We start from the raw sequence: 123976 nt of genomic DNA on the forward strand, positions 1-123976 counted from the left end.
GAGCTCGGATCCGGCGCGGCACCGGGGGTGGAGAGGGCGGTAAGTCCGAAGGACAGATGGCGCAGATCATCGCCTCTTAATGGTATTTACGGTTGGGGCATCTCTGCCGGGCCGGAGGAGCGGGTTGAGGCGAGGCCGGCGGCGGGGCCGGGGTGCAGGGGCGGGCAGGGCGCCCTCCCGCCGAGCCCGCAGCGGCTGGCGCAGGGCGGGGGGGCGGCGGGCGGCAGCCACTGTCCATGGTGCGGCCCCACCGCCTCCGCCGCAGCGGGGGGCAGGAGGAGCCCGCCCGCCTCCGCTTCCCCGTCCCTCTGACACCCCCGTCCCCTCGCGGGGTCCCCGGGCGAATGAGTCCCTGCCGCAGTTTTTGAGGCTGTTTCGGGGGCTGATGACTTGCACCAGTCGAGGTACGGGGATTTTCCTTTGAGTCTTAGGAGGACGCAAGGCAGGCTTGGCTGGCGTGACACGGGAGTATCCGGCTGGGCATGAGCGGCTGCATGGGAGAGCAGCCTCCCTGTTCAGAAACTTGTGATGTGCCACTTACCGGCTGTTGTTGTGTTGTGTTTTTTTTCTGAAGTCCTTATATGCTGTTTACTGTATGTGCTTTCAGTTGTTTAGTCTTCCTATCTCAATAAATCTTTAAAGCACAAAATCTGCAGTAAGCTTTTATTCCGTTGTGGTTTTTTTTTTTTCTTCTACCCAAGGCAGGTTTGAAATTGAAGCACAAGCTATGAATTAAGGACAGGAGCTAACCGCGTTGCTTTTATGTATCACTCAGTGTCACTGGCACGTTACGGTTGGGGAATCCAATTTCCCCCTTGTTTGGGTATCCATTAAATCAGGTTAGGGTTGATTTTTAATAGTGTGTAACAAAATTGGAACTTAGGTATGAAATCAGATTTATAGACCTGTGTCTGTACAACACTTTCATTTTAAAAGCTCTTTTTCCCTCTCCCCTTCTTCCTTCATGTTTACTGGGAAGAATCTTCGCAAGCTGGGTGCAGTGCTAACTTTTATTCCCCTGTCATCGCACCTACTACTTTTGGTTTGTAGGAGGTTATCTGTGTCAGGTTCTTGTGAAATGCTGAACCTTTCCACTTAGTTTTTCTTCTTTGCAACACAACTGCTGTCTGCCTTTATTTTCCACAGTTAATAATCAGTTTGTTATTTGTTAGTGGTGTAGATAAGCTGACATTATGGTATTACTTGAAAGAATGTAACTGGAAGCAGATTTTAAGGCAGATCTGTGGATGGTTTTTATGTACAGAAGCGAGGCTCTAGAGTTTTGGCAATATGTAACCTGCTCAAGACAGAAGAGAATGAAAACTGCCCTTTATTTTGTTGGTTAGCAGATCAGTATGAGTCTGGGAGTATTATGTGTAAAAAATCTTGACAGAAAAGAGGATAAAAGGAGCGAGTTTTGTTTTTCTGGCTAAAACAACAGTTCCAGTCCAACAGGATTTAAGAAGGAATGGGAAAGCTAGCATGAGTTTACAGGAATGAAAGTATTGTTAGAAATAAACTGGAAAGGGGAGTAGAAATTCTGCTCAAAAAGGGAATAATTTTTTTAACATAAAAGGTGATTGAAGCACTCTGGATGTTGTCCATTTTTAAATCAAAAGCAAGTAAACAAAGAAGCAGTTTTGGAGCCTTTGGAGCTTACGTGACTGGTTTGAATTCGAATTATGATGACAGAGGATGTAAGTTATTACCCTCTGCAGCCAATTTTGGTCTCATTCCAGGTCTTAGCGAATGTATCCAGGTGATAAAGCTACTACCCTAAATGACACTCCTGTTAAGCTACCTCAGCTGAGAATTCGGCAGTGGCATTTCTTGCCGCCTCTACCCCTCTAGTAGAGAATTGGGATGAGGAATATTAATGTGGTTTTATGCAGAAGTGGCAGCGAGATCTCCTGTTGTGGGTACATATTCTCTCATATAACTATATCTTAGATTTTTTTTTATCAGTCTATTTTAAGTAATATATGTTTGTATAAGCATGAGTTTTAAGATGTCTCTGATTTTCAACCCCATTAACAGACTCCATCATCATTAACTCCTTACTGAAATGAATTGAATGCGTTTTATAACGCACCTCATAAACCTCAGACCAGGATAGCTATGTGAGTACCTCAGCCTTTTTGGAAGTAGATCTTACTGTTCTAGTTTTTCTTTGTCTTCAGAGAATCTTTTGGAAAAGTTAAATGTGGCAGGCTGTTGGAGCAGAGAGTTCTCTAATCCTTATCTGTCTGGTCTAGGTGATAGTGATGCCACTGAAAGAACCTCAAAACTCAGATAATTGAACTGAAGGAAAAAAAAAAGTATCTCTTTGGATATTAAAATGAATGTATTATTTAAATATATATTTTGTTAAAATAATTTTTAAAAACTACTTTTTACATCTATTATAGGACAGATAAGGTTGCATAATTCAGCAGCAAGGCTTTGGAATTTAAATAATTGGTTGACAAAACAGGAGATAATTTTGTGTATTAAATGAGTTCTGATTGTCTGGCGAGATATTGTAGCAAGCTGAGGAATACATATACTGCTTACATAACCAAAGGTGTATGTTCTCTTGTGTTGTCAATTTTTGTATTTTTAATAATTATGTATTTTCTAGAGAGCCTTGTAGTGCTCTCTCTCCTCATGGGTAGTACTGCTACCTAGGCATGCAGTTCAGTGTGCTAGAAAGATGAACGTATAGTTTTGATACCAGTTTTTAAAATACTCTCTCAAGTTACCATAATTTTGAACTACATCTAGTCAAGAATGTGTAATTCAGAAACTTCCTATCTATTGTTTTCCTTTCTGCTTCCAGAAGTTGGAGGACCTCCCAGAAATGTCACTGGAAGAACCCTGTCATGTTCTATCTTACTTGGTTTCATTGATGCTTTTATCTCAATAATTTAATTTATTAGTTTTTTAAATAGCTGAACAGTAACACATGAGACAATTTAGTTGTGACAGAATTGCGTGTGTATATTTAAAAATAGCTTGAGGAAGCTGTGAGTAAAGTTATTTTTACTCAGTACAGACAGTATTGTGTAAGGGACTTTTTGTCATGTGGTAAGGAGCAGGAATTTTTGAATGGCCTTTCCTGCCTGAGTAAGAGAATAATTTGCCAGTTAAACTCTCATTCTGTTTCTCATTTGTTTTGTAAATCCTTTTGCAGGTTAATAAAAAAGTTGACAAAACTTGGCAATAGTTTCAGTAGTTCACCACCACTCCCATTAGGATGAGAATTTATTTCAGACAATATATACATACAAAACATAAGTCCATTCCCCAAAGGCTGTGCAACCTCTGATGTTCCATGGCATTTTCATTTTAAATTTTTGTTACAAAGCGTGGGAGGAACCCTTAGTGGCCTTACCGAATACCTGTGTATTTCCACTAACCCGGTGGCACTAGTTGAGCATAAGGTGCAGTGAGACATGTTGGGGTGGAGAGTAATAAAAGCAGAAGGAATACTTGATGTTCTTTTACAGTAGCAATGCTAAAATACTTCTCACCTGCCACTGAACTGGGATATGCTCGTTAGCCAAGTTAATACTGGTATACAAAGATGTGAGTCTTGAGAGGAAAGAAATGTATTGTATGTTATTGCAGGATAAATTCAGTGAAGATTTGTATTTTGCTAACGTGTTTGTTGTTTGTGAGTTGAGCTGAGAGGGACCTTTTTCACCTGGCTGCCAGACCATGTTACTGTTCACCTTGAGAGGTGTATAACCAAGTCTGCATGATTCATCATTTGATTTGATCTTGCAGTTCTTATTGAAAGATCATGGGAGCTCTGTCTGAATAAAGAAGGGAAATTAGGCTTTCTATTTTTAAATGGTTTATGAAAACAGATACAGGATCAGCAGCTTCCAAGATGGAAGGTATATCACTGCCAAATCTTTTCAGTGTTTCAGTTAAACTATTTGGTTTTAGTCAGTATTCGTGTATTTAATTAAATATCTTGTTTCCAAAAGGCGCATTTATCCTCTCCTCTAGGCACTCCTTGACATATTTAAAAAATATATTTCTACCAACAGACTCCTCTAGGGACTCTTCCATTCCTTATAATTAGCATATAATTATCACCCAGCAGCTGAAGACGTAGTTAAAATTTTGTGATCCCCCCAAAGAGGCCTTGCAAAACCTCCCCAAAGGTCAGGAAAAAGCAGCATCCTCCTGTACACGTTAGCAGCAGTTTTCATGGGCTGAGATGTTCAGTGTGAGCAATACAGGGGCTATTATCAAATCAGAGAGAGGTCATTTCCTCTTGTAGAGAAATTAGAATGTATGGTCCAATTGAGGCTCATTTATTTGGTTGGGGTTCTTTCCTTATTATAAAAAAAATGTAACTTAGACTTACAGGAATTCTACTTGGTTTTGTTACTGCAGTTGAAATTTTAAGATACCCTACTCTGAACTGTGACTTACTTGAAGAACCATGTGTTATGGAAGATGCAGTACTCCCGTGTTCTCCTAGTTGAGGGAGGGGAAAAGTCCCAATTGGGTGATGGCTTTGAACTATGTGGAATATACTCAATAAGTGTCTACTTGTTTAGTAGAGCAAATGAACATTGTTTCTCAGTTGGAGTTAACAGAATAGGCTATGAACGTGGTTTGTAAAGCTGGCAGATGAACAGGTTGAGAGCAGCCTTGCTGAGAAGGACTTGGGAATGCTGGTGGATGAGAGGCTGGACATGACCCAACAATGTGTGTTTGCAGCCCAGAAAACCAACAATATCCTGGGCTACATCAAAAGCAGTGTGAGCAGCAGGTTGAGGGAGGTGATTCTGCCCCTCTCCTCTGCTGTGGTGAGACCCCACCTGGAGTGCTGCCTCCTGCTCTGGGGCCCCAGCAAAGGAAGGACATTGACCTGTTGGAGCAAGTCCAGAGGAGGGTCATGAAAATGAGTAGAGGGATGGAGCACCTCTCCTATGAGTAAAGGGTAAGAGAATTGTAATTGTTCAGACTGGAAAAGATAAGGCTTCAGGGTGACCTAATGCAACCTTCCAGTATCTCAAGAGAGCCTACAAGAAAGGTGGAGGGAGACTTTGTACAGGGGTATGTAGTGACAGGACAAGGGGAAATGGCTACAAACTGAAAGAAGGTAGGTTTAGATTAGATACTAGGAAGAAATTCTTTACTGTGAAGGTGGTAAGGCACTGGAACAGGTTGCCCAGAGAAGTTGAGGATGCCCCACACCTGGAAGTCTTCAAGGCCAAGCTCGGTGGGGCTTTGAGCAACCTAGTCTCATGGAAGGTGTCCCTGCCTATGGCAGAGGGGTTGAAACTGGATGATCTTAAGGTCACTTAGAACCCAAGGCATTCTATGATTCCATGCACTGTTGGTGGTGTAAAAAAATTTTATTTTAAAACAGAGATGTTGCAGATTTTGTCACTTGAGGAAGGTGCTTGAGAGCTGTAAGTGTTGGTTTAATTTCTTATCTAAAATCTTGTGATTCATGAAACAGAGCATTAACTAGAAGTGAAGATGACCTTAGGAAAGCCCTTTCTGGTGTAACTGAATGACCTCTGGGAGGATGTAGCCTGGCACCCACTTTGGAAGCTTTTGGCTTCCCGAACACTTTGAATGAAAGGCACATTTCTTTTTCTTCAGTTGCACTCTAGTTGAAAACAAATTGTACTTGACTACATTTGCTGAAGTACTGAGTACTGTGGGTGTATAAACTGTTGCAGCTTTTCTTTGCAGCAAGTTGGAGATTTAAGAGAGTTGCTTAACAGTTTGAATTTTAGCATCTAAAGCTTTTCAGAGATGTTCTATCGTCCTGCAGAATATCTTTCGTATGCCTTATGTCAGTAAGTAGAAACTTGTTATAAAATCACACCAACCTTTTACAGCATATCCCACTGTGTCAGATAATGTCTGTACACAAAACTAAAAATGGAAAGAACAATCCCTAGAGTTGCAGCCTAAGTTTTGCAAGTGAGTATTGGGTACCATCCTGCCTTTTAAATTAATGAAGAAATACCCAGTCTTTAAACACAGTCACAAATGTTTCTGTGATCTGTACTTAAGTTGAATATTATTGTCATAACTGCAAATTAATGTTGGTTGTTAAGGAGGAAGAGCTCAAATACCCTATTCTTGCTTAGTCATACATATAATTATGTCAGACATTGTTTTGAACTTCATACAATAATGTCCTGGTGAATTGGCTGGACTTGGCAACTAGTAGCTGCATTGTGTTCAATTATACTCTAGGATGAAATTTTCTCTGATACTTACCCCTGTGTTTCTCATTTTACTGCCTAGGCTTATTTTCCTATAGGAGTAAGTTACACTGATTATAAAGGAAAGCAGTCTTTCAAAAACAACTTGCCTTGCATTGTGGTACAATTGCTATTAAGAAATCTTACATTGTAGTACATGCAGAAGAAGAGACTTCAAAGATCAGAGTATTTGATATTTCAGATTAACATACTGCTACTGAACTCCAGTGGTGTATGGCACATGCAGAAGAAGTGGTGAGCTTACATTTTGAAATAGATGGTTTTTTAAATGGATGCTTCCCGATGTTTGGAATTGCGTTTTGAATGTGTCTACTTTTTAGAAACTCTGGAAATTGGAAACAGTTATTAGTCCAGAACTGTCAAGACTAGTGAAGAAATCCTGCCTGGCTTTATGTTTGTTTCAGTTCACAAACTTTTTACAACTGTGAGGTCTGTATTGTTGGAAAACTACTGGTGATGTTTAGAAAAAGATGTAAATGGGAATCGTTTGGAATTTATAAGTTGAGATTGTCAACAGGCTGTTGTGGTGTTTCTGTAATTTTTTTTTTTTTTTAATTGAGCTGTAATGCAACCTAAGACTTAAACCATGGATTTCTAGATATGAAACTAAAGTAGCTGAGGAGTAGGGTATCAAAACTGCAAGCTTAACTGTCTAAGTATATCAAAAAGGTGAATTTTTTTAATTGAATAACAATTTTGGCAGAGGACTTCTAATTTACATCATGATGCTTCATAATTGCAGTTTGTGTGTTGCATTTAATCTGAGATCCTACAGTACTGAGTTTATATGCATGATCCGACACCATGTTTGACTAGGTGTTAGCTCTCTAGCATCTGGAGATAGTAATGCTTATTACTCATTTTGCAGTTAAAAATGACTAAATAAGTCATAAAGGATGAGGAAAGCAGCATAGTTTTTCAGTAGTAACTCTGTTTTGCTCTAGCAAAGCCTGTCAGCACTTGAGAGGAGAATTTTTCAAGTGCTGAACTTTTTTAAAGCTTCGTAACTGCATTGAGTAGGTTTTGTGTGGGTACAAGCTAGAGAAACTGCTTTCCATCTTAAAAGACAGAGTTTTTTTTGAGTAGAGTCCTTCTGTAGATGAATGTACAAGTAATATTATCTTATGTTTGAAACAGTCTTGGGAATTGTGCTAATCACACAAAACCCTGTAAATTACTATAATGTAATTTGTAATCATAATCTTCATTAGCTTTCACCTTTTGCCCCAGATAAGGGGATAAAAATATTTCAGCATCCTCCTTTGCTTAAAATGGTTTAAATCTTGCAGTACTCTTAGGCTGAACTTGATACGACCCGATGTGTCTGAAGCTGCAACTTCAACTTAATTCAGAACGCTTAACATAGGGTGATTAAGAATTGCTGAAAATTTGAATTCTTCTTTCCCTTGTGTTTTTATTCTGAAACAATCTTTACAAAGGGCTGTTTTTGGAGAGCAGAGTACAGTCTTTTGTTTCCGGATAAAATTGATGGCTGCAAATGAAAGAATAAAGAAGGCTCTCTATTCATGTCCCCCAGCCTTTGTTTCAGTGGGCATTGTTTCAGTTTATAAGAGCTGTTTAGTACATATAGATTACTGGAAAGGCTGAAAGATTCCCAGGCGCATGAGTGCAGACTTGTTAAAAATCCTGCTATCTCCTCAGCTGCCCACCGAGCCACCCAGTACCTCTTTGTTATCAAGGATACCATGAAAGTCTATTTTTTTTTTCTTTTCCACCACATTTACTTTGAGGTCACCTTTTGTATGATAGTTTAAATGAGAATTTCACTATTTCAAATTATGGGAACCTTATCAAATCTGTGATTTGAGTTCTAAAGCTGAGAAAAATGGTTTATTTCTGGTTTACCATCTTTTTATCTTAAAAACTTAGTGTGTAAATAGAGTGCTTGGGCTTAGCTACAGATCCAAGTTCCAGTTTTGCAGGTAACATAGTCCCATGGTAATTTAAACGGTTGCTTTATGTTTGCTTTCTCTTTAGGGTCCTCATATAAACATTTTCAAGTGCGTTAGGAATTGTTCACAGGTGAGGATACCTATGTAGAGCTTAAGTCACAAGTAAATCCACACCACAGTTTCCATTAACCTGAAACTTGATAATTACAAGTTGTCTCACTCAGCACTTATCTAGATAGTGAATTAACTTGATGGTTATGTAGTAAATTTTTAAATTTTGGGGATTTTGCTAGCGTGAGTGTTGAGTTGCACAGTTAGGAACGTGTTGGTGTTAATGTAGAGCAATGTGTTACAAATGCCTCCTTGTATTAGTGATAGAATGATTCTAATAGGCCTCGGCAGGCTGAGGTTGACCATGTGTACCAGTGGAGAGATTATGCTTCTGTCCAGTCCCTTTTCCCTGAGGGAAACCCTTGTGGTTTGAGGTGCTCCTGTCCCACCTCTGCTTTAATACTGTCTTTCCCTGAGGTTACTATGGTGAATGGGTGAATAACACCATCACATCCTCTTTCTCTGTCCTTTTTTTTTTCCTTTTTGCTGTAGGACTTTCTTTGCCAAGTGTTTGCAGACATGCTTACATGGCCTTGAACAGGTCTGCTCCGTGGAAGACCATCTGGGAAAGTAGAAAGGAAAATCAAATTTAAGTCTTGATCAGATTTAAGTATGATATAACGGCACAGTTGTTTGTGCTTTCAAAGACCATACACTACATGTGGGCATGCGTGCGGATAGGCCTTTATTTGGCATGTAGGCATGTTTGAGATTGTGCGAGGGCTCTCATAATTTCTTGGTCGTATCTCAACCCAGGCTGGCATGGGAGCTGGTCTCTCTGCCATGTCCAGTATGAAAGGGATTTTGCCGTTTATGCTCACATACTCACATGTAAGATGGGCTGTTGTCTTATGCAGCACTAAAATAACCCACTGAAAAGAGATCTTAGTCCTTTGCCTCAGAACTATCCTGTAAAATAGCTTAACTATCAGAAGTATATTCTGAATGTGGAAGACTACAGAACAAACAAGTTTCCAAATGCTGTATTATATTTTTTTAATAAAAAGATATCTATGAAACTCTGAAGGCTGTGATTTGAGGGTAAACTGTCTTAACAAGTGAGAGAAAAAACAGTTTCAGTGGCTCAGCTCTTCCCTTGTGCAGATTTAATAATGAGCTGCTCTGCCTTTAACTTAATGTCCCTTTGAAATGGAAGGAGATTGCATTGAAAACATTTGGCTTTATATGGTATCTTTTTGAATGCTAACACAAGTGTAAGTTCTGTTAACTTCGTGCAAATGTAACCTTTTATCTTGGTTTACTTGCTCTGATACAGCCTCACACAGAAATACTCTAAATAAAGCATTTTAAATCAGTGGTTGAAGTCATTCCTCTCAAGTTATCTGGCTGTGAAAAAGTTGCCAAAGGGTTTTGTGCAACATTTATTTCCAGAGGAAGGAATGTTTTTGTTCCCCTTATGATTCCCCTTCACTCTTGATGGCTGGTTTAGTGGAAATGCTCGGTTGTCAGAAGAATCAAGATTGTGTATTATTTAGATCTTACCAGACAAGTGGGATTTGTTCCTTCCATTCCAGTTATCAGAAAGATTAACCCTTTGCCCTCGCGGTCCTAATTGCAGGCATTCAGAAACAAAGATTCTGCTTGTACAAGACAGCAGCAAAATGGAGTATATGCCAACCCTAATGTTTCTCTGGTGAATGAGGGTTTCAAGTATTACATAAATTTTGTCTTGTGTTTCAGGCACCGATAAAAGCAACCTGTGAAGAAGATATGTCATGCAAGACTGGGTTTCCTGAAGATGTTCACAGTGCGGTGGTGTCAAGGAGTGTACATGGAGGACAGCCTCTTCTCAATGGTATGGTTAGAAAGCATATTTTGATTCTTTTTTTCTTTTTGTTTCCTTTAGTTGTAACCATAAATCACTCTGAAGCATTTTCATCCTTAAATAGGGCAGAAACTCTTGCAGGAAAGCACATCAGCTGCTCTGTGATTATTTTTTGATTACTGTCATAGGACTTGGAAAATCTGTTGTCATTAGTGGCAGCACGTGCACCTGTGACTGTACTTTGAAAACTCTGAGTGCTGCGGAACTTCCTGTTGTTGTCCCCTAATTCTCGTTCTCAGCACAGCATTCGCTCTGATGATTCAGTCTATACCTAGAGCCCAAGTGTGCATGATGAAGAGGCAATGAAAATTTCCTTTGTGCTTTATATCTTCCATAGAAATACTGCACTTACACCCAATCCTGGCACTCATATTAATGCAGAGGCAGTTCCCTTACTGCTTTTTTAGTGGCATTCTGAGAAGAGACACCTATGGAGAGCACGAACCAGGACAGGCAGCAACACAAGAGAGTGATTGTGTGTGAGCCCTCGGTCGGTGACCACAGCTCTGCAGGCTCTGTAAGGACCAGTGCCAGGGCTGTCTCATGGACAGTGTGCTGCTCTCTCACCCTGGCACCTACCTGCATCTGAATGGCACAGTGCCCAGGCTCAGGATGCTGGTACTCACATTGTGCTTGGTGAGTGCAAGCCCCTGCCTCCGCCGGGGATGCCCTGCGGTCAGTACATCTGCCCGCGGGTCATCCAGGTTGGGAATACAGTTCGTTGTTCTTGTTGTATCTCTATTTTTCAGGGATAGAGTAGGGCACAGAGGCACATGCTCTGAATCTTCCCTAGATTTCCCAGCCAGTTAAGTTTCAGTATACAAGTTTGCAGAAGTACAACATTTTTAAAAATGTGCATTAATTTGTCTGCTTTCTGAACTGCTAACATATTTTTTTTTTATCTAATTTAGGAATTGTAGAACTAAGAACATCAGTTTTAGATGGTTTCAAATTCAGCATAAATAAGGACTAATTTAATTTAATTTGTTGTTTCTTTCACATATAAATTTGGCTACACAGTTCAAGATATTTAAATGAAAAAAATTCTAATGAGTCTGCAAAACAAATGAAATAAAAGCTGTAGTCTTGATTTTACAGGCTGTATGTAGTAGTCTCTCCTTAATTATATTTTACAGACCTGTTTTGTGCTTTCTTAGAAGTATAATGGAAACTTGAGTGCAGGATGAATTGATTAGCTTTAGTGTATTTAAACTTGAGTAGTTCAAGTTTCTTTCTACTCAGTTTCAAGGAAATATATTCCACCACCACCGACTTTTCTTTTATTTAAGGATAGCTTAGAAATTTATGTATTAAAGTAAATGTTCTGCCAATTGAGAAAATAATAGAGAATGTTCCTTACTTTTCCACCAAATGGGAGGTAATAGATGGCTCTACTACAGATTTTTGCAATAGCCATCAGCACCGAGAACTCCTTGGTGGGTGATGAACAAACATGGATGGGGGTCGAAACAGGGACACACAGCACAGCAAAGTGCTTTCCAAAAGTACCACCTTGAAATCACTATATGTTTTTTACTGGTTAATTGTCATGCTATCAGTTTGTCTTAAAATGGAGATCACACTAGTTGTGTGATCTGCTCTGTCTTGTGGAGTTTCTCTTCACTCTATGAAATCAGGACCCCTTCTGCAACTTCTCCCCTTTCTTTTCCCACCAGGAACCACAGTGGACTGGACACTAATTGTCTGTTGTCATTGCTCATGCAAACCTGATGATAATGACTGACCAGCATTAACTGAATCTCAGCTAGTAATGTAGGATGACAGACTGACTTCCTTTTTCATTACTCGTCCCATTCCAACAGTCCCCTCCCTTGCTTCTCAGAAGTGAGTGAAGCATGACTGTTGTTTTGTCCTTGAATGGTATTAAAATGCATAGCGTTTTAGGGAAGTAGGAATTGGAAACACTGTATGAGGCAAACAGTATGTATCACACCATATCAGCTGGTTGAAAAATGACCTGGGGGAGTCTTTTTCCTACCACCATTTCCTCAACTGAATTACTGCAGTGGTTAATTCTTTTGAAAATTCTGACATGCTTAAAAGCATATAATTTGCTGGTTACACATAAACATGCAGTCCATCATTGCATAGCTTTGACTTAAATTTAATTACACTGTCATTTTGAAATACTATTGTTGTCAAAAGCCTATTTTCTGGTTATTAAACTAGATTCAGATGATGCTGCAAGTTAACTATAGTTGCATGACATTTGCTTCTTGGGAATAATCATGTGCCTGATTCTGATCTCAGTTGCCTTTCCAACTTAGGTTGGAAAAGACCTCTAAAATCACCAAGTTCAACCATTAACACAGCACTGCCAAGTCTATTATTACACCGTGTCCCTAACCACCTTATCTTCAAATCCTTTAAATACCTCCAGATTTGTGACTCCACCACTTCCCTGGGCAGCCTCATCCCACGTTTGACAGCCATTTAGCTGAAAAAAATTTTCCTAATATCTAGTCTACACCTCCCTTGCTGGAAGGTTATGCCTATTGCTTGTTTTTGCAAGAAGAAACCAACTACCACCTCAATACAACCTCCTTTCAGGTAGCTGTAGAGAGCAAGAAGGTCATATGGGTTGGCCTTGGCCTATTGATCCTCAGTGGAACCTTCCTACCCTCCAGCAGATCAACGCTCTCAGCCAGCTTGGTGTCATCTGCCAACTGACTGAGGGTGCACTTGATTCTCTCCTCCAGATCATTAGTAAAGATATTGAACAGGACTGACTCCAACACTGAGCCCTGGGGAACACCACTAGTGACCGGCCGCCAGCTGGATGTAACTCTGTTTGCCACCACTCTGTGGGCTCAGTCATCCAGCTAGTTTTTATTAAATGGCAAATAGTGCACCTATCCAAACCATGAGCAACCAGTTTCTCCAGGAGAATACTGTGGAAAACGACATCAAAGGCTTTAGTAAAGTTGGGGTAGACACCATCCTCATCCACTAAGTGGGTCATGGAAGGAGATGAGATTAGTCAAGTAGTATGTGCCTTTCATGAACCCATGCTGGTTGGGCCTGATCCCCTGGTTGTCTTCTGTGTGTCACACGATAACACTCAAGGTGATCTGCTTCATGACCTTCCCCTGCACCAAGTCTGACAGGCCTGTAGTTTCCTGATCCTCCTTCTAGTACTTCTGTAGATGGCCATCATACTGCTCACCCTCAGTCCACTGGGACCTTCCTGGTTATCCAGGACTTCTGTAAATGATGGAAAGTTGCTAGCTCCCTCAGTTCCCTTGGATGGAACCCATCAAACCCCATAGATTTGTGTATGTCTAAGTGGTGTACCAGGTCCCTGACCATTTCCTCTTGGATTATGGGCTTCCTTCTGCTCCCCCTCTCTATCTGCCAGCTCAGGAGGCTGCATACCTGGAGAGCAACTGATCTTACTATTAGACTAAGGCAAAGGAGGCACTAAGTACCTTAGCTTTTTCCTCATCCTTTGTCACTATGTTCCCTCTCCATTCCATAAAGGATGGAGGTTTTCCTTAGCCCTCTTTAGCTGCTGATGGATTTATAGAAACATTTTTTAATTATCTTTTAGGATGTAGCCAGATTATGTTCCACTCCTGGCAGTGTTTCTTGTGGGCAGGCCAGTCCTCCTGCTGGCATTGCAACCCGCAGTACTGCGTGACCTGGCAGCACCCACAGATTCTGAACTCGTGTAACTGTTTTTCAGTCATTGTGCTTGGGGAGTTGTGACATTCATAATATGTGCAGGAGTTCTTTTCCTCCTCCAGGACATCCCTGTTAGCATTGTAATATCTTGTTACACTGAGGACAAGAAACTACTCTTCTAGAGAGTCTGTAGGAAACTGTTGGATTGCCAGCCAGTGCAGACTTTGTTCCCTTCGTTTGCTAGAGTTTTCTTCAGCTTTGTGCTTCCACCCCCAAGGGTCAAGGTGCAGATTGTCCAGGCAGTTGTCCGCTGTCACTGAGTTCAGATGTACCACCTGAAATCTGGGAGCAGTCCCTCCCCGGTGTCGCTCCAGCAGCAGCTCATGCAGGAGGTGGCCCGATTCCCTCCCATGGTTATTGTCAAATGCATAAACAAGTATTTTAGAACCATTTCCATCAGCATCTACCTCTACTTTGGCCATTCTAATTTTCTCCCTGTATAACCTTGTTACATCCTTGTCTAGATACCAGTTTCTGGATGATTTTGAGATGAAAGCCTTAATTTTCTTTGGTTTTGTGCATTGATACCAGAAGCACAGAGACTTTGTGGAATTCTCAGCTGAAGAGTAATTTGAGCCTAACTTGATGCTTTCTTGACAAGTTGCTTCTTAAAATACTGACCAAGAAAATGATGATATATTTATTACCTGTCTTGTTCATTTGCTTTTGTCTGGTACAGTGGGGGACAGGCTTAAGTTTGGTTTCCATCTCACCAAAATTTAAATAAAATTAGTGTTGTCATATGGCTTGTTGGTCTTTGCATTCCCGCATTTACAGTAGGGTAGGATATCTGGCTTTTAAAGTATTATTGTAAGAAATCTTTATTTTGAAAGTATCATCAGGGTTCCACCATGTAGTAATACATGATCCTGTATGTTTTCTGAAGAGATCTCTCTTTATTCTTGTATTCAGGTGGTGCTTGTTTTTGTGGGAGGGTTGGACTTGTTACCATTGCATTTAAAAAAATGTCTATTTGATAATAGCTTTGTTCATTCATATGATTAAGACATTCATATGGCATCTGCTAATTTGTCCTTTTGTGCATGAGGGCAAATACACCTTCAGTTGTTTATCCAGATGTTCAGTTGTCCCACTATGTGAAAAATTAGTGGAGCAATATATTCAGAGTAACATAAATTGGTGAAGGGAAAAGAAACCCTACATTTTTTTAACGGAGGGGGAAGGGGGAGGAGAGAGGAAGATAGGCGTCCTTGCTGCCCTTGGTTTTGGGATGAGGAAATAAGGAAAAGATACATCTAGTTGAGGAGTCACAGCAAAAGAAGCTGGAAACCATTCCTTTAGTAGGTTGTGACTGAGCTGTGTAGGAGGTAACCTGCACTATATGGACTGTGTTCTGTTGTCTCTTTCTGGCGTAGTATCACCAATGCGCCGTGCTCCGTGGAAGATGCTTCACTGGCCATAGTCTTGGAGACTCTTCAAAGCTGATGTCTTACAATTTGCCTTGCACGATGTCTGCCACTTCTGACTTCAAGATACAACATGCTTAGGTCACTATACAGATTTAAGCTAAGTCTTAGAGGCCTGGTTTTGAATTTGTTTGTTGTGTTTTACATGTTGTTCCACTTGGTTCCAGCCACTTCAATGAAATTACGATGAATTTTACCAAAGAACTAGGTGAGCTCAGAATTACTACCTTAATTTCTGTAAAGGGAGAAAAAATGAAGTAATAATTTTGGAAACAGAATTAAAAAAAAGGCCTCATGCACCACTAAAAACTGACTTAGTAATAAAACAGTGGAGTTTTTAAAATTTAATATACTTTGAATTATTTTAGGACTTAAATGTTCCAACATTTAAAAAAAGAAAATGAATAATAGGAAAAAAGCTCTCCAGCCGTCACCTAGCAGAACTAGATATCTAACCCAAATTTTTAGGCACCGTACTTATGACTTTTTTTTGTAAATAAAATGTAACTGCTGTTTGGAGGACCATATATAAGATGTGATATTCCAGAGAAGGAGAGGTTAAGTTAAGAAGGAGTTCCATTTAATATATTAAATGCCCTTGCTTGTGCTGGTTTTATCGCATTTTTGTAGTTCATCCAGGAAAAAGTACTTGTGGCAGTTCGATATGTCCAGCCTGTTTATCTAATCTTTGTTCTATATAGTGCAAATTTGAAGGTACAAATAATGTGTTTCAGCTAAAATCATTCACCTAGGAAGGTTACTTGAATGGTTATTTGCTGAATCATTTCTTAGAGATTCTTACTCTGATAACTTCTAGTAGTGGTTTCTTATCTTTCAAAGACATTATTTTAACATTGTCTGTCCTGTTAGTAAGTGCATGATTTTAGTTTTCTGCTAAGCAAATTCATGCCTAAATGTGTCCTTGGAGCTCTGTGTAACTGTAAAATATTTCTAAGTTCTTTGAGTTGCACAGTGGTAAAGAAAAAAATATGTTTTGGTGTTAATCACAGAGATAAGCAGTGAATATGGGTGAGTAACACCACAGTTCCGTGAGCCATTGGAGCCAGAATAAGCATCAGTGTCAGCTTTACCAGAAGAGGCATGCTTGCACCTTCCTTCCTCTTTGAGCCTGGTACCAAGTGCTCATTAAATGAACGGGGTTAGCCAATTTATTTGGGCTAAACTTACACTCCTACTCCTTTAGATTTTTTTTTTTTACTCAAAGATCTTGTATGTTTAAACAGAGCTATGGTGTCCCTGCTGCCTTTTCTCTTCTGGCTGTGAAATGCTTAGAAAATAATATTTGTTTTGATGCTTTCAAACAGAGTGACAAAACTTGATTCTGGCATTCCCACAGACTTATTTTGCTGTTTACTGTTGAAAATACCAGTTGGTCTGAAACAACCCAGAAATGCATTGCTGGGAGTGCCGCACTCGGGCATTGCCTGGCATTTAAGAGTAACTAATATTTCTTCTTGTTATAGTAGTGGAGGTTTGTTTGCATGGGTGCTGTCTGTCCCAGGTAAAGTCACTTGGCTTTCTTTTGTTGCTAGGGGTGTTTTATTATTCTACATATACAAATGTCTATCATTAGCTAAGAATAAAATTAATTCTAAGAAACTCATAATGCTTCAAACTGAAGACAGCAGTACATCTTTTAAGACTTATGTGTTGTTCTTTTCTGTGAACAGCTCTTATACAGTTGTATTCTTACTATGGCAGCATACACTGGGGGCTTTGATACCCCAGTGCATATTAACTGTAGAGCCAGGGGAAGTGTTTTTAGCAGAATCATATTTTCCAAGAGGGAAACTAGTCTTTCCCTGGAAAAAAAAAAAAAAAAAAAAAAAAAAAAGGGGGGGGGGGAAAAGAGAGAGAGAGAGAGAAAAAAAAAGAAGAATCACACAACTCACCATTCTTCTAGTTATTCTTTTGAGCCATAGTGGGAGTGAGAATTCTTACTTCCGAGAAGCTTGTGATGGGAATATATGGTTTGGGTTTTTTTCCCATCAGTTCTCTTAATATTTAGTAGATTTAGTTTTGTCCTCTTCCTTTTGAAGGAGAGTAAATTTAAATGCTCTTACTTGGTGATACTATGCCTTGTTGTTTTACTGTACGTTACAGTTGCATTGCAGTTCTTGGTTTCTTGCCTTTTTATTCCTTTTCCTCTTCTTTTCTCAGTTTTCCCGTTTTTACTCTTTCCATGCCCCACAGCATCCTAAATTGTGCAGTGTCAGTTTTGAGCTTACTATCCTGGATTGAAAGAGCTGCTTCTGTTTACTTTAACTATACTAGCAGGGTACCTGTTTTATGATGCCTCTTGTCTGTTCATATACCAAGCTATTAATGTGTTCTTAGGTAATTGTCCCCTGAAAATCAGAGCTTTCTTCTGCTGAAGCAAGAGACTGCTTTTCTTCAAATATGGTTTCCTCACTCCCTTTTGCCCATTCCTTAGGCATAGAATATATCCTGGAGTACACACAGCTAATGTTCACCTTGATGAACAGTCTGACTTGTATGTGATACCTGATTTTACTCTTGAGTATTAAACTACTGAGTGATGTTGGTATCTTCTCATTGCAAGCTTTTATGTTGAATATTACACATATATAAACATAGAATAAGCATAAATAATGGAATGTGGTGATGTTTTGAATGTGAACAAAGGACAGCCATTTCAGAAACATACCTCACATTATCCCTCGGTGGACCGTAAAACTATTATGGAATTGTAGTATGTGAATCAATTTGTATGTTCAGTATCAAAGAATTAACTACTTGAGTTCTAGATGAGAAGAAATTCTAAAAGAAACCTATAAACACATACTAAAGAAAATATTTTCTTTTTATAGAATATTTGGATTAGAGGTGGAAATATATTTTGTAGTTAAATCCTGACTGAACTATTCTGTCTACTTTTTCCAACAAAGAAACATGATTTGCACATATTCCATGCGTCTGTTTCTGGTGTAGGCTTTTATACCTACATCTTGATAAAGAGAAAAATACAGAGACATTAGAGAAATCTGGAATGGCTGCAGAGTTATAGGATCTGTAAATTACTCTCTTAGTGAATTAGTCCAGCTCAGATAGTAATTTCCATTTATGGTGCATTTACTTGGAATGCACTGAGTTACGTAGTACTTATTCCCTTTTCCTATATTCAGCTGGTTACTTGTGAGTGTCTCAAAAGTAGTGTCATTTTTGTATGTAGAAATATGAATTATGAGAACTGAGTTGTCAGCTGCCCCAGTAAGCTCTGGGCATGGCTCGGTGGAGGATGGCAAAGAAGATGTTTGTTTCTGCCCTCTTGAGCTGGGTCTAGCATTATACCATTTCTAACACCATTTAGTGTAGCCTCAGTTTTAAACAGTTCAGTTTTAAACTATGCCATCTGGCTTTGATTCCCAAGGGGCCATTATTTCTCCTGGAATCGCTATAGTTAGAGCCTTCTTCAAAGCTGACCAGTGCTCTAGGGAACGCTTGGAGGAATGGTGGTTGCAAAGCTGTGGCAGAAATCCTCCTCAGCAGGCAAAGGTGCCTTTAGGTATGGGTGATTTATTTAGAGATAGAAGAAAATTTGCTGTTGCATGCAAGAGCTGCAAGAAAAAAAAATGTATCTTTGGTATATAACTGTATGGAATACATGGAGCAAAAGGTGAGGCCATCTGTGCTAGCATAACGTGAGACACATGGTATGTATAATTATGCATTCAAATTCTCATTTAAGACTACAATACATCTTTTGTTGACTTGTCATTTTTCTAACAATCTGGAAGACAAATTGACTGGAGCATCCTACTGGACTGATATTGTAGGAAAACGTCCTTTATTGTAAAACATATTACTGTACTAAATAGAGATAAATTCCTGTAGTATTTAAACACTTAAAGACTATATCAAATCAAATACTGTTATGTTGAAGACTTGGATGTAAGTCAACAAATCCAAACACGGTTTGAGCTGCTCTAAATTGGATTGAATGCAGTGAGGCAGATTCATTGCTTTTGCTTGAACTTGGGACACTCAATGTGGGGGCATTTTTTTAGTCTGGAAATGATCATTTTTGGAAGAGTTCACTTCTAAGCTTTCACAACATGTCCAAGGCATCATAGTCAGCCCTGCTGAACTGAGGAAAAAGGAGGAAGAAAAGGAAGGTGCAAAGGAACAGGGTCGGAGTTTTGGGATAAAATTTACTAGAGTTGTTTTTATCTTCTAATTAGGCTGTAGAAGGAGCAACTGGCCTTTGGTACCCTTTAAATCTTTCCAATTTAATGCAGCACAGATGGTTTTCAACTCCTCTCCATATGCCCTGGCTGGTTGGTGTGTCCTCCATAGGGCAAGGAAAATAACGCAGGGGGATAGATGGAGTGAGACTCTGGAGTGGAAAATGGAGCTGAGTCTAGGGAGAAGATACGGCAGAAGATCCAGGTTATGAAGGATGGCGGAATGCTTGGAGGAATGAACCCTGGTGTCATTCAAGGGGGAAAGGAAAGCACAGGTCCTCCACAACCCTAGCACAGAAGAGTTTGGCATTAGTTGGAAGAAGAGGGCAGAAGCAACCTAAGGTAGAAAGTATCATGCAGTACTTTCAGATTTCTTCATGACATCCAGTTTAACTTAGCCATGGCCATCTGATACCCATCCTGAAGACCCAGTGGAGCTTGTCAATATGAATTAGGTGAGCAGCTAGTGCTGAGAAGCTTTTCTAGGAGAAACAACTGGGCCTTTTTGACACCAAAATGACAACATGGTGTCCGTATCTTTCCCTTTTTTTTGCAATTTATACTAATGCTAAGAAAATTAATTGTTTGAGTATTCAACCAAGATCAGAACATGCACAGGGAAGAGCGTTTTTAAAATAAACTGATCCTATAGCCAAGACATCAGGTTGGCTAAAGAAGTACCTACAGCTGCACATCATAACTTGCCCACTGTTCTGGGGACATCATTGGGTTTGAGCACTGTGAGTCCATAAGTGTCTATTGAGTGATCTTGAAATATGTGATTTGGTACCAGTAATGTTTTTTTCCTTGTTTCTCACTTTGTGTATAGATGTGCAGTTTTAAGTGCTTATGAAAACATAAGTTTTAAGTGAATGTGGGAGAGGATAAACCAAGAGTGTAACTCTCTTTCCCATAGGGATAAATACATGACACTGATGAAGCTGCAGAACGAGTGAGTTAGATCAGCAAGATATTCTCTCACATAATCATTCCTACTTTTTCTGGTGGGTTTTAGGTCAGCTTGTGTTGCTAATTTACTGGATCCTGTTGCAGTAAAGGAGATAAGTTAATGAGAAATGTGGTCTCTTAGTGATGATGAGAGAAAAGGAGGTCATAACGGAATGAAACTGCACTGTGTTGGATTCTCTGTTAGTTTTTTTTGTTTTGTTTTGGTTGGGTTTTTGCCTTTCCTCTTTTCTTCCTGTAGTGCAACTGGGAGCTTTCTTCCTGTTTTAATTTATTGCAGGATTGGGCAACTGAGGATCAGTTCCCTCCCATCCCTTGTTGCCTGCTGCATCCCAGCCCTACCCAGGCATAGTAGTGAATCGTGCTAGTGGTTCTTAGCCAGCAATCCCATTAACCTGCCAGCCTGGCTGCAGATAATCCTGGAGAACCAGGGCACCCACAACCGCCCACTGCTGCCATCTCTCACCCACTGGCTGCAGCCCCTGCCTGCCTGTTGGCACTGATGCTCCAGGCAGAGGAGCAGCACAGCATGGCTCGGGTGCATCCCCTCCTTCTCTGAGCTGCCTGCAGAGCTTTGCAAACTGGCCCATTTTGATTTTTTTTCTCTTTTTACTGTCTGATGCAGTTTGGCAGACCTGTGAGCAGGGACAGATAATTATGGTCTTGTCTGGTTGCCTGCAGGAGCAAGCTCGCTCTTGTGCATTGTGCTGCCTTTTAAGAAGTAGATTTTGTTTGGTTTTGAAAGTTAATGGCATATGATTCTCAGGTTATAGAGAGGAGGAATTATTTAGGGCCCTCTGTGAGTTCCAGTTTAACATTCTCTTAAATAGGAAAGTCAGGAATCCCTAAAAGCACAATTTGTAACATAAAAGCTATCAAAGTAGCACTGCAATCTGTTAAAGTGTTTAAAAATTTGATTCGCTGCAGTTTAAAATGTGAAATAAATGTACACTAATTGTTTTGAATGGAGATGAAGATGTTGTTTGAAGCCAGTCTTAGAAGGAATTAGTGAGATAGCACTGCAGTTAATGGTGGAGCACTATTTTTCTGTAATGGGCTCAGCAATGTTCTCTAATTAGCTTGCAAATTGATATTCAAATACAAGTAAACTGGCAATCAAATACAAGCAAAACATCTATGTAAGTAGACTTTGGTGTCTGCATTTAGCATACCTGTATTGAAATTATGTGTGGGTAAAGGGTGAGCTCTTAGTTGTTTTCAGGATAGAGCTTTATTAATGGTGGCTCATTGGTTACAATAGGTCAGTATTTTGGCTTTAGCACATGAAAAGAGGAAAAAGAAATTCCTTTTTTCCACAAGTGAGTGGCTTTTAAACATGAGTAACATAATGCTAAGTGTGTATGAGTTTTTTCCCCTGTCTTCATTTCTTTCAGGTTTTGTCAACTTGTGCACAGATTTAAAACATAGCTGAGTCAGTGGAAGTTGTGTTGGATTTGGATCATATTTATGTTCATTATTAAAATTGTTGCCATATGGTGTACCCATATAATTTCAAGCCTTATGCCAGAAACTGGATACATAAAATACCATTGGTGTTTATGTTGTAAGGTTTTCTATGGCATAGGGTACAGGTTCTTGAACTTGAATTTAATGCCTGGCTCAAATAGTTTTTACAAAAAAGAATCATAGAGTCATAGAATGATTTGGGTTGGAAGGAACTTAAAGATCACCTAGTTTCAAGTCCCCTGCCATGGGCAGCGACACCTTCCACTAGACCAGGTTGCTCAAAGCCCCTTCCAGCCTGACCTTGAACACTGCCGGGGTTGGGTCATCCTCAGCTTCTCTAGGCAACCTGTTCCAGTGTCTCAACACCCACACAGTAAAGAATTTCTTTCTCACAGTACAAGAAAGCTGGTGCATGAGAACTGTTGTTGGGAAAGCTAATTAAAAATCACTCATTTAAAATTTATTTTTCAGGTTCTTTTAATGTCTTTAATCTGTAAAACATGTCTCAATCATTCACACACTGATAACTTGCCAACTACCCTCTGTAAGCGTATTGTTTATTGACCAGTGGAAATGTGACTGTATCCATGGGTCTGTAAAACCACTGTATGTGGTTTTATCAACTCCTCACACTCCTTCCATCAGCTGTTCATTGTGTTGGTTCAACATCATCTTTATGATAGAAGTTCTTTGGAATGAACTTCTCTAAATCAAATTCTTACCACTATGCATTCATTAAATTCAATTAATGTTTGCATAGGTTTAGCTTTCAGCGCTGATTATCATCTAAATTCTTCAAGGGGAAAAAAGAACCAAATAAAGCCAAAACAAAAAAACCCAGTGTTGTTTTCTGTAAAGCAAGTAGTATGCATTTTACACCATAGAAATAATGCATCAGTGGAAGTCTTTCGCTTTCCAGTTCCATATATGCTCTTCTGTTCAAATACCCACAGATTTCCTTTTAAAGTGCTTCAGTGCATGTTTGTGCTTTTATAAAAAAAATTGATTATTTGGTTCTCAGGGGATGGGTAATGGGGCGCTGTACATCCCTTGGAGGTCACAGGTTCAGATCAGACTGTCATCTGCATCCAGTAGCCACTATCTTATAGCTGCTTGGAGGTTATGCACAAAGAGCTTTGGTTGATTTGGTTTTTTGTGAAGGAGTCTCTGTTGAAAGGGTACTTATTACATAAGAGCAGAAATACTGCTGAGATTAGTTGAAACTGGGACAGCACACATGGGCAGGGAGTGCTCATGTGCGCGAAGGTAGACGGAGAAGGTCAATATCACAGTGCTTTCCCAACTGTCTGGAAGAGAAAAGCAATGAAACACAGTAGAATTTTAACCTCTCGGAGCATATTTATGCAGAGCTGAGATATGTTAGGGCAGGAGTTTAACAGCTTGGAGCAGAAAGCGCATCTAGCAGTTGAGGTATCCGAGGTGGTTTTGCCTGTGTGTAATTGATTCAGTGTGTTTCCCCGAACTGGAATGAAGTCTCTATTGCATTGAAACTTAAAATACAAATTAACAGCAAAAGAAATCCCTTTCATTCTTACCCTGCATGTCACTATCTGCCCTTCTGACTGTGTCAGGTCTCATTTAATTAAAGTCTTGTCTTATGCCTGTGTGCAAATTAAATATTTAAGAATTACACATGCCATTATTTATAAAAATGGAACATTTTTTTCCTCAGAGAAGCTGTTTTTGTCAGTTTTTACAGCTGCAAATGATCTGCAAGTTATTTCCTCCTTTAGATTTTTGCAACAAACGCTCTGTAATTTACAGGTGCACCCCAAAAAGCCATAGTCACTAAAATGGAAAATTTTTGTTAGCCTTCAGTGGGTTTGCTGTTTAAAGGAAGCAAAGCTTAGAAAAAGCACAGGTGCACCTGGGTTTAGGACCCACTTTTCCAAGAGAGATCCTGGCAGAACATGGCTGCTCCAGTCTTCTGGGCAGGTCATAGTGCAGTAATGAAGCCTGGCTTAAGGTGGCCACCTTCTTACAGTCTGTGGTTTTTATATTTCATGTGATTTAAAGTGAAAAGTTATGGTAGTCCTAATAGTATTGAGTTGTGTGTTTTTCACACCAAAAAAAAAGTATACAGAGATTCTTAATTTTTAAGCCCCATCTATCATGCAGGACATGGATAAGAGACTGAAGAAGTAAGCTCTGAACATTTATTCCTGTAAGTGACTATCAGCTTTCAAGTGGTACCTAAACTTTTTGTAGGGTAACCAAATAAAGTCTCTGAGAAAATTGGTTTTGAAGATTGCCTGCTGTCTGCTCAGAGACGGTTGTGTGACTTTTGTTGCATACTGTGAAAGAACGCTGTGCCTGGGTCCACTTGGGGAGGAAGATGTGTTGCGTTGCTTGTCTTTTTGGAGTGATCCACAGCTGTGTGTCATGCATGGCCTTGCAAGCAGCATGGACCTTTGCAGGAGCCGATCAATGGATGAGGGCCCCTTTGTTTGGGAGATCAATACATTGTAATGAGCTCAGTGCTCCAGTTCACTGGTAAGGATCACTGCGGGGGGGGATATGAAGGTTCCTGGTTTTTTGCAATGAATCAAAACAAAATTTACATTTGAAGATTTTTTTTTCTCTCATATAGGGTTTGAATATTTTCTAAGTTACCTCTACAAAGTCTGAACATCCTGTAATATGAACTCTGAGGTTATCTGTAACCTGGATGCTGAATGTTTTTCACTATGACTTCTTTTTGAAAATACCATCAAATAAATCAATAATGGCTTTAGTTAGAAAGAATGCCAGAAGAGTTTTGGAATACTTGTTCACTGATTTGTTTCCTGACTGTTACTGGAGGTGGTCTCTGTTTATTCCTCTGAGTCAGAGTTGATGTTTTTAATTTGCAAACAATTAAAATATTGTGAATGTGAGCCTAGCAGAGGAGCAGAGTCTGGTAAGGTTTTTATGTAGTTCCTTATACATGATTTTGAATTGCAATAACTTGTAAAACATTTCCGCCTTTGTAGAATGTGAAGAGATAGTTTGGTAAACTGTTACACCAATTTTTTTTAATAACATCTGTCAAACATCTATATTTATGATGCAGAGAATTTTTTGGACTATATGTAGTGTCAGAATGTCATTGAAGGTCAAAACAGAGTTTCTTTGCTTATGGGTCTTTGTTTTTATTTGGTGCTAGAGTTATAAAGTCTCTGTATTACTGTTTTAGTAAGAATCTTGCTGTCTTACATTTTAAAATTTTTACTAGCCACGCACAGATCTGCAGTAGGATAAATGGAATCCTGAGTGTACTGTGCCATGAACTAAGAGAGAAGAAGGTCACCTTTGTGCCATAAATGCAAACTGTGTTGATAATATTGCTCACTTTATATCACATACTTTATGTTAACTTTGCTAATTTTGCCAGCAGCAAAAGAGAAGATGTTTTATTAAGGAAATTATAATATTAGACAAGTCTTTAGAAAGAGCTGGAAATGCCAGAAGGACAGTGAGATCTTTAATACTTGGTGAGGGACAGGCAGGTGGGTTTAGGTTGTTACAGGATGTTCTGAATTAGTTCTGATAAAGTCATTGGGGAATTATTATTCATTTAAACACATTCTCTTTGCTGCCTTTGTGAACACAAAAATGTGCATATGGATGAATATGACATTTCTCAACTTTTGAACTGATGCTACTTCCAAACATTCAAACTACGTTCTCCTCACTATAGCAAATTCAGTTTAGCTCGTAAAAAGCTTTTGCTACAGGCTGCAGAATTTTTAGCGGTTCCCTGAGCTGAATCATCAGGTGTCCAGAGCGCTTCAGGATGGATGTTTTAGGTTCCAGGCACTATCTGTGGCTTTAAAAAAGAAGTTAACTTGTCTCTGATTAGAAGACATTATTGGCAATGGCTGGGAACGTTAGGAGGTCAGTTAAGAAGACCAGTTGCCCCATGTTCCCTCACTGTAAGTGTACAGTACCCCTAATTTAGAGCAGTACTGATACACAGTGTAAGAATTGTACAGCAGGATCAGCAGCTCCCAAGCAGAGAAGTGTATCTTGCTAGTGAGAAAAAAACATAAAACAGATGGCAGTAAAGTATCATTTGCTGATAATAGTCCTACTTGTGCCTCACTCTCCCAGACCCAAATGCATTGGGAAACTTGACTTGGTGTGGAGGCACTTTCATTGCTCTGGGTCAGGTGGCTGAATGAAAGCTTGGTTGATCTGTTTTTGGTATGATAAAAAGTAGTAGGACCAAAGGGTGATGGACTGAGGGGTGGGGGGGAAAGATATTTCAATGAGGAACTTAATGGTACAGCTCTTCTGATGTGAATCACACTGCAGAGAAGACAACCCAGTGTCTATCTTCACTGGTGATATAGGAGCTCAGGCGGGTTTTACTTCTCAAGTCTAAGGCCTAAGTCCTGTATTAGAACAAAGTGATCCAAGGGTAAAGTGCCATGGGAGAGGGCAAACCCACATATCTTCCTAGCCCTTCCCAGAGGTCCAGCTGCATCTTTTGTGCTAGACATGGTGGTTGTGCAACCTCAGTATGACTCAATGCATTGGGCTGATCAAACGGCAGGCTTACTCTGGAGTGAAAGAGAAATGATATTCCCATGGATCAGCTAGATGAATCAACTTGTCCCATGGCTTCACCACAGTGGCTTCTGGGAGAAGAGGGAGATGGCATGGTGGGCTGTAAGACCACTTCTTTTAGCAGCATCTTGTGCCTAAACCATTTTAATCATCTACCAGAAATGCATCCTAGCTGTGTCTAAATATTGCTCATCCTCTACTGAGGTCTTCGTCCTTTGTCTCTCACTGGCCAACTGTACTGCTTTGCTGTCATTTTAGATCTGCAAAACCAGGGCAATTGATTTGAGCATCTAGTATGCAAATGAGATGACCTTTTCAGTGTGATTACATTTTTTTATTAATGTATAAATCATGGATATTTCACCATTAACTCAAGCCCTTCTGTGAAATATGAGAATGCTGTGCAGCATTTTAATCTTTTCTCCAGTCTGTCCATTCTCTCTCCCTTCACAGTGACAATACAGCAGTAAACCCCTAAACAAGTGGCAGTCTCTTCAGACAAGAAGAGTCGTAGGGCTTACTGCAAAGGCAAAATGCAAAAAGCAAAGCTGACTACCATAGATGTAAGCCATTTTTGCACGCACTGCCTCTTGAACTCTTTCTTTAATAACTTGACAGTCTACCTGAGGTGCTCCAGGGGCTTCAGCACCATGCTGTCCTCAAACTCTTCCATGTAAAGAGCTTTGAGGGACAGCTCTGCTGGAACCTCCTGCTGTAACAGGATGCTGCTGCATCCTGTAAGGACTTAAAAGAGCACAATGAACTGTCTCAAAATGCTGTCAAGTAAGAGAAGCCACCACAACAGATAAACACAGATGACAAACAGGAAGGCGTTAATTCCAAGGCCTAAATGGAGGTGAAGGTTTGGAATGAGCACGCTGGACAGAACTGTACTGTGCAGACTTACAACAATAGGAAGCTAGGCCTGATAAGGCGTATCTAGGTAACGTATCTGGACAAAAAATCCCACCTGCAGACTGTAAGCACACCAGACAAAACTCCAGCTTTGGCTATCTGTGGAAAAAGGAACCAAGTCCTTATACACGTACCAGTCCAGGTTGTGGGAACGACATCTACCCCCATGAATATCTGGCGCTTGGACTGTATAAATGTGGTACCCCAGAAGCAAGACTTTGGGACCTCCACCACTGAGCAAACCAGGGTAACTGAAGGAGGACTGGTGGGATGCAGAAGGGATCCACATGATAGTGATATATTTACACAATCTATGTCTGTCTCTTGCTCTCCTTCTCCCCTCCCACTTCCTCTCTCTCTCTTTCTTTACCTCATATTTACTGTTAAATAAAATCTGTACTGTTGACTTTGGGGCATGGTCTCGTTTGCACCTTAAATGCGGTCAGGGGCATCTTTTAATAATCAGATCCTAACACCTCCATGTACCCATGCTGTCTCTCTGCTGGAGGCTGCCATCCTGCAGCAAGGCTGGTGACGCAGGCTGCCTGTCTGGGCTTTGCCTCTGAGGGTCGAAGCCTCCTGTGAATTATCAATAAAGATGTGCTGACGCCAAGGCAGCAGCAAAAGAACTGGAGCAGCAAGACAGGGATCCATGTGCCTTGCTGTCAGGTTTCGCTTGGCACTGTCCTCAGCAAAGAGTCAGGATAGATGTCTGGGGAGGGGAGTATTTTGTGGTGGGAAGGCAAAAGAGCCTCGAGCCTCCCTATTTGGTTACAGGGACCTTTGAAGTGGTCTTCAGAAAGTGGTCTGCCGTGCTTTCTGCAGTAATTTCCTGCAGCAACTGGGCTTCCTGCTCTTCAGCTAAGGCTGAAGTCTAGTTCCAGGTGCTTCTGCTGTAGCAACTGGGGTTAAAAAGAAACATTCTCTGTGATTTACAATAATCAGCTTGATTAAGTTTGGGTTGAAAACAACAGGAAAGTTCCCATTTAAGCTGAAGATGATGATTTGTTTTGGAAAACATTTTTAAAGCTTCCTGTTAAGGGAGGGGGGGAAAAAAAGCAGTCTTGCAAACTATCCACTACAAAGTTCTTTAAATAGCACAGTCTCTCTCTCCTCTTAAATTAGTGGTCAGCTTAAAAGTAATTCATCAAAACCAGTGGATTTACATAAGTATGTAGTATAAGAAAGAGGAAAACTAGGTCCAGAGTTTCTGAGAATACTTGAAGTTCAAGGCAAATCTGGATAGTCTAAAATAAACCACAAACTTAGTAAGTTTCTAGTATTTAGGGGTTTGGGGTTTTGTTTGGTTTTTATTTTGGAATATCTCAACTGGAAAAGAGATTCTGTAGAATCTGCAGTGGATATTACATTCTAGAAAAGATTTACAAGTTATTTTTATGAATGTTATGGGAATGTTACTGGGACTGGCAGAAATGCTGATTTCCTGCTTAGGGATGAATAGGAATAAAGATGTCTCTAGAGAGTAATAATTAGTGTGCTTTTGAGTATGATGAAGAAGAAAATGTATCTAATGGCATAGGTGTGATTCTTCAGATAAAGATTTTTTTTATACCTGAGTTTATTTTAATCTGACCCAGTGGTCAGGACTTCCGTTAATTTTTCTTATGACTTACATGTTTTCCTAGTAGAAGTTTTCCATTGAAGCTGAATGTTTGGTAGTACCTTTTCTTTTTAATTAGAATACTGATATGCAATTGCATAACTAAACATCCAAAGTTACATTAGTGTTTCCTACTGGTTTACATGGATTATTTTTTTATTTGCCCTTGACTTGTAATGAGCCTATGAGCTAGCTACAAGCTATCTTTGTGCCCATGGGCAGATCCTGATGCTAAGAGTAAAAGCTGACAGCTGTGGCCAGAGGGGGCTTTTCAATGCAATACCGTACGGCTTTGCCAATAATTTTAATTTTCTAAGCAGACTTTAGGGGAGGAGGGGGGAGCTTTCATTATTGTGTCAAAAATTTATTGAAGGCATTTCTTTTTTATTCTTTTTCCTTTACATTTGAAATATTTTGTGCATTTGTGGGAACATTGTGAAAATAAATCTGCGGTATTTAGACAGATGTAGTACAGAATGATTGCCTCATCTGAATTCAGTGACTGCCTGCCTTGCATGGGTGGCAGTTGTCATAGTGCAAAACTCCAAAAGTAAACTGTAATACTAAAAAAAAAAACCAAAGCAATTTCAAGGAGTACTAGGTATTTGATAATACTCATCTTTTCTGGAATGCTATATAAGGTACTGAATATGAATACTATATTTTAAAAGAAGCAGTTTTAATACACTTGCAACAGTGTGCATATTAAGCAGAGCTCAGGTAATACTTCACGATAGTTAACGAGCAGCTCAGTCTTACTACAAGTACTCTAGGTGAGAAAGGAGTAAAACACAAGAAAAAAATTACTTGAGGGATGATTCACCATGGATTTTTCTTTTATTCCAAATCACAAGCTGGGAAATCCATGAGGAGATTAGAATATGGAAATCAGTAGTTTCCTGTACAGTTACTGTTAAGACTAGTCATTAGACATTAGTTCTTTAACTTTTTCTCAGTTCTGTCAAACTGCAATAGATGTGAAAGCAAGGGACATCTGTTTTTCTCAGATGATAGATGCAGTACCTTAATGATAATTAAGTTTTGTAGGCTCGGTCTCAGTAGATAGATTGTTCTGTTTTTTTCTTATTTACGTTCTTGTAGCAGCGGAGTTAGCACAGAGGCTATGCTCTTAAAGTCTAGAAATTCATGGTTAATACTAAAAATGAATAGTGCCATACAGTGCTGAAAAATAGAACATCTTGTCAGCTGATACAGGAACTACAAGGAACATCACTCTTCTTTTTGGGAATCCTTTTACTTTCTAGTCTTTGATGCTGTAGGGAGCAAGAGCCCACATCCTGTTGTCTGTCATTAGAAATGCCAAAGAGTTGAAGGTGACTTGGAGGTGGAGTACTTGCTGTGCTTGCTGTAGGACAGTTCAGCTGGGAGACTGCACTGACCAAAAAGGTCTCTTCCTTTGTTCAGGCACCCTGCTCCCTTGAAGTGTTTCTTGACTGCTTTCTCCATCTCTCTGTCTTTATACTTAAATTTCTCACTACCTAAATTTCAAAAGCTGTGATGTTTGGTATTTGGGAACAATTTTTAATTGGTAGGACTTTGACTTATACAGTAACCTTGGAGAACTTGGAGGAACAGGATTTTTAGAGCAGGATGCTAAGGGTGACTTAAAAAAATGCAAAGCAGTGTTCATAGTTCAGAGCAATTGTGCCTGAGAATTTCCAGTAAAAACGTTGAGATGAGATTGGGCTTTTTCAATAATGCAAGAATTCTGCTATGTACTAAAGGTTTTGATTTTTCAGAAAACACAGGAAAATCAAGAAAACCTTGGTTTTATGTAATCTGTTGTGCAGCCTTTGTCTTCTGTTCGATGCTGTTGAACAACTCAGTATACTGAGATATACCAGAAATACTGGTTTTTGACACCTACTCCAGTTTGTCATCTCCCATGGTGCAGCCTTTGCTCTTACCATCATGCATACAGGAGAATAGCATGTGGATTAAAATTATCTTGCTAAAGCAAGTGTAAGGGAAGTCATTGGGTTGCCTTTACTGAAACATTGCCTCCTTAAGTGTTGTAATTCATCACAGTTTGTCATACTGCTTGGCTTTGTATAATTGGTCAAGATGGCTTGTGTCCTGTGAATCTGAAGGGCTGATCTAAAAAACCTGTGTGATGTGCATCAGGGAAGGAAAGCTGTGGGATCAGATAGCTGTGAGCAGAGCCACATGTACTTGGCTGCTGCCCACCCGTGGGTGGGATGATAGAGGCAGAGGCATGGGCAGCCCCCAGGCACGGTAGCATCTGTGTGCCATGGGAGGGAAGGCAGTGGGTTTATGAGGCACAGTGTGCTACCAGTTCTATCAAGCAAGACTAATCTGTATCTAAGGAGATTAGACCCGTGCTCCACCCTTGCACTGGGAATGAAGGCTAAGTAGCAATCTTCAAAGTCTTGAGTGGCTAGAGATGTATTTCTTAAAAGTGCATTTTAAAAAAGAATAAAAAGCAAGTGTCAAAGCTGATCTCTATATTTAAGAAGGATCTAGCTATAGGATAAACTTCCAGAGACTATCTCAAGTAGAATAGCCTTTAGAGAAGAAAAATAAGTCTTTTCAAAGAATAACTGTCTGTTTCACCCGTAAGGGACAATGTAAAAAACCCTCATGTGAAGTCTTTTTATATATTTGGCTGAAATAGTCCATTGTGAAGATAAAGAAGTAAGAAAAATGGGGAAGTCCTCCTCACCTCAGCAGAGGCTTGAACTTGAAATACTCACAGAAGACAAATTTTGGTAACTGCTAACCTTTTGCTGTCAGTATTTTCATCATGGAGAAAGTTGAGGATGGTTTTTTTAACCTTTTATTTTCTTTTTCCTTGTCTTTTCTGCCCCGATCTTTTTTTAGTCTCTATTAATCTAGTGTTAAGCTTTGGAGAAGGAAGATTTTCATTGCTACTAGGTACTGTCTGTTCTTTGATAACAGCTCTTACTTTTCTGTCTTTATTTTCTGTGACTTAAAAAAATAATCCGGTGAGTGAATTCAGAGAGAGACCATAATGTGCGCATGCATCAGACTTCTCTTTGCATGCTACAGATACTGAGGCTATATAAAGCAAATAACTTAAAAAGTGTGGCAGTGAGCTGATGGCCCTTATCTCTAGGCCTCACCTCAGTGTCAGATCTGATGGGACTTGGGTGTGTAGAATGTGTTCCATATGCCCAGCCACCGTCCTGCCGCAGCTACGCTGAGGTCACATGCTGAAGGCACCTCTGGTCATCTCCTGGCAGCTCCCAGGATGGTAACAGCAGGATGTGTGTCTGTGGTTTATTTTGGTCCGGTGTCTTTGTATCTGGCCACAGAGCAGAGATAGGAACTTAAAAGGACCGCATGCCTCCAAGAGTCTGTAGTGGGTGTGATTTAAGAAGTTATCTGCAGGTGACAAGGTTTTCCATAAACTTCAACGTATGGATTTTGGCTGTACTTTCTGCTACATCCATTATTAGTTTGTAGCTGTTATTGTTTCATGCATTAAGTAAAGTTAAAATGTGAAAGTGAAATTTTCAGTCGAAAATGAAGCAAAAATTAAGACATCAAGGGAAACAAACAGTGCAGATTTAAGTGCTGAATACTTTTAAAAGTAGTGAGTAGCTGAGCATGTTTCTCTGGACATCCTTTACAGCTAAAAGAGGAAGAATTAGGGTCAAATCCTGCCATGTTGGATGAAGTCCTCTTTTGTTTCTCCACTGGTACAGTCTATAAGATATGGCAATCAAACATGCAAAGGTGACACAAAAATACTGTTAAAAGAAATAACCTTAAGGTGGAAAAAAAATCATAACAATGTGAGCAAAAGTCTCATGCTTCACATTTGTTTGCCTTCTATTAAAATAATGTAGATCTAGTAATTTAAAGTTACTTGACAGTAATAAAAAGAATGTTTGGTCTTAGGTGGTTAGACCCAATATGCAGTCATCTGTATCCTTTGACTACTAAATTAACCCAGCTATTAAAATGCATAAAGAAAATACTTAAGGGGAGAGTACACCGAGGGTACAGCACCCTGGAATTTGATACTTTTTATGTACTAATACCAGGAATTGTGACGGTTCTGGTAGTGGGATTGAACTTTTTTAGCATTTGGAGACAACTGATGTTTTTGCATATGTTGGGTTTTTTGGTTTTACAAATCCGGGTTACTGCTGAAAGCCAAGGGAGTTGGATGGGCCTTATCGGCTGAACTGATTTTGCAGAACCTGCCTTTATGTTCCATGCCGTAAAAAAAGGCTCCACTCTGTATTTCTCAGTGCTAGACCTGTGAACCATTGGCAATTGTGCTACAGAGGTTTGATATAGAATTAATACATGAGACAGTTGATGTGCTATTGCATTCAATCCAACTTCATCTTCCTTCATCTTTTGCACTCCCTGAGAGCAAAGAGACTGAAGTTGGCCCACTTAACTTGCCAGCTGAAGTCTAAAGAGGGATGTGGTCAAGAAAGAAAGTTGAGAGGAGGATGTCAGGGTTTAAAGCTCTTTCATATTTTTCCAGACAAAATTTTGTTAGGAAGGACCTTTGTGGTGATGCTTTTTTTGTTTGCAAAACTCTTGGACAATGACAAACCTTGGGTAGTGCAGGCTATCATTATCACCATCTGTGGTCTAACCATTGCGCAGTATGCATATTTTGTGTTTTTGTCTATAATCTTCTGACAGGATAGGGCTGTTGAAATGCCATGTAAAGTTCATTCCATCATTTTTACTACTTAGCTGAATTTTCTTCAAAAAGCAGGTTTTGCTTTGTGGCAAACCTTGGAAGATATTCTCTAGAGTTTTCTGTGCGTAAGAACTAATGACAGTGTTACAAAAACAGCCCCAAACTGCTTTGATTGAGTCATCTTGCTCCACTCCTCATTTGTTTTCATAGTAGTTGCACGTAGGCTGAATTGACCTTTCTGACTTATTTTTGCGCCATGCAACAAGAGGCTCTGGAGTTACTTTAAGGGCTCTCAAATCTTTCTTCCCTATGCTCCCATTGTATTTCTACCCTGCTGAAAACAGGACCCAGCCCTGCCTCTCTGCACGTTTTCATCCTGCGTTCCTAAATGCAGACCCCAGCGTTGCTTTTGCCACAGTTCCTGCTGCTTTCCTCCTTTTCTGTATCCCTAACCTGCCAAACCAGAAAGGCTTCATCTTCTCAAGTGCATACCTCAGTACCCAAATACACGTTTGCCTTCAGCATTGCTGGAACAGTACTCTCCTGCGGGAACAGGTTACTGTTGTCACTTAGCAGCTTAGAACCTCCTTGTTCATATATGCTTAAGTGGTAGCACATCCAGGAGGTGGAAAACTGAACGCTACCGTCCATTGCTAGTGTATGCCAAAAACATTTGTAGGTGTAAGGTACATATTTCTAGTGCTGTTTGTTTGAATTAGATCACACAAACAGATCTACCTTTCCATTCTTGTACAGCCTTCCTATCTCTTGTAGATGGCCCTGTCATATGTGTGATGCTGGGATTTGGGCATCAGGCCCATGGGGGGTTTGTGTCCTGTGAACTGATCATCTCTTAAGACTCACAGTGGAGCCAGGGATTGGTTTTAGTTCTCTCTCAAAAGTTGTATTTAAATGATATGTTGAATAGTGGAATTATTCTTAATAAGACATGATGTGCATTCTTGAATGTGTAATGAAAGACCAGAAGTGCAGGGACTATACAGCAAAGAGGCATAAATGGTTCTGTGGGGATAATGAAAAGTTATGCTAAAGTTTCTCGTACTCTCTTGGGATGCAGTGCAAGACCACAGTTAACTTATTTTCTCATAAACTCTGTAATCTAGCAAGTTACTTAAATGTTTGTGGTTTTGCTTTGTAGGATGCCATTCCGCAGGATGGCAGTACTGAAAGGGCTGTGCTCATTCTTTAAGTGAGATTACAGGGTGGGGAGAAGTGCTGTCAGTTTAAAAACAGGGAAATTCACTCTCCACTTTCAATTTTGTGACAATGATAAGGCTAACTGGACTTTGAAGTCAGACTACGTTTTAAGTTGGTGATTTGCTGAGGAAGGAAACTGACTGGTTGATTATACTACAAAGATATCCGACATGACCAAGATACTACAAGTTTTCAAAAGTTTTTAGATAAACGCTGTACCTTTTTACAGTACAAATGAGGCGCAGAAGTCCAACCACCCTCCTTCTCAGTACAAACCTGATGTTTTAATAAATCTGGGTTTGGGTTTGCTGTTGAAGTCTCCTCTAATGGTCTAGAAGGAGTTGGGCAGCATCTGTGGGATGAAGGCCTGAGCAACAGCTCATGGGGATGCACTGGCAGAGTCCCAGGAACAAGCAGTTGCATTTCGGCTGCTTGCTGTCACAGCAGCTGGACCCATTTAGTTGGGTACTCTCTCTGTGTCTTTCTGGAAAAAAAAAAAAAATCCACTCAGATTGCAAGTAGAAAAAAAATTAATGAGCTCATATGTTAGGAATGAGTAAATGTCCAGAAGAAGTTTATACTTACAGATGTTTTTAGCGTCAGTAGCTTGCAGGGCTACTTGCCAGGAAGGGACCTCTTGGTCAAATGCCAAGACTCAAGTGTTAGAAAATGAGTTGGTTTATCTCTTCACCATTTGTCATGCTCATTGAACGTGTAGGTTTATTTTCTTTTTCATTAACTGCCTTGCAAGACCCCTGTCCTCCCCTGTTTTTCCATTCTCAACCCTCCTGGCCCCTTCCCACCAGTTGTGGGTTTTTCTTTTAATTGTGGACCAAAAGGGTGCTAGAGGATTTTCAAATAGCTAAAATCTGGATAATTGCATTTAATTAATGGAAGAATAATACATGTACTCTAAACAAGGAGTCCTTTCAAGATAAATCTTGTCAGTAGCTACAAAAATGATACTGAAGGAAATTCGCTCTTTTAAGGCCCAGTGTGGGAGGTTTATCTTTTGGTAGAACGTAGAAGGTGAGTTACAGAATATATTAACAGTTTGTCTTCATGTTCTTTCTGGTTTGCAAGCTGGCTAACCAAAATGTACAGAGAAAGTTTTTGCCAAACCCATTCAACAAAGTATTACCTCAGAATGAGGCATTTGTAAACGCTAATTTTTTCCTTTGTGCAGGTGGGCTAAAGAAGGAAGGTGTGTTAGGTTGTATGCACTTCTAGGAACATCTGTTGATCAATGTACATACATAATTGTCTCTGGCATGTTTTTATTGCATAACAACTAGAAATTTACAAACAAACATGATTTCCTTTTGAATAAAATATAGTTTTCCTAAAACTAATTCCTAATTAGTAATGAAAAATAAAGATTCTTGTTGAGTTTCTTTTGTTATTTGTCACAACTATATTAACTTGAGAAATTATAGAAGGTGTAATTTCTTTAATGGCTTGTATTTACAAAACTGTTCAAGAGGTGGGGTTTTTTTGTTTGTTTGTTTGTTTGTTTGTTTTTTTGTTTTTGTTTTTTTGTTTCTTTAATTGAAGCTTATTTGGATTCTGTGATGGTCATTTTGACACCAAACTATGCTTTCCACATTTATGTCAGCTGTTAGGACTTAAGAAGCTGCTAAGGCTTCTTACCTTCCATGAAATTTTGAGCCTTTGATTGTTTTAAGGCAGTGGCTTAGTATCCAAAAAGGAGGTGGCCAAAATGTTGTGCTATGTAATATTGAAATAATTGTTTTTTAAATTTCTTTTTCTGAGAACAAACTTGAAATACATAATGTTAGCTCAGGAGAACAAGAATCTATTTGACTGAAGACCCTCCCTCCATGCTTTCTTCTCCTTTCCGTTGCAAATCAGATAATCTTATTTCTGATGCTGCTCAGACTTCCATAACATAAATCTTAGTAGACTAAATGTTCAGCTGCATCTAATGACTTCTGTGTACTTTTGAACTGACTGCATAAATTATATAGTAGAAGATTCATGCACAAAATATACAAATACTGAGTAGCAGTAAATGGGGTTTGTGGATTGAATTCACTCCATGCAGATGGCCCATTTAAGATGCTTCTACTTGACAGCCTCTGCCAGAGGTATGTTTGTGGGAGGAGGGAAGGTAGTAAAAGGATGAAATGTAATCCTGGCGATGTCTAAAAGGACAGGCTTGTAAGTAAGCATCTCACTTGACAGCCTGTCCAGGACTTGTCGATCAAATAACTTGGATGTATATCTTTCTTATAGGTTTTGCATTTGTTTTGGAGGTTGCAAATAAACATTATTTGATAGAACTAAAAGTAAAATGATGTTTTTCTTAAGAACTTGGTTGTTAAAAGCAGGCAGCAGTCAAATTAAGAATTGATCTCATGGTAGTCTGCGTGCCATCCCTCAAAACAGGGTGAAATCTAATTGCTATCTGGTGTGTGGAGCCAAGGGACACTGTATTGAATAAAGATTTAAAATTAGACTCCAGGAAAGGAAATGTAAATTTTGTGTACAGTGCCTATATTACGGGGAAAAGTCAGAGGGGATGGTCTGGGCAGGCTGATGGCAGGGCTGTTGTGGAGCTCTTTGGGATGGCACCCTATCATAAAAGTGGCAGGCAAAAATGATTACATCACCTTGTTTAAATAGAATTGACCTTAGAAATATTTTTTTTCCTTAGGAAAAAGCATCATATAAGTCTGAAATTATTTCGGACCCTTATTTATATTTACCCCTGTTAAGAGATAACCATCACATTTAGAGGAAAGTAATGATACTTTTCTCTTTCTAAACATAATTACTGCAAGCAGCAGATATGGAAGGTCAGGGTTACCAGAGCATTCTGTAGGATCTTCAAACAAGCTATTACCAGTTAGGAGGCTACATACAATACCTAAGGGGTGGCTTTTTTAAATAGGACCCCTTAGGGTGGAGGGATAGCTTTCAAAAGGTATTGTAATGGCCTTTTATCTAAAATTGGAGGTTTTCTCAAGCATAGAATGGGACTCATTCTAGATGTTTAATTGAAAGCCATGCTTTGTGCAAGACTGAGACAGAGAATTAACAAAAAGCCAACAGAGGATGTTGTGTTCTGGTCTCACCCTAAAGTCAGTGTCTGTGTGTGTATTCTGGACCTGTCTGTAAAAATGGCATTGTACTTCCCAGTGTAGTGTTCAGCAGTGAGATCCACATCAAATATGCTTACCCTGCAAGTTTAATTATGTTCCCTCTAATTGCTAGTCTTGCATTTTCAGTCTGGAACCTAAGTTTAAAATGCATTTTCCTTTATCATTTTCAATATTAAAACTTGTGTGGATTCAGCTAAGTTTGTTTTTTTTTTGCAGCTGTAGTCCTTCAAAGTTTGCCCAATGGTGCTGGTGTGGCTGTATTGTAAGAAATACACTGTATACTTAAAAAATAAAAGAAACTATTTTTTCCTGGTGCTTACGCAAACCTCCCCAACATCCTCCAAAAATAATTTTACTTAACACTCACATAGGTGTATTGGCTTTTTTCATTTGGCTCACAGTTTATAATTAATACATAGTTTCTTCAGGAAAGCATCTTTGTAGATAGGATGCTGTAATGCCAGTCTTTGCCTTTCCTTTTGCGTACATATAAGTGTCTCCTTCATCCTTATGGAGCGTGTATCCAGTGATGCCTTTGTTTGTTTAGTTGTTTGAGGTTGTTTTATTGGTTTCTTTTTTCCTGGACAATTAAGTAACTTTTCTTATTGATAGTTATTTTTGATTTATTTTTGTATCTCCCTCTCTAATAAATCTGAGAACCACAGACCCCTTCAAAGACTAGATACAAATTTGCTCTCCTGGAGCATCGATGTTGCTAATCTTGAACCATAGCAGAAACTAATCCTTGATCTTGTAGATCAAGGCTTTTCTGAGTGAAACATAGCCAAAACCCCAGTCTCCTTCTTTTCCCGTGATAGCTTTTTGAAACCAATGGTAGTTAGAAAACCAATGTGAAGAAATTCCTACATAGAATTACATGAACTTCTGGGACTTAAGTCTTTCTGTCATGTGCCCTATCTTACACTTGTTTGGCACATGCATGAATATGCAGGTTCAGCAACCTTGCTGTTTTGCATCATTCCTGTTCAGTGCTGTCTCTGGAAAACAGTTCATAAAACAGTTTTATGAATACTTTTCAGATATTGATGTAATTCTTACTCAACACCTTGAAAAAGGAAAAAAAGGATGATGTTCATTTCTGTCACCTCTTTGTGGTAAGCTGTTCATCCCTGGAGCATATCAGAGTCTTACCTTAAGATCCTTCTGGGGAAGGAGGTGGGGTGCTTTTTGTTTTATGGCTTGGGTGTGGTTTTTTACTCAGAAGTTTGGGGGGGGGGTTTCATGTTTGAGAAGGATTCTCTAAGGGCTTTCTTATTTTGCTATTCCTGTTCGTGGTTTTTATTTTAAAAAAATAATCTCTTATTCATGTGGCCAGTGCTTTCTAAATCCATGTTTTATAATTCCCACTGCACCAGCAAAACCCATACGGAAAACCACCAGAACTGCCGAGAAGAAAACAAATCTGCAGGTGAACAACTCACATAAGTTGCAAAGATCTGTTCCCACTTGAAAGACCGTTTTTCTCCAGAGGTAGTACAAGGTTTTGGAAGTTAAGAGAGTCAGGGGAAGGGCTACTTCTTTAAACATAACTGCGTGGTATGTGATTCTTATTAAGGACTCTTACTCTGCTTCCATTGTTCTTATCTAGACAGGCTGATGGTAGCCTCATGGGTCACACAACCTTACAGAATTCCTCCTCCTCCTCCCTAATCTGTGTCCTTCAAATACTTTTCAGATAATATCATGCCTTCCTCAGTTGTTGCTTAGCCAAGATACAGACTATATTCAGCTCTTTAATCATCCAGTATTAATTGCTCTTGCCAGGCTGCTTCTTGGGTTTGTTGCTTAACTTCTTTGGTTTGTCTTTATTCTTCTCTTTCTTAGGCTTGGAAAAACAAAGGGTTTGGAGTGCTAGTTAGGGAAGATAATAGTATATATTAAGCCTTTATCACTAATTATCCTACCTTAAGTCTTTCTTCATGATGTAGCTATGTGTTCTTTTTTTTCTACTTTAAGTCTTTAGAAGAGAAAAATCGTCTGTAGTATTGCTGGATTGACTTAAAAGGGAGCATCAGCATCCTGTAGATGCAGTGAATGTAAGATGGGTTTTTTTTTGGTGATGGGGAAATCAGTTTAAAGAAGCATAGCAGCTTAGCCATACTCTGGTATCAGAGAGGACATAGGTTTGTAGTCCTTTTGTAGCTGTATTTTCTTGACCTGGTAACCCTGAGTCACTTTGCGTTTTTGAATAGTGTTTTTAAAACAAAGATCAAGGAGCAGTTGACAGAAAGAAAGAAAGAAAGAAAGGAGTTGTTACAAATATGCAAATGATGACAACTTTTACTGTAGTGATAACTAGTAGCATTTTTACAGCAGGTTACAGAAGAAATATCTATGACTTACTGCCAGACATTTTATGTCTGACAATTAAAATTATTTAGCAAAACTGGGTATCTGAAACAGAATCGGAAAGCAGATCAGTCTGGGGAATTGTCCCATCTGGCAGCTATCTACAAGAAATTATTGCGACCAAGAATGATTTTTTTTTCTTTCCTCCAAATTATATATGCTTTTCCAAATTTAACAGCATCCCTTTAAGAAATATGTGGTTTGAGTTTCATTGCCCCCACTGGGTGCAAGTAAGCACCATTGAGGAAAGACATATCTCCAGACTGAAGCAAATAAAGGATTATTGCTCTCCAGAATTTTTACCTGATAGGTAAAACCTCCCAGTCTCAGATTTTTTTCCGGTACAGTGGATTTTTTTAGAAAAACTACTAAAGGCAGAATAAAACAACAAATATAACAGGATTTGAAATGCATTGACTGACCATGACTTCCTTGTCTCTACAGCCAGCTGCCTTGTATCAGTTCTATATCTCACTTGTAATGAAGATAGCTATTTAATTACTATGTTTCCTGTTTCTTGTTTGTATATTTTGAAAGGTCTTCTGAAGGTGTATTAAGAAGATACATTATCAAGACATTTAAATTTGTTAGATGGAGAGTTACATGTCCTGATTAGAATATTTTAGGTCTGCACAAAAAGGAAAAAAAAATCCAACAGCTGTTTGCTTTCATCTGTTCCTAGCTCTTTTTGGATGTCCTGATGAAAGAGAGGATGACTGCGCATTTTTCCCCCCCTCTGGAAACTAGCTTTTGCATTGGACAGTGGGGGGAAGAGAAAGTTGTCCTTCTGGATATTTTTTATAATATTTAACTTCTATCCTGAAATTAATACCCCTCTCCAAATTCTGTGTTTCCTTTCTTGTGACTTGTAATTGATACATGAGAATGTACAGTCATTAACAGGTAGCTTTCCCTCTGACAAACTTCCATGGGTGGTGTAGTACTTTACAATGCTGTTGATAGTACAGTTTTAAATGTTGTGTTCATCATTAAAGAATTATTGTTTTGGGGTTTTTTAATGTAAATCAGCAGAGAGCACAATTTATTGGAAATATTTTTCCCTGTGCCTAGAACAAACTTGCTTGGATGTTAGATGCTAGATACTTATTTAATAATAAAATACAAAGAATATTCATGATAGCAAAGGTTTATTTGCAAACACACCCAGTTTTTTTACATGAGAAATATTTTTAATAAGCAATTCATTTGCCGTGTTTTGGCTTTCTCGAGCATGATTATTTCCTTTTGTAAATCATTAACATTGTATTGTATCTGCTACCATATGTAGAGTAGAACAGTCCCTTATAATAAGATGATGAGTGATTGTATTTAAATTTATTTTATCCATAAACATTGGCTTCTGTATAACTGTATATGTTCATACCTGAGAGAATCAATATTTAAGGAAATAATTTATATTATTGGAGGTAAGAAGACCCCTGTTAAGTGTGAACCCCACGAATCAGTATAGTTTCCCTGGAAGTTTGTATTTTAAGTTCAATATTTTCAAAATGAGAGTTTTTCTTTACTCTTTTTATAAAAATCACTTCAGCTCTATGCTAACAGCACAGAAGTTGTGTCATGCACAGGGAACTGAGTAACCACAAAGACAAAAACCTTCAACAGAAGTTTAGACTAAGCTTCTGTATTACAAAGACTAAATTCTAGCCTACCTAACTGGTCTAGCTAACAGCATGACAACCTCATGAAATAAAGACTCTAGTATGCTTTAAGAAACCTCAAGGAAATAGTACTTTAGCTAGAGAAGAACCTTCCTATAATCCTAATTCTTTTCCTATAAAATAGCAGTGCAATTTTAGAAGTAGTGTATTGCGTTTTGTTCTTGTTCTCATCCTGGTGGAAGTCATGCTTAATTTTGACCAAAATGAAAATACTTCCTTTTTTTTTTTTTTGTATACATGCTTTTAATTCTGCAATGAGCACTGGAGAGGACCATGTGTCATGCAGTATATGTCTTGGCGTCAGTCAAACATGTTTCTGCCCTAGCTGTCCCTTCAGCACGTACCAACTGTACTGTGCCTGGTCACATGAGGAATTTTAACTGTTGTGTTGGAGCTGTGGGACACTTTATTGTGACCTGAGATTTATACTCTTCTCTGCAGCAGTGTGAAAACATTATTCAGTGGAGTCCTGTACTCATCGAGAAACATGTACTGCAGTGTGAATTCTGCTCAGAAGGCAACAATACATTGCCTTTCTGAAAAGAGGTTTTGCATGTTTCTGGTAGTATAATTATTCAGAAATGAAAAAAAAAAAGGAACAAAAAGGCATGTTTGATTCACCATGTCCCAAGGTTTTGAAATAATGTATTTTTAAATGTCTTTAATGTTACATTTTAGACTTTTTTAGTTTTAAGTTGGAGTCACTTTCAGAGCAGAGAAGTTTGCATGGTTCAGTGGTCATCGTTATGTCCTTAATAAAAGCTTGAGATGAGCACCTTTAAAGCAATATTTGGGGTTGATCAGTCCATCTTTATTTAACTTTGCCTTTAATGTAACTGTGGTGGTAAACTCCTTGGCACAATATTTATTACTATTTAACTATCATTGATATGAGAGGTAATGTTTTAAAAATGGATCTAGTATCCAACTCTTGGATCTTGGCTCTATAACTTTGTAAACACCTGCAAGACATCTTGCGTAGGAAAAGTGCATATTTGCTTGTTCCCAGAATTGGAAAAATGCAATGGCCACAGTTTTGCTCTTCAGGGCATTTGCACATTTTCTGCTGAAACCTTAATATGCAAAGATAAACTAATACCACAAAAAATAACAAACAGCAAAACACCCCCACTGGTAGCCTTTGTCAAACACTAATTTAATCTACTTGAAATTAATTATGTTTCCTAAAGAGAAGCCTTATAAAGCAAAGACTTAAGGGGATGGGAAACAACACTGATGTTTCATTAAAAATTCTCATCTCCTGTAGTGTTGTCATACTAGTGATGCACGTTTTGCACTGCTGTAAAATGTTGCATCCCTTAATTTCTGCCAGTTTGGCATTGGTGCAGCTGCATTGGAGCACAAGTGTAGAAGAAAAGAATCTGACCAAGCAATTAAAAAGACCCTTTGTAGACATGAGGCCTAAAACTGGTTCTCTTCAGCCTGAATTGTTGTTATTCCTGTTGGTTGTTTGCTAAGTCTAGGAACAAAAAGGCTTTTATAGGTTAAGAATAGGTACTAATGAGATGGAACCTGTAACTGAGAATTAAGAACCTGGTATTTGGAAGAGCCAGAAGAGTTGGCTTCCCATTTGAAGACATCTATTATCAAACCAAACCAAAACACAGCACACAAGTTTATGAGCAGTGTTCCATCCATCTTTATCCCTGTTGCAAATCTGAGGGAAATTTCATTTTGAAAGTTTTTCTTTGGTAGACTGCTGAATAGATGACTGCATTGCTACATAAATAAAGAGATTTGAGACTTAAGTTGTGGAAATGAATCCTATCTGGCATCTTTGTCTAGCATTAAAATTTCATTGACCATGGCTCCTAAATTTTAGGAGTAGATTCTTATTATACGCAATTAAACTTTTAGTAACATGAGGAAGCAGGCTTTCATATTTAGTTTTCATAGTGCAGGAGAAAGTAAAATGCTCTCAGGACTAGTACAACATGTGTTGAAGCAATCGGAGTTTATCACAACGATGTCATCCATTGATACATTGTCAGTCAGCCAGAGTTTTCTTCATAATTCAGTTTACTTGCATAAGTAATGTTTAAAAAATGTTAAAATGATAGAGTAGAAAATAATATGGATAAAATGAATGTTAAGGAAACCAAATTTGGTATTGTCAAAGTCCTTGGCAAATACTGAAGTAGAAAATTATGTGTAGCTTTGTTGGTCAAGGTTTTTATTTCTTTTTTCAGGAGTAGAGTCATGTAATCTATGGTGCACCTTACATACTTTGTGGGTAGAAATACTGTGTATACTGTTTCAATAACATTTCTTCCAGGGAACTGTGCACTTGGAGTTTCTGAGAAAGCATGGTACACTTTAGCCTGAGCCTTATACTCTTAGGAAGCAGAGTGGTCTCAGCAGCAAATTGCCATTTCTGTGCTGTAGTGGTGCGGTTATATTGGGGGAGAGCAATTCTGGAGACAGTTTTTCTTGTTTGGTGTATGTTTTTATTAGCAGTTTCCCTCCCCCTTGTCTTTTTATCTGCCCTGTGTGCTTCTCCAGTAAAAATGCATTTTACATGCAAATGATGATAATCAACCTTTGCAAATCCATTTGACTCAGTTTTAAAGGAGCAAAACTGGAATGATTGAGGAAAGAGGAACAGAATTCTTGACAAACTCATGTTAAGCGGTTCTTGATGTGTTGTCTTTTTTCCATATTTACATGTAAAGGAAAATAATGTAGGGGGGTATAGAAAACTACATATCTTTTTCCAGTAATACATCTCCAGTAATTTTACGAAGATATCCATGTTTGACTAATCAGTTCTTTGATTGAGAACTTATATTGCCTCTGAAAGCAATTCCATTTGCTAACTTAACTCATTACCGGTATTTTTTTCAAAAGAGGATTAGTTTTAATATACTGTGATACACTTAAATTGTTTTCTTTATACGGTAAATTTCTTTGAAAAGTGCATTTAATAAGCCATTAACATGGAAGACTAAAATAGTACATTAACAAAATGAATGTTTGACAAGCATGATTCTTTAAACGTACATTGTTTTTTCTTTTCATATGATTGTAAAATTGAAAGTGCTCTTAGTTTAATTCAATTTCAACAAATGGTGCTTTTAACCAGTTGAAAAATAATCACTTTTTCTTTCTACTAAGCAAATGAAATATTTTTACCAAGCAACTAGATTATTAGCTTAATGTGCATCAGTCATTTTGACCGACAGTAGAGGGAAAAAAGACGTGTGTGTTTTAATTAATATATTCAATCTGCTGTAACCAAAAACCCTGTAAAAGTTTATGCAGTAAATCACACTGCATAAATTTTGTAATATAAAAGCTGTGATTTTTGTCTTAGTAGCGTAAGTTTGTGTAAAAAAGAATGGTGTAGAGAGTGTGGGAAGGTAGGTTGGAACAGCTGAAAATTAAGCACCATGAGTGTTTAAGCTGTTCTTCGTGACATTTTTGGAGAGACTGAGTTCAAAGTTAGAGGCAACAATATGTGTGGAAGTGCAGGTTGCTGCAGGTAAGGGGACCATAGTGACACCGAGTCTAATCTGTGAACGTTTCCATCCAAACTGGATTTCAAGATTAGTAACTTAGTCTAAGATTTTATTTTGTTATCATTACTTTGCACTTACGGTGAACTACAGATAAAAATGTAGATGTGTAACTGTTTATGTGTCACTTGACATCAGGCATAATAGTTAAACACTAAAGAAAATACACTTCCTAGAGTTAGTTTGGAAAAAAGAGTTTTTAAATCTAATGTTACAGCAAACACGTAGAATTACTTTAATGATTAAAAAGATAATTTCCCACCTTTATTGCATTTAGTAGCCCACAGAAGAGTTTTTCATTTTCTACAAAACAAGCAGGGAGGCCCAAGACTGTGAAGTACCATAGAAACCTCTTCTTTCTTGCATCCATTTGTAGTGAGTGGACGTGTGGGGAGGCATCCATGCTGTGCAGGTGGAAGGGCCCATTTGACCTTGCTTCCAGAGTTCTGGTACCTTATGTGGACAGGGAAGAACAAAGTTGTGCAAGACTGTGGTTTGGTGATCTACCTGGTCCTGCTTAGGCTGTTTTTATATCTTCCTACTTATAGTAACATATTAGTATTTACATAATACATGCATTGCCATCGTTGTCTATATAGTTTTTAAAGCACAATGATGAAAATATGATAGAAAAACTTGCCTTGTCTCTTGAGATGATAGGCCACTATCTTTATAAGTTTTGTTTATTTGTTTTGTGTTACTGTGGTTCAGTTAATTGGTTCAGCAGCAGTTGCTGCTTGCATGGAGTGAGAGGCTCAGTTTCTCTCTTGCCATGTTTTTGTGCATGCTTTTGTTCCTGCTTTAGTTGGTTTCTTTGATACCCTTGGTTTACCTCATGATGTCTTGGTGGTTCATCTTGGATTAGCAGCAGAACTGCTTTATCATGCTTTTCTTCGGGCAGATGCACAGCCCTTTGTGTGCCTGCCTTCCAACTTTCATCCCGCCTTTTGTCTCTTTGGTGTGGAAATTGATCCCTCCTAAAGGGCACTGTCAAATTCAGCTAGGGATAAAAGGATACCCTCCCAAAGCTGGAGGAGAAAATCAACGGGTCCCTAAGGATGAGCCTGTTTTAGCATGGCTGCATAGCTAAAATATTAAAGCCGATGGCTCTGTGTGTGCCATCTTAAGAATTTGTCAGTGTGAATAACCCCCGACCCTCCGACTGTATGCAAAGCAAGGCCTGAATAACAGCTTTGTGCTGAAGGAACTTAACACATGGAGCAGGACTAAAAGCCGGGTTTCATTGGTTATTTTGGACATTTAGCATTCAAGTCTCGTAAAAGAAAAGCTCGTTATGACTCAGTTCCGTTAATTAGACGTAAATTACTGTCTTTAGTGCCTTAACACAAAGGAAGGTAAGGGGAGTTCTGCTGGACCAGAGGATACAGAAATTGTAATGAGATGAGGGCATAGGCTGGGAAAGGGTGGCTGAACACAAGCCCCCATTGAGCTCAGGGGGCTCACGCTGAATTTTGCGTGTGCAAGGACTGAAGTCAGAATAATCACTTTTTAACCTCCACACTGATTTGCTGTGTTTCATTCCAAGATGACCAGTGTGGCTGACTCTGAATGATGTGTTGAACAGATGTAGTTCATCTAGTAAAGATTTTATCTACTGCGGAAAGCTTTAAGCAATCTCCGCTTTAAAAAGGCGATTAGCCTTTAATTCTTAAAAGTTCAAAGGGACATCTGAAGTATTCCCTGACTTCTTTTGGTCCTGGGATAGCCCTGGGCTTCTCATAGTTTTTATCATCTCTTTATCATGTACAGGCTAAAAATATTATGCCTATACTATGCCTAGTATACACTGTCATGAAAATTCTGGTTTAGAAGCAGAATTGTAAAAGCATTACAGAAATAAATGTGTATCTCTGTTCACAAAGAGGTAATAATTTGAGTTGAAACTAACAATCCTTACATTGAAAGGATGCTTTAATCCACTAAAAAATATTTCTAAAAAGCATTTTGCAGTTTTGCTTGTTGGTTGCTTCAAATTCAGAGCTGATAGGATTGTAGTCCACCTGGGAATGTTTATTGTCCACCCTGGTAATAAAGAGCAATAGCCATACTCTTTCCTCTTCGCTAGGATTTTGTCCAGGGGTAGCACTAAACAAGCCTCTGACTTAACAATCGTTTTAGTTTTTCTCCTCTCTAGGGTTGAATTCAGAGGTAATATAGTAGCATAACATCCTGATAATCAGAGGCAAGTCAATGGAGTAGTCAGTTTTGAGAGACTGAAAGAAATGGGAGTCCTTAAAGCAGCATTTAATTATTTTTTTTTTGAATGTTAATATCTAGTGAGGAAAACGTAGTTATAGGGAATTAATTATGAGACAGGCTCATCACCAGAAGATAAACATGTTGAATATTTTTTATGTTACTGCATTGTTATCTGTTCATCTGCTCAATGCATAATTTTTAGAACCAAACAGTAAATCTTTCTGCAATTTCTATGCTGTTTCTCTAAGAATAGTTTTCTGTTCTTCTGGTAATAATGTTGGTAAGCAACTACGCTTGTTATATGTGGTGAAACTGGGATTTTTGGTCTTGCCTCCTGATGTTTAGACTCTTGTGTTCAGCAAAAAAGCCATTGAAGTATTAATAAAGGCACAAAACAACAGGTTGCTTAGCACCATTCAGAGGCCAACACAGCAAGGGGTGATCTTTGGGGGGAGGTAAGGGGAGGACACAGATGGACTTGTAAGTAAATATCAGTGAAGTGTAATATCACGTTATTTTTTTAAAGAAAATGGAATAGAGTTTAAAACCTGTAATAAAATGGTCAGTTTGGGCAACTGACACCTAATGTATTACAGAGTATATAAAAAGGGTTTGCCAGTTGGAATGTCACGTTTGAAATGCAGGAAATGCGAATGTTACAATTCTTTGAAGGCTATTAGAGCAAAAGTATGATCTGCTCCACTCCCAATAATTCCTTTTGGGTTTATTTTTAATTGATACTCATTTTCTAACCCTTGAACTACCTTTGAAGTAATAACCTAAAAAGGACAGAAACAGTTTCACAAACTTTAATACTGCAGAGGCAAATCAGACCCTCAGGCCCATACTTATCTGCAGGCATATTTGCTCTGTAAGTGCTAAGGGTGACTCTGATAGCAGCTGTCTTGCAGCTATGCTGTTACAGAATTATAAAACCTAAACTTGTTCTGAGGTGTCCTAGAAAAGCAAAGCCATTTTTTTGAACTAAGTGAATTCTTTTGTTCTTATCTCAAACTGTTTGGCTTGTAAATCCCATTTTAGCCTCCTCAGTTACTTCACCAAGTGGATAGGGAAACATTGCGTTCTTCACTGTGCAATCTTATTCGTTAAGTGTGGTCACTGTAAATCATCATCAGAGTGACAATCTGTTAGTGACAGGATAGAAGTTACCATGTTTGCCCATGCAGTTGGAAGGGTGTAACCATTACCACTAAAGGTCATCTCTGAATGAAGAAGTAATAGTGGATATTTAATGTAGTAGCAGTTTTTGCATGACCAGTGTTAAATGTTTCATTATCCAGATTGTGAGAATGTTTTCTACAGATGAAAGGCATTTTTTTTCTCATTGCAATACTGCTAGCTAAGAATAGTCTTACAGATGTTCTTGATGTGGTTCTTGTTTGTTGCAAGACAGAATTCTACACTGATTCTTTCTGCTCAACCAGTTTATCATATACGCCATTTAGTAAAATGCTTATTAAATAAGAATTCCTATGAACTACATAAATAATTTGAGAATCAAATCCTGGAGCAGGCCTAGGAGCCTTGCTGGAACAACCTATGTCCTTCATGTCCCACCTTTGGCATCATCTGATTCTGATCTAACACACTGGAGCACATAAAGCATAAACCTCGGTAAGTCTGTAGTTATCAGGTTTCTGTCCGTGGAAGGGCCAGCCTGGTACTTACTCCTGTGTCCTGGGACATGTTTTTCTCCTTCCTGTTACTAAGTGGAAGACTGACTTTTGAAGAGGTTGAATCAAAGTAATTAGGAGTATGAATAGAATAAATGAGGAAGTATTTAAACATACCAGATTTCTTCCTTAGTCTTGAAGCACAAATAGCAGGGACACCTCTCTCATACATAATTAGGATGGACCTCCTTCCAAGCAATGAATCTTCTGCTGTTAGATAGTCTTTAAGAGTATGTGATCTCTTCTGCCATCTTGTCTGAAGAGCTCAGCTTCTGGCTGCTAATTTTGTTCTCTTGTGTCCGTGTGCATACCTTACTTTAAATCTCAGATATTTTCAAAGATAATAAATCCTCCTTCTCTAAAAAAATAAATGTCTTCCTTTAAGACTGGCTTTTATAAGTCTAGGAGTGCCAGACTGTTAGCCAGAGTTCAGCAGCTGGTACTTTTTGGCCTCAAGTTGTGCCAGGGGAGGTTTGATTGGACATTAGGAAAAAATTCTTCACTGAAAGTGTTCTCAAGCATTTGCACAGGCTGCCCAGGGCAGTGGATGAGTCACCATCCCTGGAGGTGTTTAAAAGACGTGTAGATGTTGCACTTAGAGACATGGTTTAGAGATAGACTCAGCAGTGTTGCATTAATGCTTGGGACTCAATAATCTTAAAGGTCTTTTCTAACCTTAACAGTTCTGTCCTTTTAAACCTGGATGGGTCCTAATTGGGAAGTGCCTTGTTATAGTTGCCTAAATTCATGTTTTATTTGGCTGCTTGGACATTTTGAGAGAATTGGTGTCTTTTCAGTAGCTTTGGTGTTCATGTAAGGTCTTAGGAACACAGAGGGAAGAAATACATCCAAAGATTCAGAAAATTAGAGAAAGCTTAAAGACATCTTTTACCCATCATACTTGATTTCCCTTGTAATCGCAAGTCCCCTTTTTTTCCATAAATATATGAATTTGAAACTATACACCATCTTCTAACAAATCTTTCCTTCCTGCCCTTTAATAGCTTCCCTGCCATCATAACACTGTGAGGTTGTACCAAGAGAGAAGCAGAGCCTCTATGAGGGGTAGTCAGTCCTCTTGGGGGAATTGTTGCTCGCGTGCAGTGCTTAGCAGCACAACGTCCAGGTCTTAAACTTCAGACTTACATTTGAGAGAAATCTTACAGGTTGTGGAAAGCAGAGAAGAAGGTAAAGTTATCATCAGTCTGTTTCTATTTGAGCGTCTCTGCAAGTTTGAGTGTGGATTCGTGGGGCACTTAACTGGGAGGGGAGCAGGAGCTGGTGGCACAGTGTGCTGCTGAGTGCTGAGAGCCAGTCAGGAAGCACAGTCAAATGGCAAGGAAGCAACCCTAGCCACGCAGTGAAACTAAACGCATCACAGGTTAAAGACAACAGGAACCTGTTATTTTTATCTGATTCATTGTTCTAAGAGTTGCATTGTAATCTCTCCTTTTTAGTGTTAGCTCTGCTCTGCTTCCAACTGGCACATCTTTTCATATTAGGCCTTTCGCCCTTGTTTTGCAGTCTTCCACTGTTATTTCTATTGATGTTTCATACTTAGCTCATCACAGTTTTCTTCAATGGCCTATTAAAGCTTCCCTCTGGATTCTTCCTGGTTGGTTGGACACTGCTCAACAGTTTATGGGAAGCTTTTTGTTTGTGCCCACCAACTGCAACGCAGACTAGAGAAGACGTTACTCCTTGTCAAGTGGCAGCGCTAATTGCAACCCACACTGGGGGTAGGTCAAGGCTATTTTGGATCCAGCGATAGGAGCCTTTGCTAGGCCAGCTGGTATCCATTCAAGGTCAGGTCTCGTGTATGAGTCCCCGAGGGGCAAGTATATATATACAGATATCTAGCTAGAGCTCAGTGGAAGGATTATATCAGATCAGAGACTTTTGAGAGACCTGTCACCCTCAGACACTAATTCTCATCTAGACTATTTACCTGTAGGCAGTCTCAACCTAAGAACTGTAAACAAATATTTCAGTCATTTTTCCCTCTGGACATCTGTATATATAAACCACTTCTGATCTGTACTGACTCATTCTCTCCTTTTCAGAAACACTGCCTGAAAACAGGCTCTTGTTTCAGTCCGGTTAATCTTATTAAGGACAAATCTGCTTTACTGTAAGGTTATAATTTTTTATGAAGAAAAGTCCCACCAAGCAACCACAAATGCCACAAAAAAAATCTTTGTTCCACCATATAGATGTCTGTTCTTTGACTTTGTGGACATACTTGCATAGGTGGATTAAACATTTTTTAAAAAATAGACAATATGGGTGGAATGTGGATTTTGTTACTAAAACTGGTGTCATTTATTATCAGCAGCTGATGTATTTGTTGGGTAGATGACACCAAAGTACCTTTATCATTTGAATATGCCCTGCAAAAATTCACTTAAGGCATTTTCACAAGTATCTCTTTGTTCAGTGCAAATTCTCCAGAAATATCAGAGATAGATGAAAAAGGAGTCGTGTGTGTGTTTGCATCCCCTGCGCACTCCCCCTCCCCAAATCTACATCTAGAACCACTTGATCTTTGATCTTAGTTTGCTGATGGTTTGCACAGTAGCCCAGGGCAGTCTTTTGACTTTGTATGCGAGCCTTTCTTGAACTCCAAACTAAGAATACTTGCCCAGCTGAGAATAACACTGGAAAGATTTTTAAAATAAAAAAGGCTTTGTGTGCCCCAAATCTTGTGTCATTTTATAAAAGTATGCGAGTTGGCCTAATGAAAGATACTTCTTCATCTAAAACTTATCATTCATTGTTAAGCCTCTAGTGTATGTTGTCTGGGCTTCTGGCCTCTCCATCGGAGAGGGAGTTATTTTTAGATGGCAGGTTGCCCAGTCTGTCTTAACCCTTTAGCAAAGCAATTTGTCTTTCAGTTGAGTAAAGAAAGTGTCCGGGTGATGAGATGTTTGAACTTGCTGTAGTTGGTTGCAGTGAAACCCACCATGTTCAGGTAGTTTTTCTTGTCTTTAAAATGTGTATATTATTTGGTAAATTGGGTAGAAAACGGGGTAAAAGATATGCCAGATAATTTCCAGAAGTCTGCTTCTTTTGAGGATCCCCTGAAGACACAAACCATTACATAAATACTACATTAACAAGCATCCCCGTATCAAGGACTTAAATACACAGTTCACTTAGGGCACTTGATGTCCTAAGGCACTGATATGCATCCATATGTATTTATTAGTATGTGTGCATAGGGCATCTATGTATATATAAACAACGCAAGTGTCCTAAGATGAGGAAAACCTGTTGTTTTATATTCTGAGTACATTCTGCATTTTTCTGTATCCCCCAACAATGTCAGTCTTGTTAAGGGTAAGCTGAAATTCTGAAAATATGCTAGTTGATGGTCCTTTGGAATATATGTGAGGTTTTCTTATGTGTCTAGTACTTCTCTTCGGATAAAGGCCAAAGAAAACATTTGTAATGGAAATAAGTTAATACAAAATGTTTGAATTCATTGTCTTTGTTTTATTCTTTTGTTCTATTCTCAAAATGGAAATTGAACTTTTAATATCAATTACAGATATAATCTTTGAAAAATTAAAGTTTTTCACCAGTGTTATTATCAAGTTTTTACTTTTTACCAGTGTATTTCTAATGCAAGAATGTGTCCACTTTGGAATAAGTGTAGCAATAACCTGTATATTTTGAACTTGTAAGTGTTGAAATTATTTTGAAATAAAATTCCCGGTCATCAGAAACTTGAATAAGAAACTCTTAGGAGAACTGAAGTGGTTCTGAGTTTTTTTAACAACTCACAGGCAACTAGATCTCTTCTGTGAAGTGTATTTAGTTGCGATTTCAGCTGAAAAGAAACTTGTCAGACTTGGTGTTATGAATATTGTATTAGATGGGGGAAAAAAACATTTAATTGTTAATGTATAGTTTATTTGACATTACTGACTTTAAGCAGTGATTTACCCCCAACTCCATGAGTTATATACACCCATAATTTGGAAGCAAATTGGAAGTCTGTTGATTATAAAACTAGATTCCTGTTGCTTCTGCTTAGCAAGCTGTTATGCACACAGTCAGTGTCTGTAATATTTATTATATGCCAGGATTCCCATTTTGTTTTCCTCCCCTCCCATACATATTTTCTGTATGCTAGAGCTTTGCACTTCTATTTCTCTGGTACCGTAAGACTCTGTGAGCGTCAGTGGGAGTAGGGCAGAACTGACAGTATATAATTCTAGTGAACTTACTTCTCCCTGCTTTGGTGATACAATCCCACAGCAGGAATACAGGCTTGTTTTGCATTTCTTTTTGCATCTGCACAATAGAAAAGGGATTTAGCTTGAGAAAATATGGAAGGGCTATAATACACAGATTTAAAAAAACGGGGAAAATGAGCTAGAGGAAGGAATGTTCAAATATAGTATTAAGAGCCTACTCTGATGGGTTTGAAGTGATTTTGCTATTTTGGAAGCAGATAACTAAACAAAACAATCAGTCATAGATACCTTCTTAGTACTATCTCCTACCAAATTTTTTATCCTGCCAGTTTCCACCATAGGAACAGCAGGGATGTAAATACCATCTAGAGCTAAAAAAGTGCTGTTAGCAGCAGGAGTGTAAAACGCCAGTTTTTCAGCTATTGTGTGAATACTGAGATGTGTTACCAGTCTAGGACTGCATCTCCACAATGATTTATACATATGTCCAGTTCAAAGCATATGAGTAGTCCAAGAATATTTGTTTTGGTACAGAAATTATTTTAGCGGTTCAGGCTTTGTTTTCCAGTCAATTAGGTAAATCCTACAAATGACCTCATGGTGATCTGTATTAGCTCAGGCTGCAAAATGCACCTTTTGATTGTGCAGTATAATATTCTGTGTGTTTACCTTACAGATGTCTTTCTTCCATGATCATGCTTTGTTCCAGTAATTCAAACTTATATCTGTTACAATGAAGGTTTGGCTTTGGAAAATTGGAAACAGACTTTTGGTTATAATTGTATCCATAAACCATGCAGCCTTTCGTTCTCAAGTCTAAATAAAGAACAGAATTCCCATAAAACAGAGTAATGGAAGCAAGTGGCTTCTGCTGCGAAAAATGAGAAAACCTGTTCTACTTAGTAATAAAAGTTTCAATATGTTAGTTTGCAAATATTTATTTTGGGCCTTGATCTTGTGATAACTTAGTCTATTGGCTGATTAGTGCAAATACAGAAAATATTGTCCAAATGTTAATAGGTTCACAGAGTTTCATTCCCTTCTATGATGAAAAGAAGGAAGAAAATATTCCAGGTTCTGTTTTTTAATGGCTGTGTCCCTTCTTGTTGCTTTTCGGGGTTTTTTTTTTTTTGTACCAGGAGGTGGTAGATAGGTCAGTGGTAACTTTGGAATTTGGCAGTCTGTGTACATAACCTACATGAACCACGGGCCCTTAAAGAAGCTCTGGTAAACTGAACTGCAGTGATTTTGAGCTGAGGCAGAGTGGAATGCACGCTAAGGAACAAACCTCTAATTTGCTATTTCCCAGTTTTCTTATGGTGAAATAATTTTAATAGACATCTGATATGCCAAGGCCACAATGGTACAATCCAGCTGTCAGTAAAAGCATATTATCTTTTCAACTGCACCTGCCTATAAATAAATGTGGTAGAAGATCTTAATTAAAGTTTGCCTGAAAAGTAGGATTGGAACTTTTATTTGTTTATATATTTTGTCTGGGAGTCAAGATGAGACTTTTGTTGGTTTTGATGTTTTTGAATTGGATCTAGGGGAAGATTAAAGGGCTAGCTAAAAATTCCCTTAACTATGGACATACATTATGGTCATTGTGTAATTGTTTTACTGAATGTCTGTGGGTTCAGTGTATAAAAACACCTTGTGCCCTAATTCTGTGCAGCATTTGAGAGCCTCCTCTAACAGAATGAGGTAGGCTGCAGATAGGAATCAAACCTGAGAAGTGATTTTGATGCAAAAGCATATGCAAGTGCCTACTTTGTTTATCCTCTGGTTGTTCTGCCTGCCTGTTAAGATGTGTCGCTAGTGCAGTGTCACAAAATGGATACTGTTGTTTATGAATCTCATGCAATATTTTAGTTGTTTTAAAAACTGAAGTCAGTGGAGAAGGAATGTTGTATATTGTGTTCTGCCTCATTCATCATAAGCAAAACATAGTTGTGTATTTCTAAGTCTAGTCTTTACTGTTGGGATTGATGTCCAAAATGGTGATAGCATAGTTTGGCTAATTAGTTCCCATAAACTTCACAGCAGGAATCTTGATGCCATGAGTGCAAGATTAACCTGTATGCATATTGGAGGATCTCTCTGTTGTAGGCAGGATCTTGCACTTATACCTGTTGGATAGTTGGGTTTTTAATTTTACTAACTCAGGGAATAGATTTTTTTTTTTTTCCTCATAAATCATGCTACTGCCACAGATGCTTAAGGTACATGAATTAGCTACACCAAGGAATAGGTCATCTGTACGTGGAATGTATGGATTTACTCATTATTAAAGAAATTCTAAATGATGCGTCAAAGAGACTTCTCAGCTACTTTGACCCAGTCTGGGAAACTAACACAGTTTTCAGATTTGTACTTGCATTACTGATTTTTTTTTTTTTAAGGTAGTGGTGGCAGATTTGCATTATACAGATGACTGATGAGTCAAAGACTCGTGCTTCAGAAAAAATGACCAAGCACTGGTCACTGGTCATGATGGTGGTGCAGCATCCTAAGAAGTTCCTTGGATTTTTGACTTATACCCAAGAAAACACTGCGATGCGGGGTAGATCTTCTTTGTTTCAAGTACAGACCCATGACAGTATAGACATAGAAGAAGGGGACATGGTAAGCTTTGTGCTGTGAGTGTTAAGAGGTATAGCTGTGGCAGTATGTCCTACTCATGGCATGCCTCTCCAAGAAGGTATTGCTGCCTTAGCAGAAAAGCAAGCATCACAGGCTAAGCCCTGGAAGTTTACCAGTTAACCAGTGTGCAGTGTAGTATCTGAGGACTAGATTTCTGGATTTTTTTTTTTTTTTTGACCTTGCTGAAATCATAGCCTCTCCAACTGAGAGTTATTCTGTCTTGATTGTGTTTGGCCTGGTCTAGATATGCCTTATACCTAACCCATGTGATGCCTGGAATGAGATTCCAAAATCCGTATCATGGTATTTATAAATAGTTCAATTTTTAGTGGTCCCAAAAAACCACAGCTGCTTTCAGCAGTTCAGTTAATTCAGTATACTGTTTTGCATTTAATGGCAAGACAAATTGTCCAGAATTAACAGAAATGGGTTGTTTTAACACTACTTCGTGATGTAGGCAGCCCTGATATGGAAATAGGTGGCGTAGCAGTTGATCCCATCAGGTTGAGTGCCTTCTGCGTCATTTGACCCAGGTTTTCTGCCATTTTCAGTCATATTTATGAGAGGGTGGCAGTTGTCTACTATAGATACACAGTTTTATGTAAAGATATCTTTAAAAAGATAAAGAATAAAGTTAAAGAGGTCTTCTGTGATAGGGTTGGTGCTGATTATTTCAATATCCTTTTGTCAGACACCTATTATCTGTTTTATAACCCTTCAGAAGAGACTGGGAAGGCAAGGAGTGAACACCTGTCTGTGTAGCCTCATTGCTTCCCTCTTCTTCAATCCACTGTACGGACAAGAGAGAGGAGCAGCATGAAAGAGGAGGAGGGTATGATGTGAAAAATTATCAGATCTAATTTTTCCCTGTTTGTCTCATCTTCACCCATCCTACTGTCAGTCAGAACTAAGTGTTGATATATCATGTCCAATTTTCGGTGTACTCACAAAATTTGAAAGTGGGCATATAAAAGTCAGCAGCCTGTGAAATCAGGAAATTTATATACTTTCATGCAAGCAGGCGACTTGTGGCAGGGTGAGACCTTCCATCTCTTTTTGTGAGAAATATTTGCATCCCCTGCACTCTTATCATGCAAGCTCAGTGTCATGCTTGTCCTGCAGGAGGTTTAGATGTAGAGATAGGGAGAACCCTTGCAGAACCCTTGCAGCAAACGTTGCATTATAAACTAGATAGTCACTCTATCCAGCTAGACCTTGATGTTGGTGCTTAATTCAGGAACTGATAGGTTAATGTGACAGTGTGTATCTAAAACCAGTAGTTACTACTATTGTCCTGGCATCCTCTGATATAGGTCTGAATTACATTATCATTGAAAAGTACTGCAGATTGAAAAGATCCTTGTACATGATGCACGTGTTACAGTCCAGTATGGAAGAGGTTCCAGCCTGAGTGTTGCTTCATGGTAATAGCCTTCATCTCCAAGCAGGTTAAAGGGGACAAAAACTGCATGCTTGTATTATCTCCTCACAAAGCTACAACCTGACAGAGTATGGTAGGGAAGTTACACATTTCAGAGTTACAAGACTTACTCAGTAACTGGAATAGGAAGCATTCATTATTCATGGCTTCTTTAAAAAAATAGACTTCCATCAAAATTCTTTTCCACATTTACTTCAGTTACGCTGAGATAAAACTTCATAGTTAAAGCCATTTCTCTGCTAGTTACCTCATGGTACATTGCTGGATTTCTGCTTCAAGTTTGGAAGGAATCTAACAGAAGAACACTCAAATAAATGGAGAGAGCCCTCAGAGCAGCTCCAGGGCCCTTGCACAAACCAGAAGACACTGCTTGCTTTATTTCTCATGAAGACCCTTAGGTGGTGGAAGGGTTTAATGCTTGTTCAGAGCTAAACTTTCAAAGTGAGCAAATGTGAGTCTCATTTGCTGGAGCTGCCGTGTTGCAGGCTCCTGCTCCCAGGGATAAAGGGTACTCTGGGGCTGCATGAAACTTCCTAAGCAAGTGCAGATTTCTACCTCAATGAGCTGGTCCTGCTGCCAGCATTCTCTGCATACCCATCCCAGGGAGGCCCTCCTCCGTAAACTCCACATGAAAGAGAGCAGACTAAAAGCCTTAGAAAGTGCATCCAGCTTTTTGTTTCCTTTGTCATCAATACAGTGTGTTCTGGTGTCTCCAAGACAACCATGTCTAAAAGGCTGACTGCATCTTTTACTGCAGCTCTATAGCGAGTTTGCTGAGATGGGCTGTGAGGGCCAACCTCTAGCCATTTTTTTTATCCGTGTTCCTGAGTAGTACCTAAGTACTTTATGTACTTCGTTTGGTTTCGGTTTTATTTCTAGAATTGAGCTTTGGTTTATCAGATATTTGTTTTAAAGATACTGTTTTAGGGTTGTCCCAGCTCCTCCTTCCTTGAATAGTTGTAACGAGCAGTTATGATGTTCCCAGTAACAGTCTGCAACAATGCTGGCTTTCTTTGCATTTCGGGCCCATTCTGCATCTGATAATAGATGCCTTCCTGCCACTGAAGAGAGATGTACTGAATTTTGTGTTCTGCCTGCTCTTTGTTGCCCATGTGTGCTGCCTTCCTTAATGATTACTGATTTCAGATTTAAGTTAGGAGAGTCAAAATACATAGTTTTATGATTTCCGTAGAGTTGTCAGCTTGCATATTTGCAAATCAGAAGGACGGGGGGAGGAGGGGTATGGTGTATTTTTTCTCTGATCAACATCATCACAATGCTTTCTCGGTGCTCATCTGACCCAGATCTGTGGCCTCTATGTCCCCTTCTGTGTAATGTACTGCTCTGCCACTTGCTTAGAGAAAACTGGTGAATGAAATACAGTTTCATGAGGTCAGGGGCTTTGGGAATTGCTGTTGTTCTGTTTCCTTACAGTTGTCTATGAGAAGCTGGACCAAAGGTGGTCTTTTGCAGCTGAGGTGAAGAGTAGTTAAAGATCATGTAATTATTTATGGTTCATAGCCTCGTCAGTAAAGAACGCCATCCCATCCCTGCTGTGGGCCTTGTCAAAGTATAGGTAGCATTGGGTATCCACAGGAATAAAGCAACTGTTTTTCTTGCTGTCACTTTCCATAATGGCTGAGACCCACAGGCTTAGACAAAAGAAAAAGAAAAAAAATTCTCTCACAGCCAATTCTAGCCTGACTGTTGGCAGTTTTATTCTCTTGGCAACCCCAATGTAAGATATGTAGATAATGGCATGTAAAAATATATGGATAAACAGATAACATTTTTGTGTGTTGCGAAATCTTTAAATGGATGCAACATCCTTAATAGTGTTTGTTGTAGGACATTAATTTATTTGTATGTCAGAATCCAGTATCTTAGAGATAAAATTGATTTCTTGTAAGCACTGTGTTGTTGTTGTTGTTGAAAAGGATAAGCAAAGACTTGCCTGTAGACAACAAGAAAGGACTGTGGGAATAAGACCATATTAGTGGAGCTGTAGCCTGAAATGGAGTGAATGAGAGCAGCCTGTGATGTGTATGACCAGGGCTATAACTGACTTGGCAGAAGCTTTCCCCCTTGCCTGTGTGCAGTTGTTGAGACCAGTCATGTACTCCCTTCGCACTGTGTTTAAAAACATTTCCTCCGGTTTTCTACCAGGGTCCCAGCTGAGCAGTCTAATTGAGGGACAGGGGGATATACTATAAGGGAGGGGAGACTGGGACACCCTTAATGCTTTGGCAGCCTTGATTCCCCCCCACACTCCCTACCCACCCTCCCTCCTCCCCTTTTTCTGTTAGCCATGAGATATTCTAGGAAAAGCCACAGGAGCAAATCCTCCATTTGGTGGTAAGATTCAAGGCATCAGAAAGTATGTTGTAGCTCCTTTTCATTTCCCTAGGATGCATTTTTGCAGTTCCTGTGCATACCAACTCCCCCAAATCAATACCAGTGTGCAGTACAGAGAGTTTTCTGGTATGTACTGGTTTCCCTTTAGCACTTCCTTTGCAAACACAGTGACTTTACTCTGGAAAAGCTGGTCTTAGGTTGTTTACATTTTATTTATTTATTAAGTATCAATTTGAGATGCATGTTCAGGAAGGTTTTTTGTTTAACTTTCAAATGAAATCACAAGTGTAAACTCATGCATTTTTCTGTAGCAGTCTGTTCATTTTTATCTCTCTTACCTCATTTAAAGCAATGTATAAATAATACCAAGATTACTTTAATGCTTTCAATCTTTGAGGTGGGGTTTTTTTTGGTGGTTTGTTTGTTTAGGGTTTTTTTTCAAAACAACATGAAATTACATTTCCTTTAGACACCATGCAACATTTTTAACAGAGCAGTGGAGTAAATAACTAGAAGTTGGAGGAGGGAGAGTAGGACATGTGACTTATTTATATTTTTGGGGAGACTTAAATTTTATATAGACTTATAAGAATTTAAGGTTGATATGATTGTCCTTACTGCAGTAACAGGCTGTGTCTGGTTGGTTCAGGCTTTTTACGTCCTGCCTAAATTCACATTTATAATAATGTGGCTGCGCTCCTTTAGTTCTTCGGTTGCACCATAAATCATTTGTTTCATGTGTATGTAATGTTTTTAGTAAATTGACTGATGAGGGCATTGAGTTACGTAATAATGAAGACCTTGAAACTATAATTAGTTTTAGTCTACTGTGCTATCAGAATAACATAAAAGACAAAGCACTTTTCCCTGAGTTGTTGTTTTAGGTTGCATTTAATAATCACAATTTATAATCTGTTAAATTTTTAATCACTTCATTGTGTCATGTTAAATAAAGATTTTCATTGTGAAAGGTGGATTGTTCCTCTCTGTAAATAAATCATTATTATCCAAAGTTACCTTCCTCTGAGATTGTAGTATCTTACAGTTAAGTTCAGTTTTAGGAGTTTTGACAAAAATTGCAGTTTTTCCTAGGTAGGGATTGGGGGGAAAGATAAAATGATTGTTTCATGTTATTACTGAAATTCCTAGTTGTCACCAGCTGTCTTATAATTTCTTATTTAACATGTACTAATGGTCAGCCTAAACTACGCAATGGTCCATAAATAAACTTTAAAAATCGATGCTTCTGTATTTACCATTGGTAACACCTGCTAGTAGGCACTGTCATGTAACTTCTGCCAAGCTGTAAATAAAATAATTTTTCAGCCATATATTGCTTCCTTCAACTTGCCATGCAAATCTTTTACCTGAAGAGATATTTTTCTTAGGAGGAATTTATGTGGCATTCATTGTGTTTTGCTGTGAAGATGAGAGCAGATTGGTGCTCCAGTTGTAAACCTTTGCAAAAACAGCTTCCTAAATACTGAGTTTTGGAGGGATTTGTTTGCCTGCTTTCTGTTTGCTTTTGAACTGTCATGCTTATTACTCTTTCTGGACAAGTTATATAGAATAATTTGGGAGGCAGGAAAGAGAGGAAGAAATAAGTGTGCTACACGTAGCATAGCACTTGGCAAACTTGATAAAGAAAGAGACTCTAGGACTCGGCCCAATTTCCCTAGACACCAGTGAAGTACAAACGCTTTTATAGCTTTCACTGCCCAAGGCAAGCTGGAAAGAATTACCACCCCTCCTAGTCAAAAGCCACTTGCACAGTAAACAAAATAGTCACTAAACAATTTGCTGCCCTTAATATTTGGCTGACCTGCATGACCCCCTGTCCCGCCTGCGTGGCAGAACTGTCCCTGCAGCGGTGTCACTGGAAGACTCAGGGCTACAGCATTTCAGTGGTGTTTGATGTTGTATTCTTGAGCTGTGTGTTTGTGGGTCAGAGCATAAATTCCTTGTCTGAGGAGAGGCTGAGATGGCTTCTCTTGTCTGGGAAGACACAGGTTTGTAACAATTACAGGAGGAGTAGAAACAGCCTGCGGTTGGGCTCAGATGGTGCTTGCCCTGTGCAGTGTGAAACTGCCCAGCTCAGCCACGGCAGCAGTAGCAGCGGATCCTGCTCACCTCTCACCTTTCCACCTCCATTTTGCTTCTGCAGGGAAGCTCCTGTGTGACGGAGGAGGGATGTTTCTTGAGGTCATCCAGTAAAGCAGCATTAATAGGGATGGGGATAGATGTATGCCCTGTTCATTCCCTGCCTACTTACTGGACAGTTTTATTTATTTTAGATCATGTTCTATAGTGGGTGAATTTGAAGCCCGTAAGAAGTTTAGTTTTTGCTTTTATTTGAATTTATTATCCATGTCCAAGTCAAACCATTACTATATGTGCATGATGCTTATGAGCAGATGAGAAAAGCAGACTTGACTATTGGTCCAGTAAATGCAGTAAAGTACTGTGTCAGGAAAACTAAATGCACCTTTTAAAAACTTGGTAAATTTAATTTTGGGAAACAGGAATAATTTACAACACAGCGTTAAACAGTATCAAAACTGTATTTAGTTCTGATGAACCAGTTCTCTAATTAAAAGCTGTATACATGTATTGACTAGGTCTTCTAACTGTATTTCAGGCTCAGTTGAAAGACATAAAGGACAAAGCCTTCTTTCTTACATTAATAAAAAACTCTCAAATCTCAGCTTTCTGCAGCTGATGATCACAATGAGGAAAAGTATCAAATATATTTTAAAAATAGTTACTACTACCTGACTGAAGACATTTCGGAAAAGATGGATTCTTTCCATCTAGATAAATTACATTGCTTTTTTTGATCTTAAACATTTATTTTTTCCTTCAGATCAGTGAGCACCACAAGCTCACCTATGCTTTTGACCTCTTGAGGCTACAAAGAAAGAATGGTTCTCTTTGACAAGAGAGGAAACATTTACATTAATCATACTCATTTATTTTTCTAAATAAGAAGACAAAGATTTTTATATGTAGTTTAAGTGGTGACAGATTTTCAGGACAGTTTTTAGAAAGTATTTTTTTAACTCATTAATTTTTAGATTACTCAGTATGATTTCCAAATTTTGTTTTACAGACTTTCATGTTGGTTTCTGATTACTTTGTGGAAGCCTTCTGAATTTAGGTCTTGCTTGTTTTTTGGAATTAATTTAAGAATTGTTTCTGAATTTTCTGTAAATACAGCTTGAGTTCTGTTTGCTCTTCATTTGTCATTAGATAATAACATCTCAAGTTGTGATGGGGAGAATGCCAAATAGTGGAAAGAAGTGATGTGCCCAGTGTTGATGTTTCATAAAATACTGTGAAGTAACCTGTCCTGGGTGAGGGAGATCTGTTTGCGTAAGGCACTACTGTTTGTCCTGGCTCTGCATCAAGATTTTGGAAAGACCACTGGTCTGCTACCTTTAGAGCTGAGACTTTTTTATCCCTATCTTTCTCATTTGGGAGAATGATAGAAAAGATTTCACTGGCACCTAAGAGAAAGTGCCTCTAAATTGCCCTGAAAAACATATACACATTTTTTTGGCAAACACCTCTTGGACACATCTAGTTGAAAAATGTGAAGGTGGACAATTGGCTTCTGTCACGTATTAGAAGGCAGGAAAGACATAATCGAGACAAGGTGAATTAAGGATATTAATTAGTAGTAAAGCAAGTTAACATTGCAGTACTTGGCAAAACTGCAGTCATATGTCGGATCTGAAGGTAAGCTAACATAAAAACAAAGCTATGCAGCTGTACGTGAGACAGTTGGATGTGACTTGTAAATAGATCAAATGTAGTTACTGATTTTTGTCCTGGAGGCTTGTTGAGCGTACCACAGTTCCACAACTAAAATTTCAGGTATCTCAAGTTACTCTGTTTCCTTGGTCCTTAATGAAAAAGTTGAATCATTGTATTGGAGACATCCAGCAATAACGGAGGTAGGGAAAAACCATGTAGATTTTTTTAAAATCTGTAAGTTATGTCTATAATGGGCAAAATGCCAACAGATGCACATAAAAGTGAAATCTCTGCATTTATAAAACAATAAACTGCACTGTAGTGAACTTTATCAAATTGTTAATGTCTGATAAGGAGCAGCAGCCATGTTGTGTGCTTGAGAACCAGAAGTCTTTTTTTATTTTACCTAAATGCCTTTCTCCATATCCAGGTTACTGTATGTATTTCATTTGTGGCATTATGTGTATGTTCCTTGGTAATTTTTCTGATTTATGACACCACTAAGCACGAATCTCTTAAGATCTTCATTGAATATTATTTTATGACATCATAGTTTGTTGTCTTTTGTAAAATCCATAAGTTATGTACACAGTATTACAAGGATTATTGAAAAATGGATAGGACTTGAAAATGGAGTTCAATTTTCAATGACTCTTTGCTTTCCCTTGGCAGCATATCAAAGCAAAGTAATAATATCTCCGTGCCAGTGTTTTAAAATGTAGCTCAGATGTTTATTGTAAGGTCAGATCTGTTCCATCTCACTTGCTGCTTCCTCCTGCTGCTGGAGAGGCTGCTTTTATTTTGCAGAAATCCCTTTCTCTTGGGAAGGTGAGTTTTAGACACCACCATCTTGGGCCCTGAGAGGCAAATCAGAATAACACATCACTCATTTACTGTAGGCATTGCCTAACTTGATAAGAGCTATTCTGGACTCAGAATGCTCAGCTGAGATGGCTGATCACGTTGATTATATTGCTTGCTATCCTGTCTGATTACCTCATCAAAGTGTCATGGGTCAGCCGTGTGGACTCTCTCCATGGGGCAGGAAGGTCTGCAGTAAAGGGACTGTGTGTAGCCTGTCCAAAAAATCTGAAGATGTGATGCCACATTTTGTGGATAATGCCTTTTGGACAACTACTGAGCCTTTGTGTGCAGCCTCTCATCTCAGGCTGTATTCCTTGTGAGCCGCCTCCTGCGGGTGACTGAATTCCTCACCTTTGTTATAAAATGGGGTAGGGTGATGTGAATATAGATCTGTTTCCAATTACAGTATGCATCTTTTAATAGAAACTAAAAAGTGAAGAACGAGAGCCCTGACATTCCTTGAAATTAACAGAAAACATTTAGTCTTGGGCTGGGTTTTTTTTGTTTGATTTTTTGGGTGTACATGTGTGAGGGAGGGTTTGTTTTGTGACTTTTTAGTGTTGGATCAGTTTGGGGGTTGTTTGGGTATTTTGGGGTGGGTTTTTGTTCTAATAGTTTTTGCTTGCTTCCTTTGGTCTAGTTTTGTTTGGGTTTGTGTTTGGGGGTTTTTGCTTGGTTTTTTTTGTGGGTTCTTTTTGGTTGGGTTTGTTTGTTTGTTTGTTTGTTTTTTCTTAATTCTCTAGAACACAGCCCTAAATCCTAGTGAAATAGATCCTAAACATTGCTGCACAGAGTCCAGTCCTTGCCCGCAGGATTTAGACTGGCCAGACCTGCGTGCAGATGGCTGTCAGTTCCCTCACACGTAGGCGAGAGGAGAGAGCGGTTTTTATCTGCTACTGACAAACATCAGACTCCCAACATCTGATGACAGGTTGCTATTTCATGCTCTACGGTTTTGTTTCAACAGAAATTCAGTATGCTGTTTCACTGAATGACTTTGTCTTCTCTCTTTAGGTGTAGCAATTGCATTTATGGACTGAAAGCATTTTCACATGCCTACAAAGCCATGCCTGGGTTATAGTATTGGGGAGGAACTGTGCATCATGCACCAAGAAAAAAAATAATTTTGTCATGAGGAACTTTCACAGTTGTTTAGGTAGATCATGAATCTGGTCATATTAGCTATCAAAGTACAGCATTTCAGTGATCTTAGCCCATAATGTTCATGATTATGCTTAAGGAAAAATATCCCTGGATCAGCAGTCATTACTGTAGGATACACTGAGTAGTATTTTCTGAAATACGTAGCAAGTGTAGCATCGCTTTCTCTATTTCCTATGCAAACTGGCATTGTTTTGGGGGAGAGGAAGTGAAAAGAGATGTTTGGTCTTGTGAGTGAATGCCACAGGTGCCTATTTGAGGAAAATTGAGAGAAATACAGATGGCAGTTGAAATAGCCATTGAAATGTTGAAATGTTTATTACAGTGGGGCTTTTCCACTCAGATTCCTTTTGGAAATGAGTATTTAGTATTCTGGTAAGCAAAGCAAGGGGTGCCTTCCTATTCGAATAAGACAGTTCTTGGGTTTCTAAAGGAAAATTAGTTTCATTTTTGTACTGCGTTGATTCGGCGAGTTACCACTGAATGTTTCCATTATTCAGGTGGTTGGACCATGTTTGATTCATCTAAATGTAAGAAGTTAGTTTCATCTTGTACCGAGGACTCTGGTCAGGGATCTGTCCCATTGCACCGATTGCTTGTAGAAATAATCACCAGACGCTTTGCAGTCTAGGCATTTAGAGGGTGTTGCTCCATAATCTTTACTAAGAAACTTAAAATGTCGTGACTAATGATTAAAAAATCAAGACTTCATAGAGTGCAATAGCTCACTGCTTCTCAGCAAAATAGTCTTGACTTGGACAGTAATAGGTTAATTACCACATCCAGAAATGAATCCTAATGATTCCCTTTAGGAACCATTATCACATGTGGGGTTTTCATTGAGATATTTATAACTGTAATCTTTGGTCTCAAAGCTCATGTAACCATTCAATCCAGCAAAGGGTTTCAGAAAGGTAATATCCTACTCTCATCCTTAGGCTTTGCTAAAAGTAGAATTTTCAGTTCTAGTTCAATCAGTCAAGCCCCTGCTATTTTCAGGCATTATTCCAATCTAACACAATTTGAATGTCAAGTGTCTTGTGTTTTGCGCTCACAAGGCCCACAGGAAAGTCTAGACACACACACGCACACACAAAAAGAAAAAAGCTGTGTTTATCATAGGCAGTGTATCTTCAAATATATCAGAAAATCTGTTCTTTTTATTGTCTGTTCTTCTGTGACTAGACTGAATCACGATTGTAAAACAAGAGTCTGTTCAGCCAGGTCTGTCTCTTCCGTTTCCACCTGGAATAAATTGCATAAATTTGCACGGCACTGTCTTGGCATAGGATCCTTAAGTATGTCTTAATTTTGCAGTGGCTGTATTGAAAGTTCTCTTTTGAATGAAGTCTGTGTGCATCTCTCTCATTTGTCTGTATATGAATCCAAGGATTTATTTTCTTTTTCCCCTTCCTATAATAACCCTGGTACCGTGTTGTGCTGCTGTCACACTTGTCTGCATTTTGTGAAGAAAACGTTTTTTTATCAGTGGTTTGTTTTTGTTGTTTTTTTTTTTTTTTTTCCCCTGGTGGAACGCCTTTTTTAATTCTGTCAATTTTATTACTGTCAATTTAAATTTAAGGGGGTTATCTCAGCCTTGTAATTTTGTAATGCCTAAACAAGATACTCAAAGAACGGTAGATGTTCAAGGAAAGTAGTGTCACTTGAATTTTGACTTAAACTGTGTCAGCTGTACACAAGTGACCTCATGTTGGTCATTTTAATGAGTTTGCACTGTATGGTGCAGTCAAACATGAAGTAACAATACTATTTCTGCTTGCAGCTAGTATTTCTGTAACATAGCTAGAGTGAGGTAAAGCATACATGAAATAAAACAGTAATTTGAAAAGACTCGAGTCTGAGGTCCCTACTGCAGCTTAGACCCAAAGAAGCCAAGTTTCTCTTCCTCTTTTGTTTTTTCCTTTTGTGCTGTTGAGATTTGGTGACCCTGCAAGGATGGGTGATTTTCATCTCATTGAGAATACGGCTTAGGTAATCAACCAAGAAGATAAAAGTAATTAATAATCATCTATGAGCATTCACTAACTGCCAGTCACTAAAAAGTATTCTAGCACTGGATTTTTTTTTTTTCTGGTCATTGAACTTATTATAGCTCATGAGGAAAAACATGTAAAATATGTACTAATTGCTCTTTGCCAGCATGTGTGGATTGATTATAACATTCCCTACAGTATTGCAACGTTTTAGGTGAGCTTCCATGGTCAGCATTGTCAAATAATTTCCTGTATATTTCTGATTCATTCTAATACTAGTGGACCTTCATTTGTTTTTAAGGTATCTACACACATTTATTGGATCTGGGGAAAACATGAGGTGTATTTGGAGAGATGCTATATCAAGATTCTATGAACCACCCAAATAATACAGGTATCTTCAAACAGATGAAATCCTGATAGTTCTTGTGATATTTCCCCCTCTTTACTGATAATCAATTAATGACTTATTAGCCTGTCACCTTTGCCATTTTAAATGTTGAAAGCTATACACAGAGGGAGAGTATACCCATCTAGAGGTTACTTTCACCCACAGGGTACTCCCTTATGATTAGACATGGCACCCTAGCTTTTTGAGTTCTCTGCTTTGTTATGGGAAGCACTACTGTGCCCTGCCAGTGAAATACTCTGCATTAGCCCGCACCAGTCACCGAGTGCTTTTTTTGATTTTTTAAGGTCCGATATCTCTGTTTAAGAAGAATAATGATAAAAACCTGAGGTCTGACTAGATTCTATTAAGCTGCCATGCCAGCTAGTTTTCTGCCTGAGGCCTACTGGACATGATCCAGTGATAGTGTAATCCATAGGATTTATGATTTTTATTGCTATCTAACCACATCAGTGTAAATACTACTAGGCTGTCTCTGCTGTCTCTTCCACCCCCTTTGGCAACTGGCAGGCTTCTTGCCCCTGTTAGGTACAAAAGCACAGTGTTCAAACAAATAGGGTATTTTTTCACTGTTCCCATTTGCTGAGGTAATGAGCATCCCTGTGTTACACGATAATTCTGCTTTGAAATCGGCTGTGCCTGCTGTTTACTGTGGGAATGCTGGTGCAGTTGTGTCCATATCCAACTCTGTTGGCTGGAAGGTTCTTCAGGTTCCCCCCTGAGATAACAGCATTCATCTTTTAGGAAAGAAGTGGCCTGCAGAGCTTCTGCGGTAACTAGAGTATGACTAAGGACCTTTTAAAAGTCATAAAGAATAATGACAGCTTTGGAAAATTAAACTGTAACATGCCCAGAGCAATGACATGTGAGAGAGGGACAAAAGCCACCAGTGTTGGACAGAACAGACGGAGGAAAGGAGAAAGGAGAGGAAAATCTGTACTGGTGTTTGTGGAGAATCATTGCATTCAAATATGTTCTGGTTTGTGAAGCTGAAAGGCAAGTTTAGGGAAAGTTGTTCCCTTTCCCCTCACAGTATCTATAGCCACATGAGAGGGACTGCAAAATGTGGTCCCAAGCAACAGGTGGTATTCTGGGGTATGCAGCAGAATACAGAATATTAAATGTTCCTGCACCTGCTTCAAGACATTTTTTTTTTTTTAAACGGAAGGTAAGGAATGTTGATCAGATCACTGCCATTTTGCCAGTGCTCAGAATTTTTGTTTGATGCAATGCAATGCAAATACAACACACACTTCTGCCTGAGCAGTCCTGTAATTTAATGAAAAACTAGCCTAATTTTATTTTATTGTATTTCTTTTCATTGTAAGAAGTGACATGTAGCCTAAAAGCGATATATGCTTCTTTCCTGTGTTCTGTTGTTGTTCCTAAACCCCTTTTAGTGTGGGGGCTTAAGCCACTGTTTAAAACTGCTGAAAGGTTGAATTCATGAAACAGATCATCAGCTCATTTGAAAGCATGCACCCCTTTGATATTCCAGCAAGTTCTGCCTCTTTAAAGAAACTCCAGGAACCTGCACATTTATTTATGTAGTTCATTTGTTTTTTTTTGTTAAGACAGCCTTCCAGGTATCTTTCTGCTTAGGTGTGCTTGAAGCCTGAGCTGCAGCCTGAAATTAGTAAAGCTTTGGCACCTTGGTCAGTAGCACAGCTGAAAGTGGAGGCAGGAAAAATGAGAGCATCAGGGAATAAAGTAAGTTTAAAAAAACTAGAAAACAGAACACCTGGAGAGATGGGGAGGAGGAATAAGAAAGAAAGAAGAGCTAGGAAAAAAGCTTGAAACCTGAAGCATATAAGAACTTTGGGCCAGGAGCAGTTGGCAAAGGGGACATATAAAAGCATCTATTCTTTGTTCTCACTCTCCTTATTGCTAGCAAGGGAAAAGAAACAGGAGAAAAAAAAAAGAGAAAGCTAACTTTATTTTGCATTTTCTAAAGATAGACTAAAAGGCAAAGCTGCTTATCTGGTTTTTACTAGATATTTAAGTCGTTACTGTAGCACTAAAACTGCCCTTTAATTGCTGCACCATAATTGTAGGTATTTGTTTCTTACACTACTTAAGGTCACATTAAAATGAATAGGGGTAAAAATAGGTTTCTGTTAAGTGCCTCAATTTTGAAACCCTTTTCTGCTAGCTGTCTGCAGAGACAGTGCTTCCCCTTTAGTCTCCTGGTTTGGCTGTTAAGTAGATATATTTTTTAATTACCAAGTTGGATTTTAGCAGGTGTAGTCAGTTGATGCATTATGGGTATAAGAGATTAGTGTTTAATCCTTCTTTTTATTACTGTGTAGAATGGTATACTTGGGAAAGTATTAAAGGTGCATTGCGTACTCTCGAGTACAGAAATGACATTTATTACTGAGTTTTCTTTCAGCTAGCATCATTTAGAAAAAAGGCTGTTACAGAACTCTGCAGGGGCCTATAGGCTCCTCTATAGTGAAACTGCCTTAAACAATTTAGAGTGGAGGAAAAGGGAAAGAAACCTTTTTGTGTTTTAAAACAAAAGCAGTTGTCGAAATATAAGTACTTCCCCTTCTTGAAGATGTTTATTCTCTTTTTCTGCATTTTATTTTTTCTGAAATGAAGACAAAAGGGGTGTGAAAGCGCCAAAGATCTTTGTGCCAGTGAGTGGTAGAGGCAAGGACTGAAAAGGGTCAGTGAATCAGATATAATTTGGACTCTGTTTGAGATACCAGTGCTGTGTTTTGCTGATGGCTGGTATTCCCGTACTGAAAAGCTGCAGAGGCATTTCTGTCAAATAGAAAGAACATTATCCCCATTTTCATTCTGGCATGCCTGTTACGACTTTGTTCTGTAAACAAAGAGGATTATGGGAACTGGAAACTAGATGGCATTTTATTAAAGAACTGTGTGAGTCTTTCCCTGTGAATACAGAAATTGGGCAGTCTGGTGATAGCCACCTGTGAAAGAAAATACTTTAAAAATAGACATTTGTGTTTGAATTACTAGGGTTTATGAGGAGGAAGTCCTGTTATGTATGATAGAACTTTAATATTTCTCAATTGCACCCTGCAACAAAATACTTTAAAAGAAAAAAATCTCAATGCAATTGTACAAATTAAGAACAACAACAAAAAAAAAGTTGCAGAGATAGGGAGAGGGAGGTCTATGTCCACTATCGTTCTGTCATGTAGGCTACCAGATTGCTTTGAAAGTGTGTTATTTTAGGAAACGTGCATGTTTATCTATTTAGAACTAGCAGTCTGGGGATTGGGCAGGAGAGAGAATTGCATTGCATCGTAGTTGTAGTAACCAGCACAAATTATTTTTACCAGCATATCATAAAGCTTTTCATAAAACTTTATAGCTTTTTTTGCAGTATACTGCTTACATCCTAATTCCACAAGGTAAAGTCATATATTAGTACTAGGTTTTACCTGATGCCTGCTGCAGATCACTCAAACTGATTTCAGTTAATGAAAAAAGCATACAGTATGAATTAAACTGAAATCTTACATATCACTTTTCCTTTTAATTATTGTTTTCCTAACTACATAGACAATTAAACGGTACAGCATGGAAATGTAGAAAGTTAAGCTGCTATTAGTCAGATCATGAAACACCTAAAGTTGGTAAACAACTTGAACGTATCCCCAGTTTTATCTCAGTGGAAACCTTTTGGTGTGATGCTTTTTTCACCTCTTGTGAGCTTCAGAACCTGCTTTTCACCAGGTTTTAAAGCTTGTGAAGGCAAGTGAAATTAGGAATTAGAAGCAAATGGCCATATTTGGCCCTCAGTAAGTGGCAAAATTCCAGTTGGGTTTGTGTGACCTGCTGAAACAACCCACTACTTGGCGTGGGCTGGGGTGGCAGAACACAGTGCTCAGCACAAAGGCAGAGATCTTCAAAAGCAATTACTGAATTAGCAGACTTTCCCTTCAGGAAGTGGTGAGTAGCTGCCTTTTGACAGCCAGGCTTTCTTTTGAATTGTCACAGGTTGGTTACTCCAGAAAGGCTCAAAATGATTAGTGCTTTGAGATTTTTCTGGATGGTCTGGAGTACAGGATAAACTAAGTGCATGAATATAAAAATAGAAAAGAAGAGGAATTAAAAAAAAAAAAAAAGACTAGAAGAACCTGTTAGAAACAACTGAATTGAGTTGTCTCTAAAGAATATAATGACAAACTGAATAATGATACAGGTAGGAAAATGCCATTGCCTAAAATAACCTGATTATATTCCATATATATATTTTGAATCAGCTAGTTTTCTCGGCTTACAACTGAAAACAAGACATTTTTCTGGCTGCTGTAGACCACCCATGTATCAAAAATCAAATATTAAATAATTGTTTTAAGCTGTTTTCAGGAAGTTCTAAAATCAGATCCACTTTAAAGATGCTGCTGGTGATGGAAAAGGCAGGTTAGAATGTAGTTCAGTTCTTTGTCAGTGTAACAGTTCAGTGTGATGTCAAAAACCCACTTCTCTTGAAGGTCATCTATAATTGTAGTGAAGGATGTCTCATGGGCATTTCACATGCCACTCCAGCAAGCCATGAACTGAAATATGAGCATGTGCACTGTGTTAGTAGGGCTAACAGATCATCTTACAGATACAGAAGTAACCGGTCTGAATAAATTACTAATTTATAAAGTAAGGGGGAGATTATGTGGGGGATTTTGTGTAGTTTTCTCCTACTTCTCTGTCTGAGAAGACTTGTTAAATACAGAGTGTTCTTGGAGAAAGCAGTGTTCAGGTATTGTGTATGCAAATAGCTAGGCAGTTCAAGCAGAATGTTTCCATATAATTTTTCGTTCCGTCAGAGGTAAAAGTGGTATCTAGTAGGTAGTTGTATCTAAGATACTTTCTTATTCTATTTATTTTCTCTGCTGCAGAATGATTCAGAGTGGATTAAATATCCTTAGGTTTTTCATTTTATGATGCACACTCTCAACTGTATTGCTGAAGTACATGTATTGTTAGCACTTGGCATTCATCGCAGTTTCCATAATGTCCTCTTACTGAGCCTTTGCCTTCAGGTCGACGCTTAGGCATTGAGAAGAGCATTCAAGAGGAGTAACACCATTCCAGCAGATTTACAGCAGGAAGCACACTTATTTGTTTGTATGCGTATGGATGTTATCTAGAAGTGAATTGAATGTTTCCAAAGTGCAAAAAATCCAGATGGCAAACTCAGCGCAACTTGTCTCGCAATCAAAGCGAGTAATGAAAACTCAGTATTAATATTCTGTATTATACAGAAATATGTTCATGAAAAATTGACGTTAATAATATAGCCCATTATACCATATTTCTGCTCAGTCCTTGCTTGGATCAAGTAATTCTGATGTTATTTGCCTAACAGAAAAAGAGCAGAAGCAAAGTGTTAAAGAGTGCAAACCAACATAAGTAGCTGAAAAAGGGGTTTTATTGTCTGAGAATTGATTCTAGGTAATTGAAGTTTACTAGTCAGGTACAGGAGGTTAGACTTAGACATGTATTTTGCAGATACTATAAATCATTCATCTCATTAGACCTGAGCATGAGTGGTAGAGATCTCCAGTGCACTTTAAATGAATTTGCATGTCTAGTTCTTAACGTTTTGTACACTACATATGTATGCATATGTTGTAATTACTTCCATGCAAGAGTGTTAAACTGAGAGCTTCCTTTAATACCACACAGCTTTAGATTTTCATTTTAGAATGTTGCAGTCAGAGGTTCTCTTTTATTCACTTTAATAATAATATACTTCTCTTGGGTTTAGAACAGGAAAAGACTCACAAATTAGTATACTAATGAGTATTTGTCTTAGGGTAGAATATTTAATAATAATCTTATACTAAATACAATTTTTCTTTCATTTAAAGACACTGGTTTTATAAATGCTTGTGCACAGTCTTGAGCCTGGGAACTGATTGCATATGCTCCCATGTTGCATATTACTGCCTTGATCTGACTAAAGGTATTCTCTTTAAAACTGAAACAATTATATTTCCTATTATGATTTAATACTTTCTAGGGCTTTCAGATAATATACATTTAAAAAGCAGATACTTTCAGAAGATGCAAAAGATACTCAGATGAGATACTTAAAAATCCACGAGTTATTTTTACAGATTGTGATACATCTGATCATTTATGCAGTGTTATTAAAAACCAGTGAAATCAAATAATTAATCTCTTTCTGCTGCATATAAAATGACTAAGATTCTGCATAGTGTATCTAGTTAACCTTCTTTTTTAGTGAAAAGAATCCCTGTGATTGATTGGTCAACATAAAGTGACTTACAAAAAGCATTCCTCCCTTTCCTCTGGTTGTTAGAAAGAACATGGTTGCATAAACAGTCATTATTCACAGTAAAAAAAAGTATCTCTTGTAGCATTTTTGAAAAAAATCTTTGCCTAAAAACCCACTGTCAGAAATCACTCTTTGTTCATACTAGTTGAACACTGAGAAATGAAGCAAAGTGATCTAAATCAAATTTATGAGACTGATAACCATGCAGCTGGGGGGAGAGTAGCTACTGCACAACCTGTACTCTGCCGAGGGAATTTAATTATAGATGGTTATACTTGAGTATAATTTGATAATATGTGCTCCTTGCAAAGGGAGAATAATTCTCACAAAGCATTGACAATTTTATATGTTTTTAGCAGGATACTGTCAAAGGAAAGGGATTTTCATTGAATTTCATATTATACTGTTGCCTGGAGGAAGAGTATCAGTGAAGTGGCTAGCAGGGTGTTTTTTCCTTGGTTTTATTTTTTTTGTTGCTGGAGTCTATATGTAAGAAGACGGGCGGTGAAAGGAATCCACTTCTTTATTAATTTGAAAATCTATAATATGAATATAGTATGTTACTGTGCAATAGATGGATAATAATTTTTTATAAAATACGGCTGTGATATCTTAATCTTTTGGAGCTTAATGACTGATACTCATTTTAGCTTTTACGTTTTTGTAAAACAATAATGATCAATGCTTAGATTAATATTCATTCTCTTTCCCACTCCCTACTTTTCAGAAGTAAGTCAGAGAAGAGCCAGAGGTGAATCTGACTCACTCTTCATTCTTTTGGTCAAGACGCTCTCCTGAAGAGCAGATTTTGAGAGCAGTCATAGCTGAGAGGTCAACAGAGGCACAGAGCTGTGGGTTATATTGCTGCCTGGCTTTATCTGGGAGGTTTTTGGGGCGGTTGGTTTTTTTTTGCTTGGTGTTTTGTTTTTTTTTTTTTTTTTTTTTTGGGGGGGGTGTTGTTTTGGGTTTTTATTTTTGTTTTTTTGTTTGTTTGTTTGGGGTTTTTTGTTTGTTATGGTTTGGTGGTGGTTTTTTTTGGTTTGTGGTTTTGTTTTGGTTTGGTTTGTTTTACTTAGTCTCTTAATGTGAACTGTTTCTGAGAGTTTTGTTCATAGTCAGTGCTGGCACTTCAAGGATACCTAGCTTCCTTTATTCCCGGCTTTTGGGTGGTCTGTGCCTCTGAAACTAAGTACAGTTAGCACTGTTGGTAGACCTGTTGTTAAGTTCTTAAATCTCCACATGTAGTACCTTTTGAGTAAGCTCTTGGATATATTTTTATTTTTGTGCTAGTCAATACAGTATGTCCAACTCTAAAGGTTGGACAATCAGAATTACAAAATTAGGACTGTGGTAATGATTTCTGGGTACTGCAGTAGCTGTTTTAACTGGTAGTTTTATATCCTTGGCTTAGAATCGTGCATTTTCTCAGTTGGCTGTTGCATTTCAGCATAGTGTTTTAGAGAGCTGACTCAAGCTGCAAGGCTTATTTTGAAAAGAGTGGGAGATCAATGGGACAGTCAACATCTGGGAGCTGGACCTTCTGCCTGTCAATTTTCTCTTCCCATGTGAACAGCAAACCAGAAGTTCTGACACCTTCTTCAAATCCTGCGACCCTGTAACTTGTAGATCATAGGAAAGGAAGTCATTGTACTTGATGAAGCAGGTAGGATGGTCTTGAGGAGCCATAGGGATTGCTTAGAGAGTAATATATGTGAAAACTTAAGTGAGAGACTGAGTGTTAGAATTTCAAAAAAGCATTCTGCTTATGAGGAAGACCTGAAGCAACATCTCCAAGAAGCATCACAGGAGGAGCCCTACTGGTGAGGCTTCAACCTTTTACCCAGGCTGATTGTTTTTCCAGGGTTCAGTGTTTTGTGGACATGGCATGCTCTTCTCCCCAAAGTGAGGTTGGCATTTCACAGAGAAAGGCCTTCAAACTCTGTGAGCCATCTGGAAAGAACAGTATCCCTGCCCAGTCCAGCAAGTCCATTATTAGGAAGGTTCATGCTGTATCGTTTATTTGGAGAAGTACTGTGCTTTGTCTCACTTTTGTACTTGCTGGACCCTCTTAAAGCTCAGTCTTTTCTGTCAGGAGAGGGCAAATGGGGGATTCTGGAAAACTGAAAGAATGCAATAAGGACAGAAATTTAGTCTGTCATCTGAACATCATCTCGGTCCTTGAAGTTCAAATGCAAAAAAGCATGATTCTTCTTCTCAGTACCTTCCTGGAAACAGTGCATTACAGGAGAAAGTGCATGATGCATGACATTTTATAGTGATTTTTCTTGAAAGGGACCTTTAGGTTTTGCAGCTAAATAGTTTGTGCATGGTTTAACACAATATAAAAAGTCCAATAACTGAAATGAGGCGTAAAGCGTCATTTCGTCTTCACTATGTGGATTTCAGCACAACCTTCATAATGATGTTTTGCATTTCTGTTGCTCATACAATCAAAATATTTCATAATGCCTTGGAAACATTAAAGAATGATCATTGATTATAAAACACACTTTCATTTTTTTGCTTATTATTATTTGCAGTAATACAGAAGATAAGTGGTGGTGATAAGAATTGGGTAAAGAAGGCAGTATCCAGTTATCAGTTCTGTTTTGTGCACTTCACATCATTATCTATATGATTGGTTTTACTGACTTCATGTTGCAGTGTGCATCTTTCAGACATGACAACAGGAAGGAGGGAGGGAATTAAACAAGAATAGTTAACTCCTAAGTAGACTAATAGTACACAAAATAGCTTTAAAAAAAAGAAATAAAAAAGACAAGACCTTTAACTTAGGTTTTATCTGTGAGGTAAGTATTTACTGCCTCCCCCATCTTGTTGATGAGGGATGAGGAAACTTAGCCCCAGAGCTCCTAAGTAACCCACCTGAGATGACACAGCTGGATCACAGGCTGAGCTGGGCACAGAACTTTTTCTCTTAACAGATTTGTGCATTTCTGTCTTACCCATATTGGCAGAGAATGTGCTGAAAGCACAGTTTCATTTGAAATCATAGTTGCAGTGTAATTTATTTTTTTTTAGTGTATTTAATTAATTGACTGGACTGGATCTTTATGAAGCTTGAGGCACAAACCTCTGCAGCCATCCACTGGAAACCAACTGAAATATAGCATTGGACATGGAAGGAGATGGTTTTCTGGCTGGTGGGGGGTCGATCTTTGTGAGAAAGGCAGTTTGTCCAGGCTTTAAATCTCTGCCTAGCAGTCCACAGTAGAATATCATTCTTATGTGGACGGACCACTAAAGTACAAGTCTTAACTCTTAATTGCATGTGATAATAGCAGTTACAAGTTAAGTATTTCTGCTTTTGAATTTGTTCTTAACGCATTTTATGTCACACTGAGTTCAAGTGGGTCACTTTTTCATTTTTTTATTCATAATTTTGTGTCTGTTTTACAGTGAGGTTTCGAAGCTGTGATGGAAACAAAAAAATACACTTTGGAAGCAGTGAACCAGAAGATTTCAGAGTAGCTGAAGATGGTGTAGTCTATGCTGAGCGAAGCTTTCAACTTTCAGCAGAGCCCACAGAGTTTGTTGTTTCTGCTCAAGACAAGGAAACTCAGCAAGAATGGCAAATGAGAGTGAAGCTAACCCCTGAACCAGCCTTCACGGGGGCTTCAGAAAAGGTAAAAGAACAACTAAATCCAGCATGTATAAATGTATCTCTACAAACAGGCATAAAAATAGGGGTTTGACTCTGCCTGTCATGCACCTCTTCATGAGCCTGCTTATTAATGGACACCTGGTGCATGCAAAGCTGGAGCTTCAGAAGGAACTTCTGTAGTCTTACTCTGTAGCCTTGCTATAAGGCATGGAAAGACATGCCTGTTTAACTGTATAGGATTCATTTATGTTTAAGCTTTTTGTTTGTGTAGTTTGAGATTTATACCTGAATTTAAGTCTCACACAGTCATTTCTTTATTTTAAATTTCTTGGAAGTATTATAGTATTTATTCAAGTGGTTAAATATAACTGGAAAATAAACAAATCTGTGATAGAATGCATCAGTCACATTTATTAGATGGGAGCTGTAGATTTACAGCAGTAAGTAGGAAAGCACTTCTGGCAGGGAATATTGGCTTTGTCTTGTCCCGTCATAATCAAATTGGAGATTGTATAAATTATTCATGATTCCAGCACTTACTTGTTAAGGAAGATAGTCTCCCTCTGCTGGAAGCTGCCATAGGATAAACCATTTACTATAACAAAACTCAGATATAGCAATATGCAATTAACAATGTATTTACTTTAGGAAAGCATATTAGGTTGTCTACCTCTTTCTGTTATATTACTTGCTGCCTGCTGTTTCTTGCCTTCTCTTTTAAAGTGCTTAGTTTACAGATAAAGAACAAAATTCATTCATAGATTAACATTCCTGTAATAGGTACACATTAAAGATTTAAGCATAATGTCAAAATAGAGAGTGTGGTTATGGAAGACATTTTTCCTGAGAACACACTGGGCACCAGTGCTGTGTAATCCTCATTTTTTTTTGTTTGCTTGCGTGATGATTGTGTTAAATCTGCTAAGGCGTGTTTTTAACAATGGAAATACTGTCATTTTGTTCATGGAAATGTAGTAAAAGAGCAGATGCTTAGATATAGCAGAGCATGCCCTGTTCATTCCAATGACACAGTTGAGGTATCCTTACTATCAAAAGAATGTAGAGTAGTAGAAGTTGGCCTTTAGTTGGGCATTTGTTTATACTCTGTGACATAGTCCAGTAAAATTTAAAAAAGCTTTTATTTTAAAATATTTGGAAAGCATTTTTGTCGCCCTGTCTCCAACCTTAGGCATGCTAGTTCTGTGTGCTGTCATCCAAAGGATGAAATGACTGCAGATACAGAAGGGAATAGGAAGGGAATGTTGACACCCAGCAGAGATTAATGCCCAGTGTGTAAAGTGGGTCATCTACTGCATCCATCATGGCTGACATAGGTTTAAAATAATTACAGCATTAATTCTATGGGATTTAATAGGGTCATAAATATTTGAGACACTCCTTACCAGTATGTATTAAACTTCTCTTGGAACTCAAATTATGTTTTAGCACACCCAGATCTAAATTTAGTGTACATTAGCACATTACCTGAACTGAAGTTCTAGCTAATGAGAAATACATAAAGGCATGCTATTAAATTTGCTAAATATTAACTACTTTTCAGAAATTGCAGAATAGTTTACACAGTAGTGCCATATTATAAATGGTTTATAATTCCCTATCTCCTCCAAGTTTAATAAGGAAAAAAGGAGTTCTTATAATTTTGCAGTGCAGTTGCAGAGGAAAGACACCCTTTCAGTCAATTATGTAATTGTATCTGAGTTACTTTATGATATCTGCTAGTAATTCTGCTTCTAACATGTGCTTAATTTTATCTTGTACCTGGGAAAGGACCAAAGGAAAATTGAAGACATCATATTTCCATGGCAACAATACAAGCACAGCAGCCCTCTGAAGAGGCAGAAGAGAGACTGGGTTATTCCTCCAATCAACCTACCAGAAAATTCCAAAGGACCTTTTCCTCAGGAATTAGTTAGGGTAAGGAAGTTAATAGGAGTGTAGTTCCAATGTCCCTCTGAGAACCCTTGAAGAGGTTTTGTGTAAATGCTGTCTTGTTCATCGTCCAGGCATTTATCAGAGTCTTTTGGGTTGGCTTCTTTTTGCTAACTCTGAATACCATGCTGGGCTGCATCTGATTTGCTGGGGTTTAAGTTGTCCTTATGCTTCTGTACTGGTGGGAGATGACCTTGATTTGGTTGGTAAGCGTGATGACTTCCTTAAGTGGATAAGCGGTATCTCTGCTGGTTTCAGAGTTCTCCAGTCTCCTGCACTGGAGTTCTCTGCCTGGGGAAGGATGTGGGCATGGGCAGGAGAGGAGTACACCAGGAGGAAATAGGATCTGATGAGATGAGGACAGCAGCTGTTCCACAGGACTTTGCAGCCCAGACATGGCCATCGTAAGGAGCCCAGCACCTCTCTTGGGCTGGCTTCCAATCATGGTACTAGCTGGTCATGATGAATTCATTGAAACTAGGCAGAGCATCAACCCAAGTTCGTAGGGTACAGTTTTGCTCTGTTCTGTTAATGTATGTGCTGGTGATTCACCTGCTCCTTACAGATACGCTGCCCTTCAATTTTTTCCATAAAAGATGAAACGAAAATTCAATCTTTAAACAAAAATGGAGAGCTCCTAAAGAACTTTTGCCAGTAGTGGAAGAGAGTTTGTAGCTCTGGTCTGGGAAGATCCGGGAAGAGGGGAAAAAACAAAACAGACTTTTTATTTCATATATAATTTTATGATAGTATATGTTTTCTGTAAGATCTAAATAATGCTGTTTAAGGTAAGAATACTTACTTGTTGTGGTTTAATACAATTCATTCTATTATGAGAAATAGACAGGGATATTTTCCCATTTCTGAAAAATTCATTGACCATCTTTCTAACAAAGGGTGCTTTTGAAAACTTCAAGCTTTAAACCAAGTCTTACACCATTTCCAGAAAAATTATTTTTACAAGTTTAGCTTAAAAATGAGGGGAAAAAACCCCCAGAACTGCTGCTTGCCTCAGCAGCAGTCCCATCCAGCAGTTGTTTGTAGCTAATGTAAACTTTATCTTTTTTTGACATGTAGATTAGGTCCGATCGTGATAAAAGCCTTTCGCTACGGTACAGTGTGACGGGCCCAGGCGCTGACCAACCTCCAACAGGCATCTTCATCATCAACCCCATCTCAGGACAGCTGTCTGTGACAAAGCCTTTAGACCGGGAACAGATTGCTTCTTTTCATGTAAGAGTTTAATTTACCATAAATCAGATTATCAAATTGAAGATGAACATCTGCTTCAAACATGACTTGAGCAGCCAGCATTTAGTTTTCTATGAGATATGATTTGAAGAGTTTGTAGCAGATTTGTATTTATTGAAGTTAATAAGGCTAACTCTTACTATATTTAAGCAGCTTAAATACATTAACATATGTAAACAGTGATTAAGTGTATTTAGATAAAGTAATTTTAAAAGATTGAAATATGGATACTGTAGCTTATATTTCAAATACAGGCCATTGATCACAGTCTCCACTGAATTGTATACTTCTCAAAAGTTTATTTTTAATTCAGCAACACAGATTAAGGTGTGACTGCTATAAGAATTGCAACAGCTGTGATTTGAGAAATGGATGGGAAGAAAAACGTACCAATTTTCATTTTAGGGGCAAATCTAAGCATTTTAATGGAATTGTAAATTAGGTCTGTCAGCTTATGAAAATGATATTCTTTGCGCTAAAGAAATTGACAAAGTAGACCACAGATTCCAGTATTAGAGGGAAAGGAAGGTTTCAAGGAAAGGGACCAGGCTGTGACCTAAAGTTGTCTGTGCTTTTGAGAAACCGTGCTGAATTCGCTACAGGAGTTGCTCAGCTCCTAGAGAGAGTTTTCCAGCATGTTGTGGATTAAAACACTCCTTGCCTTGCATTCCGGGAAACCCTTTGAGTGCTGCTCCCAAACAGAGGACACAGCAGGAGATGTCAGGGGGAGGAGGGGAGTGGGGGAAAGACTCTCTGAACAACAGCTCTGTCATCAGGAAGATTTTTACTGAGCATTTGACATTGGCGTTTCAAGATTTACTGGCTTGGGAATTTACATTTATATGAGTCATTTACAGAGTGGTGAGTTAATAATGCCATCTTGCTCCTTTCTAGTAGGTTTGTAACCATAAGATATGTGTGTGTGTATGTATATATGTATAATGGGCATCAGCAGGACTGCTATAGGAGAAAGTTGCTCTTTTCCCTAGCATTTGCCACACTCTGACCTAAATACATGGGTGTACATTTTCAGAAAGTACTGTATTCCCTTATTTTTTTTTTTTTCCTCTTGAATTTAGGATGTTGTAGGTAAACCTAACTGTCAAAGTTAGTTACTCAACTCTTTTTGACAATCAGGGCATTAAACTTAAGTATGTCAGTAACTTTGAAACTCAGTCTGTAATTTAGCTTCAGCTTAATTTTAGAGTGGAATTTCAGTATGTTCGCTGACAGTGATTTATCATAAACCCTACCATGGTGTTTTAGACAACACAAATTTATTCTCTGTGTTTTTTCTGTGCATTCATATCTATTCAATATATGTAATATCAGTAAAGAATTTTTGAAAGTGATGCCAGTGTTCATTCCCTATCAGTTGTAAGATGTTTCCTGTTTAATATAAGTCTTCGTATTATTTAGAGTCTGTGGTCATTATTAAAAGCAGAATTATATGTGGCAGTAGGCAGTGGTAGTAATCGTAATTACATGACCTAAGATAATTTTCAGCAAATTAAAGAAGTAAGTCTGCAACTTAGAATACTTTAGAAGTCTGAACAGCAGTTCCATTAGCAACTTGAGAACTCTAAAGTTCGATATGAGGGAACAGTGATAGATAACAAAATACCCTGAGCTAAAAATGTCTGGCCTGAAATTTCCTGTCACCATTATTATATCTATTTGCACCTGTATGTTGTGCAAATTCTAATACTTGTAATGATTTTTGCAGCTGAGAGCCCACGCAGTGGATGTAAATGGAAACCAGGTGGAAAATCCTATTGACATTGTTATTAATGTCATTGACATGAATGACAATAGACCTGAATTCTTACACCAGGTTTGGAATGGGACAGTCCCTGAAGGATCAAAGCCAGGTATTACATGGGCTTTTGGGAGATGGGGATATCATTTTGTAGTATCATATTTACAGTATCATTTTGAAGGTGATAAAGGTAGTGCCTTCAGACCTTGTAATACTTTCAAAGGTGTCTTAGTGTGAGGAGCAAAATCTCAGATACTATCTTATTATTTCACCCTATTTTAATTCACGTTTTAGCATGCTAAGATTCATTTCCAAAAGGCAAAATTGTTATGTACATAACCTAAAGCAGGAAAGGCTTTAAGAATATAAGTTTTGGGTTGTCTTTTTGAAAATCCTATTTATAATGTCAGAATTCTTACATTTATTTTTGTGGTAGACATTGATGTTCATTTAGTTGACAGGTCAGGGTATAAGAGACTTCGGAAATGTCACCAAATCCAGTTCTAGCTCTGATTCTCAGAGGCTTTGGAAATACTGGGGTTTGAAATCAATGTCATTTGAATTCTCAAGAAAACCTAAGTGTTGTTCAGATCTCATTAAAATTCTAATCAGCTCAGACTAAAGTTTGCAGTATGGCTGAAGCCACTTCCTTAATTTGTCAGTACTGCAAAATGAATTTTTTAGAAAGGTTAGTGCAAGAAATGGGTTTTCTCACTTTGCAGTGTTGACTTGGCGTTTAAGATACATCTCAAAGACCTTTGAAAGAGAATTATTTATATTGATTTTCATTCCCTATCAGTATGTGCACCAATTCTGACCATTAAGTATATTTCCTTTGGCCCAGTTAATCACATTTGTATCTAAACATGAGACGCTCTGTTGTTACAGATATGTTATTTGTGGCAGAATTGTAGGATTTCATTGTTTATGGAGCTTCTTGACTTATAAGCAAATCTGATATTTTATAAACACAGAGTATTTTTATCTCCTCTTATGTATTTTAATTATTCTGTTGGTAAGTCTTGAATTTAGTTAGTTTAAGTAAGGAAGGAATGTGTAGAGTTTACCAAAAGAAATACATACTTTGACCATTGCTTGTAAAGTGATCTTGTGTAACCTGAGTGTAAACTGTTTATATAACATCAATTATTTATCCTGCTGCTAGGAACCTACGTGATGACTGTTACGGCCATCGATGCTGATGATCCCAACGCACAGAATGGGATGCTGAGATACCGAATCTTGTCGCAGGCTCCGAGCAGCCCTTCTCCAAACATGTTTACAATCAACAACGAAACCGGTGATATTATCACTGTAGCAGCTGGGCTTGACAGAGAGGTATGGCAGCTCTTAATCTTAAAATTGTAAAGATGCACGTCTTGGGGGTTGCAGGTGGGTGAGAGGCTGGACATGAGCTGACAATATGCACTGGCAGGTAATCGTATCCAGGGCTGCATCAATAGAAGCAGAGCCAATAGATTGAGGGAGGGGATTCTTCTTTCTCTTCTGCTCATGTGAGACCCCACCTGGAGTGCTGCATCCAGCTCTGGGGTCCGCAGTACAGGAAAGACATGGACCTGCTGGAGCAAGACCAGAGGAGGGATGTGAAGATGGTCAGAGGGCTGGAGCACCTCTCTTATGAAGACCCTGGGGTTGTTCAGCATGAAGAAGAGAAGGTTGCTGGGAGACCTTATGGCAACCTTCCAGTAGCTAAATGGAGCCTACAGGAGAGCTGGAGAGGGACTTTTTATGAGGGCATGTGGTGGTAGACCAAGGGAGAATGGCTTTAAACTGAAAGCGAGTGGATTTAATTAGATAAAGAGAAGACTTTCTTTACTGTGAGGATGGTGAGCCACTGCAACAGGTTACCCAGAGAACTTGTGGATACCCCATGCCTGGAATTGTGTAAGGCTGAGTTGGTTGGGGCTCTGAGCAATGGTGTAGTTGGAGGTGTCCCTGCCAATGGCAGAGGGGTTGGAACTAGATTCGTAAGGTTATTTTCAGCCCAGACCATTTTATGATTCTATGAAATATTTATCCCCCTTCCCAGTCTGAACTTTCTCCCTTTCTTCACCTTGTCGACACTAGTCATTGTCCTAGGCCCAGAGTACAAAAACCCAGAGGAGAGAAAATTATGTTAGAGGGGAAAATTGGACCTACACACTCTTTATGTATAGTCACCCTTGGTTCAATGGGGTCATGGAAGGGATCTTGTCCCATATAAGCCTATTCGCTTTTAAGGAGCAGGTACACACTAAAACAGAGCAATGCAGTTAAGGAGCTCAGGCCTCGGTGCTAAAATGGGAGCAACTTCAGACCTTTTCCTCTTGTTGAGCTCTGTGGGCAGAGAGGAGATGGAAAATTAATTTGACTGTATGGTTGTTTTTTTTTTGGAAGCTTCAGGAAAGCTTTTGTACTCCTCTGTCCTCTCCCTTTCTTTTCACAGAGAGCTAGTAAATATTTTAAATCTTCTGAATGCTGTGTTGCTGCATATGCAGTAATTCCCTGATCTGACTTTTGCTTATTAAAACGTACCAGGAAAAATATTACTGAATTTAAAATTTGAAAAGCACACTTCTAAGAAATAAACCAGTCAGCACTGGAAGCTCCATAGATATGGGCTTGTCTCAAGGACTGGACACACATTTAAAAACTTTTTGGGGAAAAAAATTAAAAGAATCTGTCAGTAATTCACTGCTATGTGCCAGGCAAGTCCCATTCTGTCTAGACAGTTCTTCACTGTGCTCACCACCAGAGGCGGAGGGTGCCAGATCCCCTGCTCTAATTCATCCATCTGTGAGGTTGGGAATAAAAATATTTCCCTCTCAAATCCAGATCTGTCACATGGACTAACTGTTCTTTTGAACCACTTGAAAACTTCAGAGGAGATAGCATTATTTTATAAACAAACTATAAAATCCAAACAAGTCTCTTTTGAACACATCTTGTTTCAACTTCTGTTTTACTAACCTTGTTTGAGCTCATTAAATCTGAAGGTTTTTTTAAACTGGATTTGCTGTTCATTTTTTATCTGTTTGTTTATAGTTATTTGAAATAACTGTATATTAGAATAAAAATGCTTTCTGATGTGCTGGGTTGGCTATTAATATTCTGATTCATTTTAGTTTGGAAAGGGTAATCAGTAGATTTGAAAAGCTAAACAGACTGTTAGTGCAATTAATTTTTGAGGTTTTATTAACATTCATTCTATTTAAGTTGGTTTTGAAGAGAAGGGATTTGAGGAAAGGAAAAAAAACCCTGAACTTTACAGTGTTGTCTTATTAAATTAAAAGAATGATAGGCAGCTTTGCCCTTGTTTTTAAAATCCCCTGGTCATCTTTGACAGATGAACTTTCAGAAGGACACAGTGATAATTCTTGAGTTTTATCACTTAGTGACTAGCTGTACTGGAGGGATTTAACTCGGAAGAAACCAGCTGCCTGTGGAGCTTAGACACTCACATTAACAGCTGGAGAAGCCTTGTCATTTGCCATTGGTTTTCCTGATGGATCACTCTGCTGATACCCGAATTAGTATATATAAACATTTCTCGATCATGTTGAATAGTAATGATTAATATTAAATCATTCAAATATTAAATTAGACTAATATGAGATAAAATGGGTTTCCTTCCCAAGCCATTGCTTTGCTTCCTCCATTTCCTGAGTCATTTTGTGGAAGTCAATTACATTAAAATGACTGGGAGTCTAGAAAGCCAGATCTGAATTGAGCAGATCTTCTGACAGTGGGCCAGGGAGTGCCGTGTTGTCCATGAACCCCAGCTGGTCTGCCCACTTCTGCCATTCCACCCTTTTCTCCTAAGTGTTGTCTCTCTTTGTAAAGCTCTAATTAAGGTCATAAAATGCTAGACACAATTTTAAATTCTTAAATAATGTGGCACATTATTTATGGGAGCATGAGTGTTGTAGGTATAGAAGTGGTTCCTCTGATAGCATTCCTCATCTGCTAGTATTTTAGATTAACATTCAGAATGCATTATCTGTGCTAACATGCACAGGAGGAGAGTTGCTTAGGTAAGGGAACTCAGCTTAAGGCAGAAGAAATCTTTCACTTGTTATCTCAAAATGTGCTGTTTTATGAGATCCAACTATTCTTATTTCTTCTGCTATTTCTGTGGAATTCACTTCAGCATTAAAACATCTGCCTTACTGCTGGAGGAGCTGAAGAAGTCAGGGAGGGTACTTAAATTTACACACTGACATTCCTGCCTCACGTGAGGTTAATTCAGTGAAGTGCTCTTTTATTTGGCCTATGTTGAAGTGGAAAGATGTGAAGTGATGAGGTCTGCGTTCTTTCTTAAAGCTGCCAGTTCATTTTTGGATGTGTTGCTGCTAAGTCTCTGCACAGACTGCTGACACATGCTCCCCAGCTTATTCCTGGCTGCTTCTCAACCCACAGTAAAAAGAGGAGACCCACCTTCCTCACTTTCCCCATGCTTGGAAAGTTGTGTGTGTGTGCTTGTTGATTTCTGAAATTTCATTCTCGGCAGTTGATCTTCTTTATGGGAGTGCTGGGAAGAGGGGGAAAAAACAACCAAGCAGCCAAAACCACATATACACTGTCTTTTGGGCCACTTTTGGGGTAAAGTTTATAGTGTGCTGCTTCTGTTGGAATTATATAAGAAGATTGTAGGGAAGTTGAGTCTCTGTGTAATAATAATGGAGTTTTCATAATGAAATTTGCTTCTTGGGATCAATGTGTTAAGGCCCAGGGGAATCAGATGCACTTGCTATTTCAGTAACATAGAATCATATGGCAGTGAGATTTGCATCAATGCTGCTTTAGATTTTGTTGCTTCACGATAAGTGAAGTTTTGGGTTTTTTTCCTGGACAGAAGTAGTAAAAGTATTTCTTTGGTTCCCTCATGACTGCTTCTCTTGTTGGGGTCATGAAGGAAACCTTTAGGATGTTTATTTAAGCCTTTTGAAGGTCAGTTTTCAAGTATATTTTCCAAGCCAGAATTCATATACATATATATACATTATTAAACATATATACTGCCTTTCTGTATACATGATGCTAGTCTTGCTTTTTTAAAAAAACAGGGGGCGCATATAGTAGTACACACTGGAGGTGTTTTGGAAAGGTTTTTTTGTTGAAAGAGGGCATGAGCATAAATTACCTTCAGTGGGAGATAAAGGTTCATGCAGCTTATTTTAAAAACTTCCTATTCAGTGACTCATATTTGCTGCTTGGATGGGTGCATAACCGTTAAATCTCTCATGTCTGTCGTACTGTCTGGCCAAAAATTGAAAGAAAGTTAGATATTATCAGTGACCTTTTTTTTTTTTATCAATACCTGTAGTTTCTTTTTGTAAATGGTGTGATTCTACAGCTGTCCTGCAAAGGGCCAGGAGTTGGACTCGATGATCCTGATGTCCCCCTTTCAACTCAGCATATTACATGATTGTATAAGTTGTTTCCATGACAAGTAATCTGTCATGTACCCAACTCTTTAGACAGTGGGAGAAAATAAAATACCAAGTGAGGGGGGAGAAGAGGAGGGAAAAAAAAAAAAAAAGGAAACAGGACATAAAAATATGCTTTTCTTGAAGTATTTTTATTTTGCCAGAAGGTTTTTTGCCAGTGTTAGTGAACCATTCATGAAAGTGATATTTCAGAGTAATAGCAGCTGCTTATGTTGGTGTGTGTTTTTTTGGGAAGAACTGAATGATAACATCTCTCTCAAAGGGAGTAAGATGAACTGGTAAATGAAGGGGCATGCACAATATTTGCATGCAATCAGTTAAAATAAACTTTTCAGCAACTCTGCAGAGAAAACATCTTTCTGATTTTTTTTTTTTTTTTCATAAAACCTTTTCCATGTTGTTTTAAACATCTACCCAGTCTGAGGTCAGGTCTCTGCCAGGCATTTCTGGTGCTTGAGGGACCCTGGCCCTGCTCCAACTGTGAGGGGGGAGCAAGTGCCTGGCTTGAGGGCCGTTAGCGGTGGCGTGCACACAGGGGGAGAGGGGGGCCACGGCTGCCATATTCATCTAGGGTGTTTAACATTTATGGAAATAGCCTGTTTGGCGCTTCCCTCCCCCTTTTTCCTAGTGCCCTTACTAGTCTCTCTTAGCTTTGACATCTTTGGTTTCCATAGAAATCATAAGAAGTTGCAGCAGCGGTTTTATCCTTGGGCTTGGCTGAAACAAAACCTTGGCAGTTGTGGCGGTTTGGCCGAGAAACCTACCTTGGCTCAGTGCTCTCAAATGCTTTTGAGGACTTAACGCTGTTCTAGTATAAACTGCACTCTGGTTCTTTTTTCATCATTTGAAAAGCGTTGTTAAACCTGTGATCACAGTATTAACTGTATAAAGTGGTTTGATTTTTGAGAGTAGGAAGCAGCCAGCCTGTCCTTTTCTTGGTGATATGTGAAAAAAGTCAAACAGTAGTTCAGTATACTTAGATGCAACCTGGTGCTGGATTCCTGTGGTACAAACTTTGTTCCAGTTATTTTGGGTGATGTTAATTAGAATAAACAGTATGATAGGTTCCATTGCTTAGCGAATTACAATTTTGGGAACACCTGCTGTCCTATGGTAATGTTAGTTTTGTCTAAAACTTATGTTGTCATCTTGTGTTTTAGAAAGTACAACAATATACATTAATAATTCAAGCTACGGACATGGAAGGAAACCCAACATATGGTCTTTCAAACACAGCAACTGCTGTCATCGCTGTGACAGATGTCAATGACAATCCTCCAGAGTTCACTGCCATGACTGTAAGTACAGGATGGGAGTTACTGAAGGATGTGCATATTTAAAACCATTCTCCACTTTTCTCATTATATTCACAGACAGTAAATATTTATTGCTTATTAAATACTGCACTGACAGGCAGAATTGAAATATGTGCAGAGTATGTATCCCTTAGATACACTATTCTGCTTTGGCCAAAAGGCAAAAGCTGACAAGGGAATAAAGCCATCAGTTCTCTGGATGGCCTCAGGTAAACTTCATTAGGTAAATTGTCAGAGCTCCAGTGAAGAGAGATGCGCCCCCCCACTTTGATGAATATTCAGTATGGTGTAGCTTTCTCTAGAGAAGGTAAAATGTTTTCTTGTCTTTTGCAGTTCTATGGGGAAGTGCCAGAAAACAGGGTAGATGTGATTGTAGCAAATCTGACGGTAACAGATAAAGATCAGCCCCACACTCCTGCATGGAATGCAATGTACCGAATGACTGGAGGAGACCCTACAGGCCGGTTCACCATCGTGACTGATCCCAACAGCAACGATGGGCTGGTGACTGTTGTAAAGGTAAGAGATGCTTATGTTTCAGAGAATTAAGCAGAGATAGAATAAGTGTGAGAACGCTGAAGGGGGACAACGTGAACTCCTGAGGCCAGCACAAATCTGGAAAGAAAATGGATGGGCACTGTCTATCTTGTGGAACTTTGCAATCTCTTTCTTTGAGTGTTACCTTGCGTATACTGTCTGTAATATTCCACCTGATCAGTTTTAAAAATCAGGCTAGGTTGTTGAAAATGATGGATTGTGAGGCTTTATTTGCCAGAAGTTAGAAATCAGTCTGTGAAAAAGCATTTACGTAGCATTTTTTGCTAGTCTAAAGGAGCAACGTCCTATCTCCTGACCTCCATTAGCAGTCGCACTTGCTGTCTGCACATTTTGTGTCAAGATATTCCCATTAAGCAACAGATATAGGCAAAGCACAATCAGAGAGGAAAAAGTGATAGGTGGGAGGCTACTTCTACAAGAGACATCTAAAGAGTGGCTATTTTTAAAACCTCATTTAAATACCTTTTATGGAATAACCTGTCTATCTTCATTCCCTAGCCAACACAGCTCTGTGTTGAGGGGTGACTTATTTCAAGTGATAATAACAATGTGGTTCTATAATTAAACTGCCAAGCAGTAGCAGCCTTTCCTCATGGCCCTCTGATAAGTGTCTCATCTCTGATTTTGACCTGCTTTGGTTTTGTCTGATCCATTATGAAGTCAAATGTGAGAGGCCAATATTCCCATTTGGAAACTAAAACATTCACTTCTCTTCATTCTTTTTCTCAATGTGTTTTGTTTGTTTTTTATCTTCTCAGTATCTAGGTGACAAAAAGATACAACTTTTGTACAGCTATAATGGTAATTCACACTGGGTTTTTTTTAAGAACTGTCTCTGTTTTATAACTGCTCTTCCCCAGAGGTATTAATTGTTATAGTGCAGTCTTTCGGCAAGAATTATGCAAGTGTCTGTGCTTTTTTAGCACTCCTTTAAGCACATAGACATGGGAAGAGTTGGAAGCCTGCCTACAGTTTCTATTGGCAGTGCAGTGAGTTGATCTGTCAACCTGTAATGCAGATTGGATTGTCTCTTGTCACTGACTTCATACTGTCACATGCAAACTGTCCCTGTAAGGCACAGGGTTTCTTCCAGTCTAGAATCTTTATGAGCAGTACAGTGCATGGTACCAGGGGGAATCAGGTCTCAAAGAATGTGTCTACCCTGTGCAGCATGACAGAGGAACTGTAGCCTCAGACTGTTTTTACTCCTTAAATTGGACTTGTGGCTCAGTGAGGAAGTCTCAAAACTGAAGGTTGTCTGCACTGGCAGGTTGGGAGCCATATGTGTACCAGAAGTAGGGTTAACTGGAATTACCAAGAACCTTTCCGGTGAATTGTTAAGGTCATGGGAATATCTGATCTGTGGGGCTAGTATGGTCATGAACTTGTTTGAAGGAAACTTTTATCCTCCTAACAGAAAGAGGCACATTTCTCTCCCCAGGAGAGCTTCTCAGGAGGCATGTGTGAGTGCCTGTATGTCATTTTGTAACTGAACTATTTGTTCCCTCATTTACCTCTAATGACCATACCAGAATAAGTTAAATCCAAGAAAGACAAGGTTTCTAGCTGTTCTGACTTCAAAACTGCTGCTAAGCAAAACCCAAACTCATGGCCTCCCATTGAGGTGATGCATTTATTCTGTTCTCTTTAGACTCTGTGCTCACTTTTGAGAAAAGCACTACAAGTAATGTTTAAAAATGTATGTGAAGTGAAAATTGTTGTTGTGTGTCCATTGCTAATATGAATAAACATTACATTTCTACTCTTTGCTCTTCCCAGCCAATTGACTTCGAGACCAACAGGTTGTTTGTACTTACTGTAGCTGCGGAAAATCAAGTGCCTTTGGCTAAGGGGATTCAGCATCCTCCTCAGTCAACAGCAACTGTGTCCATTACGGTCATTGATGTGAATGAGAGCCCATATTTTGTTCCAAACCCGAAACTTGTGCGTCAAGAAGAAGGGCTACTTGCTGGTAGCATGTTGACAACTTTCATTGCTCAGGACCCAGATCGTTTCATGCAGCAAACATCTCTAAGGTCCGTATAAACATCTTGCAGTTATGTAACAGCTGGAATGCAATATCTGTGTTCTGGAATGAGTGGGGAGCATAAAAGACGGCATGTGAAATGACTGCATTCACCATGGCACGTCGTTGTACCAGTACATCCTGTGGCTTTTGTGCACCTTTCTCTAGAGGGATTTTTGACTGAAGAGAAGGTGACCTGGCCAGTATTTCTAGATGTGTAAACTGGGTCACCTTCTCATCCTAAGCCCCATTTCATCAAGGTAGAATGCAGTTATGCATATGTGTTAATGTTACACCCTAGCATATTCAGTCAGAGTAGACACATGCTTGTGTGAACTAAGATAATTTGTAATTTGAATTCAGCATTAATTTGAACGTGACAGCAAAACCACATCAGATTGTTGATCAAATCTGAAGAGTTTTCTTTTAATTTATTCTCCAGCAGTGCAAAGTGCTGCTGTTGTCTTTCTGTGAACTGTTTCTACTGATAGCTATGATCATAATTTGACTAAAACTTTTTTAAATGAGACAAGAGAAGAAGACATGGAAATCTTAAAGCTTTCTCAAACCTTGTATAAAACATGGTCATTAACTGCAGAGCTGTGGCAGTGACTTGCCTTGGGTCAGAACTCAGTTTATCCAACTTTTTTTAGCTCATGTAGAAGAAATTCCAGAACTTACTTTCTGTCTTTCCTTTAAAAATCAGGATTATTACAATTTTATTTTCTCTTCATTGTGATAGTTTGCTCATTTCTGGACATAACTGTCGTAGATGTGACATCATGAGGACTTAGTATCAGATAGCTTGCACTTGATTAATGTCAAAAGGGAAATTTATCAGATAAAAGAATGGTTTTGAAAAATACTTCTCTTTCAAATTAAGATAAGAAGCATGCAGTAAAACTGTGAAAATGAAGTGATGTTGGAAGTGCTAGAGCAGCGTGAGTTAGTGCAACTATAACACTCTTTATCCGTTTTTACCTCTCTCTGACTCTCCACGCTGGATGAAAGTTACTATGAACAGCTCTGTAGGTATAGAAAAACCAAGAAGGATCCTTAATGAATGTTTTAATTGAGTCTGGATATTAATGTTATGTAGTTTATGGTAATTGTATGACCCTCCAGTTACATGATAACTTACATGGCAAGACACTTCAAGAATCTAAATGCAGGACTGGTTTTAATATGTATTTTCAAGAATTTTAGTCATAGGGCTTGATAAATTGAAATTTGTGAAATACTACCTTCAAATTCCAAAATTGTGTTCAGAATGAACATTGAAATACTAATACTGTCTTTGTTGCCCACGTTTATGTCAGCAAATAATTAACACAACTTATGATTAAATACACAGGTACTCAAAGGTTTCAGATCCTGCAAACTGGCTGAAAATTGACCCTGTTAATGGACAAATAACTACTACAGCTGTTTTGGACAGGGAGTCGATATATGTGCAAAACAATATGTATAATGCAACGTTTCTTGCTTCCGATAATGGTATTTATCAATATTGTATTTTTTTTTCAAAAAACTTTCTTGTGTGTGCTTGAATGGCTTTCAGTTTTACTGGGACAGAAAACAGCATATGCTTAGAATACATCCAGTTGGAAGTCTATATTCATATCAGACTTTGTATATTTCCTAGCTACTGGGGAAATGGGCTGAAAAATATTTTTCTGATTTTGTAGAAAGACTGACTTAGTTACGTTAGTTGAGTTCACAGAAAATTGAAAAAAACCTTCATGGGAGTGTGGTACATTGAGTGAGCGCATAACATGACTGGATTTTGTGGGAGTAACATGTTGGTGGAGGGGTTTTGCGTTTTGCCACATTTAGGCTGCAGCAGTGCAGAGGGAAAAGTATCTTTTCATTGTCAATTTGTTAATGACAATTGACACTGCTCAGAAATGAGTCCTTTGATTTCAGCTGGAATGCTATACTGTTCGTGGCTGATAGCAGAAAGATGGACAGGCACAGTTAGGAACATTCTCACATTAGAGGGGAAGACTGGAACACTGGGGCTATTTGCCTTGGAGAGGAGACAAATGGTAAAATTTTGTGAACTGGCAGCTAGATCAACTGCTTCAATACTTGGGCTCTGTTTTGGAGAAAAAACATAAATGGAACTGGGAGAATATAGGAGGTGGAATGAGAACCATTATTAATTATACTAAGAAATTCAGTGCCAGATCTTCACATAAATGTATGACTTAAGCAAGGTTTATGGAAGCATCACACATTTGTTATGGATAGGAAGAATGTCTAGAAGTAGCATCCTGAAAGTCATTCTTAGAAAGAATTTAAATAGCAGTCTTGTGGTAAAGGGTGATCATAAGTCTTCAGAGTTACAAAAAAATTTTTCCAGAGGGCAGTTTTGTACCTTCTTCTTTGAAGCCTTTGATGTGGACCATCTCTGGAGATTAACTGTCTGGTCAGTGAAGTGATTGAGTCCCTGATATGTGGATCTGCCGTTATTTGCTGAATTTTACTGAGTAGGGCCATTTCTCTGAGAACAGACTACATAAGAATTAGTGTGTTATCAGGAGCAGTGACAGTGTTAGATTGGGTTTGTAAAGACAGAATCCCAAAACTTAGGTAAAAGTGTATATGGGAATTGAAAAGTGTTGGTATAGCTTCATTTTAAGTAACTTTGCAAATGGAAACAGGTTTCATACTATTTTCTTTTCTTTAAGGAATACCCCCGATGAGTGGAACTGGCACACTTCAGATATACCTGCTGGACATCAATGATAATGCCCCTCAAGTGCATCCAAAAGAAGCCACCACTTGTGAAACACTACAGCCTAATGCTATTAACATCACTGCTGTAGACCCTGACATAGATCCAAATGCAGGCCCATTTGCCTTTGAGCTGCCTGACACACCTGCTAGTATTAAGAGGAATTGGACCATTGTTCGAATTAGTGGTAATTAATATTATAGAAATCTTAATAATTTTTTTAAAAACTATTTCTTCCTGTATTTGACTTCGGTTTACTCTTTATTTCGCAACACACACTGATTTTGTTAATAAGAACGGGAAAGCATCTTAGTGTAAGTTCCCCAAAGAACAAGAAATTTTAAGAAAGAAAAGAGAGTAGCAGACTTCAGGATTACTGTGAACATGAGTGTCACGTAGTGGTTTGAGCAAGAAGTTAAGGCAGAGCTCAAAGATGAGCCATTTTTGCCAATACTATTTTAAACCCATGTGACCAGTACAATACTTTTTAACAAGTGCCTTTTTTTCACACACAGGTGATCACGCCCAGCTCTCCCTAAGAATCAGGTTCCTGGAGGCCGGTATCTATGATGTGCCCATAGTAATCACAGATTCTGGAAATCCACATGCATCTAGCACTTCCTTGCTGAAAGTGAAAGTTTGCCAGTGTGACTTAAACGGAGACTGCACTGACGTTGACCGTATTGTTGGTGCAGGGCTGGGCACTGGTGCCATCATTGCGATTCTGCTTTGTATCATCATCTTGCTCAGTGAGTAGATACCTTTCTTAATCCTAACGCCTTTATTCTTGTTTTGCAAGTACAGTTATGTTTTCATCTCAGGTACCTTGACAAAGACAGGGGAGTTGTTAAAGACTCAGGTCCAGGAATTGTTGTGGCATGGTTCAGTGTTTTGGACAAGTATGAAAACTTTCTGTTAGTACAGAATTTGGAGTCTGTGAGACAGTATAACTAACACTTGCATGACAGCCCCAGAGTGGATTTGTGAAAGAGATTTTCTGTTTATACCCATGGACGTAATGTTACGTCAGTGAGTGACCAAGTTGAAGGTGTCATTAGTCCCCAGACGTCTAACCTCTCTTGTGCTACTTAGTATTGTGTGATTTGATGGCACCCACAAGAAGAACCAGTGATTTTAAGGAGTGCTCCGGTGGGACTACTGTTCACATAAGTCCTGACAGAAAGGCAGCTATGCAGGAACAAAGATGTGTGTGTTTAAATACTGCATAACGCTGTGCTAGTATTTTATTTTGTATCAAGTGCCTTCAATAAGGGGAATGACTAAACATCATGACTAAGTGTCTGTCCGGTGTAGTAAATTAGATGCTACTCTCCTCCACATTATAGTTAAGTGATTTCCGATTGTGGTGAAGCACAAGGAAGGGATTAGCCTGTTCATAGTATACTGTGCGCTGGTCTAGAACACAGAAAATTGTGGGAAGAAGCAATTTTAAAAAAAATAATACTTGAGCCTGACTAAACCCATGACTGTACACTGGCACACAGTATAATTGTTTTCTTGATTCAAGATACTTTTAAAATGGTAACTATTAAATTAACAGAGCCTTACTGAAGGAGAAATTCCTTTCTGAATCTAGTGGTTTATGAAGCATAGTCTTTCTTAATTCTTTTCTTGACAAGTTTATTTTGCAGATGTGGAATGGATTTGTGACATACAACCTTGAATATGTGATTGATTCCAAGTCAAATTGCCTGAGTTTAAATACTTCTTGCTTAAGCTGTCTCCTGTCAAATTTTTCATTTAAAAATCCCACACCTCATCCAAAACAGTCAAATCCAACTTTCTTGGCCTTTTTTTTTTATTTATTTTTATTTTTTTAAATCTTGGTGTTAGATCTGTATAATTGTTCATGGCTTTATTTCAGAATCAAGATGTGGTTTTGTTTCTTCTATTTCTGTATTTCAGTTTTAGTTTTAATGTTCGTGGTATGGATGAAACGCCGTGATAAAGAGCGTCAGGCAAAGCAGCTCTTGATTGATCCCGAAGATGATGTGAGGGACAACATTCTGAAATACGATGAAGAAGGGGGTGGAGAAGAAGATCAGGTAAAGAATGATTAGTAGGTTTTATGTATAAATTTGCACTTCACTCTGCATTTTTATCTATTTTGTTTCCATTGACACATGATGATAGGTAGCTAATTTTTACATTAAATACTGAAGGCAGTAGGTGATGTTTTCAAAACGTTAAATAAAACATTGCTTTCTTATGTTGAGGGTATTTTTGCAGTCCCAGATATACCAATTGCTTGCCATTTGGATAGGATGTAAAGTCAATATCTTGTCCCGTTACAGCATTCAGACCAGATTCCAGCTAAGGCTGTTATATTTAAGTGAAAGTTAAAATCCTCTCTCATTTATGTCTGTAAACTTTCTTCGCTCTCTCTGTGGGATCCTGTTGTACAGAATCGCCAGCTCAGAGTGCCTAATAGCATCTAATCCAAATATGACCCTTTCTTGGTGGTAGGTGAATGCCTTTCTAGATACACAGTAATGCTGGCTATTGACAGATTGGCCACCGCTGGGATTTCAAGCTTGGAAAGTATTTAGGTTTCAAGTAGCTGTCAGGGCACATCTGTGTTTATTCAAATACCTTTCCAAGCAGGTGCCATATGCATTTACTCTCATGTCACCTCTGGTTGAACCACTGCTGATATGTCAGAGGACTAGGACTGATGTGTATATGCTAAGAATAGCTTCTTTCCCCCTCTCTTTCCAAGTTAGTGGATTTACAAACAGTGCGATTTCCTTCCCTCAGAGGAATTTTTATAAAGTGCTTTATGAACATGACAAACAGTAGATTTATGCACATTATTAGTGGTAGAAGTAAGTGTAATAATTACAAAGAGAACAGTGCATATAATAGAGTCTAAGAAATTTTCCAGTTAAAAGCCTTGAAAAATTAAGTGTAATTCTACCACACATCCCCGGTCTCAGTCATTTGGCACTCAAGTTATCTGAAAAGTCTCTCCCTTCACTGGCACAGACTTTTAGAGTTTCCTTCTGCTTGTCTGTTTGTCTGAAATTTGTGTTTCCCTTAGTAATTTCCATGCTTCCTGCATTTCCTCAAGTACTGTCTTACTTCCTGGCTTTTCTGCATAATATTCTTTTTAAGCAGTTTGCAGAGGAAACCTCAGTTTATGCACTTTTGGAAAATTGCTTATGTTGTTAAATAAAGTGAAAACAACCCTTTGAGTCTATGCATATATGCCAGTTGTTTGTACATAGATAGTTTGAGTACAAGAACTTCATCCTGTTTGTGCATCTGCTATTGTACAAAAGAGTTAAAAGGGTTTTTTTTTTTAAATTAAGACTTCTCAGTGCCATGAGAACTAATGTCTCAGTTCACACATCCCCAGCTCTTGTTCACCCAGAATTCTCTGGAGGATCTGTGCAGCAGTTGTCGTGGAGTTTTGATTTTTAATTATTGTCCACACAACCCTCAGGACAGAGTAAGGTTCTCTTAGTATATTCCATTGGGAAGTCGTAGGCAATGCTAGAGTAGTGTTGGGAGAGATTGTGCTGCAGATCAGAAACTTTAAACATTGTAGCAGTTTACAATGAGAGTAAAATAGAAATGGCTCTGAAGTCTGGTCTCTGACCATCTCGTACTGTGCTCCTCTCCAGTGGAAGTGCTGTCTTGGTGAGAGGTGTAGTTAGGGTAGTGTGGCAGGAGGTAACATTCCGTGAATTCCATGGAGATTAACAGGATGTAAACCATCCATAAACGAAACCTTTCACCAGCAGTGAATCAGGGTACTGCAGACAATGAAAGGATAAATTGCAAATGGATGGAGTAGCAGTAAAATACTAAGAAATGTGAAATTAGGATCATTTCTTCTCACTGTGTGCAGAGAAAGCACCTAGACACAGAGAGGTTTAGGGGCTTTACGAAAGATTTAATGATTTTTAGCCACAAAACCCCTACTTACTTTCTTAAGACAAATTTTAAAACCACTATTGCAATTTAATTTTCTTTGCTGCCAGCCATGTTCAGGTACGCTGAATCATTAAGCGGTCTCTGAAAGTCTAAACCATCTTTACACATACTCCAAATGTAACAAACAAGTCAGGAAAAAGAAAATAAAAGCTCACTGAAAATATAACAAGCTTTTATAACCATTTCTAGACCACTACTAGGGTAGTAGTAGTACAATAGCTTCAAAGCTAGGAATTTGTTCCTGTCCAGAATGGCTGAAGAGAGAGCACAAACTTTTTATGTAGGCAGTTATTTTTCTGTCTACAGTGGATGATGTAAAAAAGTTCTGTCTTGCTTTTCAGGGAACTTATTTTACTTTATTTTGATTTGGCATTTTGTAAAATCAGAATTCTCCCTGTGCTGTGATAATAGTTCCTAGATTTGTTTCTTCCTGGTTCCCTCCTGGCCCCCCTCACCTCCTTTACCCAGGGGAAAGAGGGAGGGATTATATTTCTTTTGATTTTATTTGGTTTCTCAGATATTTTATATGAGATTTAAGAACTTGGAATGCAAAGCTTTACAAATGTCCCAACAAGTTCTCTACCAGTAGTAATCTCATTTTTGCAAACTGTGGCTTAGCAAAATACTGCATAAGCAAAACTGTGTACAAAACATGGTGGACAAAGGATGTTGGCTATAAAGATCTTTGCATTTTTGTCAAAGTTAAGAAAAGCATTCAATTGTAAAAGTGAAAGTGTTCTAAAAAAGCACGGGACTGACATAAAAATATATTTTCAGAATGAGACCTCATAGGGCAAGTCTGCCATTGTTCTGTTAAAATCAAGAAAACTTATTTCATGGTCAGTCTTGGATCCAGAAGTCATCAGCAAATGACAAAGGAAAATGCTCTGTATCAATACTAACATTTTATGGTGCACTCTCCCCAGAACCCTCAGGACTGATTAAACAAGCAGCTTTAAAAGAAGGCAGTATACAAGGTGACTCAGACACAGAGCCATCCAACTCAGGGTGCATCTCATGCAGTCAAATAGAAGGGAATGCTCAAAGCTTCAAGTAAATCTTATTGAGAACAACATTTTAAAAGTTTCAGATATTTTCATAATCATTACCATTACTTCTATTTATACCCAGCAAATTGCTTTTTAAGATCACATTCTAGACGAATACCTGAAGATTTTCACTGTGTGGCCTCATATTTCCCAAGTGTTCAGGTAACTTGAATATATGGCTTGTAGGGCTTGAAGATAATAAGTGATAGAACTTAGGACTCTCTGTATCCTGAACCAAATTACTTTTAAACTTGTGGCTTTTCTCTTGAAGTAATTGATTTATTTAAGAGGTTTTATTTATTTATTTTGAAGCTATGCAGTAGGGTTTCCTTAGCTGTCATGGCAGACCCAGAAACATCTAAAGCGTGTTTAGCATGTTCCTTTGAAACTCTTTGTACGTTCTATCAGAGTAATTTCTCCCATAAAAAATCTAATTAGTGCAAATTCCAGCTAATTCCTCTGAGTCATAGCAACTTCCAGCAACAAGATGAAATTCCTGTTTGATTTTGTTTGTGTATTTTTTTTTTAATCCTGTGCTAGGAACTCCAAAGAATCATGAAGTGAAATCTGTAATAAAAGAGCAGTTTAGTCCATCGTGTAGGTCTTCTGTTTATCCCATCTGATGCCATCTTGGCCTGCTTTGTTTGGTGTGACGGACTGAATGCATGTAAAGAAAACTGAGGATCTTGAATGATTCAGTCTTCCTCTAACCTGACATAATGTACACAGGGTTGTGTGATCTCCACAACATTTCAGAAAAATCCTTTTAATTCTCTAAGTCAGGAAAACTTCTGATCTGTGGGTCATAACTGAAGTCAGCCTGCTCACTGCTGAAGAATATTGTTAACACTGGCAATGTTCTGTACTTCTTTCACCTAAACTTGTGTTCCTCAGAAAGTAGGCTGAAAAACAGGCTCCAAAAGCTATGCAACTCTCCTGTCATTCCAGGCAGAAACGTTTTCTTGGTTTTGTGAAAGATCACTGTGCTAGCAGAAGTTGGGGATAAGGGAGGAATGAGAGGATGTGGAGTTATTCCAGATAGAAAGTGTTAGGTTCTTGTCAGGATTTTGTTCACTATTTTCTACTTTTTAGGTACCTGACCTATAGGGGGGTGGTCCATAAGAGGCTTTGAGTCAGCATCCTTCCACAGAAGTCAGTGCGACTGGTTTGCAGTGGGGAGAAGTGTTGTTCATTTTCTGGTTAGTTTTGGGGTTTTTCCTTAAAACTCGTTGAGGTGGGAAATGGTATACTTTTTTATATTCTGAAACAGATGTGCCTAGTTTAGGTTCAGATGAAGAAACTGGTAATGACTGTCTTGATTATTAATGGATGCATAATCTGGGGCTTGTAATCGTTTAGCAAATGGGGGAGGTGTGAGGTACAAATGGTAAAAATTCTCCTCTGATACAATGTGCTGTGAACTCACAACACCATTCTCAGTTCTAGACATCAAAACGTGCTGTTGGCCAACTATTACAGCACTTAGCATGTGTCTGCAGCACAGTTCACGCACATAGCACATCACAGCCCGTAAGCATCACTAATTCATTTTCATCGCATATCTCGGGTCATTATTTGTGTGACTTACATCGAGGCAGCGGGTGCTTGTCTGGGATATGTGCAGCATATGTCAGCCTGATAACTGTGATACATTTTTTTTTCCATTTAATTGCTTTGTTTTCTGAGTTTTAGTAGTTCTCCCTCATGCAGGTGATCCTGTTGATGCAAGTTGCCCGAGCAAGTGTATTGCAGATGAGCTGTTTTGAACATATGTTAATCTGACCCTCAAATCTCTTCAGCACAAGAGTTCCCAATGCAATGATTTTATTTTACTCAAAGTAGATTTCTTTCTGGGGATTCTGCGTGGTCCTTCCTGTGTCACTTTTAATTTGGCGTTAGTCAATAACTTGCTTTTTGTCATGTTTTGTTACATGTTTAAGTAAAGAAGAAAAATAGTAGCATTTATTTCTATGGTGTTAATAGCATTAAAAATAAAAGCACAATGATTTATTGTTATGTGTGCAGGATCTTAATTCTAAAAATAAATTACTTCTTTGTAGAAAGGGTAGCTTTTGTTCCAGCATTTGTGTGTCATAGATAAAAGCAAATTAAGTAATCCTTCAGAACTTGTGTGGGTTTGGTTTTTTTCCTTGTTGTCATAACTTTCTGTATGCCTACAATTTAAGATTACATTAGTCTTCTGTGCTTGATCTTAATAGCCTCTGCTGTATACATGATAATGGTCCTTACCTATTAGATAAACTTTTTAAATCCATGTGATTATATTTTGTTTTTCACCACCCTCTCTGAGTGCTATTCGGATCATTTACTCTCACTTTCTAACCATTATTTTGCATTACATTAAAAATGGAACATGTTTTATGTTCAGCAATTTTAAAGGCAACGAATGAAATAATGGTTGCTAAGATATATCCTATGAATATACAATATTATAATTAAAAGGTAGTTATTTTGGGGATTGTGTTTGCTTACCAAGATGGTAGCTTTACTTTTTTGAATAAGTGACTCATATAGTACTCCTGTGGAGGAATTACTGTGGATGTCATTCCTTGGTGAATCTTTATCTCATCATATGAAAAGTCATGTTACCATAATTCCATTACGAATTTGTTCTGTTTTATCATATCTAAGACCTCTGCCTGTTATTGTGTTTTGTCTGCAGCTGGAGTTTAACTTTCACCTTTTTTATTATTAAAAAAACATAAATTAGCATCTTGGTTATCTTAAAAATTATTAACTTGTAATACTCCAGATGCATCTATAAAAAAACAAATAGGAGAAGCAGTATGGCAGAAAGTAATCTAAAAGCAAGTGGCAAATAAAGAGCAACTCTTGGCGCAAGTATTTTAACTGGCCTCCCACCTGCAGCCTACATCTAGTCAGTCCTCTGTGCTTTGTTCTTCTTGAAGTCCCATTTTTTCAGCAAATTTAAGATTTAGGATGGGTTGGAGCATTTTTCAGCACTCAGGCAATATTTTAAGTGCAAATCTCTAACAGTTATTTAGGGTGATGTTGGTGAGTTTGGGGGTAGAATGGTAAGATATAGCAGCATTGGTTTTTGCATCCTTTTTCTTTGTTTTTAAAAGACCTCAGTGGGAGTGTTTGGCTATAAAATATTTCTTCCCTTGCTTCCACATCCCATTTCACTTGGAATAGACAGGAATTGTCTTTGGAACACAAAGGCAAAGGAGAATACATGTTTTATCCATAGGTATTTCAAGTCATAATTTACTCTGTTCTCTTTGGAAAATAAAAAAATTAGTTTATACTAAGGCACCATACTGTAGAAGGGGCAGATGAAGTGCAAATTTCTGCCAATGTTGCTTTACATGCAATTAAACCACTCTATCTGATTGTATTCAGTGAATGAAACCATCAAATTAAGTGATCTGATGGCAATTAAGTTGATCATTTCTTGTATGGAGATAGATCTGAACTTTCATATGTCTTTGCAAAGGCTGCATCCTTTGAAAATGAGAAACAGGTATAGTGTTTTTCTTACATTACTCATATTTCTAGGCCTGTGTTCATAACTACCAAAGCTGTAGTTCTGTAGAAGGTAAAAACCTAAGTCACCCCTAGAAGTCTATAACAGTCTCATGAGCAACCAGGAAATAAATGGAGAGCTCTGAGATAACAGAGAAGCCAGTCGAGAATGTCAGTCGGATTCCAGGTACTAGGCTGTTATAGTGGAAAGCTCAATTTAGATATAATATATTACAATATTTTCAGAGTTTTCCCATCTCAAAAAAAGTCAGTCCTTTCTATGCATAGCGTTTTATAGTTTTAGTAAGTTGCAGTTTCATTCTGTTGTTTGCAGTTCTGCTTTTTAATGTTCCAGTATACATTCATATAAGGCAGGTTCAGTTACTGTAAGAATTTTTGCTTTAGGTTTTTTTTGGAAGAACCTAAGTAGATCTTCAAATTTAGCACAGCTAATCCAGGAGGGAAAAAAATGAAAACTGTATAAAACTAGAACTTTCCGAGAAACTCTTATTTCCTGACCTTTCCCCCTCTTTTTTTTCAGGGATTGTAGGATCTGGTAACTGTCAGTCAGAAAGTGACTTAATTTTAAAAAAATCTCTTCTGCTGTAACTGATGACTGCTGTATGAGGGATTATTACTCAGGTGCTATTCTAGTAAAGCTGCCTTGCCCAAGAGGAAGTTGTTTTAAGGAGGAGATTTTGAAGGCTGCATTACCTTGTTTCTCAGTGATTACTGGGGAATATAAAATAGCCTTTTCCTTTATTCTGGATGTTTCTTCTATTCAAATCGAGATACTTGGACTCTGCTTTGACCTATTGTGCAGATGTTCTTAAATAAATGCTTTTGGGGCTTTTAAACACTTCTGCATATACACATCTGGTAAGGCAGTTAATTTGCAGGGCTTGGCTAGCTGATTTTGACATTGAGCGCTGTCTCATGGGGATCTCACATCTCAGGAACGAAAGGTGTGAACTAGTAATGTTGTAAGTCTTTGCTTAAAGCTGTCTGGAACTAAGCGAAGCTAATAAGGTCAATGTTGTAATCAACTTGGGAGGGAAGGGATTATTGGGGTTTTGTGGGGGGTTTGTGTGACAGTCGTTGATTTTGCAAGATGCAACTTCTGATAAAATGTCCTTTCAGTACATCTTTATTTTATTTTATTTTATTTTATTTTGTTAAGAGCAACCAGGCATTGCTTTTCAATACAGATGTCAAGGTTTTTTTCAGCAAGAACAAGTAGCGATGACAAAGATGCTAACCAAAGAGAGAAAAGCTGATGGTTACATCAAGAGAGTTCTATTGATAAAGCATTGATGTTGTCATCTCTTTAACTACCAGTTATCTGAAGGGTAGCTATAGCGTCTCTGGTGATCAGAGATCCCTTAAAAAACAAGGGGAAAGACAAGGGATTGCTCAGCTTGCTTCACTTAGATTCCTGTCATAGAATGTAAGGTTTCTGTTTCCCTATTGACTGTAGACTAGGACTGTCAGATTAGTCTAAGTTTCTGGTGCCTAAAGGCTTGAGTTTTTTCTAGATGCAAGATGGGAGCAAATTTAGTGGCCTTACAATATAGGAAAACTAAGTAGATTCTCTCTTCCATAACAGTCTAAGTTTGTCCAAAAGTTTGAGGAGAAAAACTCAAACCCTTTGGATTTGCTGAAGTCTCAACTGAAGGAAAGGAAAGAGTTATTTGTTCTAGAATTGCAGGAGTTAGACCTAAACAGTTTAAATAAATGCCTTAGACAAAAATTAGCAACCATATGAATGAATGCTCACTACTTTCTCTGAAGTAGATCTCCAGTGGAGGGACAAGTCTCATTCCTCAAGAACTACTGTCAGTAGTCTCTCAGCAGATTGTAATTATGAACTGGTTATATGGAAAAAGATTGGCGCGAAATCAAAAAACACTGCTGACTTGTGGTCCTGAAATTAACAATAAAAACAATGACCCAGAATATTGCTCAAAACTGGCTATCCCATCTTACCCCAGCGTGTCTTGTTCTCTTTCTGATGTGCTGCTTTTACATTTAGCCGTCAATTCTGCAGTTAACTATCTTAACAAACTCTGCTTGAGGCTAACCTTAAAGTCTGTTCAGGAGCTTTAGGTAATACATGAAAAGCTTTCCCACTTTTCTATCTGTGAAAGCAGGACTGAGTGAAGAGGTGGAACTTTAGTAGCCCTAAACAGCTTATACCCTGGCACTTTAGAACATTTTTACTTCTTTTACTTTGCAATAATTGAGTAGAGTTGGCTTTAAGACAGAATGTTGAAACAGCTGGAGTCGTTGCATGATGCTGTGTTTTCCTGGCACTAAAGCAGTTTGGGGAGATGGTGGATGACTTGCCCATACTCAACTGAAGTACAGCTAGTATTGATTCTAATGATACGAGTGGTTTGAGAGTCCAAGGTAATAAGTGCAATGGATCTTCTCTTCCTGCCTGGACAGTAATAGACCTGCAAAATAAATTTCCTCTGACAGAAGGCTAAATGGCAACATCATAAATTACCCTAGAAAAGAAAACCAAAGTGGGAGTCCATATAAGGACACATTCTGCACTGCTGTTACCTCATGGATGGCAATCTTTGCTGTCTTTGTAGCTGTTGGAGCCTGGATATGTCTCAAAATGTAAATACACAAGAAAAGATGTCCTGAAGTGTGAAGATACTGGACTGACTGGCCTGATTCATTTTGCATTTCTGTATGACCACTAGTCTGTAAAAGAGTTGTGTACATATATGCATGGGTGAAAGAAAAACATTTTCTCTATCTATCTAGAATTGAAATTACCAGAGAGACTCTTTAGGCTTTAATACGTTGTTATTTAACCGTACCAATTTGAATTCCTCCATAATGAAATTGAAAAAAAAGAGCATTTTTCATTTCTCCCTGTTAGTGTTTTCCACCTTTATCTCTTGGGTGGGTGTGAAAAGCACTTGTGTTACATATTTATAAATTCTAAAAAGTACATTCTTCTCTGTTTGATAGGGTTTTCTGATAGCATGTCTCTAAACTATTTTTATTTTACGTAATAAAAAGGAAAAGGATAAAAAGTTGTGTTCTGTTTACTTTTCTCCAATTCATACCGCTTCCTGGAGATCACTTACTATTCTGTTTGGTACATGAAGTACCGAAGGGTAGGAGTTACATATCTGCCCCAAGGAACTTGTAATCTAATTAAAGCATATGAAACTGCATTCTCAGATCTCAGTGGAGCTGTTCCACCTTTCTTGCCTATATATTTGTGTGCAGTCATCTGAGGACCCAAGTAGCAAATTGGAAGGTGTAGTGGATTTGATAATCAGTTACTGTTCTCCTCGCAAACCACCATCACTGCTATCAACAGACTTCTCGTGTTGAAAGTCTGGTTTTGAGGGAGCAGCAGGCCATACTCTGAAAAAGGACCTACATCTCATGAGGTAACAGCAGAAGTAAAAGCTTGCATTCCTTTCTGGAGAAGCCTGTAAGGAACTAATAAAAATCTAATTGTCTGCACAGATGACTTCCAGCAAGTTGTGATTATAAATAAGATTTTTACCATAACATCGCTTTTGAGAAATGGATATTGATGGTTGATAAAGTAGCTTATTTAGGATGCTTTTTACCTTGCCCCACAAATAATCCAAGCAGTTACCTGGCATATGGTGGAGTTGGCATGAGCCCCCACCTACTGATAGCTCTTGAACAGCATCCTAGTGCTCAACTGCCTTCTAGACATGACAACAGTGAGGTCACAGAGTCAGGTGAAAGACAGTGCTGCAATGCATCATGCTGTGCAAAGGCAACTATGGTGTATCTATCTTAAATGCATAAACATTGATCTGATTAAATTTTTTACATACATACATATTGCTCATTGGAATTCATAATACTGTGCTAACTTCTTCAGTCTGCCAGAGTTTGAAACTGCGGCATCAAGTACTTAATGAACAGATTCATGAGTAATCTCTAGAAAGTGCTTAGAATTAAGGCCAAATCTGAGGAGCTTTGTACTTCTTATGACATTTTTCCCCCCTTCGGCTTTCGTATTATGGAAGCCACATGAAATCAGCAAGGAGTCTTAAATTCATTCTTTGAAGGTATTAGAAAATGCTGCAGAGCACTGTGCTTGCCTTTTTCTCAGAATGGATGGTATTTATTTGCTTAGAAAAATGAGGGTTGGATTTGGCATCTTTGCTCTATGCAGTAAATTATTGTTACTAGGTAAAGTGTTTAGTCTCTTTAATAGTACTACTCAAATCCTTGCTTCTCAATGGAAAACTTATAAGAAGCTCTGCAAATCTGATGGAATAGAATCAAAACGGTAGATGCAGGGAGTATAAATCAGATAACATCCTGTTGGTATGCAAATAACAATGTTACTGACTTCTTCTCAGTAAGCATTACAATCCTGAAAATAGGACCTCGGGTGAAATGGTACTTTGGGTTTTCCCTTTTTTCCCAGTCATGTTTCCCCCGACAGATATTGTTTGAAATTCTACTAACGTGCTGTCTTTGTTTCATATTTTGCAGGATTATGACTTGAGCCAGCTCCAGCAGCCTGACACTGTGGAACCAGATGCCATCAAACCTGTTGGAATCAGACGTCTTGATGAAAGGCCAATTCATGCAGAACCTCAGTATCCAGTCAGATCAGCTGCTCCTCATCCTGGGGACATTGGGGACTTCATTAATGAGGTAGAAGAGTGAAAAAGAGTTTCCTCCTAAGATCTGATAAGCTTTTATATTTTGTTTATTCTACTCTGCATGAGTAGCTGTTATGTTAGAACATAATAACTTTTTAAAACATCCTTAGACAATTAAAATTGTCTTGCTAGACAGAAGTAAATATGTTCTTTTAAAGTGCAGGCAAATTTAATTAACTTATTCAAACAGAAAGAGAAGATATATCAATTAACTTCTGTACATTTGTATTAATTACATTCATAATATGTTATCAGCTGCAACCACAGTATCTCCAAGCAGGATTATTCAATGGGTTCCAAGTAATAAACAGACTAACAGAATTATAGTATAGTCTAAATTCATTTATTAATTCACAGTAATTTAATCACGGAAGAAGTTAATTTTCATTCTCCTCATACATTACCCTCTGAATCCCATAATAGTGGAAATTCAGTACCTTCAATAAGACCAAAGGAATTCCATGAAATACGATTAACAAGCAGGGCAACTAAATTAAATGTTATGTAAGTGCTTTTAATACTCCTTGTCTTGTCATAGAGCTTTCAAAGATTTTGCATTATTTTTGATTCTTCAATCTAGTAAAGATAAATGTAATTAAGATTCAGACTATACCACATTACTCACAGTTCTGAAAGAAATGCTCCTGCAAATATTTGTTTCATTATTTCTGTCAGTGGTCAGTCTTAAATCATTGGTGTTGTGGTACTTATGATAGAATGTGTTTCTTGTGCTTGCTGGTTATAGAAGAAGAATGCTAAGATGAAATTTACCACAATTTTTTACCATATTCCCTATATGAGTAATTGTAGTTAATTATTTTGTGTAATTTTCTCATATCTTCTTTGGCAACTAGACCTGGACACATTCTGCAGTGTATTACAGAATTGTTTCTGCCAGTGTGTTTATTCTTGTTTGCCTTGAAGAAAAATCAGGCTAGTATACTAAAGTCTTTTGTGTTAGAAAGCTGCAGAAAATTGTGTTTGCCACTTTTATGGTGTACAGCAATACGACTGTAAAAAGACCTACAGGAAACTGACTAGCAGGAAATGTCCAAATATTCTTATACAACATTGTATTTAAGAGACTTCATGTTTTTGCATGTATTACGCTTCTAAATATCACAGTTACAACTGGCTTCTGGAAAATAGTGGAGAAACAGGGCAAAAGGCCCACATTGTTGATCAAGGCAGTGTACACACAAAAAATTCCTTGTGCTTCCTCGTCTTCTTCCAAACAGTCAGAGATTCCCATCCTGTTCTCACCCAGCTGTGACCAGAGACTGTCCACCTGGTAGGCAGTGGCACAGAACCCCGACTTCTCTTGTTAACAAAGCAACTGTCAAGCTCTGTTACAGAGCAAAGGCAAGGAATGAGTGTGTTTCTCCTGGAAAGCCAGAAAGGGGCCAGAGTTTGTCTAGCCTCCTATAGTTTTTAAATTACTTAGCAAGCTGTTCTTGCAATATTATTTTTCAGTAGGTTATTGCTCTTGAAGGTGGGGGCTGAAGAAACTACACTTGCTGGCTTGATCTAACCCAATATGTTTATATCACAGTACAGATGAGCACGGAGCTGTTTTCTTCCTGCTGTCTACTGTATTATATTGCTACCTCCCTTTATGCTTCCCCTTGCTGTCCGCCAAAAAAGAAAGCTTCTCCCAGCTATTCATACACAGTAAAATAATATCGTTAATGTCATTGATTCTAAGATAAACCTTGGAAATATGTATGAAGTCAAAGAAAACATGGCAATTTTCTTGTCTACAAGTTAGCTCAGAATTAATTATATCCTCTGACTGAAAGGAACTATATGAGGTATTTTTTATGTTTTAAGCATTATATATTTATCTCTCTTCTTCATAAGGTATTTCTTAGGATTTCAAAGCAATTGACAGCAAATTTCCTAGCAATTCACAGCAAATCATTTTAATGGGGGACCTAACCCTCTGTCTAGCAGACAGTAGCCACCCAAAGGTTGTCCATGCTCTGTCTGTTTTGCCAGAAGTCTGAACAAATGGGCATTTTATTTCTCTAAAATAGTGTCCTCTTAATTCGTGTTTTATGTTAAAATTTCCCATGGTAAATGTGATTCTAAAATGTATGTTGGATGTGTTTGGGAAATATATCTTTCACAGTAGTATTCATTTTATAGTTAAATTCCAAAATTATCAGTATCTAGAGCATAAACATTGAGGCTGCACCGGTTTCAGACTCTCTTCAGAGATCTCCCCTCACAGTCCCTGGTAAGATTATAGCCAAACAATTTTTTAAGTTTCTCTCAGCTTTACTTGAAGTAAATGGAATAAATATCTTGAATAAAACCTGTACCAGATGTTTCTTAGACCAGTTCACCCAGCAGATAGACTGAGCTGTAAGAATAACATAGCAAGATAAGAAAGAGCAAAGTTCATATACCTCTGCATCCAACTTCATTATTATTAGATGCAGTTTTTCCTTGGGCATTTCTAACCCCAGCCACTCACAAAACTAGCCCAGTCACTAGCTGAGCAGGGAGAGACTGCCTTTGAGTTGTGAGTACCTTGGTAGCAAAGTCTGTATTTATCCCCTTCATTTGAAAAGATACAACACTTTAGGACATGTCTGCTCTTTTGGAGGACTTGACCTTATTCCCAGGGATGCTGCTCAGTTTGATCCTTTGGGATGTTGGTCCGTGTGCGAGAATTAATTTAGTCTGTTCAATGTTCACCAGCACCTCAGAAACACAGCCAGCATTGTTCAGATTAGCCTCTGAATTACTCCAGACTTTGACAAAAAAAGAACTATAGGTCATTGATTTCAATTACTGGTGGGTTTAGCTACTGTTGCCAAGAAAGCATGTTTGGGGTTTTTTCATATTGTTTTTATTACGGAGTTATAAAACAAAAAGTGAAAAAGACCTAGTGGGTCATTTTGGTTTGTTTTTTGACTTTTAGCAGTACTCCATTTTTCCTTGTGTATTATTTTCTAGTTGTCATCCATTGTGTTAAATCTACTTAACTCAATGAGACGTACATAAGTAAGAGTATTTTGCAGTGTTCTAATGACTTCTCAGTTGAAAAACAAGTTAAAAGCATGGTAAAAAGTCATGTGTTTTTATAACACTTGGTTGAGATAATATATACAGAGCTATGAACTGTCTAAAATAAAAAGGTTCCAGAGGTATCTTATAGTCAAAATATGTTTTGCAGGCATAAGCTAAATGACCTAGGGGACTTCGTTGTTTTGTCTGTTTCAACGGATAGACGAATCTCTAATTTAAGAGGGGAAGGGAAAAACCTCCTTTTCTTCCAGTCCACTGTACAAACAAGTCAGTGAAATAAGTCATGTGTTATTAAGAATCCTCTGTAGACCTTGTTTTCCGTTTTGAGCCTTTTAAAGCATAACATGCAGTGTGTGGAGCATAATTAACACTTAAAATAGTCAGGATTTGCACGACAGTATAAATTAGTCCTGTTCGAAGTAGCTTTGTTAATCCTGTTTTCAAGAACCACATATATTGTCCCTAGGAATCGCAAGCAAATTATATTGTGGTGGAGAGTTTGTGGCTAAGAATATGTTTATAATCAATAGAGGACATAGCCTGAGGTATACTAAATTTAAATTACAAACTAAAAGTCTCATCCCATGAGGAAATGGAGGACCCTCGATTCATCCTTAGTAAACGGCTGTTGATAGAGTGCACCTCTGTGCAGAATTGAGTCCCTCAATATTTTCTGTTTTCTCTTGTAAGGTCAAAAAATGGTTCCAGATATAAACCAATTTTTTGTTTCCCTGGAGGGCTCTGTTCTTCCTTTCCTTCTCATCAAAAGTGTGCTGAATCTGATTAAGTAATAGGATTAATGAAAATAAAAGCATTAGGTTTTGTAGTGTTTCCTGTTAATTCAAGATTTGAAGGGTTTGCTTTCCTTTGAGAGAAATTGAGAATGCTGCACATACTAAGGCAAGTATAACTTGCTCCGTAAGTTCCCCCATTCAGCCCCTTATCTCGTTCTTAATGAAAGTTGCTACAACTTTATATAAAAGGGGAAGAGGAAAAAAGTGAGACTGTGACTCAGTCTGTCCTAGGTCTGAAGCTTTGTGTTGCCATGGTTCTTCTGCGACTGCTTGCTGTGCACTGGTGGGATAGCAGATGCAAGGAAATGTGACTTAGTCCACTATCCCAGCAGGTTCCCCTGGTCCCAATAACGTGCCCCAGAAATTCTGTTGTCACATGAGCTTCTCTCTACAGTGAAGACTTTGGGTTTTCAGATCAGGAAACTGTAAACCAAGTAACTCTAACAACTCCGCTGCTCTGAGATTCTTCAACACATCTGGCAAAACCTGAGATCTCTCTTCAGACACCGCTAACAAGACTATGGCAGGAAAATCAGTAGAAGCCCCTCCTGGCAGCCGTTTGTTGCCTTTTCACTTGTGCTGGTACCACCCACTGAAAGGAGTGGCATAATAAACAAAAAAAGTGGCAGTGCTGAAACCAAAGGGAGCTTTGTAAGCTGATATCGCTGCCAGAGTTGTCAGACACGCTGTAGAACCCAACAGCAACAGCCAGAAGTAGACTGGGTATGTTCAAAGCATAGGCTTAGCAGAGGGAAAGCAAAAACATCATAGTATTTCTTTCTCGTTTTGATTTGTAACTTGCCACACAAATATAGCAGAAAGCTTGGTTGTCATTTGAAGAGTTAAGACACTAAGCTCAGTCATTACACTATGAATCTGAGGAATTTTAAACCAGAAGTGCAAGTGTTAGTGTAACTTGTGCTGTGTGCTTGAATCAATACCTCTGTAAGGTGACCCGTAGGTCCATTCTCTGAATGCAATGGATTACACCGCTAGGACAACCTTTGAAACAGTGAATTTGTTAGTGAGATACTATCTTGTAAGTCAGTAGCTCAAACCAGTTTTCTTTTTAAATCCTATCATGATACCAACAGCAAATTGAAACCAAAAATTACAACTTCCCTTTCGGAAAGGCATATGGAAAGAGGCTCCCTTCTGCCTTGCCATGGATGGCTGATAGGTATCAGAATTCCTGCAGTGATGTAGGAAAATGTTTTGTTGACTGATTTTATTAATAAATTGTTATCCCATGGTTGGCTGACTGTAAGTAGGCAAAACTGCAGGGAAATAGCATTTCTTTTCCAAACTGACTTTCTAAATTACTTTAACACATGGATACCTGGGATTCATACCTCAGCACTCCTTAACCTCAAGTGCTATTTATTCCCCTTTGCTGTCACCTGTGTTCCAAATGCATGGGTGTCTGTCACCCCAAGCAGGCTCAAGGAAAGATGTAGACACCATAAGGCCATTTACTGCCGAAGAAGTAAAGCTGAATTTGTGCATCAGCAGCAGAAGTTGAGAGAAAGTCTTAGAACTGTCTGCTGCTTTGAAGTTGGTAAGGAAAGTCTTCCAGCACTGGCGATTGCCTTTTCGAAATCTCAGATCTTTAGTGCTTATTATGGCCATCAGGATGGGAAATGCCAAAGAAGAGAGATAACAAGCATCACTAATTATTCTTATCAGATAATTCAAAATTGTGCTTCTAATGCAGGCTATTAGTAACCTGCTTGATGTTGTTGCACTACATGAAATGATCATTTCAAGTCCAAAATGTGTTCTTGATTAGAGGTCATTAGTTTGATAAATATGCTGAGCCTTTCCACCACTGATTTGCAAATTATTTTATGTACATTTTGCACACATCTGAATTATTTTAGATAGGCAAGAAAGAGCCAGGATTTGCTTCTACCTTATCAATGCCATATGCTTTAATTAATGGGTTTAGCTATAATACGTATTTCTAGAAGAAAAATCAACATCTGGTTCCATTATGTCACATTTGGACTGAACACAATTGAGAGTAAAACAGACTTTTCTAAAAACAGAATATGTTAAATAATTTGAAGGAGGCACACTCATTCCTGCAAATAAGTGGGAGTATAATAAAGCCATTCTTTAAATAAATAAACATTAAAAATTAAAAGTAAAACCAGCACAAATAGCACTGGTTAAAATTAATAGTGAGCAATTTAAAATCTCAGCACAGCCTTATGGAATTCTGGAAGATACATTATCCCATGTCAGTGACTGCCAGAGTTGATCGTATTCAAAGTGGAAGATCTTGAAAAAAATTGCTAATCCCAGGGAAGAAACTGTGAGGCTGAAAAATACAAAACATAATAGGGCTTTTTAACTTCAGACTGCAGCCTTTTTATAGTCAATATATAAATCTTCCCTGAATAAGCACGGAGCAATTGTCTCATATTCTAAAATTAGTTACTCATATAGTTGTTTTGATTTGGGCTTATGTAAGAAAACCGGGAGGGAAGAGGCTTTTCTCTGGAAGATATGTGGTTCTTTCCTAGATTTTCCTCTCACTCTGTGTTAGTTTTAGTTTGGGTTATTCAGTTCTATAGACTAGAAATCTAAAATTATTGAAGACCCGCTATTCCTGTATTGATAACTTCAGTACCTTGAAACAAGGAAACAAAAATGTTTATAATCTTGTATTTAGCTTGGATATCACCGTGTGCATGTTTTTTTCTGAAGAGGAGGTGGAATCTCATGGATAGCTATGGGAGAACACATAAGGCTTAAGCCAGCATACCATATCTTTTTTCTCACAGCAGCTTGCAGAGGTGCGTGAATTTACAGGACTAACTAAATAAGGATTTTGGCACATGCAGATGGACTGCAGGCCAGAAAAGTCAGTGGGTATGTTATTGACCATGTGAGATGGCTGTTAAAGGGAATCTGCGCACATGCCTATTTCTCCTTCCTCGTTTGTCTGTCTAACCCTTCTCATATTGCCCATGCTGCAGGTTGTGAGCTGTATAGCTCTGAAATTGTTTGTTTATTTATTAGCTTTGGTCCCAGTGCCGTGATGCTCTGTTAAGGTTTTGTTAGAGCTGTAATTGAAGCTACGTTCAGAATGTCCAGTGCTGCAATGCTGGAAACCTGGTCGTTCTAATAGGGGTTACAAAAATATAAGTCCTGTTTTGCACCGAACAGGAGAAGAGGAAGAACTTTGTTTTCTCAGGTGCTGCTTAATAGATGGCTGCACTGCCATATTCCAGTTATGTTTTGTCTTGCTCTCAGATACAGAACTTTATCTTCTTTTCTCCCTCTCCTTGCAGGGACTTAAAGCAGCCGACAATGACCCTACAGCCCCACCGTATGACTCCCTCTTAGTCTTTGACTATGAAGGAAGTGGCTCCACTGCTGGATCCTTGAGCTCTCTTAACTCCTCAAGTAGTGGTGGTGAGCAAGACTATGACTACCTAAATGACTGGGGCCCACGTTTCAAGAAACTTGCTGATATGTACGGTGGAGGTGATGACTGAACTTCAAAGTGAACTTTGGTTTTGGACAAGTACAAACATTTCAACTGATATTCCCCAAAAGCATACAGAAGCTAGGCTTTAACTTTGTAGTCTACTAGCACAAGTGCTTGCTGAAGGCTTTGGCTTAGGCTGCAAACCAATTTGGGCTCCGTGGAATATCAGTGATCCAATGCTGTTTGGAAAAAAATATTGAGCTCAGTTACACTTGAATTTTACAGTACAGAAGCACTGGGATTTTATGTGCCTTTTTGTACCTTTTTCAGATCGGAATTAGTTTTATGTTTAAGGCTTTAATGGTACTGATTTATGAAATGATGCATTAAAGAGACAAAATATGTTGGGGTGGGGAGGAGTAAGGTGAAACACAATATGCTTCAACATGCATTTGTTACATCGCATTGCTTTTATTAAAATAAGGAGATTAAAAATAAACAAAAAAATCCTCATGGAACAGTTTTATTATCTGGGAGAGAAGGCCATGAGGTGGAACGGTGTACATTACTTCTAGTTTTAGATGTTAGGGGACTTTTTTCACTAAAATTCTAAAACTTATGCAGCTGGTTGCAAATAAAGGGAGTTTTCATATCACCAGTTTGTAGCAGAATTGATTTCTTTTTTCTTATGCTAGAATGTTAGACACATTTTGGTCTTAATCCATGTACACTTTTGGTTTTTTTTTTTTTATTTTATTTTTATTTCTAGTATTTTTTTTTCCCACTTCACTGTAAAAAATGGTATGTGTACATAATGTTTTATTGGCATAGTCTGTGGAGAAGTGCAGAAACTTCAGAACACGTGTATGTATTATTTGGACTATGGATTCAGGTTTTTGCATGTTTATATCTTTCGTTATGGATAAAGTATTTACAAAACAGGTTGCAAACAAGTGACATTGATTCAATTGTTGAACTGTAGTTAGAGTACTCAATATTTTTTTTTATTTTTATTTTTATTATTTTTTTTTTGTTTGGGGAGGGAGAAAAGTTCTTAGCACAAAAAGTTTTACATAATTTGTACCAAAAAAAGGGGGGGGAGGGGGAGGGGAGTTGACCTGATACTGGTGGCACGAGAAAATATACAGTATGTTTTGGGGGTGGGGAGGGAAGGGAGAAGAAGCTTTCAAACTGGAGAGACTTCTGAGAACAGCTTTGCCTCTGTATTGTGTACCAGAATATGAATGATACACCTCTGACCCCAACGTTCTGAATAAAATGCTAATTTTGGATCTGGTGCTTGGTTTGGCATTTTTTCTTCTACCTGAGCAGCCTTGACTATAATAAATAAAAAGTACACACAATGCGTTTGAGTTTTATGACGAGTTATGTGCATTTCTCCAGCATTTCATACTTACTACTGGACTGAAAATAAGCTGCATATAGAAGAAAGTATGGCACAAATTTGAAAGGCAAGTTCCCCAGTAAAAGCGAAGTAACTGCGCTGGGATTTCTGGAAATTCACAGTTTTCAGTTCCACATGGGTGGCTAGCTGTTTCGTTTAATGTGAATTATTTAAATAATAGAACTTGCAATATTTTTGGTTCATTTCTAGACTGACAGTTTAATGATTGTGTGATTATGCTGCGGGTTATGTAAATAATTTGCAGATTGTGGCAGTCATCTGCCACCTGGACTTTCTTATGCTGAAGTAAAGTTAGCCCCTGCTAACGTGAGTGCACACCAAATCCTGTCCATCAAGGAGGTGCTCGTGGTCATGGAGCTCTATCGAAAAGCCCCATTAGGAGATTAGTCATTACTAAACATGTTTCTGACCTGTTGCAATGATTTATCTGCAAACAAAGTAAATGTAGGTACAGCAGTTCTGTCTTTGTTCACTTGCAGCAATCTGCTCGGGTTCAGTGTCTACTTTACAGTCATTAAGGACCTAATTATGAACAGTATGAAGCTCAAACTCAGCAGAAACATCGCAGTTCCTTACTTCAGAGAAGGGGAGCAGCAGGAGGGGGACCGGCCTCCAGGGCTGGCATAGCAGCCTTCTGTGCTGGGACAGCTGGGTGGGCAGGGAGTTAATCTGGGTAATGCTCTTCACTGGTGCCTCTCCAGTGCTTCCTCAGCACTCACACTGTATTTTACATAATTTGACCGTGACTTTGGGAGGTAAATCCTGAAACCCAAGTTGGGGAGCGTTAAACGCTGCATGTGGGGTTACTCCACTGCACTTTTTGTGGGCATGTGTCCTTCCTTCATCTTGCTCCTGACAACAGGTGAGAGGTCGCAGTCCTTGGACTGGGATATAGTATTTCAGCCTCTGCCTGGCTGTCATTTATCTCGTGCATTTGCGACTATACCTTGATGCTGTAACAAAGACTTAATTCTTCAGTAGTGTGTCAAAGTTGTCAGTGACCACTTGTAAACTATTTCCATGTTCAGTTTGCAGAGTGAGGGGAAAAAAAGATGTAGATAAGGACACAAAAATGAAAATCTGACCATGCAGAGTTAAGTAAGGAAAATTTTGATAAAGGGCAGGTTTTAAACTGTAAATGCATGTTAAACAAGCAAAATGTTGCTTTTAACACATTGATATTCTCTCTTATGTAATTTATGTATTTTAAGAGTAATTCTATTATTGTTACTCGGAACCAACTAGCAACAAACTAGAAAAGCTAGATGAACTTCAAAAAATACAGAGGGGGAAAGATCTGTGAAAGATTTCCAGTTTGAGCTGTAGCACATTTTTTTGTTAAAAGTGGGCAGAGGTTATCTTTTATGAGCATTTGGCTCTTCTGTGCAGCAGTAGGAGCTTTATCTTGATCAGACAATCTTCCAACTTTATCTGCAGCTGCTTTGAAATTGTAGCAATGGTTCTCAGACCTAATGGTAGATCATCGTTATGTCTGCTGAGCAGAACAAAAGGCAAATGATTTTTCTGCATCTCAGATGCTTATGTAAGAAGTAAAAAGACATTTGAACTGATCCTCTTTCATCAAGTTTTGGTTTGGTTTTTATTCTAGAAATGGGCAACTAGGTTTTCTACTCATGGTACATGCTTCAATCCCAGCAGAGGACTGCACTGAGAGGAAGATGGCTGAATTTTGACCCTACAGTTATCCTGGGAAATTTTCACAGCCTAATTTGTAAATGGGATTTGGCAGTTGAACATATTATCTCTGCCATGTAGACACCATATCCAAGGAACTTACTGACAAGAAATGAGGCCTTAGGAAATTTCACATCTCAGTCTTTCTACAATTCATATTTCCTTTCAATGATAGTCCTTCATAGCCTGTATCCTTCTGAACTTCAGGTTCAGTAAGGGTGAAGAAGAGTGATTTTGGGGAGTAAACATCTTAAATGGTTACCAATGACTTTATGTGTGGATGGTTCTAGCTTACTGTGTTTTCTCTGTGATTGCCAAATATTGGTGAAGAATGCTAATACTCGTCCCAAAACCAGTCTAAAGTCTACTTACTATGCTGTCTCCAAATAATTCAACTCCAAGTGGTTCTTCTGGTGCCAAAGTAGTGAAGTCACTAAAGGCACATGAGGGGTGCTCGTCGGGAGTTCTGTAGTATTTTTTTTTCAACCTTAACAGATTCGTTACTCAGAAGAACAATGGTATCTACTCTGCCATGGTCCCATTCACCTTAACACACAAGGGAAAACCTCTTCTGACGTGATGAGACACACATCCTGGAAGGGGTCTCTCAAACTTGTCTGTGGTCATTAAAGATGTGTCATGTAAGCCACTGCCAATTCTTCATTTATCTAACTATTCCCACCTTCCTAAGGAGCCTTCCTACTAGCAGTAGTAGTGTGGTTTTCGTAGGTTTTCCTTGATGGGTCACAAATGCGAGAGCAAAGTCCCTGCTTTTACCTCAGTCAATATTTACTATTGAAATAAAAATCAGGGAAGTCACTCAAATGCTTTAATACCTGATTCACAGTGGTATATTTTATACACAGTTTTCAGCCAATGACGATACAGATTTTGTATGATGTCCTTACTTGTTTTGTTTCCTCTACATTTATTTACATAAGCTTTAATTTTTAGTCTTTCTGTAGAAAAGATTCTTTCCTAGGAATTTTGTTAAAGCATAGGATAATTGTCCTTTACTTATATCTCACTGGAATAATGAAAATCTTTCCCCTTAGCAACAAAGCTAAGGGAAATAGAAGTGGTGAAGAATGGCTGAAGAAAAAAGGCTAAGTGCTCCCCACAGGGACTCAAGGTGCCTTCCATCATACAGATAGGGAAAGAGCATCCCATTTGTTAGGGACCCTTTGATTAATCAATGCAAGACACTCTCCAGCCGAGCTGCTGCATCTGTACTGGCCAAACAGCTTTTTTTGGTGTAATGGAGAACTTGGAGACACCCCTTCTCTGTAGGTACCGATGTCAATGCTGCTGCCTTTGCTACTGGGTTATGTTCCAGCACTGAGCTTTTCTGGTTTTCCCCCTTAGTTTACCTAGATAATTGAACAGTGCCAAATCTCAAATCAGATTCTGTATATTCTTCAGTTTGCAGCCTCAAGGAATCAAGGTCTTAGTCTTGTTGTTTGGTTGTTTTGCTGTAGACTTGAAGATATATTCTCAACATAGCAATAGTTGGGAGGAGTTTTCTTCTTTTCCAGAGTTTAATGTCCTGAGCAGTATTTTACACCTGAAACCTATATGAGTTTCTAGAACATCTAAAAATGCAGCGATTGCCAGTGATACAGTAAGTAAGCACTTATAGTCAGATTTCGTATTTGTATGCTCTCTTGATTTTTCTGTCACAGAATGACGTACATTGTGGTGAAAATGTAAATTGCAACATGCCACTTAGAGCTCTTTGGGAAGAACAAGTCAGGTTGAGGTGGTGGACATGTACTCTCTGAGCTGCTCTTCTTGTAGCTCTGGCTGCAGAGAGTGCATTTGTGTGTGTGTAACTATTGCCACTCAGAGGATTTACGCATAGTCACAGATCTCTTGCCCCTTTTCCCTGAGCACACAGAAGCCACCCGTGTGGGACCCCTGGAATGCAAACCTTGGACCTCACAAGCACCCACACATCTCTTCTTTATGCCTTTACAGTTGGTTATTGCCTAGACAAGATGGTCATTATTTTCTATTGGCATCCATCTTTCTTCTCCCCCACTCTGTGAGAGACTAAATTTTAGAAAGTATTTAGGACCATTTGTCTCTTATTAACAAAGGGAATGAGCTCTGATTTATGAATTATTCTTGTTGCCTGATGTATTTCCCATCTAGTACATAGTTTTAAAGCCCTTTGGCTTTGCATAAACAAATTGTAGGTAGTTCTCTTGGCGAGGCTGAGAGAATGTTTCTGCTTTTGTTTCTGTTTCCGCGTCCCCATTTTCAGTTTCTGTAACCATTTTTTTTGCTGCTTTTTTCAGACTTTAATCAATATCCTGTAAAAAAACAAAATGGCCAACCTCCTCTTTGAAGTGGCTATTTTTTTTCCTCCTGGTGGAGAACATTCTTGTAGACTTCCTATTTTCCTGTGTTGCATTGTGTTGCACCCAGAAAAAAAAAAAGGAATTATATTTTGCATTGTTCACAATGTATTAAATTTGTTACTATTTCTTAAAATATATTCATTTTGAGGCAATTTTTTCTTTAGCACCAATGCATTTATAAACCTCATGGTGGTACAGTACACATTTATGTAATTTCATCAAACCACCTTCAGGTGGTTCACTCCCTCCCAAAGAGCCCAAATAGTGATTCTGAAAGAAACATATTTTGCTCTGGGTATGAATAATGAATAGTAGCAATTGGGAAATTACTTTATATTCCTGCTTCTGAAGATAAAATTTGTTGATATGGTATGGGTATATAGAGACAGACAGATCTGTGGGCCCACCCGTTCTGTGTTCCAAATTACGGAATTTTGATTATTACATTACATTTGTTATCTGCAGTACTGCAGAGTGAGCTTATAAAACCCTAGCTGTCTCTGTGTGCCATAAATTAAAAGTAATGGCTAGATAATCAAAATTATGTTCCAATTCTAGAACATTCATTACTGGTGGCATTGTGTGAAGCAGATACAAAAACAAGCAGTGTGCTAGGATGATTAGAGGGAATTACACTAAAAACGTAGAATCATTACTGGTGTGTTTTGACTTGAAGTTAACAAAGAGCAGTTTGCTCAGCAAGGTTATTTCAAGATAAACTGAGAAATAAACAAAAATTAATCTTTTAGCCTGACCTAGTCAGGAAGCAATATTCAGTGCCCTGTCTTTCTGAGAACTGACTTTTCCTCATTTGGGCAAAAGGAAAGCAAACAAGAAAATGACCAAAAATAGTAAACCCAACCCTTAAAAACCCCTCATGGAATGGGAGAGGCGACTTCAAAGACCTTCTGTGCTGTCATGTTTCATAACAGAAGAATTACAGGCTACTGCCGTGTTTTTTTGATCTTTCCATTTTTTTCGCGTGGCAAGAATTCACACTGACTAGAGCCCAAATAATCTGACTGCAGAATGTCTAAGTCCAAGCTCTAACTTTGAGTTAGTAACTTTGGTCTTTCCAGTTGTTCCTTGTTGGTGTGACTAATTAAATACTTGCTATTCCTGAGAAAAGACTTTAAATCCTTAACTACTGTTTGGGATGTAAAAAGCCCCAGTCCATGCTCAGTAACTGTACCTTGGTGTTTAAATGCTGAGAAAATGCCATTATTCTGAAAATAATGAGCTTTTGCATTAACATCTCTGGAAAGTTCTAGTTTTTGTCGTGAAGGAAGCAGATCACAAATCCTTTGCATTTATTTACAAAATACATTGTTTTCTGGACATTCCCACTTAGCCTTCATCTCTTTGGAGGCAAAATTGAAATGGCAAGGTTTTCACATGGGATGATGACCAAAAGGAAATATTTTGAGCCCTAGCCTTCAGGCTTGTCCTTCAGAGGCTGGAACTCAGTCCTTTTTGCTGAATAGCAGCCCATCAGGTCAAGTTCTCATGAAAAATGTTGCCTCTTTGAAAATCAGTATTGTCAACATATATACTGGAGCAATGCACTACAGAATGTAACTGAGAGTGGCAGAACACAGACCTTTGAAAGTGGGTTCAGAGCCAAAGCTCCTGAGTCAACTGAGAGGCTCCCACTGTCAATACTCTCAAAGCAGCATTCAGCTCAGAGAAAACATTTACATCTGTAATACTCCTGAAGCCATATATGATAGCATTTGAGGCTAAACAACCTTGAATCGCCAGTAATATATGCATGAATACATTTCTTTCAGAAAATAGAGACTGACATAACAATACCAAGTTGTTATCAGTTGTCAGTTGGCTTCTTTTTCAAAAATGTCCTTTAATGACTTCTTATTTTTTACAACTCACTGTATTCACAAAGGTGCTTTGTTTGCTGAACTCTGGACCATGTTGTGATGACAGGTGACCCAGTTCAAATGAGCTTTTACAAAAATCTATTTCAGAACTGAGTATTTGGAAGAGAATTTTGATGACAATTTTGCTGGCTCATGGTCTCAAAAGAACACTAGATGCTCAGACTTTTAGTAGCTGTCGCAGGAATATCAGATCAGCTGCCATTCTAGAGGAGAGGGAAAAGATGATGCTGTGAAATTAGATTTCAACACTGCTCCAGTCATACCTAGAGTAGCAAAAATCATATAGCAAAGTGCTGGGTCATGAGCTATATAGTGTATAAGTATTTATTGTAGGTTTGTGGGCCACCTGCACAGTGATTGTGGTTTTATAAGGATAGGATTCATATTCAGTCTCAAATCAAACATCAGGCTTCTCTGAAGATTGTCACAAAGTTATTTATCCTCCCGGCTCACAGGAATATGATGCACTTCTGCATATTTGTGCATCCTATTGTGGGGGAGATTTTCTCCACCACTTGAAAATCCCTACAAGACTTAAGAGAAAAAATTTTTGTTCCTTGAATATAACACTGTGTGGGATCCCCCACCAAACAAACAAACAAACAAACAAAACCCAAACAAACAAAAACCCACAAAAAACAAACAAATGAAAAACCAAAACAAAAACAAGACCAAAACAAACAAATGAACTAAAAAAAAAAAAAAAAAAAAAAAAAAAAAAAAAAAAAAAAAAAAAAAAAAAAAAAAAAAAAAAAAAAAAAAAAAAAAAAAAAAAAAAAAAAAAAAAAAAAAAAAAAAAAAAAAAAA

The 123976-nt window shown here is 38.4% G+C and overlaps 1 protein-coding gene and 1 pseudogene across 1 annotated transcript; one reads left to right on the forward strand and one right to left on the reverse strand.

Annotated features, from left to right (window-relative positions):
* Positions 1-13678: 13678 nt before the first annotated feature.
* Positions 13679-14245, reverse strand: LOC114059289 (annotated as a pseudogene).
* Positions 14246-56169: 41924 nt separating this feature from the next.
* On the forward strand, positions 56170-117082 carry CDH2 (cadherin 2). Its single transcript, XM_027887574.1, has 16 exons — positions 56170-56364; positions 76269-76305; positions 78063-78289; positions 80056-80202; positions 81295-81450; positions 83195-83339; positions 84393-84565; positions 89838-89975; positions 90327-90512; positions 92331-92587; positions 93932-94074; positions 95271-95504; positions 95833-96066; positions 97244-97383; positions 108346-108510; positions 115648-117082. The coding sequence occupies exons 1-16, from the start codon at positions 56170-56172 to the stop codon at positions 115852-115854; spliced, it is 2784 nt and encodes a 927-aa protein (XP_027743375.1). The 3' UTR covers positions 115855-117082.
* Positions 117083-123976: the final 6894 nt, after the last annotated feature.

This window comes from Empidonax traillii, unplaced genomic scaffold (assembly GCF_003031625.1).
Source record: "Empidonax traillii isolate 1590-97213 ecotype Southwest subspecies unplaced genomic scaffold, ASM303162v1 scaffold215:size2007263, whole genome shotgun sequence".
In the NCBI taxonomy this organism is placed as follows: Eukaryota; Metazoa; Chordata; class Aves; order Passeriformes; family Tyrannidae; genus Empidonax; species Empidonax traillii.

Bases quoted from the DNA above. Each gene is read 5' to 3' on its own strand.
- CDH2 (XM_027887574.1), top strand. From the start codon at position 56,170: ATGACTGATGAGTCAAAGACTCGTGCTTCAGAAAAAATGACCAAGCAC. The intron at 80,203-81,294 runs GTAAGGAAGTTA...TTTGACATGTAG, and splicing joins TTCCTCAGGAATTAGTTAGG to ATTAGGTCCGATCGTGATAA. The intron at 108,511-115,647 runs GTAGAAGAGTGA...CTCTCCTTGCAG, and splicing joins TTGGGGACTTCATTAATGAG to GGACTTAAAGCAGCCGACAA.